The 132,943-nt window shown below is 34.5% G+C and overlaps 8 protein-coding genes across 22 annotated transcripts; 3 read left to right on the top strand and 5 right to left on the bottom strand.

The window, feature by feature from the left end:
• Positions 1-6,560: 6,560 nt before the first annotated feature.
• Positions 6,561-7,677, bottom strand: LOC142219979 (uncharacterized). The gene is made up of 4 exons (XM_075288800.1): positions 7,522-7,677; positions 7,299-7,447; positions 6,959-7,241; positions 6,561-6,903 (listed from the first exon to the last, which is right to left on the bottom strand). Exons 2-4 carry the CDS (start codon positions 7,402-7,404, stop codon positions 6,870-6,872), a joined length of 423 nt encoding a protein of 140 aa, XP_075144915.1. The 5' UTR covers positions 7,405-7,447; positions 7,522-7,677; the 3' UTR covers positions 6,561-6,869.
• A 1,034-nt stretch (positions 7,678-8,711) lies between these two features.
• Positions 8,712-10,407, top strand: dj-1beta. Its single transcript, XM_075288799.1, has 3 exons — positions 8,712-8,905; positions 9,818-10,137; positions 10,193-10,407. The coding sequence occupies exons 1-3, from the start codon at positions 8,765-8,767 to the stop codon at positions 10,338-10,340; spliced, it is 609 nt and encodes a 202-aa protein (XP_075144914.1). The 5' UTR covers positions 8,712-8,764; the 3' UTR covers positions 10,341-10,407.
• Positions 10,408-13,974: 3,567 nt separating this feature from the next.
• Positions 13,975-16,811, bottom strand: Akt (AKT serine/threonine protein kinase). The gene is made up of 7 exons (XM_075288798.1): positions 16,304-16,811; positions 16,066-16,231; positions 15,793-15,990; positions 15,344-15,733; positions 15,038-15,271; positions 14,815-14,961; positions 13,975-14,747 (listed from the first exon to the last, which is right to left on the bottom strand). Exons 1-7 carry the CDS (start codon positions 16,660-16,662, stop codon positions 14,673-14,675), a joined length of 1,569 nt encoding a protein of 522 aa, XP_075144913.1. The 5' UTR covers positions 16,663-16,811; the 3' UTR covers positions 13,975-14,672.
• Positions 16,812-26,352: 9,541 nt separating this feature from the next.
• On the top strand, positions 26,353-41,452 carry msps (msps cytoskeleton-associated protein 5). 5 transcript variants are annotated; one of them, XM_075288796.1, is made up of 16 exons: positions 26,354-26,620; positions 30,307-30,965; positions 31,032-31,216; positions 31,351-31,670; positions 31,736-34,302; positions 34,363-34,600; positions 34,671-35,188; positions 35,330-35,410; positions 37,811-38,245; positions 38,321-38,510; positions 38,578-38,831; positions 38,889-39,219; positions 39,274-39,453; positions 39,516-39,684; positions 39,886-40,130; positions 40,191-41,452. In XM_075288796.1, the coding sequence occupies exons 2-16, from the start codon at positions 30,388-30,390 to the stop codon at positions 40,266-40,268; spliced, it is 6,369 nt and encodes a 2,122-aa protein (XP_075144911.1). In that variant the 5' UTR covers positions 26,354-26,620; positions 30,307-30,387; the 3' UTR covers positions 40,269-41,452. The 5 variants fall into 5 exon arrangements, with proteins under 5 accessions (XP_075144908.1, XP_075144912.1, XP_075144911.1 ...); XM_075288795.1 differs by having other exon boundaries at positions 39,865-40,130; XM_075288794.1 differs by having other exon boundaries at positions 39,862-40,130.
• Positions 41,453-47,607: 6,155 nt separating this feature from the next.
• On the bottom strand, positions 47,608-54,380 carry LOC142219974 (NACHT and WD repeat domain-containing protein 2). The gene is made up of 12 exons (XM_075288790.1): positions 54,181-54,380; positions 53,989-54,077; positions 53,437-53,902; positions 52,326-52,993; positions 52,022-52,222; positions 50,879-51,727; positions 50,424-50,816; positions 50,050-50,363; positions 49,154-49,978; positions 48,724-49,088; positions 47,894-48,645; positions 47,608-47,834 (listed from the first exon to the last, which is right to left on the bottom strand). The coding sequence occupies exons 1-12, from the start codon at positions 54,281-54,283 to the stop codon at positions 47,706-47,708; spliced, it is 5,154 nt and encodes a 1,717-aa protein (XP_075144905.1). The 5' UTR covers positions 54,284-54,380; the 3' UTR covers positions 47,608-47,705.
• A 1,279-nt stretch (positions 54,381-55,659) lies between these two features.
• Positions 55,660-126,328, bottom strand: Mhcl (Myosin heavy chain-like). 11 transcript variants are annotated; one of them, XR_012717829.1, is made up of 20 exons: positions 126,038-126,328; positions 125,713-125,976; positions 124,869-125,654; positions 124,654-124,800; positions 103,316-103,708; positions 103,057-103,243; positions 101,536-101,702; positions 99,985-101,475; positions 99,385-99,573; positions 75,668-75,802; positions 74,731-74,958; positions 66,211-66,579; positions 65,937-66,119; positions 63,764-63,859; positions 58,320-58,635; positions 57,614-58,256; positions 57,157-57,537; positions 56,930-57,085; positions 56,179-56,555; positions 55,660-56,095 (listed from the first exon to the last, which is right to left on the bottom strand). XR_012717829.1 is itself a non-coding variant. In XM_075288779.1 (20 exons), the coding sequence occupies exons 1-19, from the start codon at positions 126,215-126,217 to the stop codon at positions 56,408-56,410; spliced, it is 6,459 nt and encodes a 2,152-aa protein (XP_075144894.1). In that variant the 5' UTR covers positions 126,218-126,328; the 3' UTR covers positions 55,660-56,095. The 11 variants fall into 11 exon arrangements, 10 of the variants coding, with proteins under 10 accessions (XP_075144894.1, XP_075144893.1, XP_075144895.1 ...); XM_075288779.1 differs by having other exon boundaries at positions 56,408-56,555; XM_075288778.1 differs by having other exon boundaries at positions 55,660-56,555.
• LOC142219972 (uncharacterized) lies at positions 82,741-85,467 on the bottom strand. The gene has a single exon (XM_075288788.1). The coding sequence runs from the start codon at positions 85,201-85,203 to the stop codon at positions 83,080-83,082; it is 2,124 nt and encodes a 707-aa protein (XP_075144903.1). The 5' UTR covers positions 85,204-85,467; the 3' UTR covers positions 82,741-83,079.
• Positions 95,576-97,431, top strand: sxe2 (sex-specific enzyme 2). Its single transcript, XM_075288789.1, has 3 exons — positions 95,576-95,846; positions 95,924-96,167; positions 96,232-97,431. The coding sequence occupies exons 1-3, from the start codon at positions 95,795-95,797 to the stop codon at positions 97,073-97,075; spliced, it is 1,140 nt and encodes a 379-aa protein (XP_075144904.1). The 5' UTR covers positions 95,576-95,794; the 3' UTR covers positions 97,076-97,431.
• Positions 126,329-132,943: the final 6,615 nt, after the last annotated feature.

Below are 132,943 nucleotides of genomic sequence, written 5' to 3'. Positions count from 1 at the left end.
AGTTCAAAGATGGGCTTATCGGTCCAGGTTTTGATATAGTCCCCATATAAACCGACCTCCCGATTTGGGGTCTTGGGCTTATAGAAATCGTAGTTTTTATCCAATTTGCCTGAAATTTGAAACCTAGAGGTATTTTATGACCATAAAGAGGTGTGCCAAAAATGGTGATTATCGGTCCATGTTTTGGTATAGCCCCCACATAGACCGATCTCCCGATTTTATTTCTTGGGCTTATAGAAACCGCAGTTTTTATTCAATTCACCTGAAATTGGAAATCTAGAGGTATTGTAGGACCACAAATACGTGTGCCAAAAATTGTGAGTATCTTTCATATTTTGGTATAGCCCCCATATAGACCGATCTCCCGATTTTACTTCTTGGGATTATAGAAACCGCAGTTTTTATTCAATTTACCTGAAATTGGAAATCTAGAGGTATTGTAGGACCACAAATACGTGTGCCAAAAATTGTGTTTTATATGGGGACCATACCATGTTTTGGTATGGTCCCCATATAAAACGACCTCCCGATTTGGGGTCTTGGGCTTATAGAAACCGTAGTTTTTATCCAATTTGTCTGAAATTGGAAATCTAGAGGTATTTTAGGGCCATAAAGAGGTGTGCCGAAAACGGTGAGTATCGGTCCATATTTTAGTATAGCCCCCATAAGAACGATCTCCCGATTTAACTCCTTAGGTTTCTAGAAACCGTAGTTTTTATCTGATTTGCCTGAAATTGTAAATATTCTGGTATTTTAGGCTCACAAAAACGTGTATCGGATTAAGTTTTTATCGATCCATTTGGTAATGCTTCCATATAGACCGACTTCACTTCTTGAGGGTGTAGAAGGCGCACTGATCATGAAAATGGCTTGAAACTCAATGTAAAATTTCCAGATTTTACTTCTACAGATTTAAGATTTCAAATCAAGACTTTATTTTATAATTTTCTTGCACACTTACAAGAGATGTTAATGATTCCTCTAAAACTCAAACAAAAATGGTTCTTATAAATCCAGAATCTGATATAGTCCTCATAGGTGAAATCTTTAAATTTATCTTCGGGAATATCCTCAAGTCCTCAAGCCCTCCTGAAATTTCAAAGGAAACCCTAATATTTGGTTCATGGTGGTGGGTATTTAAGATTCGGCCCGGCCGAACTTAGTGCTGTATATACTTGTTATAATATTAAATTGAGCCGACGGACTTTTTGGGCAGCAAATAAATCAATGACTTCTTCAGTCGGCATATTTATTCGGCGATGAACCGACATTAATGCCAATCCTTTGGGTCTACTCTCGCTAGTCGAATTTCTAAGATACGTCTTTAATCTCTTCATTGTTGAAAATGAACGTTCGGATGAGCACGTAGTAACTGCAGGGATGGAAAATGCAGTACTATAGTACTTTTTTCAAACCTTTTTCACCCCGGTCAGTATCGTAGTACCCCCGGGAATGATTTAGTACCTTTTGTGTAGACATTTTTGAGTCGATATCAGATTTATGGTACAATAGCTTTGACAAAATATATTAATATTTTGAGAAAGTCTTTATCAACCTTATTTGCTAATAGTCTTTTACAAATATGGCAAAACAGACATGTTCATGTGGGAAGAAAATCTCGATTTTGTAAAAGACAAAACAGGATTTTATTGAACTTCAAGAAAGTTTTAGTCGAAAAAAGAATTCGATTCTATATTATCGATTTTTTATTTCGGTAGAAATAGTTGTCAACATTTTATTTCTATATAGAATTTTTGCAAAATTTTATTTTTATAGAAAATTTTGTTAAAATTTTATTTCAATTGAAAATTTTGTAAAAATTTTATTTCTATAGGAAATTTTTGCAAAATTTTATTTCTATAGAAAATTTTGTCAAAATTTTATTTTCTTTAAAATTCAGTCTCTTGACAATAATCTTCCAGTGAAATTTTTGTTGAAATTTAGTAAAAAGTACCTTTCCGCTCAAAAAATACCTTTTTTGTACTTTCTTAAAAATTGTATTTTCCATCCCTGAGTAACTAGCAAAGTGACCAAATTTTTTAAAAGAATATGCACGTTTGGAAAAATCTCTTTATTGCTTCCATCGCTGAATTAGGCAGGTCCTTTTCGCAGGTTTTGCGCCATTTCATTTACACATGTGTGTTTGGCTGTTTCGTTGTTGTTGCTATGGCCAAACAAAGCGAGTCGTGTTCACAAAAAGAACAACAAACACACATAAAAAGCAGAAATACATTTTCCAAAAATGAAATTTTTGGTTCGAGAACAAAAATAATTTGTTTTTTTTTCGACCGTCGTTTGACTGGCTTTTCAACTAGTATTCTATGATTTGTGCAAGTTTTATAGGTAAGCGTTTTTCAAAATAAAACCTCCAGCTTTTCTTCAACATCTTCGATAAGATTTTTCTATGCAGCTAAAAATATATGTTTATTTATATAAAAATATTCATTCATTTCGGGGGGGGTTTGATCCCCCTCATCCCCCCCCCCTGAATACGGCCTTGTTTACAGTGGCACATGTCAAATGTACCGATTTTTATCTCCAAAAACAATACGACGGAATTTAAATATTTAAATATGCAAGTATGTGCTAAATTTATGGGACGTAACACAATTTTAGCAAAAAATAAAAATGCGGGCCAATTATAACATAATCTGCACAACTTTGTATTTAGATCTACATTTTGATAAAATCTCAAATCAGAAAATATAAAATCGATTGTTCGAAATATTTCAAATTGTTGTAGGTGTGGCCCATGCCATCATAAACTATACATGACAAAATGATTATCCCGCCAGCCTACCTATTACGTCCTTATCTCCCACTGTGATATATATCACATGCCCCACCAATGGGAGGCCCTATATCCCAGTCACTGTACTATGCCCAGCATAAAATAATAAAATAAATATAATCAAAATACAATACAAAATATTAAAATCGTAAATACATAATAATATATGAATAATACCTATGCGACACTCCAGTCCTAATAACGAGTATATCGTCCTCATTTCTGAGGAAATCTCCTACATCTACCTCAACATATCGCCGTGTAGGCCCTTACTTGGTATGCCAATAATGTTTTCGACCCGCACCACCGGGTCTCATCAGTTGGCTTTCTTTACCCCCACAAATAAAATAAAAATATAATATAAATAATAATAATAAATAAATAATTCATAATATGAATACCAATAATTATAATACAGATGTTGGACTCCAAGGACTCAACACAACCATTCTGTGGAATCCTTAGACTCCTCCAACTGATATATCTATATCCTAGACATTGGACCCAGAGGACTCAAACACAACCAAAACATTGTTGTGGAATCCCCCGATTCCCACGTCCGTATGTCAATGTCATACATATACCCACCCATCAGTCCGCTCCTAGCCACCCTACTAGTCACAGTAATTCTAACCCCAGCCTCGTCCCCTACACTTATATGCGGACCTAAATGGAAAACCTAATATATAAGTCGAAAAAACCAACTTCTATCAAAACTCCTAATGTTTATACTGCTCGTTAACGTAACACCAACTGTGTTACTAGACCACAATACCAACATCTTGGAAAGTGGCCCTACTCCACAGTCCAGAAACAGACAATAGAATGAAAAAATACCCCGTGTCCTATATCCCACACCTCCCCTCCTAAACCTCATACCTTCCTATCAGACCGTACCGTACGTCCCCTGTACTCATACACGCTGAGTCATAGACCAATCATGTCACATATGATCGGCATACCCTACCATGTGTCTATTAACCATGATCTACATAATCGTAATCGTGGCTAATTGTCCGTCTTGTCATTCCCCTATACCCATCACCGTCCAATCAACCGTTACCCCAAACGTATGTCATAGTCCAATCCAGTCACATATGACTGGAACCCTACCATATGTCCAATCAAGTCACATATGACTGGAACCCTACCATGTGTCCATTAACCATGATATACATTAATCGTAATCATGGCTACTCGTCCGTCTTGTCATTCTTCTATACCCATCATAGTCCAAAAAATACCCGTATCCTCCAACCCTACACCTAATAATATCCCTACCATCCCCACCCCCTTCAAAGACAGGTACGTAGATATAACCCTCCCTCCCACACTGGCACCTAATCCCATATCCCTATAAAATATATCAAATCCTCAAACAATCGAAAGTAAATAAATAAATGAAATGAATACCTAAACCACTTTTCAGTGCTAATTTCATGCGTCCATAACTGTTGTAGGTGTGGCCACATGCCATCATAAACTATACATGACAAAATGATGGCATGTGCTTAATCCACATTTATCCCGCCAGCCTACCTATTACGTCCTTATCTCCCACTGTGATATATATCACATGCCCCACCAATGGGAGGCCCTATATCCCAGTCACTGTACTATGCCCAGCATAAAATAATAAAATAAATATAATCAAAATACAATACAAAATATTAAAATCGTAAATACATAATAATATATGAATAATACCTATGCGACACTCCAGTCCTAATAACGAGTATATCGTCCTCATTTCTGAGGAAATCTCCTACATCTACCTCAACATATCGCCGTGTAGGCCCTTACTTGGTATGCCAATAACGTTTTCGACCCGCACCACCGGGTCTCATCAGTTGGCTTTCTTTACCCCCACAAATAAAATAAAATAAAAATATAATATAAATAATAATAATAAATAAATAATTCATAATATGAATACCAATAATTATAAACAGATGTTGGACTCCAAGGACTCAACACAACCATTCTGTGGAATCCTTAGACTCCTCCAACTGATATATCTATATCCTAGACATTGGACCCAGAGGACTCAAACACAACCAAAACATTGTTGTGGAATCCCCCGATTCCCACGTCCGTATGTCAATGTCATACATATACCCACCCATCAGTCCGCTCCTAGACACCCTATCAGTCCTATAGTCCTAAAGCCACCCTACTAGTCACAGTAATTCTAACCCCAGCCTCGTCCCCTACACTTATATGCGGACCTAAATGGAAAACCTAATATAGAAGTCGAAAAAACCAACTTCTATCAAAACTCCTAATGTTTATACTGCTCGTTAACGTAACACCAACTGTGTTACTAGACCACAATTTTATACTAATTGAACTTGAAAAAAAAATTAATTTGATTTTTAAAATAAACGCTGAAATAAGTATTGTACCCGGAACCAACCATTTAAGATCAATTTTTAGCTTTCAATGTCTAGGCACATTCCCCTTTTGCCTTGATTGGCTATATTGAGAAAACTCATCGCACTAATTGTTAGTTAGTTGACTTGACTTGACTTCAGTGTCACTACTTTATGTCTAAAGAAAAAATGTTTAAATTTTGTGAAAAAAAAACTAAACAATATCTTCGGGCAAGCTCGCCAGTTGGTAATCATTAATAAACAAAAAACTTTAAATCAATTCAATCAAACGTTGTAGAATATACGATGACATCAATGTTTCCAAATTATGATTACAAAATCAGGAAATCTGTCAAAGTGGGGACTATATTACTATGGTAATATGTTTTTTTCTGTAATTATTTGTTCATAATATAGGAGGTCTACTATCTTTGTCATTCCATTTGTAACACATCGAAATATCAGTCTCAGGCTCATAAAAAATATATAAAGATATAAATTGTGCATCCTGGTGAAGTCCTGAATTGATCTAGCCGTTAACATTCAAATATTATTGGAATGAATGAGCCTTATCGGACCAATTTTAAGAACACCCCTAATATAAAACAAGCAAATTTAATCCGATACCGTTGAAATTTGGTAAACATAAAAAATTTTTCTTCTGATTCAATCACGAAAGTAATTGATCCAATTAATTTTTTAATTGAAATGAAAGGAGACGATATAGACAACATGGTGTCTTTGGCAAAAATGCTTCCATATAGCCATGAACACATTTTGTCGAAGTTTTAGCCCAATCAACTTCAAATTTGTTTCGAGTCAGAATAGAACTCTATTGATTTTAGAAGAAATCGGTTGATGCTGTCTTCTCTTAAACTTGTTGATAGTTTCACGCTTCACATTTGTTTAAACCTCATATTCGTATTTGCCTAGTCATTTTATAGCTTAATTTTTTAACCCACAGGCCAATATAAACTGACCTACGAAAACATGAAAACATTCAATAAAATACGATATTAATTTTACCTTTTGTTATGACGGAAGCTTTCAACGTAACTTTATACAAATTAATCAAATATGACCTTTACAGCTAAGCCCTATTATTATTACAATAACTTATTTGTTGTAATAATTATGCACCAATATTCCATTATTTTCAATTTGTTTTAACCCGTTAACGTCCAAAATTCAATTAACCGACAAAAATTGATTATATTGATTGTTATTAACTCACTAATGACTAAGTCTGAAATTAAAATCAAAAATTTCCATTACCTGATAGTACAATTTAATTTTTTTTATTACAATAAACTTAACAGTTTTATAATAACAACAATACAATGGGTTAATGTAAGCAATAAATTAAATTTTATTCATGTAGTGATTTATTTATTTATTTATTTATATTTATTGTGAAAATAACCAAGCCTTTAGGCCAATATAAAATGGTTATAAAAAAGACTACAAAAGTAACTTTAAATATCTAAAAATTTGACCAAAAATAACAAAATAAAAATTGGAATAAAAACTAACAGTAATAAATTATAAAAGATAAGAACAAAGAATAAATAAAGATACACTTTTTTATAAATTAGAAAAAAAAAATGAAATAAAAAACTATTTTAGTGATTTAGAAAGAATATGAATCTAAATGAACTTTTTAATTTAAAATAATCTTTAATTTAATTATATTAAAATAAATTTATTCATTTATTTCTCTCGTTGTTTTGTTGTTTCCAACTGTAAAAAAAAGAACAATGGAAAAACGTAACTCCAAATTAATTTAAAAACTTACCGAAGTGCATATTCAATAAATGGATTTTTTGATTTGTCCCCTTTTGATTGATGGCTTCGAATCGCATTTCGGCGAATACCCGCAAGTTTTCGGGCTAAAAAGCTCCCGCGGGGAAGATTTTCAAATTCTTGACGTAATTTATCCTCTATTTCTTTAAATGCAAGTAATTTTTTTGACCGCACGTTGTAATATTTGAATTTGACATCGGAAATGAATGGATCCATTGCAACGAGTTCAATGGCTCGAAGCCAAAAATCAGTATTGGTGCTCAGATTGCATGAAGCTATAAAGTAAAATAAAATTTGATTTCTATAAAAAATTTATAATAAAATATACTTACTTCGATCGTGTGTACAATCCTCCCCGGCGATCACCACCTCCTCGGCGAAATCCTCGTCGATCACATACTCCTCCTCGGCCATCACCTCGGCGATCACCTCCTCCATCGTGATCACCTTCTCCACAATCACAACATATAATCAGCTTCGTCTAAAAAATAATAGGTAATATTGGCTACGTTAATAACATTCACACATCCAATTTATTTCTCAATAAGTACATACCGCTCTCATATTCCTATATTAATACTTGTTCAATTCCTTCTCAATTTACAATGTACATTTGGACCACCACGCCATGACCGAGGAATACTTTGATATTCATAGCGGGCAAGAAAAACTGTTAACTTTTTTTCCAGTTCCCATTTGTGCTGCATTACTATTTTTCTGAAATTATACAAGAAAGCGTTCCGTCAGCGTTGCCAACACACTCGAATTTCATTGTCACCACGTTTTCTTCATGAATGCATTTTTAATGAAAATAATTGAAACTTAAAATTTGGAAAAATTCTCAATGTGCATTCAATGTTAAAATCAAAACCTTGCAACAAAAACAATTAATGCTATATATTTCATTTGTTAGTAATTTTTTAGAGATTTCATTTTGAAACAAGTGCCAAGCTGCGATCTTTCTAAAATGCCCAGGCTGCATTTAGTTTCGTGGTCATCAAATTCCAGATGAAAATATTATAACAGATTTCTTAGGAACAAGTCCTTTCTTAAATTTGTGACTCAAAATTATACCCAACCTCATTCTCCATCATTTGGAGTAGGTTTCCCTTTCACAAAATGTACAGCAAGTCAGCCGTCGCTGGGGTTTTTTGTCCTGCCCTCCAGTTGATGGAATTAAAATCCAGAATTTGACGTGGAACCGAGCGGATTTGGAACATGTGTTATACCTCAAAATGTTCGTATTGACGTCAGCTTTCATGTTCCTTTGTCCAAATTTTCTAGATTTTTAATATGTGGACACCAGGCGTTGGTTAGTGTCCTGACCACCAGTTTCAACACTGAAATCTAGAATTTGACTAGGAACCGAGCTGATTTGGAACATAAGTTATACCTCAAAATGTTCGTATTGATGTCAGCTATCACGTTCCTTTGTCCAATTTTTCTAGGTTTTTAGTTTGTGTCCTCCAGGCTGGATTTAGTGCCCTAAACTGGGAGTTGCACACAGAAATCATTGATTTCTGAATCAAACTAAGTGATTTTGACAATGAGTCATACCTTAAAGTGTAGCTAAAGAATCAGTCTACATGTCTAAAACTTCCTAAACATTAGTAATTGGACACTTTTCCTATATTTTTGTCCAGGAATCTGGTTCTCCATTAAAATTCTAGCTCCGAACAGTTGATAAAAAAGGTACTTTTGCAGTTTTTGTCGTCTCTGTGTCACCCTGTGAATAGACCAATTTTTTGATATCGAAAATTAGCGACGTCGCTAACTTCACGGAGGTATATTCCGGTAAATGCTTTCAAGGACAAAGATTTCTCGGATTTTAAATTTTTCCATTCGCACCGTAATGTCAAAAACCGCTTTAGTTTGTTTGGCTCCTGGAGCTGAGGAGATGGAGTTTGTGATTGCTTCTGATGTGTTACGAAGAGCTGGGGTATGATTGTATTGTATAATATATATATATATATATATATATATATATATATATATATATATATATATATATTATAATTATATATAAATAATATTACGTGTTATCATTTTGTTCACCATTTGGATTCGGAAAACATGTCTCCAAAAGAATCAGTTATTTCATAATTTTAGACAGGAAGCTAAGATTTTACGAGTTGCGCCAGTGGCCAGAAGGTTAGGTTGTAGAGGATGACATCAATTTTTGTGTTGAAATTGATGTCCACTTAGACCAGTATAGGTCCATTGTGATTCCTCGATGTAATCTTTCCATCTTCTTCCTTCCGATGCGGTTCGCTTTGTCTCAGATCTTCCTCCTGCTCGTTCTCTTTGAAAGAAATCTCAGAACAACCAACCAGAGGCCCTGATGGATGCAGGTATGTTCCTTAACCCTCCCCCGCAGATCAGTGGGAGCCTGAAAGAAAAAGGAGCCCAGTATCTTGTTTCTTCTAAAGGATAGAGCTGGACACTGGCACAGGAAGTGGTACGAGTCCTCCGTAACTTCCGGGTCCATGCACCATCTACAGATATCATCGTCTTTAAGTCCTATTCTTACCATGTGTTTCCCAAGTGTGTTATGTCCTGTTATGATACCAATCAGTGGCCGCAATTCTTCTCTGTTCATCGACATCAAAATTTCGCAGTTCGTACGAGCAAACCATATCAACTTGGTTTGCTCGCAACCATATTTGATCTCTATCCTAACGTCCTCCTTAGCCAGCACATCCGCTTCCTCATTTCCTATTAGCCAGAAAGAAGGTGGACGAGAAACTTTGTCAAACCTTTTACTTTATTTTTCATTTTAAAGAATAAAATCTTTTTAAATTGTCTAAACGTATGGTCTAATTCGCCTATATATTAATATTTATTATTACAGATTTCAGTTACCGTCGCTGGTTTATCCGAAGAACCAGTGAAGTGTTCTCGAGATGTTGTAATCGTACCAGACACATCATTGGAAAAGGTGAAAGCAAATAAATATGATGTTGTCGTCTTACCAGGCGGTTTGGGTGGTTCTCAATCGCTGGCTGAATCCACATTGGTAGGAGAAATACTTAAACAACAAGAACAAGAGAACCGTATCATAGGAGCAATATGTGCGGCACCGGCGCTTGTATTCCCCGCTTTTGGTATAGGAAAAGGAAAGTCGCTGACGTCGTATCCATCCTTTAAAAGCAAACTGGAATCGGATTACAAGTAAATTTATTTGATAGTAACAAAATCATTGTCTTGTAAAATATACAATTTTTAGATATATTGACGATCAGAAAGTTGTCCAGGACGGAAATCTCATAACCAGTCGTGGGCCAGGTACAGCTTTCGATTTTGGCCTTAAAATTGCTGAAGCTCTCGCAGGACCGGAGAAGGCAGCTGAAGTGGCTAAGGCAATGTTACTATAAAAACAAATGTTTATGCTCAATTTATTTTAAAGAAAATAAAAATGTAAATAGTTTGAAATTTTAAGAATTTATATTTTTATACCAAATATTTGGAGGTTCGATCAATTTCAGGAAAATACCATTTTCGAATCAATAGCGTGAAAGCTAAACTCTTAAACAATAATGTCGCCTTTATTCATATATTTTGGTCCCGCAACCGCCCATCAATTAACAGATGTAGCAAAAAGGAGCCCATTTAAACAGGTTGTAATCGCTTGGTGAATGTTGTTTGTAGCCTGGCGTTGTTCTGATGAAATAAGCTTGCTTCCCTATTGGCCGCTTGTAGTCGATTTTGGCCTTAAAAAATATGAAATTGTGTAGACAACATTTCCTAGTTAAGAGTTTTCTGATATGGGAGCATCACATAGCAAATAATTTTTAATGAAATCCCTCAAGAATTGAAAAATAAGAGCAAAACTTTTGAATTTAAAAATAAATTTAGAGGAATATTCAATGTATTTCTATTAAGTTAATGTATTGTATTTAATATCTTATTGCAAAATATATCAAATGAATTCCCTGCAATTCCATTAAACAAACAACAAAACCTTCCTGGTAGATACTGCCCCGTTACGCTGCATTTCAACCACGGCCGTTTTATACTTGACGTTATTGTGATCCTCTTTTCCTCGCTAATCACCAACCACTTCAGAAGTGGGACGATGTTGTTGCTACTCGGCAGCGATTTCCCGATGGTAATTTTGTGTATGAGATTTCATCCATCTTGTTTTCGCGTACCCAACCTCATTCAAATAGTTCCGTCTATATGATATTAGCTCTTGTGCAATCGAAACAATACTTACATGATGTCCGTGATTTTATCGAAATTTTCTATTTCATATCAAAACTTCGGAAAAACATCGATATGTTTGGCTGTGACAGTTTCAAGACCAAAACTGCTACTAGCGTTCGACTCAGTATTATCAAAGTAAAACATTTCTCAAATGTACCAAACACCACAATTTTAGGGGTTACAATTAGTTTAAAATCTTTAACATTTTCACAGCCGTTTGTTTAAATAAATACCTCAGATAAATTTGTATAAAGGTTCCGTAATTGCGAAAATCCCACCGTCGAAATTCTCAATGTAAATTGAAAATTAAACAAATAATCGTGCCTGTTCTGGTACACAGATGTATCGCCTTCGTGAGGTGTCACACTTAAGAGGTGTTTTGTATTACACTTTACACCGTCACAGACCTGAAAAATGTACACGAACATTTTTCTGTGTGGGCCAAGTGTACAGCAATCGTATTCTAAATTAGAAGATTTTTAACAGAAATAAATAATATATTCAAACTTTAATTTGTTTTTTATATATTTTGCACATTTTTTGAGCAAAATTAATTATATATGCCACAAAATAAAATTTTATAAAACTATCTGAAATTTGAACGGAAAATTCTTCCGACTGCTGTATATTTTTGGGGGTTTTTACTTTTTTCCATATTCTACTGTAACTTTCCTGCAAAATAGGTTTATTTTATGGTTCCAGTCTCCAAATAAAATATATTGCAGAAAAAATCAGATGTTAACATTTTTCGACCAGAAATTCCAAAAAGTTTTCTCACGTGTGAATCAGAACAACAAACTTTTTGAGAGGTGTGAAGAATGTGTGTTGTGTCGTGAGACTCAGAACAGGCATGAATACCCATATTCTTCACACGACTTTACCTTCCTTCCATTGGATGAAGAACCATTGTATATTATTGTTCGCTTTTTATTTACTTCGTATCTTATATTGTATGTATATAAAGTATGTATATATAAATTATTACATAGATAGTGGTTATCTACATATATTGATTTAGTTCCGGTAAGCCTGGATTTACTCAGTTAGTGTGGACCGAAAACTATCCGCGCAAATCAAAATCGCATTTGAATGAAAAGGATTTGTACAAACTCTTATTTTTTCCAAGAAACATAAAACAGCGCAGATCAAAGCACCAATTTCCGAATTAAGGTCGGCAGTAAGTCTTATATAGCTCAAAAATTGGAAACTGTGAAATTTAAAATTACGTGAATTAAGTACCGTGTAAATCAAGGTTTACCTGTATTATGTATTCGTTTATTAATATTATTACTGATTTATTTAATAAATACATTTTCTTCTTCAAATTTCGCAACAATTTGTTGTTTGTTTTTGTATTAGTTGTAATAGTAGTTGTTGGTATAAAACAATTGGGTTTTTTGTTTGTGTGTGTTTCTGTTTCATTTTACAACAAAAGAAAAAAATATACAAATATAAATATTCTTAATGAAATTTCACATTTGCCTTTTTTCTCTCTATTCGTTATTACTACTTCAGCATTGATTTATATTTATTTTAAATATTGATTAACCCCATTAAGGGGTGGGAGCTTGGGGCACGTTTGTAGAAAAAATCCTAACAAAAGAAAAATATAATCAGCATCACAAAAACGAAACGCTGGCCAAAACATGTTTAATAAAAAGGATTTAGAAATAAACTATTTATTTCTGCAGTTTCTCACTATAGATAATAAAAATTATTTATTTACTATTATTAAACTATTTCGGATGTATGGGTTGCATGTTTTTTTTAGTTTTTAAGATAAATTTTCGCTATAAAGAATAAAGACACTACAAAATTAAATTCTATTTTAGGCTGTTATTAATTGGTTTTTATAAACATTAATGTGAAAACTTTAAGTCAATACGTTTGTCTTTCTGTCCTTGTGTAAGTTACTAAGTGATTTCATTTTATTAGGAGGATGTCGACGCCGCACTGGAGTCCTGCTTTTCATATTGAGTCAATTTTCTATGGATTCAGAGGGATGTTGTGTGTATGTAGTAAACCGAGCTTATTACTATAATTATTTATTTCTAAGTATATACGAATATTAGTATATGTATGTTTGTGTGTGTGTTTCTTCTTGTTTTAGTTGAAATTATTATAAATTATATATATCTGGCTAACTGTTAATATAACAGTTATACACGCAAATTTAAAAATGGAACTTATTTTCGTTGTTTTACATTTAAATTGTGTTTATTGCGAATGGAAAGCAAAACTTCCAATTGGAGTGCGACATCTCAACCGGTTGGACTCTTAGTACATTTCACTTACTGTCAAATTCAGTCAATTTAAATTGGTTACCATAAAACTCCCGAATTAAACCCAGAACACTGAACATACCTACATTGTATACATACAACTTTTATAACAAATTAATTTTTACGTTAGAATGTTAAGATGATCGAAAAATTAAAACTGATTCAAATGTATTTGAACAAACTTTTACAGACATCTCAAAATGAATTCGATCTTTTGCTCAATAAAATGACAATCTTAAATCAGTGCACTATCCCTGAACAAATCGGTTCGTCCTGTTTTGTGTTTTGTTGCTCTCAACGTATTCCACAAATTTTGTAGTATAATTTTGTATATAATATAATCTTGCTCGATACCGCTAACCACAGCAAATTCAAGGCGAATTGGCATTTGAAAATGTACCCGGAGTTGTTTGTAAGATTTTCACATTCAGCGAAAAAAGAGATAGCGAGCGAGAGAGAAGAAGTGAGAAATCATAAATTTACATAGTTTAATTCTTTGCCTTCAATTGAAATCTGCGTATTTTGGTTTTATTGTTTATTTTTGTATTTTTATAAAAAAAAAGTTGTTTCTTTACAATTAGACTTATATGTAGTTGTAGTGTGGTTTTCTTGATTTTTTTACGTACGGCATGTATTGTTTGTGGTGAAGAAAGTGCTGGGAGGGGCAGAGAGGTTGTTGTCGCGTTTTGCATTTGGGGAAAATGGAAGGCGGGGGGAAAATCCAGGTTTGAAATTCGGTATGGTTTTATAATTGTTATCCGAAACAACGGGGTTTCAACTAACTACTCCAGCGGAGGTCTTAAATTTGACGCATTTTCACTGCCTCAGGAGGGATGGTCTTAATGAATCGTATTTTGTATGGTGAGTGTATGTGTATTATTTTGACTTATATGACTTTATTCGAAGCGAACATGCCTTTATTAACAATCATATTTTTTATTTTCGTTTTGTTAGAGGAGGAGGAGGGGTATATAGCAGTGTATTTGTTGTTGTTTTGTTTGTTTTCTGTTTTGTTTTTTGTCATTAGTTTGTTTACTAGGATAAGATCGCGTACAGTCGCATATATCGAACATACGAGCTTATGTTTTTCTTCTTTGATTGTTTGTGTGAGGACAATAGTAACATTTTCGCGAATTAATAAACATGAACACGGCATATATTGTTGTTGCTGGCATAGGCAATATGTGTAATGTTATAAACAAATGCTTTGCATCATTTCTATTGCATCGATGCCAGTGAATTGCTAATGTGTGATGAAGTACCTAATGTGGAGGCCATATCCTGGTAACTGAACTGTATTCGCCAGCAAAGAAAGAGTAAAAATAAGTACAAAATAAAATGGAACTTTACCAATATGTACCTGAGGGAAATGTGGTTCTTCTGCTATTGATCCTAGTGGTCCCGTTGGATCTGGGGGTGTAAGTTCAACACTCTCGCCAGTGAATTCTGTATCAAAGTAACGCGTATCTGTATCTGACGTTACTTGTGGTTTGAAAGGAGGTTCGATCTGCAACAATGTAGGGAATTAGTTTTGTGAAGCTTCGTTCGTTATGCGCCCACAATATACCCAATTAACTACATACCTTCTTTTGCACCAGGTCTGTCCAATTAATACTAGCGAAAAAGGGATGCACTTGTATTTCATTGACATCACCTGGACCACCGCCCAATCGTTTTTTCGGGTCCTTTGCCAATAGACCTGCCAGCAGGCTTTTGGCTTCGTCGGATAGGGTTCTTGGAAACTTTACTTCTTCCATGAGAATCAATGTAAAGAGAACATCATGATCCCGATTATAAAATGGAAGACGGCCACACATCTATTGCACAAGAGACAATAGAAAAAATTTGTTAAATGTCAGAAGACGTAATAAAATCGATTTACACCTTACCATTTCGTACATTACAACTCCTGTACCCCACCAGTCGACTGCTCGACCATAATCATTATCCTCTAATACTTCGGGAGCCAAATATTCCGGCGTACCGCAAAACGTTCTCGTTGTGCGCCCATATGTTATGTCTTCCTTACATAGACCAAAATCTGCTATTTTGATGTGTCCATCCTTGTCCAATAATAAATTTTCGAGTTTTAAATCGCGATATATGATACTCTGTGAGTGCAGATATCCTAGAGCTGAGATTATTTCAGCTCCATAGAATCGTGTACGTTCTTCACTGAAGACCCGTTTGCGACTCAGATGGAAAAACAATTCCCCACCATTAACATACTGCATGACAAAGCAAAGACGATCGTTTGTTTGGAAGGAATATTTGAGAGACTGGAAGAAGTATTTAGTTAGTACAATACAAAACGACAATAATGCACTTGGCGTCTTACTATTAAAAATGGGTGATTTGTTGTCTGTAGAACACGACTTTCTGTGATTGTGTGGGCGACTTCATCTTTTTGAATGATTACTTCTTTCTTCAGGATTTTAATGGCATATAATTTGGCAGTAGCCTTCTCGCGACATAAGATTACCTTGCCATAGGTTCCTTTGCCCAACACCTTTAAAAACTCAAAGTTCTCTAGGGTCTGAATATGAAAGGAGAAACAACGAACCGTTCACAGAGGCGATTTTGTTTTGGTTTAAAATGAGGCAATACCTACCACTTTCTTAATTCCGCCACTGCTGCGCGTGGAAGTGCCTTGCACAGAGAACTTTTCACACAACTCATCTTCTGCAATGGAAGCCATGTCAACATCACTCATATCTGTGCTATTTGTTGTGCTCATAGCTGTTTCGCCCAATTCGCTCAAGCTACTGGCCACAGTTCTGCAAATACAAACAAATAGAATTTGGGATATGGGACATTTCATATTTTGTACGGGGTCTATCAACACTTACCTTATAGCATCTGTCCATTCTTGTCTTTCTCTTTCAGTGTCCACGGAAAATGTTCGCTCGACCACGGACGTCCATTGAAGTCCACGAATAATAAACGTATATGGCCTAGGCCGATCTACTGTCATTATTTGACAGCCCTTAATAGTGAAATCGTTCAAAGGTCTTTCAGGCGGTGCATTTTCATTTGGTTTATTGCGCCACCCATGAAGTGTTCCATCAGTTCGCAATATGAAATACCGTGAGCGCCATGTTTTAATGTGTTCACCTCGCTTCTGTAGCCATCCTTCTTTGACTATACTGGCATTTGTGTGTGTACCGCCTGCTTCGTTGGCGGCAGGTATAGAACCAATTTCTGACATGTTTACTTTTTCAAATATTTGTGTGTTGACTGATGACTTTGGGAGGGTATATTCTGTAAATTGATCCTCGGAAATCGAAATCCGATTACTGATATTTGAGTTTGAATTATTGCTGCTATTACTAATAAATCCACTGAATGGACTGCTAAATGAGAACACTAAACTCGTGCCCAGCAATCCAGATGAGGTAGATCCTGTGGCAGCGGCTGTTTGTGTACTTGCCTTATTGTCGGCTTTTGCCACTACGGTCGATCTCCTCGATGTGGCAAAGGGTAGGTAATTCGTGATGAAGCCGTCTAATATTATGGAAATAATCAGATATCGTTTTCTTCAATGCTCCTCAAGGTCAGTCTGTCTGTAGAGCTGGAATTAAACTAAAAGTCTAAACTAAATCAATGATTGTGTACAATAATTTCAGCATAATTGGGAAAATATTATAAATTTAAAAAAAAAATAATGTTCATATACGAATTGTATTTTTTGTTTTTGTAAGATATTCAATAGAGAATGCATACAACACACATCTGGGATACAGTGCCCAGAAGGAAAACGAATGGTTAAAGAAGTTACTACATCCTAACATATACATTTGTGTCCAGGATCTATGACATAGCAAAAATGGGATAATTGGCATGTGTTATAATTTGCGAAAAATCCAGTCAACTATCCATATATTTCCAACTACCCCAACAAAAAAACATTTTTTCTATTTCGGAATGATACCACTAATGCACAATTCGGGTATGTTATTGATTTCCCTTCAAATATATTTCACCTTCCGCTTTGCTTCCCCAACCAAAAAATTTGTTGTTCTCGGTTTCACGTGAAACACTATTTTTCGAAATCGAATACCGAAGAATGAACATCTGAACATGATATAATTTGCAGATAGAACGATTCCATTTACTTCCACCGGAAAAAAACTGTGCGACTAGTTTTCCCAACTCTGTGGCGAAAAGTAGTTTGTAGAATAACCCAAGAACATAACCGATTAATGTTTACCTTCATCTCCAAGACGTACATATGCGTAAAACGTCGGGACCTACTATATCGTTTTATCTAATTATCCCCTTTAATATTTTCCAAGACTACAAAATATGGGGTAATTTTTATAGATATGTGCACCAATTAATAGATATTAATAGGACACATTCCATACATACATATTAATAGGACACATTCATACAAAAGGTGACCCATGGATGAAGAAAAGAGAGGTAGTAATTGCTAGACGTGAGCGTGACGCTGCCTATCGTGCATTTCGCAATGAACCTTCTTTGGAGAATAGGGCATATTTCTGTAGGAAGAGAAACAAGGCTATGTCTTTAATTAGGAAGTATAGGATGCGTCATTATCGAGATCTTTTTAATAGGGCAAATCAGAAAGAGATTTGGAAAATCTTTAATAGTAGATGTTCGGAGGACAGGAATGGTTGCTTAGGTGAAGTGGATGTTGATGAGATTAACAGGGCGTTTGTTGTAAATGGTGGAGCTGGAAGTATTGGTATTGATTTTGATATGACTTATATGGATGACTCGGGTGGCACTTTTTCATTTGACTGTATTGAAATGTCTGATTTATATATGGCTTTGGCTAGCGTGAAATCTGATGCGAATGGAACAGATGGGATTCTATTGAAATTTATAAAGATAGTTTTTCCCTACATCTCAGGTCACATTCTGCACCTTTGTAACTCCATTATAATGACTTCTACCTATCCTGATGATTGGAAACTATCGCGGATTGTTCCGGTGCCTAAAAGGGGCAAGTCATTTGTATGTGACAACCTCCGCCCAATAAGTATCCTCCCATCTCTCTCCAAGGTAATGGAATATATACTCAAAACTCAAATAGTTGAACGTGTTTTTTCAAGTGGAGTTCTCGGTGAGCATCAATATGCCTACAGAAAGGGTTACAATACAGCTGCAATGCTGTTAACTATGACGGAGTATGTCAGGGAGAGGCTGAATGCTGGCGATGATTGTGTTATGGTGTCCTTGGATTTGTCAAAGGCTTTTGACCGTCTGAATTATTCAATGTTAGTAAGGAAGCTGCATACGAAATATGGTTTTACGTCATCTGCATGTAAGATGGTTTGGTCATACTTAGTGAAAAGGTCTCAGTTTGTGCGTATGGGTGACCGTGATTCATATGTGGCAGATCTGTCTTGTGGTGTGCCCCAGGGCTCTGTGTTGGGACCACTGTTTTTCATAATGTTTGTTGATGACTGTGTGGATTGCCTAGATTTGAACGTGGTCAGACCCTACTTATATGCAGATGACGTTCAGCTGATCTTTACTGGCTTTAGGGGAATTTCACTTGTTCTTGAGTCAGGGATTAATGATAATTTGCGGTCTCTTTCTGAGTGGTTGACGGACAATGGCTTTGTTCCCAATCCGGACAAGACTAAGGCGGTTATGTTCCGTACCGGTCATCGTTTGTTTTCATATCCGAGGATTCATATGTGTGGTACTAATATTGAATTCGTTGACAGTACTAAGTGCCTAGGGGTGATGATTGATGATTGTTTGAACTTTAGTCACCATATTGATTATGTTTCCTCCAGGGTCACATTGGGACTTAGGAAATTGTACTGTTGTGGACTGAATTTGCCTCTTCCGGTGAGACATATGATGGGTTTTGCGTTCCTAATGACTCAGGTGAACTACTGCCTTGAATTGGTATCATGCACTCAACACTATAATAGAGACAGGATCAGGCTTATCGTCAATAGAATAGTGCGTTTTGTATACGGTCTTCGTAGGTTTGATCATGTCAGTGACTATGTTAGAGAATTCCTTGGATGTAATTTTGAACAATATGTTTCATTGCGTAAACTGATTTTTTTCTATAAGGCTATTCAGAGATCGTCACCCGCAGATTTACTCTCGAAATTTATTTTCTCCCATTCTGTTAGGAACCCACAAATTAACATACCTCAGATTTCCTGTTCTAAATTCGAGAGATCGTACATAGTGTCCGTTGCTAGAATTTGGAATTCTCTCCCGTTAACACTGAGGTGCTTCAACTTTACTGTTTACCAATTTAAGCAATTCCTGTTACAGAGGTTTTTGAATGAATGATTTATATAATAAATTAATTAATAAAAATGTCTGTCATTGCCAATGGTAGTTATCCTTATTTTCTGGAATAAGTATTGGTGGATATTATTTGAACCTTTAGCCATATTTTTATTTTTATTTTTTTGCTTTTTTTTTGCTTATTTGGTTTGCACTTATATATTCTACACTTTTTCTAAAAATTCATTCATATTGTTATTTAATTAAATGATAAATTTACTTTAGATTTTATATAATTAATTAGTTATAGCGGCAATGCGCTATTATTGGCCTTTCTGGCTTATTGTATTGTCGTAAATAAAAATAAATAAATAAAAAATAAAAAAAAAATAAAAATTTCTAAAGATCACGGGAGCCCATCATAGCCTAACATTTTTTCATGATACCGTGTTTTAGAGCTCGATCGAAGCAAAAAGATATGTCCGAAGACGAAGGCGAATCATACGTTCAGTTTAATATTAGAAATATTTTCTTTTAGAAACATTTAATTGAGCCATCCGGCTATACCACCGTTGCACTGGTGTTCTATCCAGAACATCTCATCAGTGCAAATCGCGTCAGTGTTGCCAGATTTTGTATTTTGATAAAGCAGTGTTTCCTCGAGTCACAATAGTATTTTATTGAGTAATTTGTCGAATAACATGAAATTTAATGTTATAAACCAACGCAAAATTGAAGAAATATCGTCTTCGAAACATTTAAATCAATCATAACTAGAAAATTTGTTTGCAGGTTCTTCGTAGCATCCTAATAAATGTATTTCAGGATTCAATTACACCAACACAAAATTGAAGAAATATCGTCTTCGAAACATTTAGATCAATGACAGAACAACAGCACCTATTTGTTCAAAAAGACGAATTGCAGGCACAAGTCGTGTCGACTCTTCCCTCTGCACCTGTTATCCCCTTGCTGTTAGTTAATCGATGTTGACAGTCAGCGCCATCGAAACCAACAACTATCATGGCAGAACACTGATCTGTGCCAATGCGAAAGACTACGGCAATGATTTCGAATAATAACAACATCAATGTAAAATAGTTGCCAAAATTATTTGTATACCTCCCTAAAACATGCATAAACCAATTTCTAATATATATTTTATATTCCGTAAAGAAAATGTTATCCGTAGGGACAAAAAAGTTTTCAAGTGCATTAGCTTTCCTCTCTGATGGACCGGCATATTAATGAACCGGCAAATTTATGACTGAGTATCTTCAAAAGCGAAACATCCGAAGATTTGAAAGTTTTCATAAATGGAGTAGAGCAGATTTTCCCAACCCAATTTGCTTTGCGCCCCCTCAAAAACTTTTTCGATTTCGTTGCGCCCCCCAAACCTAAAACAAATTTTGTTTACCCAAACAATCAGAAAAAAATGTATTAATTAAGAATAAGAATGTTAATGAATATTAATATAAAAGAGTTTATCATTTTTTTTATATATACCATTGTTTATTACTATTTTATGTGATGCAGGATTTTAGGTCTTTTATTGACTTTTGTATCACTTTGTACGATAATAAATGAAATGAAAATTAAACTTGGCAATTGTTCTGTTCATTAGCTAGTTTTTTGATATCTGGTACTATTACCGATAAAGTACATCAGTACATCTCAAATCAGTTTTAACATGAAGGTATTTTATATTTTGACTGTATGTCTAAAAGTGGCGAAAATTGTATGAAAATTTTTAAAATGTGTTTTGTCTTCACGCATTTAAAAAAAGTGGATACTATTTCTGATATTTTAGCAAGAAATTTAGCGGGTGCAGGTAGTGAACAACTAATAATGGAAAACCTACACCAAATTATGGTATTGCATGTAACTTCTACTCTTTTCTCACTGTAATTATAAATGAACATTTCGAAACGTACGAATGGTACGTTCTTTTGTAGTATATTATTTATGTTTTTTGAGCTTATAAATTTGTGTTGTTTTAACAAATTCAATGATACAAAAGCTGCTCAAAAATGGAAACTCAAGGTGCCCCCTAGAGGGACGCATCCCCCATTTTGGAAGCGCTGGAGTAGAGCGTTATTATCCTTAACCGACTTAGGAATTAGATAGAATGAACCGATCTAACAGCATACTTTACTAATGAAAAATATGAATTTTCAGCCCATCACATACATATACTTGTCAAACTTACAAAAGGGAAACAACAGTTGTTAAAGCCGAAGCCATCTCAACTGGAATATCTCCCGGCCATGAGACTTTTGAATCCAATTCTACAACTGTCTTTTTATAGGAGCCACAGTGGTGCAATGATTAGCATGCCCGCCTTGCAAACACAAGGTCGTGGGTTCGATTCCTGCTTGACCGAACACCAAAAAGTTTTTCAGCTGTTGATTATCCCACCTCAGTAATGCTGGTGACATTTCTCATTGTTTCAAAGCTTCTCTAAGTGGTTTCACTGCAAGGTGTAACGCCGTTCGGACTCGGCTATAAAAAGGAGGTCCCTTGTCATTGAGGTTAACATTGAATCAGGCAGCAATCAGTAATAAGAGAGAAGTTGACCACTGTGGTATCACAATGGACTGAATGGTCTAAGTGAGCAGCCCGATACATCGGGTTGCCACCTAACCTAACCTAACCTGTCTTTTTATAATTAAAATGTATAATGTTAAGTGAATTACATAAATATTGAATTAATTACAAGGTTTTTTTATAAGAGTTTGAATTTGATTTTCATCTGAAATATGATATACTGTTAAGAAAATCTTGAATCTGATTTGTATAGAAAGAATTAATAAATAAATAAAATCTTTAGTCAAAAATAACAATTTTTATACTGAATTTGCAGGATTATGAAAAATCAATTCATGCAGAGAAAATTTGAAACAAGCTGAAAGGTGACAAGATAAAAAACTGTTCCTATTAAGTTTTTTTTTTTACTTTTAGAATCAAAGGTAATTTAAAATTTTGACGGCGGACTCCACAAATGACATTCTTTATCTTCGAGCTAAATATGGTGTAAGAAAAAACTTCACCACTGTGCTACGAAAGTGGAATGAATAGTACAAGTGAGGCTGAAATAACGGGTCGCCACTATTTCTAACCTATCATAAGTGATAAAATAAAGAACAATAGGCTGTACACAAATCGTCCTTTGATCGGTATAATGTTCAATACTACGAATTTTACGAATAAACTTAAACAAATTGAAAGTCCGGAAGAATTGCATTGAACATCAATTCATAAATTGGGAAAATTAAATTTCTTTTTCGACACAAGAAAGAGATTAATCAGCCAACAGCATAAGTGTAAAAGGCAAAAAGACAAACAAACAAAAAGTAACACGAACACACATCAAGAAGCACACGCGACAAAAATAAAAATTAGTAGAAAAAAAAATCAAAAATAAATTCGAAAAAATAACAAAAATAAAAAACTAAAACATATATGATATATACGAATATATAAATAAATAAAAATACATATACGATACATATATATACAAACAACCATACATATGTACGTAAATTAAAAAAATATCTGAAAAAGAATTTCCTTCGTCTAGACGAAAGACGGCGATGTGTATGCCGTCGTAGTCTGCGAATTCTTTTTCTTGTTTTTGGTTTGACTTTACAGTGAGTGTGTAACGTTAAAATGTTGGTGATGATTATGTTGTTGTTGTTTGCTGGCAATGATGACGATGTGAGCTTTTTGTTGTTGCTTGTTTGTGCCATCCATTGTTATTGTTGTGACTGAAAATGCTTGCTTTTACTTGCGGCAATACAAATCATCGCTAATATCCCAAGAGGTGGCGCTTATATCGAAATAGTAAGAGATATGCAGACATTTATGTACGTACATTTATAGGTCTGTTCGCGTACTTTTCCAGTAAAAAATATCCAGTAAAAACTAGCAAGAGAGTAAGAGTATATTTTACACTCTTTGCTTAAAATTGCTGAAAAGTACACGAACGGTATCCAGTAACTATTTGCACATTGAAAATTTCAGCTGCTAAAACATTGAAAACAAAAAACGAATCATGTATATTTAACTTCCAATCGTAGTTGCCGAACATGTACATTGTATTGGTACTTTGTTTGTTATCAATAACCAGCTGGCAACGTATGCTATGGTTTGCAAGATTTTACTGGGGAAAAAATCTCTAGCAAAAACTTGCAATTTCTCTATCTCATAACTGTCAAATGTAGTCTCTCTCCGGCTCTCTTTTGGTGGCGTTTTGGTGTAAACGAACGACTTCCAGTAAAAATTTGTAACAATTATCAAAAATTATCGTGTTCTCGAACGGAGCTTATATTTTTGGTTTGGTTTAATGCATTCAAATCTTCGGCCAAAGAAAAGAAAAATAGTGGGTAAATTAAAACACAAATCTATCAGAATTCACTGTTTACCAGAGTTAAGTAATACCAAACATTGAAGATGAATTTCGATATTGCAGATATATAAAGACCCTAATTCCACTTGGCCTTATAACATACATAGGTTGACGAGGTCAGACAGTCTAACAAATGATTGCAATATTTAAGCGATATGCTAATCAGTAGTAAATAAGTATGCAAGAGTGAGCTATGGTTTGGAATAACCGATCCTTTTAGCATGACAGACTTAGGCTCTTTAAGTCCAATATCATGTAGAACCGTTTTTTTTTTCTTAAGAGTACCGAGTACCGCATTTTACGGGGAAAGGTCACATTGTCAATGGTGTGTTCATTTTACGGGGAGTTACCTTTGTTTTGACGCTGTTTAATCCCAAGTATTGTCTTTGTATGTGAATGACTGCGCTCTTCTATTTACCCGATAGACTGAAAGTTACAGATAACACGTTTATTATGTAGTTATATTTCGAAAGAAATTTTCATCGAGGTAACTTTATTGTAGTCGCATCACACCTGTTTTCTTTTCTCCACGCTAATGAAAAACAAAACAACACACCTTTTTGTATTTTGGGTAATGGAATATCGCGATATCGTTGGGTACACAAATTATTCAGGCTTCTGAAATCAGCAATTTCCGATTTGTTTTTTTTTTCTACACGCACAGACTATGACTTATGATGACTGTGACGACGTTGTTTGTTCCTTCAATACGCCTCAATTCTTTGTATTTCACATTCACATGCAACACTTTCTTATTAAACAATTTGTGATATTATTCATTGAAAATATTATTAACGAATAAAATTGTAGCGGCATTTGTTTGGAGTTTTTTAATTATTTATTACAAATTTCTCAAAATTTTTCTAATTATTCCTTGATATCTGACGGCGGCCAGCTATAAAAAATATTATGTCGCCATTTTTAACAATAGTGATGTAAATGAATGAAATACCGAATAACGAAGTATAGAACCCGATATTTGTAAAATTAATCGATAGCTCGATAAATCAGCTTATGGGACGTACTTACCATAACAATATATTTCGGAATTCTAAAAATTCCGAAATATTTTGTTGTTCCTTTTGGAATGTCAAACATTTGTCACCAATATACCTTTCACAATTTAAGTGCAATATCTTTTTTCCAGCACTTAATTTGTATTTTTATTCATATAAATTATAAAAAGCTATGTGCGCTTGGCGTTTCAGAAAATGTCTAAAATGGCTCTTCTGGCTTTACAGATTATCAGTTATTCCGGACGACAGTACTCGTGTCGAACATATCCCATATATTGTGCACATTATAAGTTAAGTCCGAAGTCATAATCGATACTGCTGCATGTTTATGGGATCGATAACACATTTACCGATTATTTATTCATCGCCGACAAGTCGTATCGATCCGACACACTGTAATGCGCTTTACAGACTATCAGTTATTCCGGACGACAGTGCTCGTGTCGAACATATCCCATATATTGTGCACATTATAAGTTAAGTCCGAAGGCATAATCGATACTGCTGCATGTTTATGGGATCGATAACACATTTACCGATTATTTAGTCATCGCCGACAAGTCGTATCGATCCGACACACTGTAAGATTCTTTATAAACACCGACATTCCGTCCGGAATAACTGATAGTCTGTAAAGCGCATAAGATTATTTACAAACACCGACATTCCGTCCGGAATAACTGATACTCTGTAAAGCGCATTACGGCCGAACGCTAAGAATTGTCGGAGGTCAGTAAAATATCGATAAATGTATTATCGATCCATTAACAATTTGCAATATCGAGTATGTTTTCGAACATAACTTATAGTGTGGCCAATACCTGGGATATGTCTCGAATAGTTGGACACGAGTATTGTCATACGGAAAAAATTATAATCTGGACGGTACATAACTTCAAATTGAATTTATATTGGATAATTGTGTGCTGCCGAATAGACGAATTTATATCGGCAGGGACGTGAATCCGCCGCCGCCGGAGCCAAACATTTACTGTCAACCGCCGCCGATTCGGCTTCAGTTTTTATATTCCGGATATTGGCCACAAATAAGTTTTGTCCGATGATTGAACTGCACATAGTCGCCAAATCGTACGTCGGCGTTACTTTACGGCACCGTTACATTTTTAGATAACCAGGCATTAACACCAAATAATTCAGGGTTGAAAAAATTGGCCAAGTTAGTACAAAAGTTGATTCATCCCGTAGTAGAAAAGGTACCTTCATTATTTTTTGGTTTCTCTTTTCTGCCTGTCCTTTGAAAAATCGAAGTTAAGTTTGTTTGTTGTTACGCGTCTATAGAAAAGAATTAAATTGTTGTAGAACAATCTTTGGCATAACTCATAATTTCAATATATCTTTAACAAAAAATTACAAAAGAAATGTTAGAAGTGATGTGCTGAAAAAAGATTTTATGCCTTAATTCTGCAATAACAAATTACAGAAGAAAAAAAGTTTCGAGTGGGTGTAACTAGTAATTTACAGAGCAAAAAACAATACATTGTGCAAAACAAACGGTAAGTCGACGTCATTTTGTTTTTCTTTTCATCAAAGCTGACCATTTTGTTGCATTATTAATAATTTATTTTTATGTTGTGGTTACACATATGACGGAGCTGTCTAAATTTGCAAGTTCATTTTCAGTTAAATTAATTTTCGGCAAAATGTGTACGTTCATATGTGCGGAAGCCCAAACAAGCAAAGAAAAAAAAAACAATTTTTCCGTTAAATTTCATACTTGCGTTTGTGTGTGAAGAGTTCCCCAAGAGTTCAAGAGAGTTGTATTAGTATGACTAATTAAATGGCTTTGGCATAAAGAGCAGTAGAAAAAGAGTATATGCGAAATGAATCCTTTGCGATTAATATCATTTCCTTGTCCGATACATTACTCATGTTTGCAATTTATCTTACTCTTTCATTCTCCCTTTCACAAAAATACAAAATACAACCAATGCGGTCCAATCAGAATAAACAACGCGGTTTATTATACCTTCAGTAAACTATGTTAATTTTACAATCGCAAGAAAGAAAACGATATTTGTCATTCAAATCATTTGGCCCAATTTAGACTTGCCATTATATTTTATTTATCCTGCTATATTTGGCGAAACAAGCGTTTCAATCTGAATCGAGCGTCCACGCTCGCTGCCCGCCTTTTCATTTGAATGCTGCATATGCATTTATACATCCTTTTATTTTAATTGACAAATAGAATGGTGGCGTCCACCCATTGCATTTACGATTTACAACTAAATTATCCGTTTTTTTTAGAAATATAAAAATAAAAATTGGGTCCAACATTTTTCTATTCAATTCATCGTCAAATCGCTAAAGGAGGAAGCCGCCTTTGTTCAATGGTTCACTGGCGAAACTGGGATTGAACCCGTGGCTGGCATGTTAACCATTGCATCACGGTGGTTCTTAGCTTAAACCTATACTTTTTTTTTAATCTATATTTAATTTAACATAAGCAGTGATTATAAGTAAGATATTCTACTTTCTGCCTCGAGGCATTTTTTTCTAGTAGATCTATAGTAATTTACCTCAGTTGGCCTTTATGGCCTTAGATTACAAATAAAGATATTAATATTGTTAAACATTCTTAAGCCATTATAGACCAATAAATTCTGGCGAAAAGTTGTTGAAGAAACACTTAACTTAGAATCAATGGAATTTCGTAGATTATCGGTTTGTAAATCTATTCTTTATCTTATATATGAATATCAGGGCGTTCATCATACATCGCTGCTTCACAGATAATCATTTCAGTGCATCTAGCATGTTGCGTACATGTGTTAGAAAATTGGGTGGGGTTAATGCTAATTCCCTTGTTTTAAAGTTTCTATAGTCCCGCTTTCCATTTTAGTGTTTCCATGATCAAAATTCAAAGCTCTCTTTACAAAATATATTTAAAGTTACCTTCGAATTGTTTTTCAATTATTACTCTCAAATATTTCATTTCTTCTACTGCTTCCATACAAAAATTTGGAGTAGAATTCCCATTTAAAATTATTACTATAGTTTTGTTCGTATCAATCTTTAAATACGATGAAATCTGTTCGCACACATTCTTCTGCATCCCATCTACTAACATAAAAGAGAGTATCAGCAACAAAAGATTAGGTATTTCATATTTCAGTCTCACTTAGAATATTCAGTCCATTGTGATACCACATTGGTGAACTTTTCTTTTATCACTAAGTGCTGCCCGATTCTGTTTGGCTCAATGACAAAGGACCTTTTAAAGAAGTATGCAAAGGTCTACAAATTGAAGCGAATAAGAGGCATCCATGCACACAATTTCTTAAGATTAAGATTCCACAAAACTACAACCTAAATGGAGTGCGTTGCCTTTCCTCTCGAAATTGGAGAATGGTTTAGGAATAGCCCCTAAAGCATCCGTCGACAGGTTTAATTTATTTCTTTATGCCGCCGTTGAAATATTTTTGCGTGTATTTAGATACTGTGGAAAACTAACATTTCAAATGATTTTGCTTTATTGAATTCATCAATATGTAGGTTGGAAACTATTACCACCTCAAGCAACGCACCAGTTCTATTCAGACATTAACCACCCATCTCGATGCCCCGATTGCCAGAGTTGGTAGAATTATACCAAAAATATTAGAATTTTTACCGTTTGGTAGATTAGTAGAAATCTTGGATTATAGGTAGATTTTTTAAAAAATTGTTTTTGACGAATTTCAGTACAGAATTAATTTAAAATAATATCGATTGTTCCGTTTTTTTTTATATGTATACTGTAATTTTCGCAATCTGTGGAGTATTAACTAAGTTTAGATAGATTTTTTTGATTATCTATTAGAAGTGATGAGATTCTTCTAATATACTAAATAAAATTCCAACATTTTTGGAACATATTATGACTTAATAAAATATTTCGTGGAATAAAAAAAAGTTCCTATTATACAAACCTCCAAAATTTGATCAAAATTGGTACCAGCATTAGTGGCCGACGCATTGTGGTTCCGACGTATTCGGGTTCAGGATCGGAGCCAAGCAATTTTTCAATTGCAAACTTTTCATGGATGGTAGTGAAAAAAACTTGCATTTGTGCATGAAAGTAACTACCACTGCATATCTTCTGATATAATGAAAAGTTTTCGAGAATGGAGTTCTTTCGCCGGTCAATGGATTCTTATATTGCTCGTAGTCTGCAAGTGGTTATAGAATATATATTCTTGAAAGATGTATTGCCGGTTTATATATTTTCAAAAGAAAGGTTTCGCTGCAATATAAACACTTGACAAGCAAATTTCACATTTTTTAGGCTCACAATAGAACGATAACATCCGGGGAATGGTGGAAAAATCGAGAATTCGATAAATCTGGACAATGGCTTTAAATCAATATGATTTGAAAATTTAGTGCTTTTGCCTCTTTTTATCCCATTCCATTTGTGGTACATATGCCAAAAAGCTAATTCTAAATCATACCACTCCAAATGGACAAATTTTTTATTATAAAATGTTTATTGACATATAATAAAATCATATACGGAAAATTAATTTTATGACCTTAAAACACAAATTTGGTATGTGCATCCAACATCTCATCACCGCAGTAGATTCTCCAATTAAATGCCCAAAACTTTAGAAATAAATATTAAACATTACAGCAGTAAAACAACCAAGCAAGAAAAAAATTGCAACAACTTTTGCACAAACCTGCTCAGAATATTTTCAGAAGACGAGAAAAAATGAAGAAAGATGAAGAGATTGTGTGGAATAGTAAGGACTATTTTTAAGTTTGCTAGAGACGCAGAATCATGCCAAGTTTAAAAATAAACCACTTCCACTGTGGGCATACTATGAAGATTGTGATGATGACGATGATAGCAATGCTAAATACACACTCCTCACATATGTGAGTTTGAAAACTATTGATTACTTGCATCTAGGCTGAATAGGGGATATAAATTTTTTTCCGGAATTCAATGAAGCATTTTGTTGTTGGGTTGTGATTCTTGATTCTTCGTTAATTTCATTTATGCTTGAGTGAGTTTTTAATTTGGGTTTACTGTTTTTTTTTTTATAATTTTTTAATTTTGATTTTGACGTAATTCATGGGCACATGTGGTGTGGTGTTAGTAACATTTCAATTTTCCATACCTGTACCAATCAATGTGAAAATATTACTTAGAATTCCCAGCGATTAAGTGTAAGAATTTGGTACATTCTAGAGACAGCGTTAAGAGAAGTGATTTTGTGGCGGACAAAAGTTTTTATTTTGGCATTCGAAGCAGAAGATCTCGGACAACAACATGGCGGAAGATACCGAGTACAAAAAGCTACCGGTTGATGAACGTTGCGTTCACAAACTGTGGAAGGCTCGAGTAGATGGCTATGAGGAAGCAGCGAAAATATTCCGAGAAATCGATGACGAAAAGTCGCCAGAATGGATGAAATTTCTTGGACTCATTAAAAAAATGGTTGTGGACTCGAACGCGATGGCCCAGGAAAAGGGTCTGGAAGCTGCTTTGATTTTTGTAGAAAATTGCGGACATGCTGGTAAAACGGTTGGTGATGTTATGTCTGGCATCGTTCAGAAATGTATAGCTGCCCCAAAGACAAAAACCAAAGATCTTTCAGTGCAGGTCACATTAATGTATATCGAAATTGAGAAACATGAGGCTGTACTTGAGGAATTAGTTAAAGGAATGGAGCATAAGAATCCTAAAATTATTTCAGCCTGTGTCGCCGCGACGACATTAGCATTGAAGGAGTTCGGTGCAAAAGTTGTGAATGTGAAGCCGCTTATAAAAAAGCTTGCTCCTCTCATGAGCGATCGTGACAAGTCGGTTCGAGATGAGGGAAAGCAATTGGCAGTTGAAATCTACAGGTTTGGATTTCTTGTGTTCGTTAAAAAATTAAAAAAAAAAACAACAACATATTTATTCCTTTTTAGATGGATTGGCCCAGCGATGAAACAACAAATATCAACGCTGCCCCAGGTAACCATTAAAGAATTGGAAGATGAATTTGATAAGTTAAAAGGGGAAAAGGCTGAGCCCACACGCTATTTGAAATCACAGCAAGAAAAACAGCAGCAAATATCTGCAGCTGCTGCCGATAATGACGATAATGGGAATGGTACGTAAACCTACAAAAATACTTTCTGAAATCCCTTTTCCAACAGCTGTCAAAACAAATGAAAAAATTGAACATATCGAATTTTGTTTTAATTAAAATATAATTCATTCTTGTATTTGTGTTTGCGTGTAAAGACGAAGAAGGTGACGCCGGAGGTGAAGAAATAGACCCAATGGACCTTATCGACCCTGTAGATATCCTCTCAAAAATGCCCAAGGATTTCTACGAAAAATTGGAGGAGAAAAAGTGGACATTACGAAAGGAATCATTGGAAGCTTTGGAAAAACTATTGACAGAAAATCCGAAATTGGAAAGTGGCGACTATGGCTCGCTGGTGAATGCTTTGAAAAAAGTTTTATCCAAGGATTCTAATGTAGTTCTTGTGGCTATGGCAGTTAAATGTTTGGCTATGTTAGCCAAGGGCCTTGGGAAGCGATTCTCTCCATATGCAATGGTAAGTATATAAAGATTCACTCAAATAAGAATAATTGGAACGTATAATTTGACTTGTATGGTCAGGCCTGTGTTCCGGCTCTGTTGGAGAAGTTTAAGGAGAAGAAATCTAATGTTGTTACGGCATTACGTGAAGCAATGGATGCTATATACCCTTCGACAAACTTAGAAGCAATGCAGGAACATATTGTAGAATCACTGGGTAATAAAAACCCAAGTGTAAAATCGGAGACTGCGGCATTCCTCTCCAGAGCTTTCTCTCGCACACAACCAGCAGCAATAAATAAAAAACTTTTAAAGCTTTTGGTATCTACGTTAATAAAAACTTTGAATGAATCCGATCCCACTGTTCGAGATTGTTCAGCTGAAGCGATTGGAACACTATTGAAATTAATGGGGGAGAAACTGGTGGGACCTTTCTTGGTGGACGTGGACGCTCTAAAAATGGCAAAGATCAAGGAGTGTCAAGAAAAAGCAGAAATTAAGGTAAAAGTGGCTGGTGCCAAAAAGGAAAGACCTGCCACAGCTCCGTCTTCAGCTCCACCCAGCAAGTCGTCATCGAGTTCTTCAGCGGCGGCTCCAAAGGCCGGTTCCAACGAACCCAAACCCGTTAGTCGACCAGCAACTGCTGGAGCAAAGAAGGTTGTGGTTAAAAAAGCTGGAGGAAATTCCGCAGTTGGTGGGGGTGCTCCATTGTCAAAAAGTGCAAGTACAGCTAAAGTGCTGGCTACTGAACGCGAAATGACACCAGAAGAAATTCAAGCCAAAGCCGAAGAGCTTCTACCACCCAACATACTTTCGGGCCTGGTTGATTCTAATTGGAAAAATCGTTTGGCTGCAGTTGAAAGTTTATTGCAGCAAATAGGAGATTTCGATCCAAAGACACCTGGCCTTTCACAGATTTTAATAAGAACCATAAGTGGTCGAAAGCCCGGTCTTAAAGAAATGAATTTTCAAGTATTGAAATTCAAATTGGATATAATACGAACCATTAGCGAAACATGTCCCATAACGACAATAACAATTGATGTCGTGGTAAATGAAATTACAGAAAAATTGGCCGACATAAAGAATGGTGCGACAGCTGCTGACGTTCTGACTTCCTTTGCAGAAGCGACAAAGCTTGAATATGTTGTTGGCAAAGTCCTCTCATTTGCTTTTGAACAGAAATCTCCTAAGGTACAGTCAGAAGCCATAAATTGGGTCAATAAGGCCATCTTAGAATTTGGATTCCAAATTCAGCCTAAACTTTTGATAGAAGATGTCCGAAAAGCGGTGCAAAGTACTAATCCTACTGTACGTACAGCCGCAATAGGTTTAGTGGGTACCATGTCTATGTACATGGGCAACGCTTTGATGATGTTCTTCGATGGCGAAAAGCCAGCTCTAAAATCCCAAATACAAGTTGAATTTGACAAAAATGTCGGCGAAAAACCTCCAAAACCTATTCGAGGTGTAAAGAAATCTGCGGGAAATGGTGCATCGGGCGACGGAGCGGATGCGGATACCGATACTGCACTTGATGAAGAAGATGAACAGGAGCAAATTAATTTAGCTGATCTACTACCAAGGGTTGATATTGCTCCTCAAATTACCGAATCCCTGTTAAAGGAGATGTCCGACAAGGATTGGAAGGCCAGAAACGAGGGTCTCAACAAGTTGCAAACAATCATAAGTGAATCCAGGTTAATTAAGCCCACAATTGGAGATTTACCACCTGCTTTGGCATTGCGTTTGCTGGACTCGAATGCCAAAATCGCCCAAACTGCTTTAGCAATATGTGAGCAGTTGGCGAATGCCATGGGCCCCGGCTGTAAAAATCATGTTAGAGTTCTATTCCCCGGCTTCTTACATGCTTTAGGTGATAGCAAAAGTTTCGTTAGGGCAGCTGCATTAAACTGCATCAACTGTTTCGGTGAGAAAGGCGGGTACAAAGAGTTTTTCGAAAATGAGATGATTGCTGATGCCCTAAAATCGGGCTCTCCAGTTCTAAAATCGGAGCTTTGGGCCTGGTTGGCCGAGAGACTGCCACAGATGCCCCCAAAAAGTATACCCAAGGATGAGTTAACCGCAATGGTTCCTCACTTGTATGCCCATATTTGTGATCGTAATGCAGATGTACGTAAAAACTCGAACGAAGCAGTTTTGGGAGTTATGATTCACTTGGGATTCGAATCCATGGTTAAGGCATTAGACAAACAAAAACCTGCATCCAAAAAAGATATCCAAGCTGCTTTAGACAAAGCTAGGCCAAATTTGCCCGTAAAACCTTTACCCAAAGGCAAACAACAAGCACCGATTATGGAAGAAACTAAAAAGACTGTTCGTGGTGGTGGTGGAGGGGCAGCAGCAGCATCAGGTCTCCAGAAAACTGCATCCAGTAAAACCGTGACAGCTGCAAAAGGTGGAAACACATCGTCTTCGCGCAAAAAGGACGAAGACGTTGACACCTCACCTTTGCTTGCCGTTAATAACACCAAAAACCAAAGATTAATAGACGAACAAAAAATGAGAGTATTGAAATGGACCTTTACTACTCCAAGAGAAGAGTTTATAGATTTGCTGCGGGAGCAAATGACTACGGCTAATGTTAACAAGGGTTTAATGGCCAATATGTTTCACGATGACTTTAGGTGGGTGTTAAATTGTTTAATTCTTTCAAAGCTACATCAAACGGTGTATTCTTAATTTAGATATCATTTAAAAGTTATTGAATCGTTGATGGAAGATTTACCCCAAAACCCGAAGGCCCTTATATGCAATTTGGATTTGATCTTGAAATGGCTTTCCCTACGCTTCTACGATACCAACCCTTCAGTGTTAATTAAAGGCCTTGAGTATTTACAGCAAGTTTTTGTGACATTAGTCGATCACGATTATGTTTTGGCAGAGAATGAAGGCAGTTCATTTATACCACACCTCTTATTGAAGGTAATATCTTATTATTGTTGGTTATAAAACGCATTGTTGTGTAATCCCGAAAAATCGTTAATGTTTTTAGCTTGGTGATCCCAAAGATGCAGTCCGTAATGGCGTTCGATCCTTGCTAAGGCAAATTCTCCTTGTCTACCCATATACTAAAGTTTTCGTTTACGTAATGGAGGGTCTCAAATCGAAAAATGCTCGTCAACGTACAGAATGTTTGGATGAGTTAGGATACTTAATTGAAAACTATACACTGACTGTTTGCCAACCATCACAGCAAGCAGCACTAAAAGAAATTGCACGTCATATCTCCGATCGTGATAACAGTGTACGCAATGCAGCACTCAATTGCGTAGTCCAAGCGTATTTCCAAGCAGGAGAGAAAATTTACAAACTCATTGGTCAAATGAATGACAAGGATTTGTCCATGCTTGACGAACGCATCAAGCGAGCCAAGAAACCACAGAAGAAAGCTCCTGAAGCTAATACCAGTGTAAAATCCAGTCCAATTGTACAACAAGACAGTATTGAAATTGATGAGCCCTCTACGAATGGTTGTGACGAGTTGCCACCACCAGAGGAACACAATCAGAGGTATGTTGTTGAACCTTGTAACGATTATTCTTTCTCGTAAATGACTAAATTTCATCGCGTTTGTAAATAATATACGATACCTAACTTGCTCGCATTTACTGCAAAATTTGTTTTCTTAAACATTTTCATTTCCTGCTTTAGTTCTGATTATGAAGCGAATGATGCTAATAATTGCTCGTTGGAAGAAAAAGATGTGCGCTCAACATCACTCATACGACAAGCGTAAATTTCATTATTGTTTTTTTTTTGTTTATACTTGTTTTTGTCCTCTTTATTTTACTGTACTACAACTACTACTAGTATAAATAGTTTATTCCATAGTTTCATTTTGTTGTTTCGCTATGCTTCGTTTGTGCCCACCAGCTGAAAATGTTATATGCCTCATATTAATAACATAAGAATTTCTATTAAGTCATATCATCGTATGTATGTTTAATATCTAGCACCTACTTTTTTCTCAATATCGAACATTTTCCAAAAATATCTAAGAATATACATACATAAAATCCATATAGAAATGTTCCATATTGATTTAGTGTGGCATTAGATTAGACGATATATCATAAAAATTCTAGCCACATTACCGAAATTTAGCACCTACATTGATGTTACGAAATAAAATATAAGAAAGAATGTTTTAGTCGGATGAACCGACTCACGTTTTTCTTCGATATTGATTTGAGGGATTCTAGTATTTGTAATCAATTTTTTTATACGGTAGGTAAAAAGTTAGTGCACTAACTTTGTTTAACAAATCCATATTATTTATTCATAAAAAGAGACAACTTCTTACTATTTCATAGTACAAAACACTATATGGCAATATCAAACATCTTCTAATGGTTTTGGTTTTATATTGGTATTAACCGTATATAAAAGTGTGGTCCACAACTACCAGATATTTTGACCGATATCATGAAAGACGTTCTTATTTTAAATATTCACTCAAATACATATTTTTGTTTTACCCCTATTTTCATGAAGATCCGTACCATACTACGAATATACACGAGTAAAAATTGAGAGATCTAATTTGATACAATTAGATATAAATAGATCCGATAATTAGTAAGATCTAATCATATCTAATGACTATGGAAAGAGATCTTGTAAGATCTCAATATTGGCCTAGATCTAATGCCTTGGATATAATTATATCTATCCCTATATATAAGTGGATCTGATATTAGATGTAGTCATATATGGAATTATATACTTTTATATCTAATTCTATCCCATCATATGTGGTTTATCTACTTATATCTAAAATGCCTATTTTGATATCTAATCATATCTGATCAGATCCCCCAATTTTTAAACTGGTATCTATCATCTTGCTATATGCTCAGATGCTCGTTAGGAGCTTACTTGCTGAATTTTTTAGTTAAACTTAACTGAAGTGGCGCCGGTTAGACTTCTGACACCATCGAGGTTTCTTAATCACTGAGCTAAGTAAAGCAACTGAATTCATATATAGAATGATGTATTTCAAAGTTTACATATATGTAAATCTCATATTTTGTTGATTTGTTCCGAAAGTACAAGACTTATTCGATATAAGGCTCCACAAAACAGTGGAGCCTTTGTGTGTCCAAATAACCATTTGAACGCCAAAAATCCAAAACGGTTTTTTTGTTTCGGTTTTATTTATCTTGACCCTGAAAATACATTGCACTAATTAGTGCAAAACGTGTTGTAATAAGTCGGCTATTTCACTTTATGAGTCTCCTAACAAAGTTCGAGTACTTTCCTCCAAGGACATGCGTATGTTAATGTAAGCCGAAGCGATTCCAATTTATAAGTGGTTATTTCTTGTTGATTGGGATTGCCTACAAGATTACCGGGTATTGAGAGTACACAGTAGATAGATATTTCAACACCGGCTAACCGATGTTTAAAACCGGTTTTCGGATGAACTATCCGGTTTCGGTTTTTGCAAAAGAATACAGTTAACCGCTGTCGGTTTTGAACATACTAGAGTAGATTTTTACAAATAATAAAATAAGATTGGTATTCACAAATTAATTGTTTTCGAAATTAAAAAAAAGATTTAATACTTGTTTGGTCGCAGATTTCAACTTAATGTATTCTTGTTGCGCTACAATGCACATTTGTAAATACATATGTATATTACAAGAGGAACTTGACTGCGGCTTCAAATGAATCCATCCCGATATGTCCTTTATCCTAGTTTATGCAATATGGAAAATTTAAATGAAAATAAGGCAATAGGACCCAGTTTGTCCCATGCACATTTGTTTTGCCTAAGTAAAGTTTTATATAATCAATGTAGAAGAAATTTATTTGTGATTTTTTGCTTGGCTGAAGTTTTCAGTACTTGTTTTATTTATGATACCATAATACGATAGGTTTTATGTTATTTGGTATATTAGTCGATGAGGCGCAAATATATGAAGCACCTTATTTACATTTAAATTGCGTAACTTTTTAATCTTGTACGTCAATATGCCTGCAGATGATTCTATTGCTTAACAAGTATCGATATGTATATCGTCCATGCATAGCTGTTTTGTTTTCTTGCATAATGTTGTTATTCGTTTTGTGTTATTTGTGAGCCTTGTTTTTCTAGAATTAATTTCATTGTCACAAAATTTTCTTTAGAACATTTGACCAGCCGACTTCTACTCCAATGGTAAATTTGCAACAGCAAATGGTACAAACACAACAAAAAACAACTGGACCTTTTGGTTTGGACCCCAATAAAATTGCTGAGATTGAAAGAGGTTGGGTTCGTGTGGATCAGATTGAACCCGTTGTGGTACAAAACGTGGACATTTCACTCTTATTCGATCCCATCAAAGTTTTGCCAACAAAAGATGGTATTAAATATCCTCAAGAAAAATTCGATCAATTGTTGTCTCGTTCACGTTACATGCAGCAAACTCATACAACACCACCTCCACCTTCTGCCATGGGCAGTGGTGGAGGATGCATTATGGCAAATAATGTTTCACCATATATGAGTCCACAGCAACAACAGCAGCAATTCAATGCGGCCCTCTATCAGCAACAGCCGTATGGAACCAACGCAACAAAGTACGTTTTTTTTTGCTACATCTCAGGCATTGTTTCACTATTGTATTTTAAATCATGTTTTATATTGACTAACAGTTTAGCTGATGTTTTGCCCAAACATGACCCACATTTGATAAAAATTATTAAGGCCACCAGCAGCACTGATACTCTGAAAGCAAGAGCTGCAATCAATGAACTCAATGAAATTATTGATTCACCCGAAAAGCAAGCCGTTTTACGGGACTATGAAGAGATATTCATACAAAATGTGCTGGCACAATTAAAGGTAACCAAATGTTTTAGTTGTGTTAAATGTATGCATGTGGATAACATTTTTTCGTTTTGTTTCTTAGAATCTCTCACAAATTCCTATCTCTGAGTCATTGGTAGTATACCAGCCTTTACTTTCGATTTTGTACTCGTTCTTCCTTTCGAAAACATTGGGCAAGACTCTGAGTGTGGCTTGCATTAAAAATCTTATGTCAGTATTATTGCATTTGCTTGCTGACCAGAAACTAAATACGGGCGATGACGGTCAGTACAATAAGGTAATAAATGGTATCTGCGTCAAAGTGCTGGATAAGTCCAACTTTACAAATATGAATTGGTAGGTCTGAGTGCATTTACATTGAGAGAAGTTAGTTTTTATGGCGTACATTTTTAGTGCTCTAATTCGTTTGCTGAGAGAAACCTGCCCCGAAGCAGGATTACCCAAATTTACAGATTTATTAATGAAATGTATTTGGCGCAATGTTAAGACCCTACCGGAACGTAGTAATGAGCTTAATTATGATGCTGTTATGTTGGAAGTACACGAATTTATGTTAGCTTTACCGAGCTCCTGGTGGCAAACTAGGCCTTCCGACACACCGTTAAGAACTGTCAAAACTATCATACATAATATGGCCAAGGTAAAGGGTAACGCGATCCTGCAGCATCTCAACCAAATTCCAACACACTCAGAACTGCATGCGTATTTAATTAAAATTCTTAAGGTGGGTAATTTTTTCATTGAGTTTTTCGAAAACAGTAACAATCGTTCGTTGTAGAATTTACAAAAGGAGGGTCATTTGCCAAGCTCATCACCACAACGTTCGATTTCTTCCAAAGATCTATTGGCCAAACAGCGTATTTCAAATCAAGCACACGAAACCATGTCGCAAATATTTAAACTAATATCCGATAAAGAAACAAAACAACAGGGTTTGCAAAAGCTTTACGAATTCAAGGTAATTTGGAAAGCAGTTGATGTTGCCGATCATTTCATTTCACTTGATTTTGTTTTTCATAGACAAAAAATCCAGACATTGATGTCTCTGCTTTTCTCAAGGGAGCCAGTCCCAGCTTTCAAAAATATATCGAAGACGGATTAGCTGAAATTCAGCGTACAATGGGTAATGTGGGCGATTGCATTCCCGCGCAAACTAATTCGACATCACAATCAAACGACAATAGATTGGGTAAGTTTTATTTTGAAACTGTACCCATAAATACCACTGCCTACACCAGCCTACAATTCGCTCTCTCCCTTCTCATTTTTATATATATGTTACATTTACACAATACTTGAACCCACTCATTCAACGCGACAACACTACATCCAAATACCACCCATATTGCATTTAATGATTTTAAAGCAGTACGGTCTTCGTATCTCACAGAGCCCAATTATCAGAATCAACAAAGTCCTGCAATCAGTGGTAGTACAGGAGCCAAACCAGATCCTGACTTTTGGATGGACCGACTGAATCACTTGAGAGCAAAGGCAAACTTAGCCCCGCATCGTAATCCAGATGGTAGTCTCGTAAGCAATCCCCATTTCCCAATGATGGATAATAAAGTGATGGATGAAAATCTCAGCTTGAATTCCATGAATGCCCAGAAAGTATCCGTTATACGAAGAGATGTGAGTACAATCTGCCTTATTTAGTCAAGTTAAAGAAAATTCCGTATTTTTGCTTTATAGAAACCGGAAATGTCTCCAAACCGCTTGCAACATATTCAAGCCAAACTGGCTCAAATAAAGAAGGAAAGTCATACCTAGATCCATCCATCCATAGTTATAATAGTATATGGCTTATGAGACATCTACAAATATTGAATATATTTCAATTTTTCTTTTACTAAAAAATAAAAAACGAAATACTACACTTGCAGAGATGGTCCTCCCAATGATGAGGTGTGGCACAGATACGACCTATAATGCAAAATCGCACATTTCTACTCTACACCAGAAGCTTTTACTCCTTTCTGTTCTTAAAGCAATAACGAAAAAAAGCTTATTGTAGCGCATGTTTTTGCGAGTGTATACCTCAGAAAGAGTAAATTCTTGGGATTAAATTAAACCTACAAATTTACTCCTCAACTCCAATACTCATCATAATTTCAAGGGGAAAAAACTAAAACAGGCATATAAACAAACCATTCACCGATTCATTGTCAACTAATATTTTATGGAGAAGAAAAAACAAAACAAAAATATTTTGCAATCATTTTAATCATATTCGAAAGCTATTAATAGATAACGAATTCCCAAAACACCCAAATGGGAAAAAAGAAATAGAAAGAAACAATATTTTCTTACTGATTGATTACAGTTGTAGTTTAGACACACATATTTGTATATCCTTTGCTTACGAAATTTAGGCATTGTTATTTAGCAAATATCTTTCACATATTTTTGTTTTCCGAAGTTCCTTGATGTATTGTTATTTATAGAAAAAATATTGTTTTGAAGATTTTAAATATCTGGGTGGTGAAAAAAGAGGAAAAAAACGATTTGATCCGTATTTTTGGCATTTCGCCACCACGCTTTTTTATAGCTCTCTATCTCACTTTAGTATGCTAAGGTTATGTTTTCTAGGTGATTCATATGTTAAACTATTGTTTGATGCCACATAAAAACCGACTCCAGCATATCTAATGTTTTACATCCTTCATCTCATTTGTGTGTATCGTTTTTATTGTTCTTTATTATTATTATTATTATTATTATTACAACAAATCGTTATCGTTAATTTAATCTCTCATTCATACATACATATTATTGCGTTCATTATAACACTTCATCCCTGATTTTAGTAACCTAAGTAACATGTACTGCTAATTTTTTCATATTGTTTTTGCTAAATAATAACAGTAACAGATGAATAATTATTCTCTTTAAATTTACTATTTAATTCATAAACTATAATCGAATAAAATGTATCAAATATATATCCACATAAATATTTGTCTTCTTTCCTTTCTTCGACTTGATTATAACTCGTTCTGAGCAAAGGCCTCTTAGCGTATAGAATTTGCATGGGTTTACTCTCGAATTTCCAATCCAATCGGAAATTACAAATCTAGTTAAATGTCAATTTGAGTCAATTCGAATTTTATAATGTGCATATATGTCGTTATATATATCGTTAGCTTAATGTGGTACTAAGTCAACCTTTTATAAAAAATGGATTAAGATGCAGATCGGAAGATAAATCAAAAATACATAGTTTAACAAAAAAAAATATATATGTATATTAAATATCTGTTTTTATCTCTGTTTGGTAATGATGTGTAAAAGTGCTAAGTCAGCACTTCCCAGCAAAAACTCTCATTACCCGGTAATCTTGTAGGTAATCCCAATCAAAAAGAAATAACCACTTATAAATTGGAATCGCTTCGGATTACATTTATATACGCATGTCCTACGAAGAAAGTACTTCTCCCAAGGCATACTTTCAGCCATGAAATAAGTAGTGCATTTAGAGCATATTTTCACCTAATATGTAATCACTTATTTGTAAATATACAAAAGTTTGTAAAATAACCACTTATTGACTCTGGTAACCAAATCTCGAAAATAATGACTTCACTCGCCAATTACATTGGATCAAAATACGCCGAGTAATGCTGTAAGATAAACAATATTTGAGTAGGAACGAATATTGAAGAAATAGAAAATTAAAAAAATTATATAGTTGTCTTTAATGAGATGTTTAAAATGAAATTGGTTTAAAGACCCAGAGTATCTTGTTATTTTCTTATAAGAAAAGTAATTTCTTTCGACTTGCGATTCCGAATATTAGAACATGGGGTAATATATTCATCTAAGTAAAATTAAACGCGAACTAAATGCACGCTTAAAATGGAAATAAAAATTGGTTGTTTAAGGGTTTGGATTCGTGAAATACTTTATAATATACCTAATAAATTATTTATTTAATATATAATATGGTAAGGTTATGTATTTAAAACACAATTATTATGAAATATTTATAAAGAATACTCCTAAATGAAAAATCTTCAGAATTACCGTTACATTACATATTATTTTTCATATAATTTTTATATTTTATTAAGTTATTAACAGCCAACTGCATTACATTTTGAGAATTATCAAATATTACCGGGAAGTATTTATTATTGTCATTAGATGTTAGTCATTATAACTCACCGCAATGTAATGCAACGTGTAATGACACGTTTAATACTGGTAATGCAAATTGTAATGAGATGTGGTTACCTAGTTTTTGCTGGGTTGTTAAAATACACGAGCTAAGTCAAATTTTAGGTTGAGTAGGCTTTGCTAAAAAATTTTAACAGCAATTTTTTGTGTGCGATTTTGCGGAAAGTTTACGTTTGTATTGAAAGCATAAAAGGCAACACATGGATATTATTACTCCATTTTTGCAAATAATCATGTTTGTACAAATTTATTTCGGCAAAGGCCGGATATCACAAAGGCCGGCTATTCAAGTGTGGTTCACTTTGGGTTCAGCGAACTGCCTGAATTTATTCTGATAATTGGTTGATAGTTTTACTGCAAGTAGAGGATGCTGATGAGGAATGTGGTAATTCCGAAACATGCGTCCATCCAACCATCTTGCAGTCTATAGGACTTTTCCCAAATAAATTTGACAAACATTATTTTCCACTGTTTGTTAAGCTACACTTGTAGTTTAGTCAATGCATGGTTTTAAGCTGAAATCAAAAACAACAAAATGATTGAAGAATAAACCAACAATAACAAACAAAAAATCGTATTTTAATTTTTCTCTCCATGGTTGTATAGATAATATTCTAACGTAAGTAATAAGACCAACTAGAAGAAAAATGACCGAAAAATGACAAAGTTATAAGCAATTGAGTGAACAAATCCGATGTCAAATCATGCAAATATGAGCAACTCACCCACACAAAAATGCCTCTCGAGAAATGAATTTTTGTGCGGTGAGTGGCTCATATTTGCATGATTTGACATCATTCAATTACTTATAACTTTGTCATTTTTCGGTCGTTTTTCTTCTAGTTGATCTTATTACTTACGTTAGAGTGTCTATACGACCATGAAGAGAAACCAATGGTTTCTCCAATGGTTTATACTTCTCCCAATGGTTTATACTTCTCTGACGGAAAAGGTCCATTGTAAAGGTGGGTATTAAGTTCGAGTTTAGCCGCTAAAATCGTCATTTTTTCACGATTACTTTTCTTTAATAACCCATTTTATGGAATACAAACCTTGTGAAAATTTCCTTTGGGCTATTCACCATCTGCAACATATATGTATAATTTTATGCCTTTTTTACTGATTTAGTTTTCACTGTAGTGAAAAAAATGACGATTTTAGCGGCTAAACTCGAACTTAGTACCCACCTTAAAACACGATTTTTTGAAAATTTGGCTTTTCGCATCGATATTTTTTGAACCAATTATACACGATTATTCGTCATCTTAATACCTTTCATTAAAGTACCAACAACAAATAATCGGACATTTCTAACTTGAGATATAATTTGTTTAGTGAAAAAAGAGCGAAAAACTAAAAATAACGGGATATCACAAAAACTGTTCCATAAAAAAGTTGTAAACATTTTTTTTCGAATTCGGCAGATCAAAAGTCGACTCTCATCAAGTGTAAATTTTCAGTGTTATTATTGTAAGACTGTATTTATGTAGTTAATATATACCTCTGGAACAATAAAGGAAATCGTATCCACATCTTCATTTAAAACTTTAACTGAGTACTTATTATTGTGGAGAAATATGTTAAATAAAAAGTGCTAAGTAAAAAAAATGGTTTTTAACATCAGAAAAAGTGCCAAGTCATAAAACAACCCTGTAGGAAATTGAGGTGACTTTCATAACTGAGTCAAAGGTGACTCAAATCCTAACTCATTTCCCATATAAAATCCTATTCAGTTTTAACACGTGTTGTCATTGGAACGAGTCAGTCCTCACTCAAACCTGCATAAGCTTCAGCTAACCAAAAGTTAGCTCAAAGTGAGTTAGCTTTAGGCTGATAATATATGAGCATACTATGAGTTAGCTCTTAACTGATTAGTTTATGGTGAGCTCTTTGTGAATAATAAAATATTTTGTTTTTGTTTTATTATTTTTGATTCATTTTATTTTGAATTAATTAAAAAATAATAATTCAGATTTTTTTAAATTATTTTACAATAAATAAAATATAACGTAAGTAAAAATTCGGATAATATTAGTTGAGTTCATCTTGTCTTGAGTTTGAGTGTTGTGTTAATTTTCTCGTTTAACTCAGAGGGAAGTGGCATTCGTCAGGGAAGTCCAAAAGGCTTAAGTGTATTTCCCAATATCTTCGTCCTCAAACAGCCATTTAAAACTTTTATTCGAAGTTTCCATTTATTCCTTCACTGATAATGATGGGTTCTAGTGGAAAGAAGGAAAGTTTAATTATTAAATTGCGTTTGAATTATGCATTTCTATGCTACTTACCGCTAACCGTGACAAAAAATTACAAAAGTTCTCTGAAAATAAAAGCTAAATTGAAACAAATATAAAAAGCCAATTCCAAATTGGCAGTTATAGAAGTCAATACATATTTTTTGTTTGTTTATTTGAATTGTTTCCATGACTTTACTTCACTTAAATATGCATCAGCTTAGAGTGAGTAAAAAGGTAACTTATTGCTGATCGAGAAAAAGTGAGTTTGGGAAAAATGCAACTGACTCAAGACTGCATAAATAATGAGTTAGCTTAAAGTCGCCTCAAATTAGTTAGTAAAAAGTTAGTTTTGAGTGAGTTCGAGACATTCCTACAGGGAACTCTCGAAGAAAATACATGTTGCTTTTTTTTTTTTTTAGAGTGTTGATGTTGAACAGTGAGGCATTTAACAGGATGGCTGATAAGTCCCCGGTCTAACAAAGAAAAACACATTTTTTTGTCAAAATTCGTTTTTATTGTTCAACATAGTTCCCTTCAAGAGCGATGCAACGATTATAACGACTTTCCAATTTTTTGATACCATTTTGGTAGTACTCCTTCGGTTTTGCCTCAGTTAACGCCATATAATAGTCACTGTTGATGGTTTTTCCCTTCACAAAATAATCGATAAAAATTATTCCATGCCCATCCCAAAAAAATAGGCCATTACTTTGCCAGCGGACTTTTGAGTCTTTCCATGCTTCGGAGACGGTTCGCCGGTCGCTGTCTACTCAGCCGACTGTCGATTGGACTCAGGAGTGTAGTGATGGAGCCATGTTTCGTCCATTGTCACATATCGACGGAAAAACTCGGGTGTATTACGAGTTAACAGCTGCAAACACCGCTCAGAATCATCAACACGTTGTTGTTTTTGGTCAAATGTGAGCTCGCGCGGCACCCATTTTGCACAGAGCTTCCGCATATCCAAATATTGATGAATGATATGACCAACACGTTCCTTTGATATCTTTAAGGCCTCTGCTATCTCGATCAACCTGTTATGGTAACTACATTTACAGTTCATCGAAAATAGGTTTATTTCACAATTTATTAAGTTTCTTGTCTCTCCTGTAAAATTTCAAAAATTTGACTTAGCACCTTTACACATTAAGCTAACGATATGCTTTTTACATAAATATAAATATACGGCGATATTTAATTGAATACAATGAAAAAATTGCTGAACAACAATTTTTTCCCCTGCCAGCATTTCAAAGTTCCATTTCATCATGATCGCTACCACAGACTCGTAAGTGACACTGCAACAATCGCCAACTGTGATGGGGGAAGCGTATGAAAAAGTATGAAATGTACATGAAAGTATTTTGCCATTACTATTGTTACAAAAGCCATTTTATATTTTGTAAAACACCAAGCGCAACTAGTTTCTTATAATTTATTTAAATAAAATCGATAATGAAATGCTGAAAACATAGTTATTTCGCTTAAAATTGTAAAAGATATATTGGTGAACAATTTTTGACTTTCCAAATGGAATAAAGTGATTATTGGCGTCGTTCTAAATTTATTAAAAAAAGGCACCTAATAATAGCACTCATACGATACTTTTTTATAGTAACTTGGCGTGGTATAACTTCTCAATAGTGACGGCGCTTTTCCTACGAGTTTTGGATGTCGTATACGATTGTTTTCGACGTGGTGGGGATTCTCAGAAGCGCGGTGGAGTATAGGGGTGATCTAAACCGGTCGTTCCGTTTATCTTTTGGCAGCGATTATGGGTTTTGTTGAAAATCTTTGCCATGCCGGTTATTATTTTTTGACCTTTTTTAAATTCTATTCTATTCGGATATTTTTATTTTGAATACCGGATAATGGTGGGTACTATGTTCAGGTTTTTCACCAAAACACTAAATTAAAAGTACAAAAATATGTATAAAGACGGCTATATTTTTATCAAATCTTGTCAAATTATGGATGGAAAAGTTTAAAGCATTGATTACATAACATTTTGTCTTATTGAATTTATTGATTCAATAACCGTGGAAAACAAACTGCTTTTTAAGGTGGGTATTATATTATTTTATGGAATACAAACTTTGTGAAAATTTGCTTTGGGCTATTCCCCATCAAGTTATAATAATATTTGCAACAAATACGAATAATTTTATGCCTTTTTTACGGATTAATTTTCACTTTAGCGGCTAAACTCGAACTTAATACTCACCTTTAGCTTGAAACCCGAACATAGTACTTACCTACACTTAAAATAAAATGCAATAATATAAATTCCGTCGGCAATACGATAAGATCATGTTTATCTGATGAGACTTTGGGTGCCTTGATATTTTTAAGAAGTTACAAAAGTACAAAAGAATTAACACAAAATTCATAAAATCTTTTGTTGAGTAGGATACCAATTGCTTTGTTTTTCTTTTCTTCATGAAGTATGATAGTAATTTGAAATATGTAGTTTTTTAATTTACTCTTATGTTCTTTTGTTGTGTGTTTTTGTTATTACTCAGAATACTTAAAGAATCCCGAAAATTTCGGGATCAATATTGATTTATAATGCTCAATCCCGAATGACACCTCTAGTTTAAATTTTTAAGTTCATGGTTGACTTTCGATCCCACAACTTAAGTTGTCCGGATTTTTAACTTTTACAGGCAATTGACCAGGATACAAACAAAAAAACTATATTTGAATGTTATATGCTACTCACTTTTATTCTACATTAATCGTATCTAATATTATTATTTTTCAACAATATCAACAATAACAATGTGAGAATTTGTAATTAACTTTCATTCTCCTCGGCCGAGACTTCCTCTTCTTCGACATCTTCCTTAGGTTCCTTTACCTTTGATTTTTGATTATCAAAGCGAGATGAAATTGTAGCCACTCGTATCGCTGCCTTAAAGCCAACCTGTGGAAGGGGTTGTACAACAATGGGACATTGATAATTGGTAAATAGCAACGACTTACTTTAGCTTTCATCTTGGCCAACTTGGCTTTCCAGTTCTCATCTCTAGATGGCAATGCATTAAGCCACTCAATCATGCCTTCTTTGTTGGGATCGCAAATGGCCAATGTAGACAGGCACCCGTCCACAGTACCCAAAACTAGACAACGTCCATCTTTGGTGCTCTTAATTGCTGTAAGTTCAGCCTGCATTCTGTAATTGGCAATCAGCTCAGTGTCAGAAGTCCGAAAGACACGTATGGTCTTGCGTCCACTGTGATAGTAGCACACATATTCGTCGTTTTCCGTAAAAATGCAAATTACGGAGAACACACCTTCTGCTACTTTAGGTATGAATGTCTTGACTGTGGTACCCTTTCGTAATTCTAGCATCTCAAGTCCCCCTCGAGTGGGGGCATAAAGACCACACTTTCCATCTTTTGTAATACTACCGCCCCATTTCGGTATGGCTCGAAGATTTTTCTTACTTTTTATATCAAAAATATTACCCTTTTCACTACTAATCACAGCAACTTGTGTGGCCTTGTGTGGCATAGGAACTAACGAAATTATCTCCTTTACTCCGCAACCCTTAAGTAGGACTTTCGAAATGAACGAACCATTCGTAGAGCTATAAACAGCAATACAATCCTTATTTGATTTATCCACAGAACATACAATAATATAAGCACCATCGGCAGAAATAACGGACTGCCTGAACGGCAAGCCTGGTACCATTCGTATGGGAAACTCAAATCTGAATAGAACCGTACCCTCTTTAAGTAGAACATAAAGGAATATTTAAAAATGATAATGGTGTCAGTATGTTGAAAATAGAATAGAAAAGTACATACCAGGTACAGATCTAACCGTAGTAATGGCCATTAAACGATTGCCTTCTTCACCTTCCTTGGGATCTTTTTGATTCAGGTTGGGACATGATACAGTCATCACTTTGTAACCAAAATCCATAAAGGAAATTTGTTGAATTCCTGGCTGGTCATCTCTATAAATTACTTGCTCTGAAACCCTATTCCAAATTAAGAATTTGCCTGTTTCCGATGAAATTATATATCGTCCATCAGCTGTGATTTCTGCATGGGTTACAATCGCTCCTAATGGACTATCGGATAATTTGGTTATAAGTCGGCCAGATCTGGTTTCCCAAACGCCTACACAGCTTCGAGTTACAGTTACAGCCAAGTCCACTTCGGAAAGACTGGAATAATATAGGGCGCAAAAAGCTTTAGTCCTCGGCTTACCAGGTCGAACAGCTTTTCTTACCTTATATCCTCTATCTGTAACTCATGTCTTTCAATTACGTGGACCTTTTCAAAAATGTTATTTATATTCCAGACTTTAACGGATCTATCGATAGACGATGTAACGACATTATTCCAATTGCCCACTGTAAGCGCCTCCAACTGTATGATTCTTCCAAAATGGGCATCCAATACTTTGGCCAATTGCAATGTTTTCAAACACCACACATATAGATTTTTGCGAACCCCAGCAACTGCATAGTCATGTTTCGAACTCACCATTATGGAATTTGATTGCATAATCTTCGTGTTGATATTTCGCACGCCGTGAGGTAAGGGCAAATACATTGCCTGATCACTGAGTCGATTGCCGTCTTCATCTCCAAAATCCCAGATGACAAACCCTTTTCCCGCAGTTCCCAAAAGCATGCGATCGTATTGGTCCAGCCGCAATTGCAGTAACATCTCCTTCTCGTCGTTCTCGAACCGGGGCAATTTTTCCTCCATTATCCACTCAATGGAAGGATCTTCGACAAATCGATACGAAGTAACTTCGTAGTTGTCTTCGTTTGCACAACCATAAAGACGATCTCTTTTCTTGTTCAGCACAAGGGCACTGAAGAAATACATTGGTTGTGTATAGGAGTCACCATCTCGACATGAGTCGAATCGTATTCGAGTCTCATTAATAGACCCCGACCAAAAAGTAACATTGTAATCAGATGGAGTGGTAAACTCCATATTTAAAATTTCCCAACCAGTGCAATCTCCGTGGATGGTAAATACATCCACGAGATTTCCACGCATGTCATATTGAGCCCATTTCAATTTGCACGTAATGAAAAGACTGCGTTGTCGGTAAAAGGAAGCAAAAAAAAAATTATCAAAAAAACACACATGAGGGTATTTTTTAAATACCTTTGATTTATCAAATATAGAGATGAAAGTGAACCGTCATGTTCCTCAAAAGGCGTATCGATTACAACAAACTCACTGGATAACATATTCAATAGTACCGTCTGATTATTGTTGGAGTAAGCGGCGGCCCATTTATTGTCTGGACTCAATACCAATTGCTGCATTATTCCTTCAATACCGGGATTGACATCTCGCGTCAAGTCGGACGTTGATAGGTCGAATGTTATGAAGTGCGTTGAAATGGAGACCATGTAGCGCATATCGCTAGTTAATGTGAATCCAAAGACTGCAAATTGATGACCTTCAAGTGAATACTAAATACACGTTCGATTACACAGAGTCGAGAGTTTAATGCTATTCTTGCAACAACAAACCTTAAGCGGGCCTCCTGGAGTGTGAAGACAATGATTAACGGGAATTAAGGCACAATCTTTGGGGCCACTGTGATCGCAGGCTCTTAGCAACATTTTGATATTTGCATTTCCTCCTATTTCTGGCAGTAGACGACCGATTAATTGGGGTGCCAACATATTTGGGTAGACAGCTAAAACGGATCCTCCTAAACGTAGAGCATCAGCTACCAACATGAGCTCTCGTTTCGCTTCTTTATCGTCCGTGTTGCTTGAGGCATCTTCAAAATCTGCCAACACCGCTTGAAGCGGGCAACTGGACAATTTGGCATGCAGCCACTCGTAGTTGAAGAGCACATGCTCAAACAAGTCTTTGAAACGTCTGGACCTTACAAAATGGAAGGGCAGCTCACCAAACTAGGGGACCACATTAAATATTACAATTTTCACACACATTTCATAACCAGTTAGAGAATTACCTTTCGCAAATTATATCTTCTTGCGCTGCCATCTTTGCTGGTGAACACCAAAGGCTGAATGGGAACTTTACGATCGGCCGATCCTTCCTTTTCGGTTAAACCGAATCGATGTCTTTGGATTTCTGTGAATTTAAAAGGTTTGGGAACGCCACCACCCCATATGCCCAAATAGTAATCTGCAATCATGGAGTGAAAATACATGGCCATATTCATATTCTTAAAGTATCGTTCCTTGGCGGTGTCTCGGAATTGCCTGTGATACCAGTTCATTACGTTTACTCCGTCAGCCTCACGTTCACTCAAATAGTTGGGCAAATCGTTGCGAATTCTCGTCCATAGAAGTGGAGGTATACGTCTGACCGGCGGTAAGTGATATTGGTACACATCATCCAGAACTTTATCATCAAGAGAAATCAAATCTTCCAATTCACTCTCAGAGAGCCCAGACTTCGAAGCAGTTATGTAAGCTAAAGCGTGAAATACCAAGATGCGTCCGTGTTGTTTCTCGATTCTCTCAAACAACATCATAATGGAGTCCATGACATTATTTGCAAGATGGGTCTCTTGGGGCCTGGTGTAACTGCGCCAACGACATATTTCGGCGAAAACCAATTTCACAAAAATTGGCAGAGAGCATTTGCTTATCGCATTGGCCACTAAACGCCACTGATAGTTGTTTAGGTCACGACATGCTGTCCTCATCCACATTTTAACAACATTCATGGCCAGATCTTCACCCAGTGCGGTCACTTCTATGAAATTGTCTTCCACATCTATCATTTTCCGTAGGACGTGATATTCCCGGGAGACAATAGGGTTGCTCTCTTCATTCGCACAAGAAATTATGATCTATCAGTAGTAGAGGAACAAACAAACACACACACACAAACAAAACAAATGCATTAGGAGGGAATCGTTCAGAACAGCAGATCTTACCGCAATGGCGCACCCACCCATGCATGCATATGAGTGGGCGCGGCAAAAATTTTGCAGTCACAGTTCAAGCAATTTGGAAAAACTTATGTTTGTAAACCGAATGCGTGTATTAAGGGCAGTATAGTGGCTAATAAGATTTGATCGAAAAGCATTTTTCGTAAAAGGGCCGACTTTTGGAAGAACCCTTCTCGAATTCTCCATACGTACCTTACAATGGGGCGGTAGCCTCGTAGGTATCCACGACACATTGTTTGAGTCTTGTGTGCCTGTTAATTGGTCGACAGAATCCAAATACAAAGTTAAAGGCTGATTCGGATTAGCATAAGTTAGTAATTGCTTAAAATGTGCTGTCAATGGAACTAAGTCGTCGGGAATGTTCTCAAAGGGTAACATGTAGTTGTAGGATATCTAAAAAGAAAAAATACAAAATAGACTAATTCTGCATCTCAGACACATAGCCGAGAAAGGTCTGTAGTCTGTGGTTGTTGTTGCAGTGCGAAGGGTAACATACCTGTTGACATATCGATATAAGAGTAGGTGTTAAGGCGCTCGAATCGGGAGTAGTACCGAGAAATCGTATTACATTTATGGGTCTCTTATCAGCAAACCATTCGCCGGCAACTAGAGCTGCATTTTTAGCTAATAGGGAGGTTTTGCCGCAACCTCCTTCGCCATAAAGGACAAGTGGTTTATCTGAATCCCCCAGCATATAACGCTTCACTTTTTCTAGACTCTCTTCACGTCCATAGAATACTTTGACCGAATTATTACAAGCGTGCAAATGCTGAAGGATTTCAGTGACTATCTGTCCCTGTGCGCTGGAGTCTTCCTTGCGCATAGCTCGATCGACTAATTTCACAATGTTCTTATAGAAATGCGATATGAAATGATTCAAATATTCCTCATGGGTTTCAATATCAAGACCCTCACGTCCAATCCATTCCACAGTGTACTTTTGCATATTACTCGATTCGATTTTATTTGGCAGACGAGTGTCCCTCAAATCACCCAGTAATTTGGCCGATTCCGTGTCCAAGCTACGATTTATGATGTCCACAAAGAGAGATGCCTTTTTGAGATTTTGCAAATTGATATTGTTGATGTACCGTACATATGCCAGACAATGATTTTTAGTGTTTTTCACATTCAGAACACCATTTATGACTTCTCGTTCCGTCACTACGGATGGAAGGTAGCCAATTCAGGGGGAGTATAGAATAAACGATGATATTTCACAATGACAAAAATATATACATATTTAAGCATGAAATATCCCCATGCAGAAATGTGCAAAAAATTAAAAATCTTTGTTCCATTAAGGAAAGATCCAAAAATAATGATTTCTTAAAGAAAATGAGATATGAGAGCCAATTAGTTGGCCAATAAAGTGAAAATGAAACTGGCAGCAGTCTCAACTAATGTTCAGTGAATACTTTGTAGGAAAATTTGTTAAATGCTTGTGGTAATGGATCGGCTGATGGTATTTCAATATTTTGGAACTGTTTTAATTAACAACTTTTGATTTTTCATGCACAATTTTGAGACACAAATTTACATAACATATCTTCCATGCATTCGATTTTGGTCTATGCTATAAGGATACACTATTATTGTTATTATACCTGACATGAAATAGTTGTGGACAGCATCTTTATCCATTTTGCCACTTGCTCCCAACGAAGCGGATGCTTTTCTTAAAAGCTTTTGCATTTTTCCCAATGTATCCCACCAAATTGCTTGATCCTCCGCCTGTAATTTTGGTACTCTCTTGTTATTGAAGTTGATAAGAATTGAAGAGATTGGTTGTAGTACAGAAATGGGTGGAACAGCATTGCTGTCTTTCTTGTACCACAAATCGAGTAGGGCTCGGTCCACGCCCATTGAAGTCAGTTCCTCGCATATCAGTTGCAGTTCTGCCGATAAAATATATGTGGGAATTGGTCGATATCCGTATTTTTGCCCTAGAAAAACAACAAAATTCGGACCCATGGACAAACGCTGGCAATTCTTAATTTCACGCATGCAAAGTTCTGTTGTCATGTGATCATCCGTTGCCTCATCACGAACACCCCAACGCATATCCACCACCTACAAGTAAATAACAAATATACCAAAGAATCGACCTTGAAATATTTTCCAATGTCGATGCGTTTTATATGAATTTAGGTGGGTACCTGAAACTCTAAGCCATGTTTCTCACGACAGTAGTCCTTAATGCGTGGATAGCATTTTGCCATCAACGAATTTCTCTCCATTGTAGTATCTTTTCAAACGAAACATTGGAAAAAGAAATGACATGAGTGTTATGTAACTACCAAATGCAATTTGTGGCCGAAAGAGGGTCATCTCAAGTCCAACCTTTTTACCTGTAAATGTTGAGCTTGTGAATATTCTCACAATTTTGGAGCTGACCGGAGGTAGTGACTCCAAAGATCCCGCAAATATCGAGTCTATAGTTCTATCATCCATTTTTTCACAATTTCATTTAAATTATTCCCGCAGTTTATACCATTCGAATAAGCAGTAAGAAGGAAAATAATTGTATCCAATCGTTTTCTTCATACGTATACCGCATGGAGAACAAACACCTGCGAGACCGTTTGGTGGTGTTTGGTCGATAATTTAATGAACATAAGGAGATAATTGTTTAGCAATGGTGCATAAGTCGTCACCCATTGATTTGTTTATTTCCGTTGCTAAGTATTTAGATGTTTCCGCATTCAACAGGTCAAAAAGCAGATGTGTGGGTTTTCCTATGCTCTTGGATATAGAGAAGTTGCGTGCTTTAGTTTATAGCTCGAATTGCAGTTAGGAATCGTGCGTCAATCTCTTGCCGTTAAACTTTCAATGTCATTTCACAGCTTTTGGAAAAGTTTTTCAACATTCCTTTTCTTTTCAGTGCCATGAACACTATACTTGTAGGAAAAAGTTTGCCAAAAAATAGTAGCATGGTATAGCTGATGGCCATAGCAGTTAATGTTTTTTTTGAGATACAATTCCAATGATTTCAGTCCAAATCATAATATTCTGTTAAATCTATTATAGACTTGCCGACCTATTATTTGTAGGTTAGAGATGTTAAGTCTTATAAACTTGGCTACATATGTATGTATTTTCGAACTCCCCTTCTTCAATGCACCCGTCAGATTAGTTGTTGTTCTCGGCCTCACTTTTTTTGAAGAAGACAGCCGAGAGAAAGAATTGAACTAAGCCTTAACGGGTTTGGGTGCCTTAATGGGTTCATGTCACACAACTAGCTAAACAGAATTCTTTAATTGGTTTCAGTCTACATTGAAACTATTTCTTATATTTTTTATATATATTTTAATTTCTTTTTATATATTTTATTTTTAACCTTTCGAGTCTATTTACCTGCTTGAAATAAAAGACATTTTTTGTTTGTTTAGTAAATAACAATGTATTTTGCGGTAAAATGATCCGACATTTATGATACGATTATGTTATAGTTTTTTGCTATGATTTTGCACAATGAATTAAAAAAGATTAAAATTTATTTAAGATTTCATGTGACTTTAATTATTTTGGATTTCTGATAATGACAAATATGATTAGGCATATTTTTAGTGGAACATAGGAATTTCAAGATATAGGATGAGAGATGATTATTAATGGTTACGATTAAATGGTTTAAGAAATATTTATCTATTTTTGTTGTTGTTGTTGTTGTTTTCTTTTCATTACGATGATCTACTGTATTAAATACTTTGTAATAAAATTGTTTATTAAAAAGCATAATAAATTGATAATAACTATCCATTATAGGGGCTGGGGATTTATTTTTGTTTAATATATAATTAATCAATAATAATAATAACAAAAAAATGTTTAAATGAAACAATTATTTATTTCTAAATATTTTCATTGTTATTTCTTTTTTAAGAATTCATTTTATTTTCATTTATAATAAATATATATTTCTGCATTATGTATCATGTTAACCAAAAAAAAAAATAATAATGAGTTCAAAAACTTTACGAATAAATATCATTAAAAATTAATATAAAAATAATATTATAAATATATATGATATAAATACATAAATACAATCAAAACAAATTGAATTGGAATAAAAACATAATCAATTGAACTAAAATGAAGAGTAAAATAATATAGAAGATAAAAAATAGAATAGAAAAACACAAAACGAAACTTTTCCTTATGAGATACGCATGAGAATTAAAGCATTTTAAACCTTATTCGAGGATGTTTGTGTTTTATTTTGGATAGTGGTTGTTGCGGTTGATTCCATTCAATAGATGGCTGAAAATTCAAATATAATTGTATTACAAAAATAGTGATGATTATTATTTAGTTAGAGAGTAGATTTTTTATATAGAATTTACATGTTCTTAGGTGGTGTTATGCTCTGGGAGGTTTTGTTTTTAGCAATTATCCTTTGAACTGTATATGCTTATCATTAACATCCATACTGAATTGCTATCATGTATGCGAGTGTGTGTGTATATGTATACGTAAGTCAGGAATAATAATGAAAAACATGACAATGATATAATTTTGTGCCACTCGAGTTCACAAAAATGATTACAACCGTTTTTTTATGTACGAATGTACCTATGTGGATAATCCAGTAGCCTTAGGCAGTTTCAAATAGTCCATTTTCCTCGAAACCGAGGACTGTATGGGATGGTCATCGGGCAGCTTGGAGGCCAATTGCGCTTGCTTGTATATATGTGGCGAGGAGGGAGAGGTCAATGTGATTCTACAACAAGAGAGAATCTTTGGTGTTGGCATTACGTAATAAACAAGAGGAAGACGAAATTGAACTCAGGCTGCGCAAATTTAGGCGGAATAAGCAAAATTATGATTGTAACCGTTTGGTTGTTTGTTTGAATGTATGTGAAGAACCAAGTTCGTGGGTTTATGTTAAACCAACTGTTGCTTAGCTGTCGTGTTGCGTGATTGGTGATTAAAAAAACATGGATTCTGAGTTTTCGCTTGATTGGCTTGCAGCAATATTAGGGGTTTTACATAAACAAAACGTGCATGATTCCATTGATTGATTAGTCTATGGCCTCTAAGTGCTGGCAACTAGCAGCTTTAATTAGGTTCCATAAAAGGTTGCCCAACACCTACCTGGGACTATTTTCAGACTTTTCACGCATTAGTGTCGTAGTGGTGCTTACAGTAGGACCTCCATTTTGTTTTTGCAAAGATTGCCTTCGAGTCTGTATGGGTTTTAGGCGTTCTTCCAAATCACTAATGGAACCGTCAGATGTGGGCGATTCATCACTAGAATAAATGAATGGTACAACATCAGCTAATGTTGAACTATTGATGATTTTTTAGGAGAAAGAAATTACCTGTCTGATAAGTCTTCGGCACCTTCTTCCATAGCTTGTTGAAGGTCCGCAATTCGTTGTAAAGCTAAACGCAAATCATTCTTAAGAGCGGAAGATTCTGATTCCACTTGCTCGATTTTTTTCTCCAAGTCTTTGCGTTTTGTAATCGATTCTTGCTCGCGGCCAGATACTGCATGGAATTCTTCACGCAATTCACGTAGACTTTTTTGCGACTTCTTAAGGGCTTCTTGCGCTTGCATTTCTTTGACTTTTGATTGAGAGACTTCGTTTTGTAGTCTTTCTAATGCTTCTTTGTGACGATTCACTTGAACCTCAAGACGAGATCGGGTTGCTTGTTCCAACTCCAAACGTGATTCCAGTTCTTTCGAGCGTAATTCTAGACTGTAACCAAATAATAAACAAACAATCATTTAATATGTGAGGAATGGCGAATTCATAGACAAGAATAAATAGTTACCGCTTTGACATCATTGCGGCTGAAGGATCCGCGAGATTTTCAACGTTTTCTAGTCTGTGTTGTAATTCATTTACTTGTTCCTTCAGATTATTGCGTTCAGCTTCCAACTCTGAGAGTTTAAATTCATATTCAGAAGCGGCAATTTGCTCAGTATTAAGCTGTTTGACAGTGGCACTGTATTTCTTCATAAGTTCGGCCAATTCTTCTTCGTTTTCCTCAATTTGCGCTTGCAGTTCGCCACGTTCGCGTTGAGCAGCGGTCGCCCGATCTTCGGCTTCATTTCGTGCTCTGTTTGATTCCTCATACATAGATTGCAGCTCTACCAAGTCCGCCTCGGCAGTTTGTCGGGCCTTCGTGGCAATAGATCGTGCTGACTCTGCATCTTCCAATTGATTACGCAATTGACGTATTAACGTTTTTCCAGGCGTGTCTGCCTTCAGTCTTTCCAATTGGGCGTGAGCATCTTTTAGAAGTGCTTTATATTTACGTAGGTCACGGCGCAACTTTTGATTAATGGCTTCTTCGGCTTGGCGATCAACCCGATCCTGATCCTCCATTGACGATAAGCGACGTTCGAGCTCATGTTTTTCTCTCAAAAGCAGCGTTCTTTCTTCATGTTCCGTTTCCAATTGGCATTCCAGAGCTACCACAATTATAATCGTCTATTAGTATATTATGACCCATACAAGATGAATCTTTCACTTACCTTTTATTTTCTTGTAAGCACAACCGCGAGCTTCTTCGAGCTCTTCATCTCTTTGTTGAGCTTCTCGGCGTGCCTCTTTACGCATTGTCTCCAAAGTCATCTCCAAACGTAGTTTTGCCTGCTCCAATAATTGCACTTGGCCTGCCATTTCATCAAGCTCTTCCTCTTGTTCTTTAACTCGTCGATCCAATTCATTTTTGGATCGCCTCAATTGAGCGACTTCTTCTTCTGTACCACCGCCAAATGTCATCTCTTCCAGTTCTCGTTGTAGCGATGCCAACTTCTCTTCCTTGAGATCGAGCTCAAGACGAGTGTCCTAGAAAACAAAATAGTCGATTAAATAAACACACACATTCAAGCATACAAACATAGCATTAGCTATATGTTCTAGAATTTATCCAGATGATAGTAAGAACAACAACAATAACAACACTTTATGTTCGTGGAGTTGTGTAAAACATGTTCTCAGACGAAGGAGGCAGATATCATACCTACTACATACAATGTACATATCTGGCACATAGCATTCAACCATTAAAGGTTTAATGTGGCCTTTTTATTTCCACTTCTATTTATTTTGTGAGAATAATGCTTTGACAAGATGGGCCTGTTTAGTTGCCAAGACTGTCGAAAGTCTGAGTAGTGATCTACATTACAAATGTACATGGTACATACATACATCCATGATGCCGTTGTTGTATGGCCATCACCACATAAAGTGCACAGCAGAAAGAATTAATTAAAAATTGTCATGTTTTCACTATTTCAAAAATAAACCGAAGAAGAACATGTTTGTATTCATATTCATTGAACAATATGTATGTATGCCTGTTTGTAGATACGAACAAATGCAGACGTAGAGAACGCAAGAATTTAGCGTTGCCACTCTAACACTTCACAAAAATTATGGGAAACGTTGTGGGTTTTATCCATGTTCTCGAAAATAGATGTTTTTTTTTTTCATTGAAACATAAAATGAAGAAAGTTGCCTGATATGTAATTCATCTAAAACCAAAAAACAATTCTTTCCTCCGAAATGAAACATAGACCAAAGAAGTTTTCTTTTATCAAGGCGAATAAATAAATAAATAAACATGTTGTTGTACACTTTGCCAAACGAACTTTTTTAGCCTATTGTAGTAGCGATTATTACCTCTTCTCATACATACTCTGGCTGTCAAATTTATACATGCTTCTCTGAAGGTTACGACTAACTGCAAAAACATATGGATTTTATTCTAGTAACGTTATTTATGTGTCAGGTAGAAACACTTGTGTTTTCCCTAAACACTCATGTTTACTAAAGTGAATGCATAACACAAAGCAAAATGATCATAGCTTGAGATATAATAAAAATTTCTTTGGTTCTTGCACGGCATTTGAATTTGTCGACAATTCCAGGTATGCCTGTTTTTAAAAACGGCCATTTCCCCCGATACATAAGTTTGATAGACAAAACACTTCGTGTTTGTAAAATGGATTTTTTGTAATTTCGTGGGCATTTTTCAATATAAAAATAAACCAGATGGCATCATTAGTGAACAATATCCATCAACTCCAAACGAAGCCAAAGAGAGGTGAGTCAATGGAGAATAACTACAGATATTTTACGCACATAGATACTGCATCGATTTGTTTGTATGTACAAATCCAGAACAAAAGGCAACACTCATACATACACGCATCAACCATACATACTTGCAACAGAGCAGCACATGAAGTATAACGGAGACTCATCCTATGATCTTGATGTTCAATTGCAATCCTAATCGTAGACAACAGGTAATCCACCAGCTTTTTCGGGTAAAATTCTTTGTTTTCTTTTAACCGAATTTTCTACTTAATAGTGCAATGTATTCACATAAAAGGGGACATTTTTGATTTATTTTTTAACTTTCATTTGTTAAGTTTAACTGTCTACTTTAAAGTGATATCTTTTGGAAACTTATTGTACGATTTTCTCTGGCCTATCGATAGACACACGTAGTACGCAACAACTCGGAACAAGACCAACCGCATGTACAACAAACCGTAAAGAATGCTCGACGTAGAATGAGAGTAGTAAACTATTACAGACCAGCCAAGAACTCACAACTAATATCAAGATTTGTACGATCATATGCGTTTGTTCTATGGATGGGGCAAATGCACATCAGTACATTTTTATGTATGTACATATCAACCATACATAAATACACTCTGCTTTCAGTGCGTCGAAGAAAGATGAAGAAAAAGGAAACGATGAATAACAACAATCTAACCTCATCATACAACAAGCTGGGTTCATGATGATATGAAACCAAATAGAAAGATATGGGATATGCAAGCATTAAAACCTGACGAGTTGTATTTCAGTTATGTATGAATGAAACCATCGTTGAACAGAGACCCGAACAAACAAGTACTCGCATTAGGCGGAAATTTGGTGTTCGGCTTCTGTTCGGTAAAAAAATTCCGAAAAGCCAAATGAATCTTATTAATGCTTAGTACTAAGTTCATTTCTGCGAAAAACGAATATCTTCATCTATCTCTGTAAATAGGGTCTCAAAACCAGGGATGTTAACTTATTTATGCGAAATAATATGCCTGTCTATTTTTTTGTGCGAAAAATCCAGGGTTGTATAAATATGTGCCTGACTCTACGCCAATTGTACAACTCTGATTTGATGCTGCCTTTTTCATTCAAAAAGAGACTTGTACATGCTTTGGCAATGCCCAATATTCTATACGGCATTGAGGTTTTTTGTGGCACAAATGCTGGTAACATAAGGAAAGTTAAACTAGCAATTCATAGAATAGTCCGTTATCTACATTCATTGCGTCGATATGACCACATATCTCCTCATGTCCAGGATTTCCTGGGGTGCCCATTTTCGAGTTTTATTGACTTCAGATCACTTGTTCTTTTCCACAAAATTTTCAGTGCTCAGTCACCTCGATTTCTCGTGGACTTATATTCATTTGGCCGATCGCGGCGAAATCAGATTGTTGTACCTCTTGCCAGAGGTCATATGGACAAGTCATTTCAGGCTAGAATCGCCAGATCTTATAACTGTCTCCCTACTAATTTAAAGGACTTCTCGATTTCTGATTCGACATATCGTAAAAGATTACTCGATCATCTTGGATCACCTGCATGAAGCTTATCCAAACTCGAGTTAGTAGTGCTGCTTTGTTGTGCTTGTTTGAGTAAATAATATTTTCTTATTTTGTCTTTTTTCAATCAGAATGGGAACTAAAAATGTTTTGTCATATTTCATTTTTTTAATATTTTTTTTATCATATTATTAGTTATAATTGTCATATTTCATTTTTTGTCATATTATTAATTAATCTATTTTATACCTCATATATGTAATTATACTTTTTATATACTCGCATATATTTTCACATTGTCATAACTTCAATTATACTTTAGTCACGGTTAGTAGTCCATTGTAATTTACATAAATTGGCCGCTATGTGGCTTCAAATTACATAATGAAAATAAATAAATAAAATGCTCAAAACAAAGATTTCGCATTTATTCCGCGCTAACTTTTTTATATGGAGTATAACAGTTTTTCGTGCGAAAACGCGATCTTAGTACTAGGATTAAAATAAAATTATACATAAAATCTCCTCATACAATGGTGCCATCGTTTCTGGGGGCAACCTAGTCGCAGTGGACAGAATTAAATAAAATATTTCTGGTTGGGCCGAACATTAATATTTTAATATCTAAAATTTCCACTTAGCTCGAACCAAGAAATGAGTACAAGTAGATTCCCAAGTATTTTGATTTAGTTTAACCCACTTAGGGCCTGTTCGAAATGTTTTTTGTTCAAATAATTTTAGTAGTCTTACGGTGATTTTCATGTAGCTCCGCTCCGTTAGGCTTTAACTACCAGTTAATAGAAAGTAAATTGCAAATGTCTTCCCTCCGCTTATCTTTAACTGAAAAATGTGCAGCAGTTAAGTTTCTAACTGGCAATATATAGGCAAGGTGACAGATGTCTGTAGTGCGGTGGAAAGAATCTACTTCTGATTTATTGATAATATCATTTAGTTATTAATAACAAAACAAAAAGAATTAATTCCCTTTAGTTTTCAATAAAATTCATTAGCCTTCCATTTAAGATATACGAATGTAATTAGATTGGGTTGAAAAGAGGATTGCGTTTGCCCTGTCTCATGTCGGCTGACATAAACCTAAGCGATTATTTGGCTTATGAACTCTGTGTCTTTAACGAATTCCCTAATTTGTTTCCAGTCCCTGTTTCCCAGCTGGGCCAGGTCCCGAATCACCTCATCACCGATATGAATAACTATTTGCCTACTGTAAAAAATATTGACCTAATATGAAAGATTATGAAACTTAATAAATATCTCTGTTAATATATCGCAAAAATAGAACAAAAGTTCGATAAATGAGATCTGTATCCTATTTTTTAATTTATAGAGCCAAGATTTAAACCTAGAATGCTCCATAAAAATGTATTTATTTTAACCCTAGACAGCTAATCTATGTTTGAGAGACGTATGCGAGTTTTAGTTTTTTGCTCTCCGACACTGAAAATGTGATGTTTTTGCTACAAAATAAATACAAGTTTATCCAAAAATGTGTTTAAATGATAAGAATTTGTATAAAGAATCTGTGTAAATACAAAATTTAAAATAAAAAATCAACAAATATTATCACCATGACGATAAACTATGATACGTCCCACAGGCGTAGGCTCATCTTATACGTAACTTTCAGTAGATTGAACTTTCTAAGGTTAAAGAGGCAGCATCTTTGGCTCGGAATCAATATCAAAATCATTAAGGGAAGGTCAACATCTTTTATCTCAAGTAACCTTTTTTCTTGAGTGTTATAAAGGCAGGTCTGTGACAAAGGTAGTGTTCCTAGGTCATCATCCTCTAAACACGCCCTACATGCACTATTCGATACAGTGAGAACACAATTGTTCTACGTTCCCGGCCATTATTCCCAGGGTCCTTCTGATTGTTGTCCTACTCTCCTTGTGTAGTTCTGCAGTCTTTTTCTTATTGGCTTAAAATACTTGTAATTGTATAACAATATGTATTGAGGTATTCTTTTGAGAATATGTTTTTATATATGTATAAAATATTTTTCAATTGATGGTTCTGGCAATTTGAAAACAAAAACTATTATTCCATAACACTGCGTGAATCGTTTCTTCTAATATCCTGAACCTCTTACCAAATATCTAAAGTCCTCAGTGCTTTTCAATGAAATGATCCCATCCGATGTTATGAATAAAACTTCACAGTTTGTCAAAGTAAAAAAGCCTACGATATATGTCCAGTTTTTTTTCACGAAAATTGTTGATTTTCAACTCACTTCGCAAGCAATGCAAAATAAGCTTATATGACTTTGGGATTCTGAACTATATTTAAACTTATGAACTATATATAAACTTATAGATTATACTACTTACTGCCAATGATTGCTCTAGAGTAAATTTCTCAGCAATTAGTATATCCTTTTCTCTAGATAAACGTTCTTTAGCTTGACGTTCTTGTCGTGCTGTGTCCTACAAATGGGATAAAACAAAACAAATTAAAAACAAGTATATACGGCCGTAAGTTCGGCCAGGCCGAAGCTTATGTACCCTCCATCATGGATTGCGTAGAAACTTCATCTAAACACTGCCATCCACAATCGAATTACTTAAGTTGCGGTAACGCTTGCCGATGGCAAGGTATCTTCAAACCTCATAACACCATATTCTAAATTGTATGTAAGTCCATACGTGGTATATATTAAATCAAAAAAGATCGATCCAATACGCTTATAATTCAGTTTGACAAAGTAGACATAAAATTTTGACAAAATTTTCTACAGAAATAAAATTTTAACAAAATTTTCTATAGAAATAAAATGTTCACAAAATTTTCTATAGAAAAAAAAATTGACAAAATTTTCTATAGAAAGAAAATTTTGACAAAAATTTCTACAGAAATAAAATTTTAACAAAATTATCTATAGAATAAACTTTTGACAAAATTTTCTATAGAAATGAAATATTGGTAGATTATTTTCGGCTCGAGTGGCAACCATGATTATGAACCGAATAAAATTTGAACAAAATTTTCTATAGAAATAAAATTTTGACAAAATTTTCTATAGAAATAAAATTTTGACAATGATGAAAATTTTATTATGAACCGAATAAAATTTTAACAAAATTTTCTCTAGAAATAAAATTTTGACAAAATTTTCTATAGAAATAAAATTTTGGTAGATTATTTTTGGCTCTAGTGGCAACCATGATTATGAACCGATATGGACCAATTTTGGTATGGTTGTTAGCGACCATATACTAACACCACGTTCCTTATTTAAACCGGATCGGATGAATTTTGCTCCTCCAAGAGGCTCCGGAGGTCAAATCTGGAGAATGTTTTATATGGGGGCTATATATAATTATGGATCGATATGGACCAATTCTGGCACGGTTGTTAAAGATCATATACTAACACCATGTTCCAAATTACAACCGGATTGGATGAAATTTGCTTCTCTTGGAGACTTCGCAAGCCAAATCTGGGGATCGGTTTATATGGGGGCTATATATAATTATGTATAACCGATGTGGACCAATTTTTGCATGGTTGTTAGAGACCATATACCAATATCATGTACCAAATTTCAGGCGGATCGGATGAAATTTGCTTCTCTTTGAGGCTCCGCAACCCAAATCTGGGGATCGGTTTGTATGGGCGCTATATATAATTATGGACCGATGTGGACCAATTTTTGCACGGTTGTTAGATACCATATACCAATACCATGTACCAAATTTCAGCCGGATCGGATGCAATTTGCTCCTCTTTGAGGCTTCGCAAGCCAAACGTGGAGATCGGTTATATGGGGTCTATATATAATTATGGACCGACGTGGACCAATTTTTGCATGGTTGTTAGAGACCATATACCAACATCATGTACCAAATTTCTTCTCTTTGAGGCTCCGCAAGCCAAATCTGGGGATCGGTTTATATGGGGGCTATATATAATTACGGACCGATATGAACCAATTTTTGCATGGTTGTTAGAGACCATATACCAACACCATATACCAAATTTCAGCCGGATCGGATGAAATTGCTTCTCTTTTAGGCTCCGCAAGCCAAATCTGGGGATCGGTTTATATGGGGGCTATATATAATTATGGACCGATGTGGACCAATTTTTGCATGGTTGTTAGATACCATATACCAACACCATATACCAAATTTCAGCCGGATCGGATGAAATATGCTTCTGTTAGAGGCTCCACAAGCCAAATCTGAGGGTCCCTTTATATGGGGCTATACGTAAAAGTGGACCAATACCATCCAACCTACATCGATAACAACTACTTGTGCCAAGTTTCAAGTCGATAGCTTGTTTCGTTCGGAAGTTAGCGTGATTTCAACAGACGGACGGACGGACATGCTTAGATCGATTCAGAATTTCACCACGACCCAGAATAAAGTATATATACTTTATGGGGTCTTAGAGCAATATTTCGATGTGTTACAAACGGAATGACAAAGTTAATATACCCCCATCCTATGATGGAGGGTATAATAACTTTAATTATAAGTATTGAAAATAATTTCCTACCTGCAACGATTGACATTCAGAATCGAATTTCCGTTGCTTCTTCTCCAATAAATTATTACGGGCATTTTGCTCTTCAAGCAACATGCGTAAATCATTCATTTCATTTGTCATTTTTTGTGCTTTACGTTTCCATTGACCTACAACTTGTCGCTGTTCCTCGACTTCTTCATAGGCATCGGAGAGCTAAAATGGGATACAAATATTCAGTACATAGCTAAATTCTCTCATAAATATTCCCGAGAAATGGCCGGGAGTTAGAAGTATTGTTTAGTACCTTCTTTTCCAATTGTTTTTTCAATCCAATTAACTGTTCCAAATCATGTTCATGTTGAGTTTGTAAACGACGCTTGGTAAATTCCAATTCTTTGGCTACACGTTCATACTTCAGCTTGTAGACACCACCTGAGCTGCCCTCATCATTTTCGATGTCTTCTTCCTCAGAGATACCATTTAGATCTGATTTGGCACATATTAACTCCATTTCCAATTTTTCTGTATTCTCTTGGAGTTTCTTGACTTTGTTTTCTTTTTCCGATAATTCCTTTTCCAAACGTAAACGTTCTGCAGTCTCTCCCTCAAGACGTTCCGTTGCCATGTTTCCAGCGGAGCGTTCTTCTGCCAAATCAACTGCCATTTCGGATAACTGTATAAAAAACAAAACAAACGAAGAAAATCGATTAGATTAGGATTTAATTTTTTTATCAATTGAGAAATTTATTGTCATTGATCATTTTATGTAAATTTATTCAATATAATTTAATGCAACTCAGATAAATTTAACTAAGCTTATTTTCATCTGTGCTCTAACTCAGTTCTAATCTTCACAGTATTAACAGCAAGCGTCTACAGAAACTGCAGGAAGATTTTAGTTTACCCTAGCCCAACATTAAAAAACTTCACAATGTTATCATACTTCCAAATATAGGGTCGAGTATAGGGTCGAAATCAGTGTTCATTTCTAAGACGTTCTATCGATGTCCTTCTGTCTGTTTATACTAACTTTTGTAAATTATCCACTTAGCCTCACTGCTTGATGCAAGATCGATTTACTATAGTGTAGCACCTTCTCGTAAACGGCTACTGTCGAAATTTCAGAAAGATCGACTAGAATTTTTTACCACGTCTGTGAAATGTTCTTAGCCTAAGTAATTATCGGAAATCTTTTACATAACATTTTATTTTTTAGTAAATTTAATTTTTATGTGTCTTTGTTTTATAATTAACAGTAAAAAGAAAAAAGATTTTTTTATTAATTTGAAGGGAGTATTTCATAATGAGAAAAAATTCGCCTGGTTCATGTTTATACTATCAACATAATCCTGCACGGATTAACAATTTTGTAGTTCATGTATTTACTTAACTTTTTAATGAAATTCAAGCAACGAATATATTTTTCATACCATTTAAATTAATTTTATTACCACAAAAAAAATAAATTTCAATTCGTCTCTCATGGCAGTTTCATCTCCAATAAGTTAATTTTTTTGTACCATTGGAAAGGAAATTTCAACCAATTTCGAGTTTTAAAAATTAAAAAAAATGCAAAAAAACGTATTTTTGATTCCGATTACAGTCCCCTATATCAATAATAAAAAATTCTGACGTAGCGCAAGGCATTAGTAAAACACACAGGTAGAAAAATATCATAAATTATTTGAAATTCATTAGACAACAATCAAAAGCCATGTCGCCGCCCCGCTTTATATGATTCATGGTAATGAATATGTTTATGTTTTTTGAATATTTGGCCTTATTCTTCCGTTTGGATCTCTAAAAATAAATACTCCATATAGAATTTATAGATATAAGAAATATTCAATGTCAACTACACATATAAACCAACCCCCCACACAAATATATATGGTCCAATCATCAAAGTGTTTGTACAAGATGCAAATGTAGAAGATTCACTACTGTATGCACACAAATATAAATAAACAAAAAAAAAAAAAGAGACTTGGAGACTTCTTGGAGGAGCCCTTGGATCATTGCAAAGCAATTTATTATTTGTGACCTTTGTGGGGAACATACCTCATCCAAATCGTTATCATTTTCCTCCTGAATGGTACGATCATCATCATCATCCATGTCGGAGTAATCTCTAGCGATTGAATTGGATCTAGACGTGGATATTCTTGGCAAAGTTTTTGACATTTGGAAAGCTTTTGTCAAAATATTTTGCGATGACTTTGAACGGCCCACTGAGGGACAGCGTTCCATGCTATTGCGTTCTCTTTGCCTTTCGATGAGACTAATGGTGTCAAATGTATCGTCGTAAATAGAATTTGTGGGTGTAGCACGGCTACTGGTGGTGCTGCCAGCACGACTAGCTCTACTGGTGGCACGGCTACGTCTTCCAAATGCAGTCCATTCCTCCTGAACGTGATCGGTTCGTTTGAGGAAATTTTGAATTTTTTCGCTTAACACAGCTGAAGCAGTGCGTGGTTCTTCAAATGAGGGTGATGGTCGCAAAGTCTGGCGTACCGGTTGTTTCTTACAACCCAAGACAAAGGATAGATTGCCATCGAATACCACAGGTGATTGTTCTAAATGCCTCATTTCGTATGCATCCAAAGGATCCCCGCCCACATAGGTTTGTGGGAACACGCGCCGTGGAGGAGTCTGTAAACGCGAAAATGATGAACGTGAAGTAGCAATGCTTGAGGTAATCGAAGAAGCCCGCGAAGATGTACTCCGAATTGATAGGGCTGGACTGGGCGAACGTGTCAGCAATCTTAGGCGATCTGAGGAGTTTCTCCCATTGTTATAGCCATTGACCATTCCATTGGAATTCATCGTTGTTGATGACATATCTAATGTGGGAAGAGGAAGGGTTAGTTTAACATCCAATGGCTTGGCAGAATCTGACGAGATGTCACCGTTTGTGGTGGTGACATCCTCGACAGTCTGCATTGTTTTTGCATTTGCATATCCATTACATTGCTTTGTGGATGCCGCTGCTGCTGCTGCTGCAGTTTTTAGACCATCATCTGAGTCATAGTTTATGGAACGCGAATAGCTTTCGTTTCCGTTTGTTAGTTTGAGTGCAGGACTTTTTTCACGTTGCCTTGGTATAAGTTTTATTTGTTTACGCATGCGATTGGGATCCTTTGGTGGTTTGGGAGGACGTGGGGAAGGTGATGAGGGGGGTGGAGACATAACAGAAGACGCATTGGTATTAACAGACGACAAAGAGGTACTACTGGCATTGTGACACAAGGGAACAACACCAGGATTTGGGTTATGATCAAACTGTTCCGAAGGGTTTCCCATGCTTGTAGAATGATGCGATACCGCTTCCGCTCCTGGCGTCGGTGTTGATTGTCGCGATTTAGAGCTGCGCATAGCTAAATAAACCCGTTCAATAAATTTTGAGTTTTCTGTGGACTTGTCATTGTTTTGTGTGCTACTGCTGCTGCAGGTCTTTGTTTGTGATGTACAGGTATTGACTAGCGACTCGGAAACATTGTGATGTGACTGTGTGGAGGGTCTAGTGTTTTGATACATTGAAGAGGAATAAGTTTTGCAGGTGGTATTGGTGGTGGTGGATCCATTATGACCCTCTGGCACCACTACCTCATTGTGTAGTGGCGACATAGGATTATCTTAAGTTTCTTTTACAAGAATGGTTATAGGTCAAAAGATTATAGCCAGATTAGTAATTCCAGATTAGTGGTCGTCGTCTAGTGTTACAGTCGAGTCGTTTGATTCGTTAAATTTTGAAGTATCGTATAATTTAGAATTTCGTAATTTCGTTTGAGCCAAATTCTCGCTCAATGTCCAAATGTGTATCATGAAATGACTTCATTAAATATCATTGTGCCAAAAACCAAAAACGTTTCCATTAAAAGAGCTACAGAAATTGTTTTTCTTCTTAAATTTACACGTAACGCATCCAAGTGATCAGACAAGTGATCCAAATTAAACGGATCTTCGGCTAGGCGATATCGCTTGTATTTTTGGTTTCTTTTCTCGCAAACACTTCTCGCTCTTTCTTCACTTCTGCCTCGCACTCGGCTCTCTTTTGATCACTACACTTTTTTATTTAATTTTCGCGTTCACTACGGCACTTAGAGGTTTTTCCTCCTCTACTGCTCGACTATGACTGATTGTGGCGATTTTCTTTGCGTTAAGAAAAATCACATCAACACCATTATCGGTGCGGTGGTTAGTGTTTGCTCATATTAAGCAGACTCTAGAGAGATATTGTGTGGCGGACAGAACCATTTGTGCGTACATTTTTTTTTGATGGCCTCAGCGATCGGACACAGGAGAGTATTATTGTTTTATTAGTAAGTTTGCTTCTGCATTACGTTAAAGGTGGCCTCAACTGACCTGATAACACGAAGGATTGATTACACCTAGTAGGAGTTAGGACATTTTAAACAGAATGTTCCGTGGAATATTTAAATAGCGTAAATATCGTACTTTGTTATCCATTGAATTAAATTTCTCTCTGTTGAGATTTAACTGTCTCTTTCGAAGCCGAGAGGAGCATCTACGTAAACATTCTCTATATATGTTGACAGATACATGACCAGATGGACGATATACTTATGTTAACATGTATGTAAGTACAATCTTTTGTAGCTAAGAAGCCAAATGCAAATACATTTCGAATTAAATTGATTTGGCTGTCCTATACACGCGTCGTATAAGTGAACCTGCACAGATCGCAAATCCGTATGCATTTGGCTCGGTAACGTTCGCGAGGCCTTATCATTGCAGAGAAAAAGCCGCACAGAACATAGAACCATTCTGTTCCATGACATTTCCACTAAGTGTAGATCTACTTTTTGTTTTGTTTTAAAGACAAATTTACGAAAATTGTGCGACCATATGAATTATTCAGACCAATTTCATGGTTTTGTGGTGAAGGGGATGGATTTTTGTTTGCTCGTATTTCTCGCATTGGTGCTGAGAAAACAAGTAAACAGATTCGATAGTTCTATTTTTATCCATATAGATAGAAATATTAAATTTTCTTTAAATGTTCACTTCATTTCGGCCACAGTAATTTTTTGGCATAAATTGACATGAAGAAATAATTTCTCCCATAACGAACGCAACTAGAAGAAAAGTGATGATATATTGGATTATTGGGAATCAATGTAGCACGTGTCAAAGTTACAGCATCGTTTTAGGAACATCGATTCACACATCAAAATATTGAACAAAGAAAAATAAAAATCTATTCAATGGAAATATTTTCGAAAAACAATTCTCAGTGATAATGTTATTTGAATAATATGCAACATATTTGTGGCCTACATATTTTTGCAGAAAAAAATACTTAAAATGATATACGAGGGTTGTCTTTTGTATTTCGGGATTAGAAAACAAAAACAAATAGTAATTATCGAAAAACTCTTTATTCCTCTTTAGTAATTATCGAAAAACTCTTTATTCCCCATTGAGATCTAGATCGTTTTGCATGCGTTTGAATCAACTGTCGAAGCACTCTTGCCACTTTGATTGAGTTATTTCTAAAACATGAATTCTGAACGCATCAGCCGCTTCTTCAGATGTTAAAAACGTTAACCTCTCATTTAATTTTTTTTCGTACGGAAATAAAAACGAGCCATTCAGTGCCAATTCAAGACTTTACGTCGGATGACCCATCAAATCAATCTTTTGAGTCCTCGAAAATGCAGTTGTTTGAGCCGATGTGTGAGACCTCGCATTGTCATTGTGAACCGTGATCCGTCTTAGGCGATTGGTTTTCCTGATCACTTGGAAGACAACTGGCAAACAAGTGTACCACTCAGAATCATGTCCAGTTTTTCCCAAAAACAGGTGATGATTTGCTTGGAAGTGCATCGTGCGCGAACAACTTTTTTTAGATTTGGCTCATCTTGAAACACTTATACAGTCGACAGCTGTTTACGGGAAAATCCACGATTCACAACCTGCCATCGTATTTTTGGAACATGTCTTCCGAGCAATTGACACGAGCCGTTTTTTGAGCGATTCACAAATTCAATGCAAAAACTTGACGAAATAGAACTTAACGAAATGAGAGTGGTAGCAAACGGCAGAGATCAGAGGCGATATGTCCCCGTAATACCACTCCATACAGTGGGTCATATGCTTACGAGCACAGATGCACTGTTGTTGTGTTAATCCACGCCGAAAGTTTTAAATATTCTAAATATTCCTTCGAAACAAAGTTTTTACTGCGTGACAATAATTTCGAACGATAATCGTTTGGATGAAAAAAATTATTTTGTTGTGTGTAGGAAGTGTGATATTACCATCATTTTTTTTTAACCACAGGTGGTATTATCACATTGTCATTATCAATGAAAAGAAAGTTGCTTTCATCGTCAGCAATACTAAGAGAATAGAATGGAAAGATGATGTAGATGTTTTCTCAGATTTATTTGTTTAATGGAAATTCTTACATGTTTAGTATTATTTCTTCTGCATTGCAAACATATAATAACTATAGTTTGCAAATAGCTAATTGAAATTTGTATTTCTCCTTGACACAAAGCCAAAAATGATATGACAACGCCAAACAAAAAATTTATTCAGAAAATTACAAAATCACTTAACACTTGCATTTTTGCTATACTATGATGAATATACAGTCTATAGAATGAGATATCATATCAGATAAAATTGTTTCATGTACACACAAATTTTTATTAGGATATATTGAGAATATAACATATAATATATTAACTTTACTCAATTGTTTAGATAGACATGGTTAGGCAGCCCGATATTTCAGGATCACTTAGACTATTCAGTCCATTGTGATACCACAGTGGTCAACTTAGACAGATATACATTTTCTCGGTTTTTAAATATTTCCAAACTATAAGAGTAATGATGATTTAGGTTAGGTGGCAGCCCGATGTATCAGGCTCACTTAGACTATTCAGTCCATTGTGATACGAGTAATGATGATGGGATAGATATTTTTTACTAAAATAATATTCGTTAGTTCAAAATTTGATTTTTCTTTGATTTTTTTCCATATCAAGCTAAATTTGCATATTTATAGGAACTAAAACTTCGTTTATTTCTTTAGTTTAGTTTGTTGCAAATATTTTTTAAATTCCATAAACAGAACACAAAATTAAACTGTTTTATAGGGAGAATGAACTACCTCGGGCGAAGATTGAACTATATAATACTCCACATTTTGAGATTTCCACAAAGCGTTATTAAAACCAGCAAATTTTAATGGCCTGGTGTACTTTTTAATTTCATGTCACGAAATTGCACCATCTCATAGAAGAAAAAATGAACTAAAAGTAATGAAAAAATCATTGGCGCCAAATCATGACCATGTTAACTATACAGTAGTTCATTCGCACAAAATTTGTTTCTGCTTTAGTTCATATTGAACTTATTTGTAGGGTCATTGAACTTATACCCACGTTTAAAAAAATTTGTCATGAGGCGAAAGATATTTCATGTCTTTAAAATGAGAATGCGAACTTTGTTAAGCATTGAAAAGTTAGTAAACTTTTCAATTAAGTTGGTTTGTCCTTATAGTTAGGGGATTCGAGCTTAAAATGGGTATCTTTATATGAAAGAAAATGTTTGGTTGACTAAGGTCAACTGAAATTCTTCGAAATTAATGAAATTGTCTTTAAATTTGTTGACTTTTTGTATCTTGACTACAAAACAAAAAGCGTTCAAAAATAGGATATGCCGTTTTTTTACTTGAAATATAACAAATTTTTACTTAAAGTCGATTTTGAATTTCAAAATTTATGTTATCGTTAACACTTATTTGAAGAACTTCGATAGGACATGAAGAAAAACGTTGAAAACGCTAAACTTAAGTTTAAAAGGGAATTGTGTCTTAAAGGTATCCTTACTTGAATTCTCCGCATCTTTGGCTCGGAATCAATGCCAAGATCATTAGTGTACAGACAAAATCTTTGGAACCGTACCATTTTATTATCTTTGTTTTAACAACAAATCTCAAAACATGAAGTACAACTTAGTTCAATTTTCGCACGCGGCAGTCCATTTTTCGTCATAAATCAGTTTATTATTTTTTTTCATTCGTCAAGCAAAACAAACATAGGTCACTGGTACATGATAGTACTCAGAAGTGAAGTGAAAGAAATAGCACGGACGATAATATATTTTTTTCTCTTTTTCGATACGTCCTAATACCAAACACATGTACAATATACATACATATATGTGTATCTCATAGAATAAGATGCCAGGCATACTTTTTATTTATTAAATTAGAAAAATGTATTTTGTGTGGTAGTCATAGATAACTTAATTTAATGTCAATGTCAAACTGTCAAATGGTTCACGAACCATGATTGACGCTGCTGCAACATTCATACTATATGCAACAGACGCATACAATAAGGAATTTGCCTTTCTCACGGTGTCAAAAATTGTAACGCCAATTGTTAGATGTAATTCATAGGCGGATAAATGATTATAGAAAGAGAGCAGGTCAATTGACAAGTCTCCTGATTGACATATACTATAAGTACATACTTATATAGTGCTACTTGAATTCATATAACAAAACAAATAACAAATTCATATAACAAAAGTTGATTCACTTAAAAGGCTCTAATTTATAAACTAAAGATCCCAAACTACAGGGATATATTGACATATTTATACACGCGTCTTTTGGCGGTCTTGGGGATAATCTGTGCCAGGCTGGTGACTTTTGAATTGACCTATTATATATTTTTTATGTGGACAAATTCCTAATTAAAGTTAAAACTTATTTTTTGTATGTGATTGATTTAGATTTAATATAAATATCGGTATATTGATAGAAATAGGTACTTACCCTAGCTTCAAGCTTTTGGTTCTCAGTCTTAAGTTCATTGCGATCGTTTTCAATTCTCTCCAACTTGGCTCTTAGCGCCACTAATTCTTCATTAGCTGACTTCAATTGTTCCTCAGTACGATGGACATTTAGTAAAGGAGTAACACGTACTAATAGACGCCACCATGGCCAGTCTCGAACAGCTAAGAAAGCCTTAACATTACGTTGGATGCAACGTACCGCCAATTCCTATACAAGCAAATAAATGGAAATAAATCGCGTTAGAATATTTTGAATTGTGGGTGGGCTACATAAAAAAAAATAATAAATAAATAAAATGCTCATAGTATGCTCACATCAATTTAAAAAGAAAATATGTATATAAAAATTATTATGTTTTGTTTTTTCGTTTGCCATATATATTTTATTTTTCCTGTGAAAAAATGAGCCTAATTGTTTGAACAAATTTTTAAATATGTTTCCCCATATTTTTCGCAAGAGAAAAATATGAGATATGCAAAATGGTAAATTATATTAAGGTAGTAATTTGCATCTATAAGATTAATGAAATTTGTATATTTTGTTTATATTTTCAGTTTTGAATAGACCGATAGTCTCTAGTTGCTAGTGCCCGTATAAATAAGTTTATTTTAATTTGTAATTATAATAAATTAAGTAATAAATAAATAAATCAGTTCTGAAACAAAAACAATTCGATTAACTGACGGAAAATCTTCATAATAAATATTAATTTATAATAGGATCCTTATTACTGTTTGCATTTAACTTTACTTTTAAGACATCAGATATTAAGAAGAATGCTAATATTTCGAAAGCAATTATTTTATTTTTTAGTTTTTTAATTAAATATTAAAATCTAAATCACATATTCTTTTTGAAATTTCGTAGAATGCACTTTTTCGTGCATCAATGATTATCTGTATATAGATTTACTTACCTGTACCCTCCTTTGGGCCATAGATCTACGTGCTAGGTATCCTCGGCAATATGCTTGCAATTGTATTATTCGATCTGAAAGTAATTCATCGCGTTTTGCTTCCAATTCACTTAGAACTCCAGAACGGAAAAGAATCTGTAAATTACAAGAAATAAATTTAATTTTTTGAGAGGCAGGCATGCAAAAGTACAAAAAATAATATTATTTATTTGGTTATATATAAAAAGGGTCATTAAGGCCCTACAAAATAAGGTATTGCACTCGCTGTCACCGTACTACCTCACCAACTAAAACTTGGTTCATAATTTAAAGAAGAATTTTATTAAATAGACTCACGATTGTTGCTATTGTTTGGAAATAGGTCGATATATTAGGTGTTGTCAAATCCATTATTTTTTATATGATAAAAATATAATCGTAGTAATAATTTTAGCACTTTTAATTTAGAGTTTTGGCGGAACAACTGAACATAGTTGTCGACTTTAAGATTTTGGCTTATGGGAGCAGCTGATGGCCTCGATGCATCTTGACTACAAAGCAAAAAATCGTTCAAATATAGGACACGTTTTTCAACACTTTATTTTAAAAGACGTTTTTACTTGAAACACAGCATAATTTCTACTGGAAGTCGAGTCTGAAACTTCTACGAAAGACTGTCATCCACAATCGAATTAATTGGGTTGTGGTATCTTTAAACTTCTTAACATCGTTTTCTAAATTGTTAGTTAGTCCATACGTGGTATATATTAGACAAAAAAGGTATGTATAGGTAAGTCTACAAATAATTACGAATCGATATGGACTTTTGCACGGTACGTAGAGAGCCAGAATTGGGGGTCGCTTATATGTGGGCTATATAAAATTATGAACTTGATATGGATCAATTTTTGTGTGATTGGGGATCGATTTATCTGAGGGCTATATATAACTATAGACCGATATGGATCTAGTTAGGCATGGTAGTTAACGGCCATATATATACTAGCACAATGTACCAAATTTCAACTGACTCGGATGAAATTTGCTCTTCCAAGGGGCTCCGGAGGTCTGGGGATCGGTTTATATGGGGGCTATATATAATTATGGTCCGATGTGGACCAATTTTTGCATGGTTGTTAAAGACCATATACCAACACCATGTACCAAATTTAAGCCGGATCGGATGAAATTTGCTTCTCTTAGAGGCTCCGCAAGCCAAATATGGGGATCAGTTTATATGGAGGCTATATATAATTATGGACCGATGTGGACCAATTTTTGCATGGTTGTTAGAGACCATATACTAACACCATGTACGAAATTTCAGCCGGATCGGATGAAATTTCCTTCTCTTAGAGGATCGACAAGCCAAATTTGGGTGTCCGTTTATATGTGGGCTATACGTAAAAGTGGACCGATATGTGCCAAGTTTAAAGTCGATAGCTTGTTTCGTTCGGAAGTTAGCGTGATTTGAACAAACGGACGGACGGACATGCTCAGATCGACTCAGAATTTCACCACGACCCAGAATATATATACTTTATGGGGTCTTAGAGCAATATTTCGATGTGTTACAAACGGAATGACAAATTTAATATACCCCCATCCTATGGTGGAGGGTATAAAAATGAAAAATTAAAATTTGCTTCCTAGAAGCAAGTACACAAACCCCAAATTTAAAAGAGAATAGTGTCTTAAAAGTATCCTTATCTCCGCTTCTTTGGCTCGAAATCAATAACAAAATTTTTAAAGTAAAGACAACATTTTTGGAACCGAGTATGCTTTTTTTCAGTGCAGTTACAGGTGTGCGCGTGAGTGAAATTGCAATCACATTCACGCACATTCACGAAGCAAAATGTTTATTCACGCACCCTCACGCACGATACGTGTGATAGTCACTCACGCACATTCGCGACATCAAAACCAGTACTCACGCACGAACTACATTTGTTGACTCACGCTCACGCACGATTCACGACTATTCACGTGACTCGCGACGAATCCACGAGACTCACAATATTTTCCAACCGGGTATGAGCAAAGGTAACAAAATTCATGAATAGAATATAGTTAGACAGGTAAATTAATTTCAGTTAACATACGAGTAAGAATTAAATCTTGATTTTTTTCGTGAGCGTGATTTTGCAGAATTTTTAGTCACGCACATTCACGAACCGATTTTATTTCTCACGCAAGCTCACGCACGGCTCATTTGTTTCAGTCCCATTCACGTGATTCACGTAATACATGCGTGAATCACGCGTATCACGACAATTTCTCTAATGTCATCTATTGGAACCCGATCGAAGATATACAGATAAATGACCATCTATTGGGAAAATATTGGATTCACTGTTAAGTTTTTGTTATAATTAAAAACGAGCCCATCACCTGGTTGCAGTGATAACATTTTTTATGTTTTCCTATTTTTTTAACGCCCACTACACACTTCCAAAGATTTTGTCGCTGGCTTTGGTATTGATTCCGAGCCAAAAAACAAGAAATTGCACCAGGGATGCATTTAAGATGATCTTGATACTTCAATTCCACTTCTGGTGTAAATTATATTCTGCCTCAAGTAAAATGTTTCTATAATATTGAAGATTAATTTCAGATTTTTTAGGACAAGTAGACCTCCGTTCAAAACAATTTTCTTTTATGCAAAGATACATATTTTAAAGCTGAATTACCTACCTCTAAAGACAAAACGACTTCATTGGAAATTTTATAAAGTAAATAAACTTTGTAGCAGGGAAATGCATCTTCTACGCTAAGTAAAATTCGCATTCTTATTTTAAGGACAAGAAATCTTTATGCTATATTTCCAGTATACCATACAGCATACATACAATGTTGCGGTGGGGATATACGCAAAAAAACTTTTTTTTCTGATTCAATCACGAAATTAATTGATACAATCCATTTTTTAATTGAAATTTCTACAATAACGAAAATGATAGTATCAATCACATTTTTAATTGGGCATAAAAAAAAAAACTTTATTAAAAAATTTAATGATTTCATTAGCAAATTTCAATAAATCTTTTAATTGATTCGATTCAACATTTAATTGATGTTGATTACAAAACTCAATTAATTGTTTAATTAATTATTTTTTAAAATACATTGATCATCTATGATGCACATTCGAGACTGTCTTTGGACAACATTTTTGCCTTAAATAATGAGTAATGATAGGCTCATATATATGAGCTACGTACTAGAGAACAATAATTCGTACAACAACAGCCTCGAATGCGCATCATAGATGATTAATGCATTTTGAAACAAACAGACTGAATATAAACAAAACAAAAACAATAATTATTTTTAAGTAACTATTTTCAATCACTTCTTAACTGACTTTGTCTTTTATGTTTGATTAATAATGATTGTAACTTTTTAATTAACTAATTAATTAAAAAAAATCATTATTTTTTAAATGACTAAAAAGTTAATCAGTTAATCAGTTAATTTTTTAATTGGAAAACTTTTCATCTTAATTGGAAAGATTTTGGTGATATTTTTTCTGTGTAACATATCATTCAGTTAGCAATGGATTTCTGGGTGAAATTCAGCCTCCAATAAGAAAGGTTTTCGTCAACCAACATGTACATCCAATGTGATTACACGCTTTGCGTGATTGACTAATCCCCATATGTGAAAAATGTTAAAATAAACTTTAAACCTACATTAACAGTGTAAACTCCTTCGACAAACTGAACATAAATTGGTTTTAAAATGGTCATATAGCTTTTGCATATCATCCCGTCTATTCGTATATAAGGAAATAGTTATTATCGTATATAATTAATATAGGCTTGGAATTCCATGGACTATTACTATTATGAAATTTTGTTTTGGCAAATTTCGATTTCTAATTAAAAATTATGGCTTGTGTGTGTAAAGGTTTGCAATGTTTCACGTTTTACTTTCATTTACTTTCGGGTGCTTGTCTAAAGATACTTTCCATCCTTTAGGAAAACGTGTAGCGCATAATTATTAACCTATTGACACTGGCACGAGTGAGATAGCCTGACCAATAAACCAATTCGGCCATCTCTTACCTGGTCCCCCTCCAGTTTGTAGTCATAGTAAAATTTGTGCCATGCAATAAAAAAAATTTTCACATTTCTTTGCCATCATTTAAAGGGGCGACGACAAATGGCTGTGGTTCGTCGAATTGGCATGAGTTCATTACGCCACACCTATATATGCGATTGAAAAAAAGAGGCTTCGTTTTGTGGGGTCCTCACGTACATGTTTCCCCTAGCGTATACAAATTACAATATGTATTCCATTGTCAATCAACATGAAGAGTTGAAAGCACATAGCTTGGAAGGTGGCTGTAACTGTAGGTGTGTTTTGCTGCAGTGCATAATCGCAGTTTCAAATTAGTTTGGCATTCGTGAGCACTACTTTACTTTGATTTATCTACAAATCATAAAGGAGCAAACATTTTCCATTTGCTCATTAGGGCCAATATCCATAATGTTGTTATTTAGTTATCCTACGGTTGCAATAGGGGATTGAAGTGGATATACAAAGAATTGTATATAATTTGATTTAGAACATCGATTGATAAAAATTTCAAAAAATATATCCAATTATATCCTACCCAACATTTTGGTCAGTCTGAACAATCGATTTTTCCTAGTTAGTATTTATCAGATATGAAACGCAATATCTGTCCGATCTTCGTTTGAGAGTAAAGAACAATAATATTATGCGTGTAATAACTTATTTTGGACGTTCACTGTAGTCTCCGTCTTCCTTGCTTCCTTGCAAAAGCCTTCCCAGAAAAAAATGTAATAAGTAGTTGAAGTGAAAAACTGCTTAGCAAGAGCATTTGTGTCATACCCCTTGCAATACCGTAATCTTTAGAATAAGGACTTACCCAATATCAGATTTTCATGAATGCTACCATGTAGCACATACATTTGTTGTTTATTTCTGGCAAGCTATATTTATTTGGTCATTTAGCTCCAGGTAATGCTGTAGAGAAGAACTCTACTTATAGGACAGGATTTTCATTCATATGTATGTTAATTGCTTACCAATTTTGATTTAAGCTACCTGCAAAATTATTTGGTAATGAGCGTTTTTGCTGGGTTTTTTATTTTATACTCTCATTACTATATCATCTTGGAGGTAGGATAGCTTTGAGCAATACATGCAATTGCTATTTATTGGAAACTGTATATGGTACGTGGTAATACTCATGAAAACCTGAAGTGTAGTAACCGCTTGACATGTAAGTCATTATCTCCAAGCATATGGTATTGCTGGGGGTGTTGGTCAAATGTTCTTTGTAAGCTGTTTTCCACTGAACTACTTACCTAGTATATTATATATGTCATAAGAGAACAAATAATTGATAACTAATGGTCGATTTATAGGAAAGACACCGATTTAAAAAAAAACCTGAAATTCTTAAATCATGCTTGCCGCAGCATTTGAATGGTTATTGAAAGTATATAACTGTCACGACAATCAATAAACTTTAAACGGGTTCTCTAATACTATCAAAATGTTCTATTATTTGTATAAATGCACGGTTGGGAAGATGATATCGCCTTGCATCATTCCCATTAATTTTTTATGAATTTTTACAATAATAAGAGTATTTTTATTTTATACGTATATCGATGTCCTCATTCCTGCTAAGTCGACTTAGCAGGAATGAGGACATCGTTGTTTTTTATTCGGATTGATGTGAATTGCCTCCTGTCAAAAGTTTGAATTTATTGGACACTTCCATCAAAATAATACTGTATTGTACGTAATAATATTAATATTGTACGTAGCCTTTGAATAAACTTAAAAAAAGCTTTGTTCAGTCTAAAGTGGTCTAAGCCATTTTAACCATGTTCTATTAACACTATTTTGAATTCGTACATATACTAAAAAAATCTACAATAAATATGAATTTATATCAAAAATTCTAAAAAGAAAACTTTGAAATTGTTTCCTGTGAAATTTACTTTTTAGACTTAGCGTACTTTGGAATGGAGACATCGATACGCAGGACCATTATATGGTCAATAATACCATGTACAAATAAAATAGGACTTATGTTCTTTTAATTGGGAAAAACCCTCTTTTATACTTTTTGCTCTTTGAATATGATCCTGACGACCATGTTTATTATGAGCGTGTAAAGGCAGTTGGAGCAATATTTGTTCGAAATTCCCCATCTGTAATGAAATGTTCGGGGCTCTTTTCTGCAATGTTCCGATTTTTATTTATTGTTACTGTGATTTATACACGGAAATTTTTGAACATTAAATTTAAAGATGGTTTCTGTTAAGTATATCTGAGGAAAAGCATTTTTGGATTTACAATAATGACTTGAAACGATATTTCCAAATTTTTCGTCTCAAAAATTCAATATAGTAAATGATCACTCAATAAACAAACCCGAAACAAAATTTTCGACTAACAAAGATCTTTTTACAATTTAAAATTAATTTTAAAAAATATGACAAAAGACTAAATGTAAGTTTAGAGTTTAGCTTATGATACGCTTCCAGATTTCAATAAAAAATACATCCCAGAAGAAGTTGGAAATCACCAACGAAACGTCGGATGTAAATATGAAATAGTCTTTTTATTTGCATATTGAGAGACCTTGAAAGCCCATTTTAGAACAGATCTAAAAATAACCAAAAAAAAAAAGATCTTTTTTGTAGCAACGTTGCTTTCTGTGAAGGAATAAATTAGGATATAAATTTTCAAAACAAAAACAACATTATCAGTATCAGTAGACATCCTGAAATGTTGTTTTGGGAAGAAAATAGAAAAATAGTACACTTTTTGTTAAAGATTAATTATAACTATATCAATACTAAATACACATGTATTATTGGTAAAAAAAGAAGAAAATAACTCATCTTCTTTTCTATACAAACTTTGGGAGTGCTACATTTCTCTTCTAGAGGAATATAGTTGTAAAGGGAACCAAAACCAAAGCAATATAAAAGTGATTATACTGTCATGTCCGTAAAACATGGTCAAACCAATTACCAAGATCACATAGTGTATAGATGTACCAGCAAAAGGTAAAGGAAACCAACAATAAGATACCATTCGAATGTTGTTCCAATTAAAAGTATTACATATATTTGCATTTATTTTACAATAAAAATATAAACAATAAAATGTATAACAATAACAACATTAGCTAAAGCTATGAAAATATTCGTATATACTTACATATATGTATATGCATTTATTGTATTTATATATATTTTAGTTTGTTTTTTTTTTCAAGCTTATATATATAGATAATTGTAATAGCATTTTCAAGAAAAAAAATAAATAAATACACAAATCCCATCAACTGTAAAAATGCATGTAGAAATTCATTACAAAATACCACACCATTCTCCATGAAGCCGACAAACTTATCGATCGATACACCGACTGACTGACTAGTGAATCCTAATAGTTACCTCTTTCGTGAAATTTGGATAGATTTCGACATGTGTTCGTATTAATTTAACTGAGTCCACTTGAGCAATTCGACAGGTTGTGCAGACACGCTGTGGTTTCCTTGTCAGATGGAGGTCAGATTCACCGCTATCTGTTTTCGTTAACATCATCGGGCTCTGACAATCCTGTAACCCTATATCATTACCTAAACTAGAATTCGATGGTTGATTATTCATGGTGACTTCCATATTCTCATTTGAAATATGGCCAGAATCATCAGAGTCCTCGGATTCATGCTCTCGGGGCGTAGGTGAAACATTGGGTGGCATAAAATCTAACGAATTGTGACCGTTCGTAGCAATGCCACTGTCAACAGACATCTGTCTTGTGGGATTTTTGGAACGTGTAATATTTGTCAAATGGACGACATTTACCAATAGGTCAGCATGTTTCTTAGAGCTTTCGGCGAAATCTGGTGGTATAATTTTACATGATTCTAATGATGGAGCCAAAATCTTATCCTCATTGGCATAGTTGAGCTTTTGCTGTATCTTTTTGCGACGTAGTGTGGAATTGTCTCGGGAAATTTTATTGTTGGCATTAGATTTTATTCGCACTATAGGTTTCCTATTACCCGACGTTGGAGAACGTTGATGAGTTTTGAGGGATTCCACTTTTCGCAGTATTTGCTGACCCTTTTCCAAACATTTGTCTAATAGTTCATCACTAGTCTTGCTACGACGTGGAGGCACTGGGGGTGATAGAGAACTTGGGGATCTCGTCTTCGAGGATAGATTTGCATTCGAGTGGGTTCGCCTAGGTTGAGGGGTTTGATGAGATTCGCTCGAACGATTCTTCGATATGGATTTCTGTCTAAGTTTTGGAGATGTATCCAACGTTGGTTTTTTGGTATCAGCTTTTTGACTTTTGCTATCTGTAGTAGCTGGTTTTATGTTCACATATTTTGTTGGTCTATTAATTTTCTTCGAAGTTAAAGTTGGTTTGCCTACAGCCACTTCACTGTTTGCAGAAGATGCAATTTTGGAAATTGTTTCCATTTTTATTATTTTCTTACCCGGGCTCTCATTCGATTGTTGATAACAAAAACTTTTACTTCTCTTCTGCAATGGCATCGCTTTAAGTATAGGAATTTTCGTTGAATTGGATAGCTCCCATACTGATTTGGACTTCAGCTTTTGCTGTTGTTGAATAAACACATGTCTCATTTGTCGTAGGCAGGGTGAGTCCGGTGATTGATAACATTTTCGCCTAGTCAGTGACAGGGAAGATGATGATTTCTCCAGTTTGTTATTGCTTACGGTTCGCCATTCATGTTGATGGCGACAATCTGTCTGGTCTTTTTGATCTGCCTGCGGTTCGATTTGATTTATCTCATTCGCTTTGTGGGTGATGGTATTCCCTGTTGGGTAGGAGGTGTTTACTTGTCTGTCCTCATCGGTAAACAGAGCAACATTTTGCGTATTTACACAACTTTCCACAGTTGGCTTTTGATCTTTTGCGCTATCACTGGTCGTCTTTGTTTCGGGCAGAGGATCATTGTAATCAAACATAATTTTATCAAAGCTTTGAAGTACCGCATTCAATTTGTGTTCGTCATGGGCCACCTTTTCTAATTCCTCAAATATTTCATCTTCTAGAGATGTCTTTACCAGATTCAAGCTCAACTGAACTTCATCCTCATCACTGTCAATATAGGAAGATGAGCAATGTTGTGTGAAATAGTTTGAAATTGCCGAATTCGGTAAGTCCATGGCACAAGGATGTGATGAATCTTTAGACAAGGTTTTGTTCTCGGAAGAATCGGATGATTTGTTCAAAGTGTATTTCCCCACTGAAGAATCCAAAGAGGTCAATGCAGTCATTGATTTGGAATGTTTTCCTCCTTTGTAGAGTCTTCCGCTAATCTTTGGTGTTAAATTGTCCTCGATTGTATGTCTTATTTTCGAATAAAATTTTCCAACGCCAGAGGCCCTTGCGTTTCCCGTTGCAGAATAAACTTCGGGAGAAGTCCTGGTTACCATTCTTGCAACCGAGCACGATGCATTAGTTGAGTTTGTGGAAGACTTCAAACTTCTCTTTGGTTTAACATAAAATTTATCCATTTTTAATTTGCAAAACGATTCCGTACACTCATTATATCTAGGGTTAACTTTTTTTTGTCCAAAACGATTCGCTTGCAATCCCTCAGTCTATGATACAATTGTCCATGTGTTAATCAAATATTCCAATAGTGGTTTGAACACAGCACTTTCCATCTTGAGCCAAAACGGCCTTTTTTCTTTTGTTTTGTAGTTAAACTCGCGTATATTTCGGAATAGATGTTATGCTACCGCGTTTCTTGATCGACTGATTTGTAATTGCAATGACCATTGGTAGCTTACAGTGGCGGGCGCACATGCGTACTAATGCTGGTTGGCATACAATCGTATTCAGCAAAAGTTGTGTGTTAAAGCCCCCTCATCATTGGAGCGAACTGCGGCATGACAAAGCATTTTGTTTGAGATCGATGATCAAACATGTTTAGGTTGCATACGATAGAGGAAAATCAGAAGGTGCACTTGCATTTACAGCGAAAGTTTAGCCACAAACTATGGAGGTACATAATGCTTGCCCCTGTTGTTGTGTTCGATTGTATTGATTGTTCCACGACTAATTGTCATTTTACATTGAATGTGTTGGACATGCAGGTTCAAGCGATTGCACCTTCTTCATCGGTCATAGACTTGTATACAAAAATAGAGGTAATAAACACTAGGTGTCCAAAATGACCCATTTGACTGTTACTTGGAAAGATTCAAGAATCAAGGAATACTTTTTTCCAAGATTCAAAGCGTGTATATTTCGTCGTTCCAAAAAACGACTACAAATTTAAACTTTGATTATGAATTAAAGAAAACAGCGTTTGAAATGCTTTCTTCTTTAATTCAAAGGTGTAATGTCTCAGTTAATTTATAAAAAATTGGGGTATCGTAACAAAAAATCATTCGCCTCATTTGTCATCTAACTTCTCCTTCAGCTTAGACTACATCTTTTATTATTTCCATAACAAGATTAAAATCCAATAATGAGAGGCTAATTAATAGGCCTGTTCATTGCATGTACGAAAGTACAGTCGTAGATAAAAGCAAATATGAAGTCAAACACAAATACTGAAAAAAAAAAACTATAATAACAAAGAAGAGATGTCTTTTATACCCAGGACTTCTCCCTCCGTCCGTCCGTGTGTCTAAATCATTCCGAAGTAGGTATTGGTATTGCAAATGGGCAATATCAAACCATTTTTAGGTGTAGCCTCCATAGGGATGCCTCACTTTGAAGAGGCAAAAAGAGCACATTCAGCTTATAAAAATAGCACATACGAAAAAAAGTGCACACTTTTTCAAATAAAATAAAAACATTTAATTCCAATTTATTGAAATATAATTCATTTAAACATAACAAAAAGGTTCATAACATAAACATAAAATAACCCACTTTCAACTCAAGCTAATTTTCTTACAATACTTTGTAAGACATTTTTTTGGTATTTTTGTGAAAAATTTTATTGAAAGAAGTTTGTTTACATTTAGAACAGAGTACAAAGTGAAGAAGCAACATCGGCGTGCTCTTCTTCTGATATATGAAGTAAAACACTATTTAATTAGAAAATAACGGCATAGGAAAATCTCGAGAGTGACATTTACGTATTTTCAGTTTACTTTTACCATTTATTGAATGGCGTTGGAGTAATAATTGTTGTGATGCATAAAAAAAACACAAAAAGAGTACTTAAATAAAAATGCAGCACTTTTGCGTGCTCTTTTGGCCTATCTTGTTTTAAGAGCATATTTTGTAAAAAAAGAGCACGTCTGGCATCCTTAAGCCTCCATGTAAACCGACTCCCAGATTTAGCTTGCGGAGCCCCTGGGAGAAGCAAATTTTATACGCTCCGGTTGAAATTTGATACACAATGTTAGTATATACTCTCTAACAACCATGCAAAATTTGGCCATATTGGCTCATAATAATATATAACCCCCATATAAACCGAGTCCAGATTTAGCGGAGCCCTTTGAGGAGCAAATTTTATCCGCTCCGGTTGAAATTTGGTACGCGGTATACTGTTTTAGAGCCATGCAAAAACTGGTTAATATCGGTTCATATCGGTTCAGCCCCAATATAAACCGAACCCCAGATTTGATCTTCCTGGAGGTGCATATTTCAACCAACCCGGTTAAAATTTGATAAGTGGTGTTAGTAGGTGGTGTCTAACCACCATGCGAAAATTGGTCAATTTCGGTCCATAATTACCCATGTAAACCGATTCCCAAAATTTGACTTCTGCAGCCCCATGGAGGAACAAATTTCATCCGATCCGGTTGAAAGTTGGCTCTCTAATTACCGTGTGAAAGTTGATTGTGGATGACAATCTTTAGTAGAACTTTCTACGCAATCCATGGTGGAGGGTACATAAGTTTCGGTCTGCTTATGCCCATAACATTTTTGATATTGACATTTATTTTTATTACTGGGAAAACAACATTTTTTTATCGAGGTTATTCCATGTTATTAAAAATTGAAACAGAAAACTATAGTTGTTACAAACATATATGATAGTTAAACTATAGCACAGATTGTACGCAGCCAGAAGTACACATATGTCAAAGTCACAGATCATAGATCATAGAATTACACGGCATTCATGGCGCTCACTGTATGATGTAGATACTGGTGATTAAAATAAACCTCAACACATTTGACACACCTAATGGTTGTAGTACATTCAACTGCAAACATATGTCGAGCTATATTAACACTCTTTAATTCCATATGCAATGTCATCGTCATAAATTGTCACATATTAGAAAATATTAAGGCAAAATACCCTTCTTTAGATAATGGAAGCCAGACGTAGGTCGTGTAAAAGAAACCAAATTTCTCCACTTGATGAATGAGCGATAATAAATCATATGTATCCACACTGTATGTAAACTGCCCCCCCCACCACAGATTCGGTTACTACTACGTTCAGACAGACGGACAAAAACCACAGCCTAAGAAAGACTCTTCGTGTTTGTGGGTGCATGTCTATGAATACATATGACCAATTGAGCTTGATTTGAAGAACGTACAAACTGTGAATATGGCATATGTATTATTTCAGTGTATTCGTGTCTTCAACAAAGTTCCAACTTGACCACAAAGGTTAAGCGATCCTCCCACAAAAAAAAAGAGAAAAGTTAACTATTCATATAATTCAGACCTAGAGCAACGTCTTGTCTGTGAGTTATTATGTGGCCATTGAGTGCATTAACACTTTACACAATGTGACAACCAGTGGTTTTGCTAGACCATAATGGTCCTGTCTTGAACTTTTCGTCTTCAATGTTCACCATCCACTTTTCACTGTTGTTTAATTTACAGCAGCACTCATACCAGTATGAACTCTCAAAGGAAACATATTAGCATATCGCACAGATGCAGGCACCATAACTGTTGAATACTTTTTCTCATAGCATTTTTCTCATAGCATATCACAAATATTCTTAAAAACGTTTTAATTTAAGAAAAATTTAAAGATTTTTGTATTACTATAGCAACTACAGTGAAAAAATTGATATAATGTGAAAGATTATACAATGTTAATTTTTAGGAAGCTAAAAATTTTCACAATATAAAGAATTAATTACTTTTAATTAAACATTTTTTTCAATCCAATTTTGAAAATTAAACTTCGAATTATGCGAAAAAAAACATGTTTGATAAAAATTCTTTTGTGTTTTATTGTTGGTTCCTTCAATAATGTGGACATTGTTCCAATTTCAGTTTGAAACGATTTGTCGACTAAACTTCAAGAGTAGAATTAGCTTTACATTATCCGAGATATTGAATCTTTGGATTCAATATCTTAGTCAATAAGGAGTTGTTTTTATCCTGGACTTTCGAAACATGCCTCATAATTGATTTTTAGCAGATTCGATTTACAAAAATTTAACAATATTAGTAACTTTTTTAATTTAATTTTCCTAAAATTAACTAACATTTTCTTTCCTGGTGGGTTCACTGTTCTTTCAGTGTGAGATATTGAATCTTTGGATTCAATATCTTAGTCAATAAGAAGTTGTTTTTATCCTGGACTTTTGAAACAAGCCTCGGCAGATTCGATTTACAAAAATTCAATAATATGAGGAACTTTTTCTTATTAATTTAAATATAGGCTGATGCTCACAATTGTAATAGATTCCAACATATAAAGTTTAAGGTTCCACCCATTGTTATGAATGTTGAACTTCTTTGGAACACAATTATACGAAAGACTAAAACTTGAATTTACTTCTAGAAATTTTCGCTATCCAAGTATAAAAATAGGTATATGTGTATTTTGAACATTTTATACGTACGTACATTTTTACTAACAAGAAACACGCTAGCCAGTCCATAGAGCAACAGAAAGAAACGCCACATTTCCTGGGCAACATTTCGATGGGAACACATTTGAAGCAACATATTGATGTAGTCATGTTGCCCGTATAACATATGGAGTGTGGTATTCATATGCTGATCCTCTATTGGTGGCGAAGGTGGACATGTTGCTGCTTCTGAAATGCCAGCGATGGCATACATCAATGATACGCCTTCGATTGTCGCACAATAATCCCGATTTGTAGTTTTACACAGTTTGAGAATAATGCTTTTTATTCCTTACACTTTACACAGAACTTGTGATGCAGGTTCTTAATAATTAGGAGCGATTACGATTACGGTGGAGTCCATCCATTTCGATGGCAAGACATTACAAAACTACGCCAGAATGATCAGGTTAGACCAGTGGCTAGACCATATTCATTATGTGTTGTTGCTTATTTACAAAATGGTAAGTAATTCCATCGGTCAAAACGTATTAAATTATCTTTTGTGCCACTGTTGTTCTCCAATGCACCCAGCTATTGTTTAGCACATGATGCACATGAACTTGACCATGAAAAAAAAATATACTAAAAAACTTCTATATTTGCAGTTGGTGCGATTGCAACAACAGCTTCATTATGACGTCAGTGATGTGGCGAAGCAACCGCAGCATCACAAAAGTGGGAATGTGCATTTTATACATGATTATCACATACATGTATCTCCCATGAGTTTGTACTATACTACCCTGTACGTTATCTCAGGGATTCCAAATGTTACCCCAGTATGTTAGCAATTAATTCCACAAACACGAGCAAAAAGGAAAATATTGGAAATGCCTAAGAAATACAAGCGACACATCTGTCTTCGATATCTGAGAAAATTCTCTCTCACTCTTGTGGGATATATGTGGTAGTTATGTGATCGTAATGGGTTGAATTCCAAATTTTTCCCAAAGACTAGCTAACTCTCAGGAATTATCGGCAGAAATCCTAGTTAGATTCACAATACAGAAGAAAAACTCCATTGTTAAACTGATACTAAAATAAACTTAAACTTATTTATTGGAAAAAAGTATTTTGTTCTTTGGCTTCGTTATTCACGTATTTTATAAACTAAGAGATATGTTCCGATATTCGGAACCGCAAAGACATTTTCTTAACTCTAAACATACAAATTTAAATTTTGCCAATATACACAGTCTCACACAAGTTTACATACGGTGAAAAAATTTATATTTTCTTTAAATAAAATTTTAAAAAATATACATATATATCCTTTATTTTTAGTAAATTAATTTGAAAATCAAAGTATTTGTTAATTTTCAAGAAGATTTTTTTGGTGTGGGTTATAAACAACAACAAGAAAAAGGTTTAGTTAAGAGGTAAAAAATACAGGGGTATGTAAACTTGTTTGAGACTGTGTAGTTCTCTTAAATAAGAAGTTCAAAAACAAATTGAATTTAAGTCCGATAGTATCTAAATTTTTTTTCTCTATTCGTGCTATTTGCAATTCCGAATATCGGAACATGGGGGTAAATGTGGATACACAAATTAATAAACAGACTTTCTTCGAACAAAGAATGAACTATGGCATGGTTAATATGGCCATGATTTGGCGCCAATAATTTTTTACATTTAGTTCTTCTTTCGTTTAAAATTTTTTTCGTTTAAACTTTAACTCGACCTTTAAGGAAACACTTCTTAAAAACTTTTCTTTATGTAAGGCCAACATCAAAATTTTAAGATCTTAAAGATCATGACAAGCCAATACAATAACAATAAGTTTAATTTGAAGATTGAACAAAAATTCAATAAATTAAATTTTCTTTCTGTTTCATCTCTTTTTTAAACCTTTAATCTATTTGAATCAAATGGATTTAGTTATACTGTTATTTGATGCTTGATCTATGGAATATAATTGTTTTTACATATAATTGTCATTTTCGTTAATGGAAAAAACAACAACTGAGCTTTAGAAAAACAATTTTAAAAAATCCTTACAATTGTTGCTTGCAATTATCCCCTATTGTAAACCCTAATCTGGAGATGAGACTTACCAACATACGATCATCATAAGAAGACAGTCTTGGCGATAACCACATACAACCGCATATGAATACAGAAAAGATTATGTAGTGATTGAAGCAACGATAAAATCCAATAGCCTGTATGTCATGTGGCATCTGCAAAGCTCTGAACACAAATACCTCTTATTTAGTTTTATAAAAAAATATAGAAAGAAAAAATTCCATCGAAAATCCTCTTATGTGTGATTCAGCTCTTCGGGGATTCAGTGTTTAGACATTGCCGCTATTGAACAATGGATACTTGTCACAGCCGTTGAGGAGTCAACAGGCTGCAAGGAATGAATGAACCCAGCGAACGCAGTTAATATATATTTTGTTTTTATTTAATTTTTATTTTATGTTTCTATAATCTCAATTCGATAGTGAAAGTGGTATGGCAACTATATGTCCGAGGCATTTGTCACAAGTGGGAATGTAATGGCAAATGCTAGCATTCACAGGAACGATTAGCTGCTGTTTTAGCCATTAAGATATATTTTCATTCTGCGAACGTGAGTGGAATCGCACATGGTTAATTGAATATATTTTGTGGCTTATTTATTTGCAAAGTATTTCGATATTTTAAATCTCTCAGACAAGTGAATCTAAAATGATGTGACAATGCCTCAGCGATAAGTTGATGGTGATTTGCTACAAAAAATTCACGCAATAAAATCGACTACGGGGACAAAAGTTTTTTTTATTAGGATTTGGATTTTGGTACCTTTTCGGCTAATCTTTTTATATGCAGAAATAATCTTTTGGTACATGATAGTAATCAGGTATGTTATGCGAAACCATTCGTTATAGGTAAGTCATTATTTGCAAGCATACGGTATTGCTGTGGTTATGACACAAGAGCTTTTAGTAAGCATTTGTTTACGATATAGTATATAACGAATTTTATGGTAACAGATGTCGTTAGCCGTATTGGAGAATCAAAACTAACATGACAAAATGTTGTCGTATATAATCAATATATATACCTCCTTGGAGTTTGGCCTAACCGGTGATTTATCTCGGGAACATTTGTACACACAAAAAATTTTTTTCTGATTCAATCACGAAATTAATTGATCCAATTAATTTTTAATTGAAATGTCTTCAATCACAGAAATGATAGTATCAATTAAAAAATTAATTGAAGGTCAATTAAAAAGTTAATTGATCCAATTAAAAATTAATTGATACTATTATTTTTGTGATTGATTTTTGTTTCAATTAAAAAAATTGTTGAATCAATTAAATTTTTAATTGAATATTTTTTAAAACTCAATTAAAATTTTAATTGGAAAAATTTTCGTGAATTTTTTTGTGTATATGTTAGACGAAGGATGTTTTTTAATTATATTCACACATAGACCAAGGAAGGTATAGACATCTCAAGTGAATTCACAGCGCTGTAGTTTGTCTGCACACTGTAGAGGGCTCTTTTTCGTCTGCAATTGAGTGATTTTTTAATTTGGCTTTAATTTGTTTTCTTTCCTTTGTTCTCTCGTTGAAACACCAAATATTGTGAAAGTTTATAAAATACTATTCATCCACACCTTTTTTGTAATGCAAATTGACTAATTTATACGGTTATTCTCGTTTTCCAAAAATAAATTGAGTCACTTGACTGCGCAATTGAGTGGAATGACTGCGCACTGCAAATAAACAAAACCATGGTGAATTATCAAGGTATGTCTCTATATTTTCTTGGTCTATGATTCACATTCAAAAATTTGCAAGCATATTTTTTATATCTATTGTATAAACTATGGACCTTTTTTCCTTCAGTACTGGATAAAACATTCGTATGAAATATCTATTAAAGGGAGCCACCGTGGTGAAATGGTTAGTTTTCCACTCTCAACCGAACACCAAAAAGTCTTTCAGCGTTGGTTTATACACTCTCACTAATGATTTATAATATATTTTCTTTCGATCATTCCCTCCAAGTTATATTAGGTTAGGAATAGTGGCAATCCGATATTTCAGCCACTTGGTCTGTTCAGTCCATTGAGATACAGTGGTGAAGTTATTTTAGGAAAGTGTATCATTAATCTTATTTTGCACTTTCAATTTTGGCTTCCACTCGTGAAACATAAACTTAGTACTGTCCTTAAGAGGAATTTAATAGCAATAAAACATCAAACATAATCACACCTACAGATTTATAGATAAAAACTGAAGTATTACATTTTTATATTGATATACATAAGTAGCTGATACCGGTACGGTGCAATTTTGTACATGTTAGGCATAAAGTAATAAACCAGAAAATGGGGGTATAGTAATGTCCACATAATTCCACGTTTAAGGGATCCTTTAATGACCCAAAGCCCTTTGTTTTTTCATCATGAAGTTGTTCGAACAACTATGAAAACAATTAAATTAAGTACAAAAACCTGTACATATTTTGTGCACTGAACAACTACCAAGATGGTGTGCTAGGATTGGATTGTAGTTTTATTGATTCATTGGCAATCGCCGCTACAACAATGGAGAGCTATGTACTCGCTCAAGACGTCAATAATGGTATGTTAGGTAGGTAGTAACTACCAGACATAGCTACTCAATTAGTATAATAGAAGCTAGTGCAAGTCTTAATGTAGATTTTAATTGCAACAAAATGACCTCAACACAATGCAATGACATTTATTCGGATGGTTGGATTTGCAGTGGTCATTGACTCGTACAATGGTATTCTTGTTATCACAAACATTAAATTGATTTGTATACCCAATATGTATATACATATATGTATTTTACATTTATTAGATTGTACCGGTAAGTATTTTGAAAGTCTTTACGTGCTACATGCCAAATTTTAACAACAAAAAAATTCTTAAAGATGTAATATTGTGAGCTTTTCAAGGAAGTGTAGTAATACTATTCGTTTAGATCAGCGATAGTCAACCTGGTCCCTACCGCCCACTAGTGGGCGATACTGACTTTTTGGTGGGCGATATGATTTTCTTAGTTGTAAATGTAGAAGCTTACAAGGCAAATTCATTTTTTTACTACTTACACACACAGACGATGTAGACAGAGTTTCGAAAATGGCGGATAATAAAAGTTGTGGCAACATAAAAAATACCTCTTTTATATCCAAATATGTGGAAAGAGGTATTCAAATTATGAATACCTTTACCTACCTCATATTTAGTCGAATCAGGATTTAGTTAGCTGTTAACCACATCATGAACAAAGAAAGAAACCGCCTTAATATTTCTGAAAGAGGAGACCTTCGTTATTGACGAAAATAGAACCTGATATTAAATATTTAATTTGGCAGCATCGGCCTCAGGGATCCCATTAAATACTCAATATTTCACTATACTTAATTAAAATTACTTAATAAAATGTAAAAACCTAATAAATAAAAGCAGTTTATCAATAAACAACACTGTGGATTAGGTGGGTGGTAAGAACATGTTTCTAATACATGTGGTGAAAAAGTGGGCAACTAACTTTGCACTCATCGTCTAAATCAGCCGACACATCGATCTCATTTCTTTGCCCTGAAACATTTAATAATCGCTTTTCAAGAATAACAATTGGAAATCAGCTTTGAAAAAGTACCTTTTTAACCCACAAAGTTATTTTTCTCCTTCTATATTTATTCTACAGCTTTAAACTGCATGACCATTTCCTATGAAACGAATCACTTATAGCCATAGCGCCGGCAGTCATATAGTGATTGAAACTATTTTGTTAGAAGCTGGAAATTCGTATGCTATGATTTTCAAAGATCCTGCCATATGTTCATCATGAATTCTATGTTTAGCCTAATATACTCGTAAATCATCTCTTCGAATGATCTCAGATACTCACATGTGTATGTTCCCTCATGCACAACAGCTATACGTTTAGATAGATTAGTAGCAGAAGTTGCAATGTGGATGTGGAAGTGTCTTAAGAGAGTAGATGGAACTGTAACAGATTTACCCTTACACTCGGAATGTTTCAACAGCCTCCTCAGACAATGGAGGAGATACGTAGACCGAGTTGTTTGAGTTTCAAACGAGTTGCAAAAAGTCTCCACAATGTTCTTTAACTAATGTGAAGCCTTTAGAACCGATAGCATTTGTTGTCAGTACGCGTAACGCGATGGTTGTTTGCTTTGCCTTATCGGCTAACAAGTGGTAAAGTGTGTGTGTTTCGTTTTTAACCGTGCTTTGGTGGTAGCAGATCAGAATTCTTGCAGATTGTATCCATTTGCATTGCAATTAGTGTTGCGAAGACTAGAGACCATGAACACCTACGCTTTCTGCATTGTGCTTCAAATTGGATTATATTTCGGTGGTTAGTATTGGTTAGGGAAGTTTTGGAAAAATTACTCAATATTTTTTGCTTATTGGCATAACATTGAATGATGACAGGAGCATGTGCATCTGGATTCTCCTACAAACAGAATCATTGTGACATATCCATATTCAGCGTTATACAAGACATGCTGCGTAATGAGGTGAGAGCTCTGTTGAATCCTCGTTCACGTTACTTGGCCAGTCAGCAGATTCGCTATGACCTATATACTACATTGAATCCGGACGAACGACAGATTTTGCAGACCGGAGATGTTAAGAGATTGAGAAGCTCTTATTTTAATCCCAAATGGCCAGTAAGGTTGGTGATTGCAAACTCCCAGAATATAATACCCATAATAACTCAAAAAACATTTTATTTGTAGAATTTCTATACACGGTTGGGCAGGTAAGAGTACATCCTGTTCGAATGCTGCTATTAAAGATGCCTATCTGACCAAGGGTAATTACAATATCATCATTGTGGATTGGAGTAATATTTCGCATGACATCAGCTATCCAAGGATATCACAACAATTTTCTGAAATCGCTGCCCACATTACCAAATTCCTTCGGTTTTTGCAAAAAGAGACTGCCATTGGATGGAACAATATTTACTTGATCGGCCATAGCGCCGGTAGTCATATATCAGGCCTAACGGGCAAACTTTTAAAACCGAACGAAGTGGGAGCAATTGTGGCATTGGACCCTGCCGGTTTGGCCCAACTTGGTTTGCCAGCTGATTTTCGCTTAGCACCTGATGATGCTGCCTATGTGGAGAGCATACATACGGACACAAAGCATTTGGGCAATCCGAGCACTGAACTCAGTCATGCAACGTTCTTTCCCAATTGGGGTCAAGGCCAGCCACATTGTCCAAATGCTACTGCAGCCGAATTCGATTTTGCTTGTGATCACTTTGCGGCCTTGTATTACTTCGTTGAATCTATACGCCAACCAAATTTGTTTGGAGCTTTGAAAGTCACACCATCGTCTTGTATCAAAGACCACAATTGCACTTGCCACCAGCAATGTGAGGTAGCAAATGAATGCTTAGCAGACGTTTATATGGGCGGTGAACCATTGGTACCCAAACATGGTGTATTTTATCTGAGTACACGACGAGACCCACCATTTGGATTGGGGGAAATTGTGCGAATAAAGCCATCTAGAAAACCAAATTTCTTAGAAAGTAGTGTCCTACCATATCAATTATTGCTGAGAGGTTGACAGACCTATTGTAGCTTATATTCAATTGTATCATTTTCATGATTACAAATACGTTTACATTATTATACTTAATGAGCTTATAATTAATTCATTGGGCGAATGTTATATTAAAATTGCATATTGTCCAATTGGTGTATGAAATTGTAGCATATAATATAATTTTTCATAAACTGGTCTATACATATATCATACAATTATAAAAACTGGTTTATTTAAAATTTACTGTTATCGATGATCAATTTATGGGAATATCTGGCTACACAGAAAAAAATATTTTTTTTTCAATCACAAATTTAATTGATAATACCACCAATCGCTAACGCCAATTAAAATTTTGATTCTAGTATTTTTTGCAATTGAATTCGTTTTGATTAAAAACTTAATGGAATCAATTAAAATTTTAATGGAAAAATAACGTTCAATTCCAAAAATGTCCTCCCAAAGATGTTCTTCATTTTAACTACACAGGAAGTTCTTTTAATTCAGTTTTTTATAACTCGCTTTTTTCATAGTTTTAATGGGTAATTTTAATTCTTTTTTTTCAAATAGGGTAAAAACAGAGTAAGATTTAATAAAATGGTACAAATTATTCAAATTTTGTCGAAAATAATGCTAAATCCATTTAAGAAAAAATTTTGGATTTATTTTTGAAAATACTTGAGGTCAAACATAAAAAATATAAAAAATGATTTATTTGGCACAATATCACAAAATTTTTTAATCCACATCCAAAACACTGAATTCTTATCACACCCTAAGAAGTGATGCAAATTCAGTGCAACGGCTGTTGAAATGGTGGATATCCGTCCTATGGCAAGCCCATGTTAAATTCATCGCTTCTGCGTCAATTTTTTTTTTATGAGATGTGCTTATTGTATTTACATATCGAAGAAAATGATACATGTTTTTATACATATGTATATAAATATATCATATTTGAGTACCCTGATGGTAACTAGTGCATTTCGATTCTATTTTCATCCTTCTTTCGAACAGGATACGATACAGTGTGAGATACATCATATAGAGAAGTATTACCAGATTAAAATTCTCAGAAATGTCATTAGGCTTAGTTAAGGTTTCAGTGAACCTCCAGAAAATTTTAAGCACCATTTTTGGAATAGTCAACTAAAGCAAAATATCTGTTCTTTTAGATGTTGATCACCTGTTATTTTTGCGCGGCTAACAATTTCATTTGAAATAGTTGCTTCGGTCGATTGATCTTAATTAAATGTATTTTATTACTTATTTTGTAAGACGTAATCGATCAAGGAAAATAAATTACATCTATTTTGCAGTCTTGGTTCCCCACCACAATTGCCTTTTGAGAAATAACAATAAACTAAATGAACTAATGATAAATACAAACAAATAATTTCTTTCGGAAAATATCATCTTCATAATATTCATAAATTACCCTTTTATCACTATATCAGCATTAAATTTAAAGCAACAAAAAATTTACCAACTTTATTCACAATAATATGTGATATGGTATACTGCATGCAAATGTGGAGACTAGTGATGTACAAGTGACACGAACGAACACGTGAGTCACGCTGATGGGGAACGACATGAGTTTGCGTCATTAACCAACTAAATGTCGTCCGTAAGAGTGAGTCGCGAAAATAATCTCGCTCACGAACATGATAACGCTTAAGAGTCAAATTCGGTTACAATTTTAGTGACACCTACGATGTAAAGAGTTTAATAACGCTATCAATTTTAGGCATGCTCACGTTTGCAATCATACAATACTCATACAATTCTAGGATTGTCCCTTTATCTACTAACGACTACCACATTATTCTCGTTGGCAAAGGGTTTTCACCATTATATGCATTTACACAAACTCAAAAGTAAACTTCAAATGTAACATGAATGAGGCGATTTTTCGTGAGTCACGAGATTTTTCGAGATTCACGACATATCTGATCGTGAATGTGAGACTTTTTGAAAGTGATTCGTGTGTGAGTGTAGATTTTTTTTGTGCGTGACTGTCAGTTAAATATTATTTACGTGCACACCTCTAGTGCAGATCACAGGTAACTGCGAAATCCGATAATTGTTAATATTTCTCTCAATGTTAATTTAAGACGCAGAACGATTTCATCGTTGAGCATGAAATCGTTCTGCGTCTTAAATGATGTCGAAATCTTATTTCCTAAATGCCAAATCGAGTCCGATATATTAGGTATAGTCTAATTCGCTTCAAATATAAATGTATTCATTTCGTGGAAATCGTATGACACGTCAAGTAAGAATTATTACACGAAACTTATATGTAAAAAGTATCAAATAGGTCTTACCTGACTTGGTCCTATCCTATAAGTAGCAGGATCTATTTCGTTAGCTGATAAGATTTGCTCAATTACAACATCTTTGCTACACTCTCCCGCTAAAAGCCCAAAACGCCTCTCGAATTCAGCCAATGGTACTGATTCTGGAAAACCTAATCGATGTAGTCTAGCAGCATCCAAAATCTGTGATCCCCTTAACTGAAATAAAAATAATAAATAAAAGCATTAAAACCAATGAGTTTTCCTTTAACCAAAGTTAAAACATAATCCCCCATTTTCCGATATTCGGAATCGCAAATCCCACAATTGTGGGTCGGCACTATTTTCTTAATTCTAAAACATTTAAACTTAAAATTTGGTAATATAGGTCTCTTTAATGAGTACATCAATTCAATTCAAAAAAATCAATTCAAAATAAGATTTAAGTCCGAGAGTATCTCAATGTTTTAGTTATAAGAAATATAAATTCGTGCGATTTGTGATTCCGTATAGTCAAAATTGTATATATTGCATCGAGCCGACTAAAGAAATAAGGGGCTAATGACTGAAATTAAACTAAAATGGGGGGCTTGTTTGGACATTTGTAATTTGGCGAAATTCAATACTTACTTGACTTCTCAATAGTGGTATGTTGACAAGGTCTTTTACACCTTGTAAAGCTGATGAGTTGGGAGAGCCGTTCGAGGAGTGACAAGAATGTTGACCAGCATTGTGCTGCAGGAGATAACAGTGTACGAAATGTGTTCCAGTTCGTCGTAAAGTGTCTATAATACCATCCACGGTAAATTTGACTTGCAACATAATCGAATTTCTTTTAACACCAGCCGAAGTAAAGGATCTCCGAATACTTGAAACTCGCCTTAAGGACTGTGTGCCCTCTAGACCAGCAAATGAGCCACAAAAAACAATACCACCAGTGCCACGGGTCAAAGAACCAATATATAGACGGTTTATTTCATCGCGAGAAGAATCTTGCAGCAACGAACCTGCATTGCGTATAGCTGGGTGTTCCCGACTGTTGCGAACCCAACTATTCACGTTGTACAGAACGGGGTTGGTTCCTTGTAAATGCTGTAAAATAAATTGCTTTGGTGCAGTGCATTTACGTAGTAGTGATTGGTGTTCGCGATCTCCATAATGGGAGAATAATCTCTCCAGGAATGTATCATCGTTAGAATTGGGATACATCGATTCTTCGTCCAACAACCAAAGCAAACCTCGACGATCCTGTTCACGTAGGTCCCGTTGCGACGAACGAACCACATGGTTTTGTGGAGCTTTATCGATTAGAGCTATAAGCGGTGCTGGATTCAATTCGGAAATACATTCGGTATCAATCTCCACCAATTCCTGAGCATAACGATCCCTGGGAGCGACTAAGGTATTGTGATGGAAGAGTAATTGCAAACGTTCTTGCAAATAGTTATGCTTAAGATCTGACAATGTTGCCCCAATTTGAGAACCACAACTAGCAGGATTTTGAAAGCCTGGTGTATCGACCAATACAATGGATGCAATAGTATGTGCAGCAGTACAAATTGTTTTATTGATCAATGCAACCACAGCCGCTAATGCTTCGGAATACAAGCCAACGACTAATGAGTCCAAACACTCCCATGCTTGCTCTACATTATCTGTAGCCGCCTTAGAAGGAGATGTACTGCCCGATGTGTTAACATTAAATGCCGCCCCCGTTAAATCCTCAAAGGACACACCCAGCAAAACTGCAGCTTTACGGGCTGCCGAAGGATTAGCAAACTGTGTTCGAGCAGTGGGACCTGCGCCAACAATTGTTACCCCTGCCAAACCCAAATGATAGATGGAAGCAAGTATACTCCATATTCCACGCACTGCCTTCGGATCAATGTTCAGTGTTTCAAAAGCTAGCGTAGTTCGCATGAAGTCTGCTGCAGCCCTCTGTCGATCTTCTAGTTTTTGTGATACCGACACAAACGGATGATTATCCTCCGCTGGAAGACTATCAATTTGAAGTTCTTTTTGAAGTGAACCAGAAGCACCTGCCAACAGTCTTGACATTATATGGAAACTATATTCGTTATTTAACCGTCGTCCAGCTCTCTGCCGCTCAGGCAATAATACCTTAAATGAAACAAAAAAATCATTGAAAAAATTGTATTATCAACAAACTAAACTTTTTACCTGCAACGATGCTGATGCAATTTGTCCAGATTGATCTATATCCAAACTTAAAAGTTGTGTCATTCTTGTCGCATTCGAATTCAAACACGTTTTAGTATTTCCAAAAGCTTCCAAAATATTATTTATAGAATTAACCTTTTCAGCATTTAGGAAATTATTTGCGGACCCTTTAATAAATTAGATTGGACAAAGTATATATTATGAGTTACAAGATCATCAGCATGTTTCTTACTAAATATCAAAAATCGACTACTATCAAAATAATCCAAATTTATATAATGAACTAAAACAATTTTTATAAGTTTTTAATTTGATCTCGACAAGCCACTTTTACACTACTTGTTGATAATCCTTTCTTAAATATTAGTTATTATCATTACACCCACGTATTATTAACAATAATTTATCGTTATAAGAACAACAAATTAACTATAGTTCATATTTATGTATATAAATTTTATGTAGATATATAGCTTAGAAATTTTGCAAATATATATGAGCGGAAAAATATTATAAGATCGATCCCTATAGGGTTTCAAGAAAAAAGTTAAGATAGCTTTTGTTAGTGATTAAATTTAAATCCAAATGTGTATAGAGACCTTAACAAATAAATCGATACATTAATGTATTTCTGGTAAATAAAACAATTTGGTGGAAATTGGGGATGGCAAACAATACTAATTAATTTTTTCATTTATTTATTTTAATTTACAATTACTTATTATTCGAGCTTTATGGACATATTCGATTAAGGAACTTGATCAATAGAACCATTGAAAAGAAAACGCCAGATACAAATCTATACACGCCTAGACTGTACATGTTTCCACAGCCTTTAGTACAGATCTGGCTGGGCTAGACAACTCAATTTTGAGTCCTTTATGCAAACTTCTTATGGAGAAAACATTTGGGAATTTTCCTCTTACAAATTGAATCATCTTTACTTCCATTGTGCACCATCTTTTCATGTAGCTACAAGGCGTGTATAGATTTGTATCAGGCGTTTTCTTTTCAATGGTTCTATTGATCAAATTCCTTAATCTAATTTGTGCATAAAGCTCGAATAATAATTAATTGTCAATTAACATATCGTGCATTTGGACGTTAATCGCCTGTTTCAGTATCAGGCTAACATGCAAAATATAAATTTATTTATTTTATTCATTCGCAATCGACTTTTTTAAATATTTGAAAAAATCAACTTTTGTATAATCAAAACTTTTCTAAATACTAAAAAGTCGTGTTGACCACTTGGACAATTCGATTTTTCTTCTTTACAAGATGACTTTTGTTATTATTGAAGGTATCGAATCGTCAACTAATTGGCTTTTGTACAAAATTCTTTTTATATATTGAAGTCCAATTAATTAACATTTGACTGTTTTCCATATAAACTAAACTAAAAAGTGTTAAACATTTAATTTTAAAAGCAAACACACATCATTTTTTTGTGATTGGACCTATTGTACATTGTGCACCCAATAAAGTCTACATCATGGGAAAAACACTTTATACACATACCAGCTGCCAACGCCAAATAGTAAAGTGCGTGTTTGAAACTAGTTGTTTTTCCAGAACCAGAACGTCCCATGAAGATTAGACTTTGATCACGGCGAGATTCCAACATTGCCCTGTAGGCGGTTTGTGCCAGGGAATATATGTGTGGAGGCATATCTTCAGTTTTGCAGCCACGAAACATGGATACCACCTTAAAACAAAATATAGCAAAATTTACAAAAATTGTGCCAAGGCGGTAACAATTAAAAATGTATATAAATACCTTCTCTGAGTATAGAGACAAAGGAGCCATGGGATTGACCACCAATAAGGTGGGCCCAGCTTTGGTATGTATTAGGTTACTGGCGAAACGTTGGCGTAGACAATGTAATACTGATGCCTCATTCAAATGTTTCAGTTCACAAATATCCTCAACCAAATCCAATGAAGAATCATTCTGTTTCTCAATGTCGTCCTCGTCCACTGTCATTTCTTCGCCATTATGCAGTAATTGAATGACCACTTTGTGGGTATCCAAATGAGCCTTGGTTTGTGGTAGTCGTAAAGCAGCACAGAATCCTCCACGGTGTACCAACCACACGCGGTCGCTACTACCATTCTTTGCATCAGTGTCATCTTGTGAATTTTCATGTTGTAATTCATTTCCATGGCGTGACTGTTAAATTAGACAAAAAATAGGTTGTTTATAAAAAATGTGCATTTGATATGTGTTTTGTAAAAGTCATTAAAATGTATAAATGTACTGGACAAATTATAATGATCAGCAATTAATGAAATCTATTTTATGCTATCTACGTAGACATGAATATCAGGACTCAAATTTCATATAACCTGATAAAATTGCGTCCTTTATACGCTCAAAAAGTGCAAAAGTTGCTTATGCCTTGAGACTAAATAAAAAATGTATCAAAAAGAATAAGAATTCTAGAATTAAGACAAATTGTACACAGAAAAAAAAAATTCCGTAGTTAAACTAACGCTAAATTTAACTTATTTTTGTTGGAAAAAAATTATTTGCTTGTAGTTAAATTTTATTATTTTTAATGAAATTTTCCACAGCTTAATGAAATCTTACTTTTTTTAAGTATGTCTCAAAAATTTTATGAACTAAACCTGAGTATAAATAAAGTTCAATGACCGTACACATAAGTTCAATATGAACTAAAACAAATGAAAAATTTCGTTCGATTCCCAAAAATAGTAAGAATGAACTACCCAGCAAAAAAATTTGGAAGTTCATCCGAAGGCACAACTCTAAATGCACTTCCAGAGGATGCACTCCCAATGATGTTTTTCATTTTAACTACCCAGGAAGTTCCTTTCATTCAATTTTTTATAACATGCTTTTTTCATACTTTTAATGGGTAATTTTAACTTTTTTTGTTTCAAATAGGTTAAAAACAGAGTAAGAATTCATAAAATGGTACAAATCCTTTAAATTTTGTTGAAAAAAATTCTAAATACAATCTGAAAAAATTGTGAAATTCTGAAGAATTTTAAAGTCAAACGTTTCAGACAAGCATTAGGATCCATTAAAAATTATAAAAAATTATAAAAATTATTTATTTAACAAAATATCACCGAATTTTTTAATTTACATCCCAAACATTGAATTCGGATCACAAAGAAGTGATGCAAATTCAGTGCAACAGCTGTTGAAATGGAGGACTTCCGTCCTATGACAAGCCCATGTTAAATTCATCGCTTCTGCGTCAATTTTGCACCACTTCCGGATCCAAAAAGAACATTTTCATTACATTTTTGGCGACGCTTTTTTAGCTGGGCACTGCATGGTTAAAGTGGTCATGATTTGGCGCCAATGATTTTCTTCTTTACTTTTAGTTAATTTTTTCTCCTATGAGATGATGTAATTTCGTGAACTGCAGTTAAAAAGTACAACAGGACATTAAAATTTCCTGGTTTTAACAACGCTTTGTGGAAATCTCAAAATGTGGAGTAAAATTTAGTTCAATTTTCGTGCGAGGTAGTTCATTCTTCCTATAAAACAGTTTACGTTTTTTCGGTGTAATTATTAAAGATCGATCCAAGGTCTTTGCTATATGGTATTTTTATTTTTTAAGAGCAATAACAAACAGTAATGATTTTACAAAAGGTACGTTCATCATATCGATTTTGTACAACACATGATCTTTGTCTGTACCATAGGCGGAGGAAATGGTTAACTTTTTTATACCCAGCAGCAGTACACTGAAACCGGTTATTATAAGTCAGTGCATAATTTTGGAACAGTCAGACAGTAGATCGCAATTTTCATTCAATCATCCTGAAACTGGGCACAACGATTTTTAATTTTGGGTAAAGGACTTTGTTCTTACAGTTCTTTTTCCGAAAAAAAAGTTTTACGCCGAGTAATTCCAATGGGGGGTTTTCCGCGGTGGTTTATCCTCTCTCAGTAATGGTGGTGGCATTTCTGAGTGTTTCATAGTGGTTTAACTGTAATAAGAAACACCGTTAGGACTCGGCTATAAAAAGATTTATTATTATTAGGGTTTTCTCTCAGGAAATTCCAGGGGGGTTCCCCATTTTCGCTCCCGCTTTTAAATGCGTTGTTTCCAGGAATTTTTTCTTTACAAGATTTCATAGAAAATTGTAATATTAATACTACCAAAACATATTTATAGTATCATTGGGTTATTATGGTCTACACCCTTAAAAAAATTGCTTCTGTAACATATACCCCAAACACATTTTTCTTCAAGCATATATATTTTCAGAATTGGTCCAAACAAAATATTGTTTGTATTGTTCAAACATTTTATGTTTCACCTTAGGGCATACATTGGTAGAAAACAATTTTAATGATATTTCCTTTGTGTGGATATATTTCTAAGGCGCCAATTGGTTACATCCTTTATTTTACTTGCAGCATACTCTCTAGGTCTCTCTTTCTAAACACATATATGTTTATAGGCTATTTCTAAATTAATGTATGCTTGCATCGAAGCATATTATATTTACAAACATTTTATGTCCCAAACATAATATGTTCTAACATATTAACATATATGTCCCAAACATGTTATGCTAGTTTATGAACATTATTTGCTTGCACTTAAAAATATTGTGTTAAAAAAATTGGAATTCCAAAAATATAATTTTTACACCCAAATATATGAAAAACAGTCTTTTTCATCCCTGTAGGTACAGAAAAATATATAAAATAATTTAATTGTTCTCAGTGAATCCCTACTTGGATCAATTTCAATTAAAGTTATAACTTGGACCAATTAATATCGTAATTGAAGACAAAAAATTTTCACAATATCAACCCGATTTATTTGAAAATTCGCACAAAGAGTAAAAATGATATTCTGACGATGTGTGTTCCATTTGAGTGAAATCGGTTCAGATCTAGATATATCTTCAATTTATCGTTCGATGTGCACTTATAAGACGCAGATTCAAAAATCAATGTTTAGCTCATTGACAAATGACAATCATTTAGATATGTTATAAAAACATAAATCAAAAAGAAAGTAAAAAAATTACAAATTTAATTAGTTAATAAAAAATCGTAATGTACTGTCTATTAGTCGAGACAAAAAATCATCACCACCTGCGACATCAATATGTACAATATACCCTAAGGACATATGCATTTTTTGACAAAAGAACCATTTTCGTATTTTTTTATACCAGTATCTAAGTGGAATTTCATCCTCTTTCACTGTCTGTTGTAAAGTTTCCAAAAAGTAATTGTGAATAATTAGCTCCGTCCTCTATTCAATCTCTAGAACCTAATTTTCTGTACAGATTTGGTTCGAAATACGACAACCATTCTATTCGATATATTCATTACACTCCATAGCTGGTCACACAAGAATGCCACAGATGTCATACACTCATCTTTAATTCTGAATCTACATAGGGTTTTTGTGTGTAAGTGAATGCATTAGAGAACTCCTTATATACGCTGTGGAAAACATCTATTTTTGGAGTTGAAAGCAATTTTCCAAACCATGATGTGTGGAAAGATATAAAGACATTTGACTTTATATTCCTCTAATTAGCACTATATATAAATGATGCCTTTGCGGCATACAACTACAATAAGACAAATATAGTAGCAAAAAACCATATTATTTTTTTTTTGATTTTTCGTTAGTTGAAAGATGGATATTTTTTAGAATGTTATAAAATATTTTCATTACAGCAGCTGAAGTCTTTTTTTCATTATTTTCAGATATAATTAAAGCAGATTTACACAAAGTTCCAAGTTTGTATTATGTCACCATTTTATAAAACAGATATATAAATATGAAATATGATAAAATAATCTTTTCTGTTTCAATCACGAAATTAATTGTTTCAATTAGATTTTAATTTAAAGTGCTTCAATCACTAAAATATATTAACTGTAGCAAAACATTAATTGATTTTTTCGGTACCTACTTTCAATTAAACTTTAACTTTATTTGATCCAAACATTAATTGATCCACTTAGTCCAACGCTTTTCTAGCAATAATACACTTTACAATACACTTAGTCCAACGCTTTTCTAGCAATTCTATCCCTTGATTAAAAATAGTTTTCCTCAAGGTCTTCAAAATAGTGGTTTACAACTGTAATTGCATCTTCATTTGAGGTAAAACGCTTGCCAGCAAGGATTGTTTTTAGATTTGGGAACAAGTAAAAGTCACTGGGAGCTAAATCAGGAGAATAAGGTGGGTGGTAAAGCAACTCGTACTTTAATTCGTTGATTTTAGCCATTGTTAAAACACTCGTGCGTTGTCTTGATGAATTTTTTTTTGTGTTGTAAGCCAGGACGTTTTTCTCGAATTTGTACATTTAATTGATCTAAAGGGTTGCAATAGTACTCTGAATTTATTGTGTTACCCTTTTGCAGACAGTCAATCAATAAAATAACTTTGAAGTCCCAAAAAACCGTTGCCATAACCTTATCAGCCGATTGAATTGTTTTTGCCTTCTTTGGGGCACTTCCTCCAGCTTCAGTCCATTGTTTTGGTTGTTCTTTTGTCTCTGGAGTATAGTGGTGGATCCATGTCTCATCAACAGTTATGAAACGACGCTTAAAATCCATTTTATTTCGCTTAAAACGATCCCAACAAGCTTGAGAAATATTCATTCTTATGCGTTTTTGATCGACTGTTAACAAATGCGGCACCCATCTTGCGGAGAACTTTTTCATCTGTTGTTCTTCATGCAAAATTAAATGGTCTCGATCATTTGAGATGCCAATGATATTAGCAATTTCACGCACTTTTATTCGTCCATCATTGGATTCCATATCATGCACTTTGGCTACAATTTCTGTTGTTGTTGCTGTTTTTGGACGTCCACTACCTGGTTCATCTTCAATGCTTGTACGGCCACGTTTAAATTCAGCAACCTAATTTTTTACTGTTGCATATGAACGAGCACTTTCACCTAACACATTCACCATATCATTATGAATTTCTTGTCCCGATAAACCTATTTTATGTAAATATTTATGTATGCGTCTTTTTTGAACACCTCTTTCTATATGAAGGAGTTGCCAAATCGAAACAAAATTTAACATGTGTTCATAACAGAGATGGAAGTTTCCAAAACACTTAACTTTTTTCTGTTTATACCGCGCTTTTTGTGCTAGGCTAAGAAGTTTCCGAACTGCCCTATGATTTAGGATTTGAGTAAAAATTTAAAATAATCTTTTATTTTTTAGTATAGATAATATTTTAATAAAAACCGTACAAATCTTATCTTACCTGAATTTATTTTTAATTTGATTAAAAAGTATGATTGAATCATTTGATTACATTTTCAACTTCAATTAATTTTTTAATTGGAAATATTTTAGTGATATTTTTTCTGTGTAGCCGTCCAATGACCACACAAATATGAGTGTTAGTTAATACATGGCAAAAGAGTGCCCTCATCCGGCAACATAAAAACACCAATAACTAAAACAATATGCATATGGAAAAAATTGTGATTTTAAAGATAGATTGACTTGGTTGATTCTCCACATATGTTGAGCCAATTCAGGTGGGTCGCTTGCAAAATGCATAGGAAATACAAGAATGGAAACACCATTTTTCTACCGGAATATTGCTCCACTACATAAAAACTATAAATTTCCCTTTTTTATTTAAAATAATAAGAAAATTTTTTAGTTTGGGTTAAAATATAAACATTTTTCCGCAACAAACCCTTGAAAAGACTAATATTTTCATTTTTATTCAAATTAACCAAATATAATGTTCTTTTTTTAATTTATATATCGTACCAATACGAATTCTGAGAATTTTTCTGAAGAATTTAGTGCTTAATTGTTCTATATTTTTGAAGACGCGTCTCAAATAGGGCTGTCACTCGGGATCGATTTTTATAAATTCCGGGATTCGGGATTTAAAAATATTCAATATCGGGATCCCGGGATTTTTTTTCGGGATCCCGAAATTTTCGGAATTCTTTAAATATTTTGAGTAATAACTATCTACAGCATCAAAAAATTGCAGTACATTAATCACATTTGTTTTAATTCAATTTTGTTAACAAAAGAACATAATGCGTCTTACAGTCTATAAGTTTTTCCGTACGGAATGTCTGTGTTTGTAAAGAATCTTACATGCAGCAGTATCGATTATGCCTTCGGACTTAACTTATAATGTGGCCAATATGTGGGATATGTTCGACATCACCACTGTCGTCCGGATAAACTTATAGTCTGCAAGGTGCATAAATGTAAATTAAAAAGCAATTCTAAATATAAACACAAAAATAAATTAAAAACTATTTCATATTGCTTTCGTACACAACAAAATATTTTAAGGATTTTCTTTTATACTTCAAAGTTTTAAGTAACATCGTAAAAATATCAGGGCATCCAAGTTCCATGAGATATACGCGACCTTATCTTATTTTATTGCGGATGAAGAACATCTCTCACAGTTGGGATCCCGAAAAATCCCGGGATTCAAAATAAAAATGCCCGTCCCGAAATCCCGGGAATTAATCCCGATTGACAGACCTAGTCTCAAAGCAGACAACCTGCAGAACTCTGATGAAGATGGTCAAAAAATGAACATCAGCACATTGAAACTCTCGTGCCACCTTCAATCAATCAACTATACAGAGTTATGTTACGACCAAGGATAATAAATAGCATAGTTGAAACTGTACTCAATCAGTTTAGAAAAGGTACTTTTCTAAGCCAAAAGGCGCCTTTTCATTTGTTATATTCGATCTACAGCTTAAAATGACAGGGCTGTTATGGAAGAGAGCCGAGGTTACTGGACACATAAATATCAACTTAATTATCTGTATTCTCTTCATAAAAAATCAACCACTACCTATAGGCTAAGGCATATTAATTATTATAATTATAATTATTATAATTAATTAAATTATAATTAATTAATATGCCTTGCCTATAGGCGTTCACAAATGAAATGTTGCATAAGACTTGTGGAAGTGGCGAATTGAATGTAAAAATAAACTCTTTTGGATCAGTGTCCATATTTGGATTTATGTATTGAAAGAATTTTAAAAAATGTACCAAATGCATTCGACGGGTACCACGGTACTTAAATTGTACCGGAAAAAGTGTCAACTTACGACCCAATACTAACTATATTTGCATAGCGAATCTTTAGATTTAGATCCCATTCGAATGTACATTATGGACAGACTTACCAAAAGCCTTTTTTTAACATACAAACTCTGTGTGCTATCGCCCGATGACAAATGTTCTTTCTTTTTATTATAATTGTTGTTGTTGTTATTACTTGACTCGTAGTATAGTGTGAAGGCATTTATATTACCACACAGTGTGCTATGTCCATGTCAATACAAAGAATCTAAAACGTTAATATTTGTGCAATACACTCGTCCATAAATGAGAACTTCCGCCGCATGAATGGAGGAGAGAGTTAAAGAATAAGAATAAATACTAGCAATTGTACATAAATACCGCACATCAATTTGAGTTTATTATTGTGGACAAACCAAACTAACCTAACATTAGTTCTCAAAAAGGCAATCGAAATTACGTTATGTGCCTATTTCATAGGAAAATTAATTCGACATTTACGCAGAGTACCATTCAAAGTCGAAACTTTGAAAGAAAATAGAACACCCATTATCAAATATTCTTGGAGGTAACATAATTCAAAATTGGTAAGCGATTACGTTTAAATGGAAATCTGAGGAAAGTACTTCGCTGCAGCATTACCAAGATCTAAATTGTAAGCATGGACCAAAATCTAAATTGTAATACATTCAGCAAACAATGTAGTTTGCGAGATATAAAAAACAAATGTATTAGCCCATACATTTGTTTTTCCACGGTGTTTCCATGAAAATCCAGCGTATGTTATGCGAAACGGTCATTATTCTCAAGCGTATGATATCTCTGGAAGTAAGTAAATGTAAAATGCGTACTTTTGATTCAAAAGTGCCTGAAATTGATAACTTCATGGTATTTTTATTCCGTAAAGAGTTATACAAAATACGATTTATATTGGTCTATAGTATAGACCCCATCCCCATATAGACTCTGCTTCCGATTTTATTTCGAAGAAAATGCAATTTCTATCAGATCTCTCTGAAGTTTACTCAAAATATTGGATAGTCGAATTTATCTTATGCTAATACCATTAAAATATTTTAATTATAATCACACTTTTAATTGAGCAATTTCTAAAATTAATTACAATTAATTTGTTTAATATTTCCCCAGATTAGTAAAACAAAAAAACTATTTATGGCAAACCTTTTTAATCGCCTCATCATAATTCCTGTATAGTCCACATCCACGTGTTTGCATGGAACGCTCCCATAATGTATGCCATTGAACCGTATCATTACGCCTTCGCAAAGATGATCTGAAAGTTCGATTGCCCAGAAATGTTGACGGAGAAGGCGATTTGGCACCAGCGGCTGCACTATTCCATGGCGGTCTAATATTAGATGGTGTCGTAGTTGGCGAATTACTTGATTTGTTCGTACGAAAACTACGATTTTTTTGGGTTCTCTCGAATGTTGTGGGAATGGCGTTATTATTACATTCAGCACTCTTGTCACCCTCGCTGTGTAGACGTGTCCTTTGCATAGAACGCGTACTCGACGATCTATTGAGAACATTCGGTAATGCAGAATTCACTTTACAATTTCTCCTTCCCAGCAAGGGAGATGTAACATAACTATCACTTCTCTTCAAATTATGCACTGACACCACTTCATTGCCATACTTTGTTATAACATTGCAATCTACTGACAGAGTATCATTTCTAATAGCCGATAGATTGGTATTTAATGTCGATTTTTCAGAACCACTATCACTTACAGTTTCTGAGCTGATACTTGTTTTACGATGCCACTTATCTGATCGTGGCGGAGGTGTGGGTCTATTCAATTTTGATTTCATTGTTCCACATGCATGGGCCTTTCCTGTACATCCTTTGTGGAAAGCTGGATTTAATCCAGATCCAGGATTGTTAGGTGTAGCTGGTACTATGGGAGAGCGAAGAGTATGCTCGAAACTCTTTGGCAGAACAAACATGTTCAAAAATATATCTCTTTGCTGTCAATTATGATATTTGCACTGGCACTTGTTGGTTGTCTCCAATCGATCATTACTTAATTTCAATGTTTGTAAGAGACAATGATTAAAAAAAATTACACACACGCACATAAACACATATTGCTCTTTGAGTAAGTTTCGTCGTTGTTCATTTGAGACAACTTTAAAATCGTCTACTAAAACTGTATATTTCTATATAAAAAAATCAAGATCAAAAACAACGCCAACGGTAAAAATAACAACATTTACGATTATTTAATTGTGACTTAGTTTCAATTGGAGCCAATGAATGAATGGTGAAAACACAAAGCACAGACAGTCGTCAGCTATGGTAGTAGGAACAAACGCAAGCAATGTGGTTACCAGATTTTTATTTATTTATTTTTTTCTTAAATTTTTATTTTAAATAACCATCAATCAAAATATTTGCCCACCATCAGAATTCAAGTATAAACAATCGATTGGCCCTATTTAGGGAACAAAAAAGACGAGCTTGGTCTAGCTCGATTAGTCGAGGAATCGTTTCCGACTTTCGTATACTGGTGGACTCGAAAACTATTTTTTTTCTAAAGTCGGTACACAACAGTTGAAAATGCCAAATATAAGAATATGTCTCTCCACTATGGAAGCTTGACATTTAATTTTTAACATGTCCACACATCCATTCTCCGTCCATATATAATGTATGGATATCCTTAATAACAATGAAATTCTAAGACGATCTATCCATGGTCCTTCGTCCTTCTCACCACTGTCATTAAGCTACAACCTGTAATCATTGAGCCATAGCCATCAAACTTCGATGTTCGAAGATGGTCTACAACGTCCAAATTTGTTGCTACAGGCCAAATATAAACCGATTTCATTTATTGAAGGCCTAGAATCCCTTAGAGCCTCCGTATAAACCGATCCACCAATTACACTACTTGAAACTGTGCCAGTATTAGTAAACAGTTGAAGACTTCTTTGTAGGGCCTAAAGTTAAAAAAAAAACACCACTCATCGAATTGGTGCCTTTCCTATTCGGAAAAAGAAGCAAACCCTTAATACTTAAAGAAAAATAGATTGAGATACCGCTCTTTAGTACATTACCTAGGGAATACAATGAAGGGCAACAAAAATCGTTTGTCAGCATTAAATCCCTCTACAAAAATACAATAAATCCACTATTTCAAGACTCTAATTTCAAATCTGACAGCACTGGCATACCTTCAAGCATAACATTAATCTATAATTGTCATTATGAACTACTACAGCAGCCAACTTGCAATGATCATAACCTTGAGTTAGGCTTTGCTTAATCGTATGTCTGCGAATGAGCCAGTGAGTTGAGGTGAAACGAAGAAAAAGCTAAACCTACTCTATCTGAAGCTCGGTGCTTGAAGTTTTGTCCAGATCTAGGAAAATACCTACTCATTCATTCTGACTTACGTAAATACATACCGCCTGTGCCAACATTTGTTTGATAGTCTGTCTGTATGTACACAAATGTGCGAAATATGAATATCGTGTTTCAAGTAATTGTCATTTGTAATCTTGGACATTGCATATATTAATTATATGCATAGGTGACGACGATGTATCTTAATAACTTAAAGGCACGAAGGCTGATATAAAGTTGTTAACATTGCTATTCATAGACACTGCATCGCCAGCAAGAGGATAAATGTTAATAACCTACATAATAAATCAAGTCAAAAGAAACAACCCAACATTAGAAGGAATGTTAAAAACAGCAATAAATATATTCAAAGTTCTCCAAAAATGTGTAGAAAAATATCGAAAAAAATGGAGGTCAATTGGATCATCCAGAATTTTTATATCGCCAATGTTTGCAACAACAAATTACAATTCACACTTCACTGTAGGTTAGGTAGAGTGCAGCCCGTTATTCGACCGTTCAGTCAATGAGTGCTGTCCCATTCTAGGGTCCTCCTTTTTATAGAAGATATACTCCGGCAACTGTGATATACTCAGAAATTTATTAAGGTGGAATTACATATCATGCGTTGATGGATTCAATTTTTGTTTTCAAAGATAAATTCAAACGGACGGATTAGCACATGGTATGTAATTCAACCTCTACAGAGAGGGAATAATCCACCGCTGAACAACTTTTTGGTGTTTGTTCGAAACTTTGGTTGAATCCGTGATGCTAGGCGGGCATGGTAAACTTTTTTTTTCAATCTAGAAATTATAAATATATAAATTCATTACAGAAATTTCATCCAAAAGGACTACGAACGAATTTTTACGCCACGCCACCACTTCATGGTAATATATAATCAATATTGTTTTGAAATTGTCAGAAAGCTCTTCATGTTTCCGAAAATGAACTAGCTGGGTATTGGATGAAAAGGAAAGATTCAGGGGAACAATCTTACAAAACCAAAAGAGATCTTCATTGATTTAAAAGATGTTTTATTTTACTTGTAGATAGTAATCGCATCAAAAAATTTACTATTCAACCATGTATTCAATTATTGCAATTAGTTTTCTTCTCTCATCTAGTTTTCATCCTTAACAACTTCCAAATTGTCATTAATGTAAATTATAATATAATCCTGCACTGTACAGGATTGTATTATAATTGCTGTGTAGGCACTAAATAAAATCAATAAGTAGTTAATTGTAATTCTTCTTGGAAAAACAAAATGACTTGTTCGCTTTAACGAGAGCAAAAAGTGATCGTAATAATTGACTATTTAAGTCAAGCTCTAATATTGTGAAAACATTCACGTAACAAAACCGAGCACTATGGTTACGCACATCTTTTATTTATCTTCACTCAAATACGATATTTTTCCACGTGATTAAAGGAACAAAATAATCTTGTGATATTAGACTCACTGATGAATATCTTGTAATCTCTTCGATTACAAATACTTGATTATGGGATCTTATGTAAATTGATAGACTGACGACTTTTGTGTATTTCATTCATTCATTTATTCACACTCAATCATTCACTAACTCGTATTTGTCCTTAAACCGACCGGAAGAATTTGCCCGAGGTGGTGTTATTTTCATTGGTATTTCAGGTCAATTACTGTTAAAAATGCATTTGCAACTGTGGTACAACACAACATTCTTCATCCCAATGCTTATTTGTCTGAATCAAAGTTATAATCTTAGTCTTGAATACACACAGAGGCGATCGCATAGACAACGTAGATATATCCATGTAACGGGAGGAATGTCTTCTGTATTTCTCTATTTAACACGAGTGTGAACTGTTGAAGAGCGAATGTCAACGTTTTCAGCGACATGTATCGTTCATAGTCGGAGGTTTGGAGTATACTGTTGTCTAGACAATTGCTTAGCACGAATACAATCCGATCCCCATCCATGCCATCAAAGCGATCAGATCACTGCTTGGCCATGCCAGTTGGTTAGGTGGCTGCAACAACACAACACATAAAGCTCTCTTTTAGTGCACCCCTATGTGCTGTGTGGGGCAAACTTTGTTGACGATTTGTTACCGTGTTAGATGCAGTGTAGAAGAAGGGACTTACACTAGCATAGGTTTACATAAGTACAAGTGAATGAGATGTTTCATTATTGCATTGTTAGAAGTTGTTGCAAAATAATTCGGTGCATATATGAACTTATTCTCTTGGTAATGGGAAATATTTGTCATAGACATACACACCCAGTGGACCCACGATGAGAGAAAATATAGATTTATTGGAGTTACAACTTATTAAAATGTCTTTAGAGATAACTAAATTTACTCGTTTTAGAAAATATGAACGTAATTTAAATAAAATTTACTCATTTCGAATTTAGTAAATTGTGAACTTCATTTGTATAGAACTATTTTTTTCTCATTTTTACACTGAAGAAATATTGAACTTACATGAAAGGTATTGAATTTAAAGGATTTTCCATTTGTGATTTAAAGTTTTTTGAAATAAGAAAATATAACTTGGATTTTTAAACTGAAATTTATTTGAACATAAATAACTTTATTAATATATCGCAAAAAGAAATTAGGGCATATTCTTGGTGAGTCATCCTTATTTTTTGTACACTAACGTCATTCTTCGTAACTTTGACTACGGCCTATAAATTGCATCGTGAATAAAAATGATACCCAAAATAATGGTTAAATTACTATAAATGAAATATATCATCGAAAATAAAATTAAGCGTCATTTTGTCGAAGGATGACTGTCTGGGGTTAAGGAATTTGTGTCGATTGTCCTCAGTTCCTCAGCTTAAAATACCGTAGACCAATATTCTTTGGGGAGTTGCATCAAATAAACCCTACATGTTTTGTTAAATTAATGGTCTTAATTATAGTCCTTAAATATCCATGATTTACTGATATTAACAGATTTAATACCATTTTCTTTGCAAAACAAACAAAAAAATATAATCCGCTACGAGGATACATGGTTGTGGGTATTTAAGTTTGAGAATGAAAGAACTTTAGGCTGTATACACTCAAAAAAAAAAGTGAACTCTCTATTTCACTAAAGCCAATTTAACTCTATTTTAGTTCATGCAATTATTTTGTTTGGAGAAAGTGTCCTTTACTCCAATAATTTTATGCGTACGTTAGATAAATGAACTAAGAAACGGGAAATAATGAACTATTTCTCACAAAATAGTTCATTATTTCTTTAAATTTGTAAATTTTACTACAAATGCAACCATCATGAACTTCGTATGTCACTAAAGACATTCTTGCAATTTTCAACTCCAATTTTTTCCTTCAAACTACAAAATTTTCTTTAACAAGTGAAAAAAAAAAATTATTTATGTCTAATAAATTTTCTTGAATTTGTCGACAACTATTTATTTATTTTTGTGATATCGGCATGATGCCTGCGCTTGTAATACTGTTTAGTTAAAATTTTCTAAAAATATTCAGAATTTTCTAAAATTAATCAAAAGTTTCCTTCCTGCTGGGTTCACTGTTTTTTCAGTGTATAAGTACATATTTTTCCAAAAATATAGCTTTGGGAGCTTAATAATAACACGACCAGATCTTAAGCAAATAGAAGATGTAGAATACATAAAAAATGTGAACAATTATTTTACGATGATTGCATTTTAAAATCACTTGTTCGAATATTTCGATTCCCCTACGGTGATCATTTTTAGTGACAAATTATATTTTAAAATACGATCCAATTGCTACTTTCAACGCCCATATCAAAACAACCACAAAATTATTAAATGAAAAATATCTAAATTTAAAAATAAAATATTTTGTATAATTGTAAGTTGATCATATTCAAATGATCACCAATGTAGATGTGTGGGTAACTTCATATGAGCAAAGAATACTTGTGTGTTTTCTCCAATTGTCGCTGCCTATTTGAGGCTATATACAGGCAAAGAAAAAGCTAGCCAACCAAAACAATTCAATGTCTGCAGCAGTTTGCTCTTCGGTTGGTGAGCGCGAGCGCCAGAACTATGATACACTGTTTTTTATTGATAACTTCTGCTGGTGGCTGCAATCGTTTCGATTTTTACGTAGGCCCCACAAAGGTGTGGTGTGTGTTTGCTTCAATATTCATATCGAAGTTAAGATATTTTCCGTTCCTTACCTAATGCAAAACATCAATACCAATACGGACAGCCAGTACGACACATACAAAGAATGTACAATAGAATGTATCGAAAATATGTGTATTAATTTTCAGACGAGAAATATGTCTAACAATTGGAATTAGCAAGTACAATTAATAGAACTGATCATAATTGACTACACACATTTTCAATGAGACCAAATAAACACTCGATTTGGAAGGTTAATATGTAAACCTGATCATGGCTTAAATGAAGAATTCGTAATCATAAAATTAGATACATATGTATTTTTCTTGTATATGGAAAAACAAATGCCTATGTTTGCATACCCAAAACCAGGTGAATGTAAATCAATGCCGCGATCTTGAGGTTCTACTCTCCATATTCACCGAAATTTTCATATTATTTATAGAACATGAATTTTATTTTAAAATGTTATATTTATCTTACAAAATTATGAAAGAAAAAAAATTATTTTGATTCCACTTATTGGGATTTCACAACACCACATTTTCATGTTTTTGTATTTGTCGTGAAGTCGAGTTGTGGTGGATATATATAAATCATGGACGGATAAGACAATAATATCCATTTCAAAGCATGCGCAAAAGGAGTTTTATACTCATAGCATTGTATACGACAAATAATCTTAAGGGAACGATATTGAAGTCAATGAAATTAAATTAAGTTGACTTTTGGATTTTTATGGAATTAATGGCAAAGACTATTTTGAGCTATATGAAAATTAGAGTGTAAACATCAAACGTCCTTTGAACCTAAAGAAAATCTTAAAGATCTATTACGCCTTAAATATATATGTACATATATACGAATGCTTCCATGACGTACTTATATTTTTATCTAATTATAGAAGCATTCGAACTTCCCCACACATATGATAGTAATTTTGAATTAACTACACCTACATATATCCAATATGATAATATTATATATAAATAAAGATAATGCTAAGAATAATTTTTAATATTTAAAAGCATAAGCAAGCCCTTATTTTAGTTTCATAGGCATAGATATGAAGTCCAAATTATTCATAACGTATTTCCCTATCATGTATGAATTTCCCAAACAATCGAATAACGTCAGAAATGTCTTTCTTTGTTATTATTGTTAAAATATACCCATGTATAGAAATTTAGTTTGATTAAAAATTTACAATTAATTCCATGAGGGAAATTGTATGACAATATGTTCTAGAATGCCTTTCAAAAGTTTTTTTTTTACTTATTTGATATAAATACTAAACACTGTAAATATATAAATAAATGAAAAGTAAAGACGACGAATTGAAATGAATGACTAAATCAGCATTACGTCGGTAGAGAACATTTGAACATGAACGCAGGTTTAATGTGTTGACAGCAAATTGATGATAAACTGATATAACTTCGATCTTGTCACATCTTCGGCTTACAAAGAGAAAATTCCTTTAAATTCATGGTACAATTATTTATAAGGTAAGGCTAACTAGCCCAAACATAACAACAATTCAGCACAATATCAGTAAATAGTAAATAAACAAATACAAACATATTTATTATGTCATTCATGGAAACGTTTCTTAATGATATGGAAATACATTTTGAGTAAAAAATATTCAACAGTGTGCAAGATTTATGGTAATTTTTAACATTTTGCCTCCGTACTTAAGTTATATTGGAATTTCCAAAAACGAAGTACAAGTCCATGTAAAATTCATTAGAGATGATCCAAGTTTGCACTACTTCCGGATCACATGTTGGGGATCACAAAATACTGTTTTGGTACTGGGATTACAATATGATGCATTAAATAAAAACTAAATAAATTCAATTCTATATAAATTCAATATAGTTCGATACATTTTCAAAGCTAAATACTCATTTCAACGGGCTTGTTCATCGCTCAGGATTCAATATAATATTTAACTTCACAAAATGTGTTATTTATCCAATTCGTAAATACGTAACAATCAATTCACTGGCATAACCTTATACGCATATTTGATTGAATTTTATTACATCTTCCATTAATTGCATTTGATTTTTTTAAAAGAGTTATTTGGATAAGCAACATCTTGGAAAAATCTGCCGTCGTTATCTTCTTACGTCGTTAGATTAGACTTCTATTAAATTAGACTTTCTATTAAATTATGCGCATATATTGAAAACATCATTAATGTCATTTAAGACGATAAAAATTAAATAGCTAACTGGTTACCACTTCTGTACATATTCTGCACAGGCAAAACAATAAAATTGATTAGATAATTTATTGAATACATTGTTGTGGGCTGTGGTTTCTCGGCGAAAAGAAGATGTAGGGTTTCAGAAACTCCGTGTGCTTAAAAAAGAATCTAGGTTTCCCTGTTTCATAACGGCTGGCTCTCAATCATGGAAAAGCCGCACCTCACAAAAGTGAAAAATGTTCGTGAGACGCTTGCTGCGTAATCTCTAGAGTGATCATAACCGGTGAAAAAAACGAAGATCGGTTTATCTTTTTGTACCGATTGTCGAGTTTTCAGCACACCAAAAAGCGGTTTTTGATTCTTTTAATTTTAGCGTCAAATCCAGACAAATAATATATTAATAATATATTAATAAACTTCAATAAAAATACTTCCAAAATAGACGTAAAGATCATATGAATTTAAAAGAAGCATATGCTTATAATTTAATAAAACATTAAAGATTTCCCTTTCAAAATTGCGGGTTTTTGCTAAAAACTGGTAATAACGAAAATGCAGTTTATTTCTTTTTAAAAACACCGTCCTCCGATTTTGGAAAATAATTGGGTTTTTTAGAACCAAGAAAATCTGACTTTAAAAAACCCTGTGATAAAGAAGTGATAAAGAACTCTAATTATCGCATTAAAATCAACCACTCGAAAGTAGATACTCCCAAAATGTGGACCAAAATTTTTGTCTACATCTGAGAGTAATGTTGTCGGAAGAGTTTCACGGTAGTTATATTCATTTCATTTATTATCGTACAAAGTGATACAAAAGTCAATAAATAGACCTAAAATCCTGCATCACACAAAATTGTAATAAAATATAAACTTCAACAATGGTATATATATAAAAAAAAACTAGATAAAATCTTTAAGACAATGGTGTAGTAAATAGAAATAATAATAAAAAAATATATTTATAATTAGTAAAAATACTAAATGTTAAATATATAAAGGGTGATACGGTCAAAATTTGGTCAAGGGAAACGCGTGTAAATCGGTGAAATCGTTTATTTAAAAAATCAAATTAAATTTCTTTTTCAAGTTCAATTAGTATAAAATTCAAGAAAAATATTCAGTTAGGCTTTCGCTTTTCCAAATCCGAATTGCCGGGCCTCACGCTTGACACCCGCCATCAGATTTTGTACAGCCACCTTGTCCACCTTCTTCGCCGCAGAAAGCCAGTTTGCCTTGAACTGCTGCTCGTCCTTAGCAGTTTTTTTGGTCTTCTTTAGGTTCCGCTTGACAATAGCCCAGTATTTCTCAATTGGGCGGAGCTCTGGCGTGTTGGGAGGTTTCTTGTCCTTCGGAACCACCTGCACGTTGTTGGCGGCGTACCACTCCATGGCCTTTTTACCGTAATGGCAAGATGCCAAATCCGGCCAAAACAGTACGGAACAACCGTGTTTCTTCAGGAAAGGCAGCAGACGTTTATTCAAACACTCTTTCACGTAAATTTCTTGGTTGACAGTCCCGGAAGCTATGAAAATTCTGCTTTTCAAGCCACAGGTACAGATGGCTTGCCAAACCAGATATTTCTTTGCGAACTTTGACAGTTTTATGTGCTTGAAAATATCTGCTACCTTTCCCCTTCCTTTTGCCGTATAAAACTCCTGTCCCGGAAGCTGCTTGTAGTCGGCTTTGACGTAGGTTTCTTCATCCATTACCACGCTGTCAAACTTCGTCAGCATCGTCGTGTACAGCCTCCCGGATCGCGCTTTGGCCGTCGTATTTTATCATCGCGATTTGGAGTCAATACCTTCTTGTAAGTCGATAGTCCGGCTCGTTTTTTTGGCTCGATGCACGGTTGTAGACGATACACCCAGCTTATTTGCGGCATCTCGGAGAGAGAGGGTAGGGTTTCGCTTGAAACTACCGGCAACTCTCTTTGTCGTCTCAGCGGCTTCCGGTTTTCGATTTCCCCCCGATCCAGACTTCCTGGCTGTCGACAAACGTTCCCCAAACACTTTAATTACATTTGTAACGGTTGATTTGGCAACTTTTAGCGATTTTGCCAGCTTTTCGTGCGAGTAGCTCGGATTTTCGATGCGCGAGCAAAATTTTGATACGCTGCTCTTCTTGCTTGGACGGCATTTTGACAACTGAAGAGTGAATTCCAAAATCAAAATAGGAGCAACATTCTACACACACTCCTTCAAAATGAGGGGCGTTCAGGTTTTTTAAATGAAAAATTGAAAGAAATACGTCAAGTTTATATTGATCAAATTTTGACCGTATCACCCTTTATTAAGATATAGTAGATATCTCATACTAAGCGTTGAAAAAATTCTCGTCCTATAATAAAAAGAATATTTGTGGTTCATGGTCATTGGTTTTTCCATAACGAGAACAAATGGCACTAGTGCGCACATATTTCATATGTATGCTGTAAATATAGTTCGGTTTGTGAATAGACGACTTTCAAAGGGTTTCTCTTATTCGTCTCAACTTTTTGGCTTAAAATCTGTGCATAAAATCAGTAGATCTCAAATTCAAAACAAGTTTAAAAGTCGCGTAAGTCAAAAGTCAACTTTGCAATATTCTCAAAATGCTAATAATAATGAACAATATAGGCTAGGTAAAGTGGCAGCCCGATATTTCAGGCGCACTTAGATTATTCCGTCCATTGTGATACCACAGTGGTGAACTTCTGTGTTATTACTGCGTGCTGTCCGATTCCATGTTTAGATCAATGAACCTCCTTTTTATATCAGAGTACGAACGGAATTCCACATTGAGGTGAAACCACTTATAGCAGCTTGAAACACTTAGAAATGTCAGCAGCATTACTAAAAGAAATAATCCATCGCTGAAAAATTTTTTGGTATTTGGTCGAAATTGGAATTGAACCCATGACCCTTTTTATGCAAGGCATGCTACTCATTGCGCCACGGTGGCTCACATGAGCAATATCTATACGATATATTCTTTATTTATTTGTATTTATCTAATCGAACATAGCTGCCATGTACCATGTTTTGATAGAAATATAAACAGAAACAATAGAATAATTACAATTAAGAATATGTTACACACATTAAAAATTAACAAGGAAATAAGAATAAAAAGTACATGTAAAAATCTAATGAAATCCTAAATGCTTGTTTTGTTCAAAAAACCGAAGAATGCTCAATGAGTATTTGAGAATTCTTTCCCTAAACTTTATCTTCAGGACCAACATGAAATATAATACAAAATTTATATAAATAAGCAATTCAATAAATATCTTTTTCAGAAACGGAGTGAATAGTTCACGAGAAATTAACAATTCAAAAATTTGTGTGTTTGCATGGCCATATCTTATTTTATATATTTTAAATTTAAAACATGATTTTTTAGGTAATGCATAAGACCAATCTTACGACCTATGTATTACCTAACGATAGCTTCCATTGGTAAATCCAAACTCCTCGTACGTCCAAAGTAGATTTACCAATCATAAAATTCGAAAAATGTAGTTACCACAACCGAATGAGTCGACCTCTATGAGAACAAGTCATCAGATAGCCCGATATAAAATCGAACAGCAAACAGGTGATATCACTTTTAGTACTTATATACATATTTTATATGGATCACATTGAATTACAACTCTGCAAATATACATCTCTGTTCTGTGTCTCATCGCACTGTACCCCACACAACACATATTTTTCATACCTCTAAAAAAGTTAGTTGTTCTGACTCATACGTGAGAATACCTCTTTCGGACTTCTGATCGAAAAATGTAACCATTAGATACTTTTCTGCGATGCATTTTATTTGCAGACGGAAACTATTCAAGCGATTTTGGTTAATAAAATTTGCAAAAAAAAAAACTTAAAAACCCATTAAATTTTCAGAATCTGTTATTTTTTGTGTTAAATGTCTTCTAACTTTACGAAATGTCCACTAGACTCACACAAAAAAATGTTCGTGTACATTGTTCAGGTCTGTGACTGTGTGAAGTGTAGTCCAGAACATCTCTCAAGTGTGACACCTCACGAAAGCAATACATGTGTGTACCGGAACAGGCACAATAATCTTTGGCATTTTATTTTCGATATCTATCCTATCATATATGACTATATATTTCCCGAACATCACAAAAGCAATAGCAGGCATTATCAAAAAAAAAAAATGTCCCTATTACATTAGATTGGATGTTGCACCTAAATATTGTGTGTTTATCGAAATATATCTTTAATTAAACATTACAAAATATGGTACGACGTTGTTACGGTATTTGTCGTTTTTGTGCATTTAATACTTAAAGACATTTATTTTTCGACACACTTACCTTTATTCTCTTGCTTGCACTACGCTTTAACGTATTACAATTATCAGCGTTCAACATTGAAGGATCGTTCTCATCATCATCGCCGTTATGGCCTCTTTGCGGCATGCAACGTCGACTCAATTCAACTAACTCGGATACAGGTTGTACCTAAGGAATAAATACATAAAAAGGGTTTAAGAACGAAACTATGTACTGGTTGTGGGAAGCTTACTAACCTCTACAGTTACAGAATCACCACTATTTCTGATCATTTCAATAATAATTTCGCGGGACAAATCACAAACAGAGGTACCATTCACTTTGAGCAAACGATCTCCAGGCAATAAACCTGTGGTACCACCGCCTGCTCCGGGCTCTGCGAATATGACTGGCCTGAACACAGGATTCGCTAGAGATTCAGTTCGGTCTAAGCACATAGCTTTTCGCAAACTGAATCCAAAATCTTGTCTTGGCGATTTCTGACGCCTAATTGTTAAAGTCCTTGATGGGGGCAACTTTACCAATTTGATTGGCGGAAGTGGTAAATCTGTATCTTCGAAATTATGTACTCTAGACCATCGATCTATACCTTGAGATTCTCCAATAGGACTTAGTGAAAAAGGAGGAGTGGCAAATGATGAATTTGTAGTATCTGTAAGACTATCTGCACTAGGTGATGGTGATGTTAATATACGCAGATTTCCATGAGATTGGATATGAGGCGATGTATATCGAGCATTTGTCGGTAGAGTCATAGCACGCTGTATGCCCCCCTCTTCACTACGCAAACTCTCCACAGATGTAAAAGACGTTCCGTGTTGACTTGAACTGGAACCTATGGATCCCGCACCACCAATACTCCGACAGCCTTCAAAAAGCATCTCATTCTGCATGGTATTACGAATAAGAGCATCTGGAGATGCTATAGTAATTTCTTCATGTATATTACTAATATTGCTTCTAGATCCCTTTAGTATTCCACGTTTCGGGGGTTTAGGTGGCACGGGAAGCATAAAACGACTCTGAAATTTAAATCAAAATTATTTGTCATGTAGCAAAAATAAAATCGTGGTAATATACCTTTGACGAATCCCCAACAGAACCAGTGAACGTAATTGATTCACTTATGGAATGTTTGGTAGTAGGAGTGCCGTTACCATTATAACGGCTTTCGATAGTAGTATGTACAGATGCTACAATTTCTTCATTGCCACGGTCCAGCTCAGTACTAACCGAATCTGCATTTAATGCCGCAAAAAATTCAGCACTGTAATCAGCTGTAATTCCACTAGGAAGTTTCTCCTTTTCCTTTCGTCGTCCTCTTATCTTCAATGATCGCCGAACCTGCAAACATTTACAACAATCAAAATTATTCTTCACTGAGAAATGTTAGCGAACGTATTACCTCGTCCAAACGGAGCAATTCTTCGGTGCTCATACTGCCCGATACGCCGGATGGATTTTTTCCATCTTTTCGTTGTTTCTTTTCCCGTTTTCTTTTCTCCTTTTCTTCCCTTTCGGCCTTTTCTCTATCGCTGGCATTGCTGCTGGACACAGATACACCCTTTTTTATAAAATTGAACATATTCCACGCACTTCACTTTAGTTTCTCCAATATGAAAACTTCTGTGGATATTTGTTGACCATTCCAATGTTCCAAAACGAGGCACACATTAAACTTCGCACTCTATAGTAACTGAAAATAGGTAATTAGAGGATTATAATCCATTCTCATGCGTGCTTTATTCTATCACATTCCAACACCGCCCACACCTGCCGGTAGTGGGTGTGGTTTTGTTGTTTTCTTTCTTTTTTAATAAACACAAAAATCCTCATTTGGTGGAAAGGGCGTACAATGTCTTATTGCAGCTAGTGAAATACGGCACGCAAATAATATTGCAGACGGAACAAAAATTTGGTTGCCTTGCTTCAAAAAAAATATATTATATATAAATCTTTTGCTGCATTTGTGTGCACAAATATATACATTTTTGTTTTGTAAGAAAGGGACTAATTCGATTACATTTTCATTGGCATGGGTGTGTGTGTATGTGCATTTCTTGAACAATAATAGTTAACCTCCCACCCACCGGCAATAGCACCCACCCAACAATAACATACAAGACGTGAGGAAACTACTTTTGCAGATAATGAACACATTGGTTGTACACGGCATGGATTGTCTATGGGGAGGGTGTATACCTCGGTGTTATTTTGTTGTTTTTGTCTTATTAAAAGGAGAAAGTAGACAACTTTAGACACTACATTTTGTTTATGAGCAATGTTGAGTGGTGATTTTACTGTTGTTGTTGTAGAATGATGCAATGACATTAAAACTAGAATTCCAAAGAACCAGTTTATATTGGATTTGATTGCTTCGAGGAATAAGTCAAATGACTATTGCTTATAGTCTATGGTTCATTGGCAATTCTCTACATTTCCTGATTTGGTTGAATAACATTTGAGAGTAGAAGTGATAATCGTAGGATCTCATCATCTATGTGACTAAAGAAAAATTCTAACTTTATGCAGCAGAGATTTAAGCTACTACAAAGCACTGTTATTAACTTAAAATAACAGTGTATAGAAGTTATAGTTATAGAAGTTGAATTAAAACAGAAAAATATCTCCTAAAACCATACTCTATCCGAAATAATATATAGCCCTAAACTTCAAAAAGAGCAGGCAAAGTGGATGCCATAAACATCCACGAGTTATCAAGTCTATTGGACTATTGGTCATCATAGTGAACTGCACACGATGAACTCACCAAGAACGGAACAGTCTGCTGGCAAGATTATGAAGTCGGCATTAGTCATTATTAACTATTTATGTATCAGCCGTGGCATATGGTTTAGACGAAACAATTTAATATTTACTTGATAGGCAAGGTTTCAGGTCTTGAGATCAGTTCATGGAGTATATAAAAACTATTGAAAAACTATATACAATCAATAACATTTTCCGTCACTTCTTTTTTCTAAAGGAAATGGACACAGTACCACATAAATGTGGAAAAACATCAAAAAGGTTGTTGAGTATTTAGACCTCTCATAACATTCATATGAATGTAGTATTGATATTTTAGATAATAACTTCCCAGCAATAACTCAAAGTATTTCCCCAAAAATACCACATGAGCAAAAAAGTTAAAAGTACAGTGAAATCTCTCAAACTTGCGTTTTAAAAGTAAACGAATTTCGCAAGAAGTTTTCTAAAACCAGTCAAAACTCTCAGTATCTTAGTCCAAAATTTGCAAGCAATTATTTCTATGTCCTAGGGAAAGTACTTCTCTGAAGCATTATCAAGTGCTAATGACCCTTATCAAGAGACATGAGGATCCATAGTAGTTTGCGAGGAATAAACAACAAATCTATTGCTAGCTGTTTTTGCTAGAGATTTTTTCCCAGTAAGATCTTGCAAACCAAAAATATAAACCATAATTCTTAATCTAATTTATTATAGTAAATATATATCGAAAATTCCCCACAAAAATCCCCAAATTTATGGAAATCCACCAACTCCCAAGTCCCCAACACAAAAATGTTGTCCCCATCCACGAAAAAATATCCCCGATTTGGCGAAAAATTCCCAATACTGGCAACACTGCCCATACCTTACAAATTTGGCTGGTAGTAGGTGTCCACTTATAAGAGATTCCACTGTACATAAGTTTTTTAAGTTATAAATACAATTATCTATGACTTCATATTGGATAACTTGCTAAAGTAAACATTTGATAAAGAAATTTTGAGGTCATACCAGTGATTTTGATAAGTATGCCGACTGGGCGCAAATTTAAAACAAAGAACGAGAAAACTTGTAATTGCAAAACAAGCAAAATGGTAAAAAAAAATGATTGAAATCGCACAAGATTATTTTTCTTCACGTCCACAACATATTAATTTACTTGGGTTTCACATTCGTTGCCTCATTTTTATTTTTTTTAACTCATAACTTTCTTTTTTGTTTCTCGCGCACTATGGGCCATCAATAAAAACAAATGATTTACACGATATTAGGGCTGTCACCCGGGATAAAACCCGCCCGAAATCCCGGGATTTTCGAGACGGGATGAAATTGCTTATTTGTCATTTTTTTATTTTCTTTTGTTGTTGAGTTGGACTAGGTGTTGGTTAAGTATTATAGCAATTTGAAATTGCTTTTTTAATTTACTCCTATGTTCTTTTGTTAAAACTAAATTGGTTTAATGTACAGTAATTTTTTGGCGCTGAAGATTATTATATTTTAAAAATTTCGGGATCCCGAAAAAAAATCCCGAATACTGGGATTTATAAAAATCGATCCCGAATGACTGCCTACACGATATCGTTGTACAGAACAAAATCTTGCGAAATCAATACAGGTTTAATGGGTGGGTGGATTGAAATGTAGAGCTTCAAGGAACATATTTTCATAAATGGGTAGAATTACAAAAGTGAGTATATTTTTAGTAATTTAGTAATAATACTTATTTATATTCGTTCTATTAAGCATATCCAAATACCACCAATCCCATCTTTGTGTACCATTATATCCACGTAAAATCACCAAACACACGCACACACAAAAACAAAAATCAATGCAAAACAAGTATGCCCCACTAAGACGGGGGGTATTGACCGATAGGGTTTTTTTCTTTGCGATTTCGATTTCCAGTCTAGTATAAGTAAATTAAAAAAAATCACTTTTATTAATTCCTATGTTAGGCAAATTCCAAGGAACGATTTCGAGCGTATTTTTGAGACAAAAAAAAAGAAAAACAATTGATAGTATAAATGGGAAAACAACAACAAAATCTAGTTTCACCACCAATATTTATTGTAGTTGTTTTTCTTGAACACCTTCTTCTTGTTTTTATTAATGTTTTCGAAACCGCAAAACAAACAATTTCAAAAATTGCTTTTTTCGACGTTCATTACAATTGCATAAATTTGCATTTTTCTCCTAATTAAATTAATCCAAATTTATAATTTACAACGGAGCACATTAACACAAACCTTTCGACTTGTTTCCTTCAGTGAATGGTGCTAAATCGATCAACTTTATAAACTTTTATATCGATTGTATAAATCGACTTTCGATTTTAACGCACAATTAATCGATTCACCGTACTTGTACGTTGTATACCTAAATAAAAACGATTTAGTATACGGTGCGTCTTTTAAGAGCACCATACACCTTTCGTCCATCTTGATTGTCTATGTTTACACTTCCTCTTAATTTTCGCATGTTTTTATCATATTTACTTCTCAGTAATGCGCTTTACAGACTTTCAGTTATTCCGGACGACAGTGCTCGTGTCGAACATATCCCATTATATAAGTTATAAGTTAAGTCCGAAGGCATAATCGATACTGCTGCATGTTTATGGGATCGATAAAGCGGACCTTAGACGGTCGGATAAACACTACGACAGGGGTTCGCCTATTTGTTGTGTGTTCGTTCAAGTTCTACCCTCACATTGCACGAACAATTATGATAACAACATAAAGAAATAAAAAGAAGCATAAACACAAACAATGAAGATGGACGAAAAGTTAGGTGTAAAGCCATTTTTTAATAAAAAATGGAAGAAACAATAAAAATTCCAAGCTGTATCCCTGCCAACATTTTTTGAATTTGGGGACGCTTCTAAGAATCCCCACTACGTCGAAAACAGTCGTATACGATATCCAAAACTCCTCGGAAAAGCGCCGTCACTATTGAGAAGTTGTACCACGCCAAGTTACTACAAAAAAGTATCGCATGAGTGCAATTATTAGGTGCCCTTCTGGATACATTTAGAAGGACGCCAGTAAGAGCCCCTTCAAACAATCAGAGAAAGTGAATTTTAAGATAGTTGTAAAAGAATCGTTGTGGTCAAGTAAAGCACGATTGTTTATTAATTTTGTTAAACATTTATAAATTCTCATAAATATAACATTTATACGGCTATCACATCACATTTAACATATTTTTATGCATTAATAAAAGATTGATGTTGAGTTACAAGTTGCAAGTTACATGTTGTAGCGTCTATCAGCCAGTGCTTTTATTCCCAATGGAGGCAGCGTGTCTGGAAAAATATTTGAAAAACTATCACTTTATTCCATTTGGAAAGTCAAAAATTGTTCACCAATATACCTTTCACAATTTTAAGCGAAATAACTATATTTTCAGCACTTCATTATCCTTTTTATTTTAATAAATTATAAGAAGCTAGTTGCGCTTGGTGTTTCACAAAATATAAAATGGCTCTTGTAACAATAGTGATGGCAAAATACTTTCATGCGAATAGTGATGGCAAAATACTATCACAGTTGGCGATTGTTGCAGTGTCACTTACGAGTCTGTGGTAGCGATGATGATGAAATAGAACTTTGAAATGCTGGCAGGGTATTAGCGATCCATCATTAATTTCATTGCAGAAATGCTTGTTTTAATTATGAAAATAGATTTGCTTTTTCTAATGTTTGGCGAACATGCCCTTACACGTGAAGATTTGTTCCTCCTAACCAGAAAAATTGAAGTTTTTTTGATTTTATGGCAACACGTCCCCGCAACACGCGAACATGGCCTTATATTAGCGGATTTATCGCCGCAACGTGTTGTGTTGCAGAGTTTATCCGACCGTATAAGGTGCCCTTAACACATTTACCGATTATTTAGTCATCGCCGACAAGTCGTATCGATCAGACACACTGTAAGATTCTTTACAAACACCGACATTCCGTCCGGAATAAAGGTAGAATTATCCCTGCCAGCATTTCAAAGTTCCATTTCATCCTCATCGCTACCACAGACTCGTAAATGTCACCACAACCATCGCGAACTGTGATGGGAGAAGCATATCAAAAAGTACAAAATGTACATGAAAGTATTTTGCCATCACTACTGTTAGAAGAGCCATTTTATTTTTTATGAAACGCCAAGCGTAACCAGCTTGTTATATTTTATTTAAATAAAAACGAAAATAAAGTTCTGAAAACATAGATATTACGCTTAAAATTGTGGAAGGTATATGCCCTGCCAGCATTTCAAAGTTCCATTTCATCTTCATCGCTACCACAGACTCGTAAATGTCACTACAACCATCCTACTGTGATGGGGGGCAGCATATCATAAAGTACAAAATGTACTTCATACATGTATTTTGCCATCACTACTTTTACAAAAGCCATTTTATTTTTTGTGAAACGCCAAGCGCAACCAGCTTGTTATATTTTATTTAAATAAAAACGAAAATAAAGTTCTGAAAACATAGATTTTACGCTTAAAATTGTGAAAGGTATATTGGTGAACAATTTTTGATTTTCCAAATGGAATAAAGTGATTGTTTTTCAAATATTTTACAGACACGCTGCCTCCATCGAATAAAAACACTGGCTGATAGACGCTGCAACATGTAACTCGCTACTTGTAACTCTACCTCATCATTAATGCAAAAAATTATGTTAAATGTGATGTGATAGTGGTATAAATGTTATATTTTTAAGAATTTGTAAATAATTAATCAAATTATTAAATATCTAAACAAACGTGTTTTACTCGACCACAATGATTCTTTTACCACTATCTTAAAATGTGCTTTTTCTGATTGTTTGGAGGGTCTCTTATTGGCGTCGTTCTAAATTGATCTATAAAGGCACCTAATAATTGCACTCATGCGAAACCTTTTTGTAGTAACTTGGCGTTGTACAACTTCTCAATAGTGACGGCGCTTTTCCGACGAGTTTTTGATATCGTATATGATTGTTTTCAACGTACTGGGGATTCTCAGAAGCGCCCCCAAATTCAAAAAATGTTGGCAGGGTGTTGAACAATTTTCGACTTTCCAAATAGAATAAAGTGATCGTTTTTCAAATATTTTTCCAGGCACGCTGTCTCCATCGAAAATAAACAAACTGGCTGATAGACGCTGCAATGTAACTTGCTACTTAAAACTCAACATCATTCTTTCATTAATGCAAAAAATTATGTTAAATGTGATGAGATAAACCGAAAAATGTTATATTTATAAGAAATTATAAATGTTTAATCAAATCAATAAACATCTACACAATCGTGTTTTACTTGACCACAATGATTCTTCTACAATTACCTTAAAATGCACTTTTTCTGATAGTTTGCAGGGGTTCTTATTGGCGTCCTTCGAAATTGATCTAAATAGGCACCTAATAATTGCACTGATGAGAAACTTTTTCGTAGTACCTTGGCGTGGTACAACCTCTCAACAGTGACGGCGCTTTTCCGACGAGTTTTTGATGTCGTATATGATTGTTTTCGACGTAGTGGGGATTCTCACAAGCGCCCCCAAATTCAAAAAATG

The sequence above is a fragment of the Haematobia irritans genome, chromosome 1, assembly GCF_050003625.1.
Source record: "Haematobia irritans isolate KBUSLIRL chromosome 1, ASM5000362v1, whole genome shotgun sequence".
NCBI classification, from domain to species: domain Eukaryota; kingdom Metazoa; phylum Arthropoda; class Insecta; order Diptera; family Muscidae; genus Haematobia; species Haematobia irritans.
Note: the sequence above shows the minus strand (reverse complement) of the source record. Positions and strands in the feature narration are given on the sequence as shown.

Excerpts from the sequence above, each read along its gene's own strand:
- LOC142219979 (XM_075288800.1), bottom strand. The coding sequence starts at position 7,404 with ATGGAGGAGGTGATCGCCGAGGTGATGGCCGAGGAGGAGTATGTGATC. Across the intron at positions 7,242-7,298 it reads GGATTGTACACACGATCGAA|CTTCATGCAATCTGAGCACC; the intron begins GTAAGTATATTT and ends TTTACTTTATAG. Across the intron at positions 6,904-6,958 it reads TTTATTGAATATGCACTTCG|TTGGAAACAACAAAACAACG; the intron begins GTAAGTTTTTAA and ends TTTTTTTTACAG.
- dj-1beta (XM_075288799.1), top strand. The coding sequence starts at position 8,765 with ATGCTTTCAAGGACAAAGATTTCTCGGATTTTAAATTTTTCCATTCGC. Across the intron at positions 8,906-9,817 it reads ATGTGTTACGAAGAGCTGGG|ATTTCAGTTACCGTCGCTGG; the intron begins GTATGATTGTAT and ends TTATTATTACAG. Across the intron at positions 10,138-10,192 it reads AAACTGGAATCGGATTACAA|ATATATTGACGATCAGAAAG; the intron begins GTAAATTTATTT and ends TACAATTTTTAG.
- Akt (XM_075288798.1), bottom strand. The coding sequence starts at position 16,662 with ATGTCAGAAATTGGTTCTATACCTGCCGCCAACGAAGCAGGCGGTACA. Across the intron at positions 14,962-15,037 it reads CAGACCTGGTGCAAAAGAAG|ATCGAACCTCCTTTCAAACC; the intron begins GTATGTAGTTAA and ends ACATTGTTGCAG. Across the intron at positions 14,748-14,814 it reads AAGAACCACATTTCCCTCAG|TTCAGTTACCAGGATATGGC; the intron begins GTACATATTGGT and ends TGGCGAATACAG.
- msps (XM_075288793.1), top strand. The coding sequence starts at position 30,388 with ATGGCGGAAGATACCGAGTACAAAAAGCTACCGGTTGATGAACGTTGC. Across the intron at positions 31,217-31,350 it reads TAATGACGATAATGGGAATG|ACGAAGAAGGTGACGCCGGA; the intron begins GTACGTAAACCT and ends TTGCGTGTAAAG. Across the intron at positions 40,131-40,190 it reads TATCCGTTATACGAAGAGAT|AAACCGGAAATGTCTCCAAA; the intron begins GTGAGTACAATC and ends TTTGCTTTATAG.
- LOC142219974 (XM_075288790.1), bottom strand. The coding sequence starts at position 54,283 with ATGGATGATAGAACTATAGACTCGATATTTGCGGGATCTTTGGAGTCA. Across the intron at positions 52,994-53,436 it reads CCACAACTATTTCATGTCAG|TGACGGAACGAGAAGTCATA; the intron begins GTATAATAACAA and ends TTCCATCCGTAG. Across the intron at positions 49,089-49,153 it reads TTACAGATAGAGGATATAAG|TCTTTCCGAAGTGGACTTGG; the intron begins GTAAGAAAAGCT and ends ATATTATTCCAG.
- LOC142219972 (XM_075288788.1), bottom strand. The coding sequence starts at position 85,203 with ATGGATAAATTTTATGTTAAACCAAAGAGAAGTTTGAAGTCTTCCACA.
- sxe2 (XM_075288789.1), top strand. The coding sequence starts at position 95,795 with ATGAACACCTACGCTTTCTGCATTGTGCTTCAAATTGGATTATATTTC. Across the intron at positions 95,847-95,923 it reads AATTGGATTATATTTCGGTG|GAGCATGTGCATCTGGATTC; the intron begins GTTAGTATTGGT and ends GAATGATGACAG. Across the intron at positions 96,168-96,231 it reads AATCCCAAATGGCCAGTAAG|AATTTCTATACACGGTTGGG; the intron begins GTTGGTGATTGC and ends TTTTATTTGTAG.
- Mhcl (XM_075288778.1), bottom strand. The coding sequence starts at position 126,217 with ATGTTCAATTTTATAAAAAAGGGTGTATCTGTGTCCAGCAGCAATGCC. Across the intron at positions 103,244-103,315 it reads TGTCTCTATACTCAGAGAAG|GTGGTATCCATGTTTCGTGG; the intron begins GTATTTATATAC and ends TTTTGTTTTAAG. Across the intron at positions 75,803-99,384 it reads ATAGGATAGGACCAAGTCAG|ATTCTTTTCCGTTCTGGAGT; the intron begins GTAAGACCTATT and ends TGTAATTTACAG.